The 144,179-nt window shown below is 37.5% G+C and overlaps 4 protein-coding genes and 3 long non-coding RNA genes across 20 annotated transcripts; 3 read left to right on the top strand and 4 right to left on the bottom strand.

Moving 5' to 3' along the window:
- Window positions 1-1,328: 1,328 nt before the first annotated feature.
- On the bottom strand, window positions 1,329-6,810 carry LOC131529599 (uncharacterized). The gene is made up of 3 exons (XR_009268145.1): window positions 6,663-6,810; window positions 2,785-2,890; window positions 1,329-1,997 (listed from the first exon to the last, which is right to left on the bottom strand). It is a non-coding gene; the product is annotated as an uncharacterized LOC131529599 (long non-coding RNA).
- Window positions 6,811-28,153: 21,343 nt separating this feature from the next.
- Window positions 28,154-35,558, bottom strand: LOC131530676 (uncharacterized). Its single transcript, XM_058761078.1, has 17 exons — window positions 35,470-35,558; window positions 35,189-35,324; window positions 34,646-34,741; window positions 34,174-34,557; window positions 33,936-34,037; window positions 33,614-33,846; window positions 33,366-33,544; window positions 33,177-33,267; window positions 32,319-32,666; window positions 32,087-32,204; window positions 31,736-31,827; window positions 31,506-31,623; window positions 31,132-31,236; window positions 30,647-30,847; window positions 29,567-29,725; window positions 28,700-28,979; window positions 28,154-28,605 (listed from the first exon to the last, which is right to left on the bottom strand). The coding sequence occupies exons 1-16, from the start codon at window positions 35,488-35,490 to the stop codon at window positions 28,747-28,749; spliced, it is 2,616 nt and encodes an 871-aa protein (XP_058617061.1). The 5' UTR covers window positions 35,491-35,558; the 3' UTR covers window positions 28,154-28,605; window positions 28,700-28,746.
- A 60-nt stretch (window positions 35,559-35,618) lies between these two features.
- On the top strand, window positions 35,619-62,723 carry LOC131531206 (uncharacterized). Of its 5 annotated transcripts, none has more exons than XM_058761815.1 (16): window positions 35,619-36,172; window positions 50,116-50,603; window positions 50,805-50,906; window positions 51,012-51,383; window positions 51,464-51,519; window positions 56,863-57,095; window positions 57,292-57,425; window positions 57,599-57,766; window positions 57,875-57,968; window positions 58,071-58,415; window positions 58,513-58,630; window positions 59,799-59,890; window positions 60,233-60,347; window positions 60,672-60,944; window positions 61,045-61,218; window positions 61,311-62,723. In XM_058761815.1, exons 5-16 carry the CDS (start codon window positions 51,498-51,500, stop codon window positions 61,499-61,501), a joined length of 1,959 nt encoding a protein of 652 aa, XP_058617798.1. In that variant the 5' UTR covers window positions 35,619-36,172; window positions 50,116-50,603; window positions 50,805-50,906; window positions 51,012-51,383; window positions 51,464-51,497; the 3' UTR covers window positions 61,502-62,723. The 5 variants fall into 5 exon arrangements, with proteins under 5 accessions (XP_058617798.1, XP_058617797.1, XP_058617799.1 ...); XM_058761814.1 differs by lacking the exon at window positions 35,619-36,172 and adding an exon at window positions 41,191-41,665; XM_058761816.1 differs by lacking the exon at window positions 35,619-36,172 and adding an exon at window positions 48,960-49,788.
- Window positions 62,724-67,494: 4,771 nt separating this feature from the next.
- Window positions 67,495-91,726, top strand: LOC131529772 (uncharacterized). Of its 4 annotated transcripts, XM_058759655.1 has the most exons (6): window positions 67,495-67,590; window positions 67,759-68,064; window positions 69,201-69,254; window positions 69,555-69,701; window positions 69,786-69,853; window positions 90,650-91,726. In XM_058759655.1, exons 1-6 carry the CDS (start codon window positions 67,542-67,544, stop codon window positions 90,683-90,685), a joined length of 660 nt encoding a protein of 219 aa, XP_058615638.1. In that variant the 5' UTR covers window positions 67,495-67,541; the 3' UTR covers window positions 90,686-91,726. The 4 variants fall into 4 exon arrangements, with proteins under 4 accessions (XP_058615638.1, XP_058615636.1, XP_058615637.1 ...); XM_058759653.1 differs by having other exon boundaries at window positions 69,555-69,853; XM_058759654.1 differs by lacking the exon at window positions 90,650-91,726 and having other exon boundaries at window positions 69,786-70,006.
- Window positions 76,078-80,076, bottom strand: LOC131529773 (uncharacterized). The gene is made up of 4 exons (XR_009268216.1): window positions 79,847-80,076; window positions 79,676-79,727; window positions 78,740-78,842; window positions 76,078-76,202 (listed from the first exon to the last, which is right to left on the bottom strand). It is a non-coding gene; the product is annotated as an uncharacterized LOC131529773 (long non-coding RNA).
- A 21,627-nt stretch (window positions 91,727-113,353) lies between the features above and the next one.
- On the top strand, window positions 113,354-118,348 carry LOC131529610 (uncharacterized). Of its 3 annotated transcripts, none has more exons than XM_058759383.1 (7): window positions 113,354-114,127; window positions 114,266-114,565; window positions 115,971-116,267; window positions 116,938-117,021; window positions 117,178-117,261; window positions 117,368-117,417; window positions 117,933-118,348. In XM_058759383.1, exons 1-7 carry the CDS (start codon window positions 114,079-114,081, stop codon window positions 117,996-117,998), a joined length of 930 nt encoding a protein of 309 aa, XP_058615366.1. In that variant the 5' UTR covers window positions 113,354-114,078; the 3' UTR covers window positions 117,999-118,348. The 3 variants fall into 3 exon arrangements, with proteins under 3 accessions (XP_058615366.1, XP_058615365.1, XP_058615364.1); XM_058759382.1 differs by having other exon boundaries at window positions 117,160-117,261; XM_058759381.1 differs by having other exon boundaries at window positions 117,127-117,261.
- A 470-nt stretch (window positions 118,349-118,818) lies between these two features.
- Window positions 118,819-124,156, bottom strand: LOC131529611 (uncharacterized). Of its 5 annotated transcripts, none has more exons than XR_009268150.1 (5): window positions 124,070-124,156; window positions 123,528-123,619; window positions 123,071-123,131; window positions 121,122-122,336; window positions 118,819-120,980 (listed from the first exon to the last, which is right to left on the bottom strand). It is a non-coding gene; the product is annotated as an uncharacterized LOC131529611 (long non-coding RNA). The 5 variants fall into 5 exon arrangements; XR_009268151.1 differs by having other exon boundaries at window positions 118,821-121,293; window positions 122,187-122,336; XR_009268152.1 differs by having other exon boundaries at window positions 118,822-120,980; window positions 122,187-122,336.
- Window positions 124,157-144,179: the final 20,023 nt, after the last annotated feature.

The raw sequence follows: 144,179 nt of genomic DNA, 5'->3' as shown, positions 1-144,179 counted from the left end.
CAACCGGCCTCACAACCGCAGACCACGTGTAACCACACCAGCCCAGGACCTCCACATCCAGCATCTTCACCTCCAAGATCGTCTGAGACCAGCCACCCGGACAGCTGCTGCAACAATCGGTTTGCATAACCAAAGAATTTCTGCACAAACTGTCAGAAACCGTCTCAGGGAAGCTCATCTGCATTCTCGTCGTCCTCATCGGGGTCTCATCCTGACTGCAGTTCGTCGTCGTAACCGACTTGAGTGGGCAAATGCTCACATTCGATGGTGTCTGGCACTTTGGAGAGGTCTTCTCTTCACGGATGAATCCCGGTTTTCACTGTACAGGGCAGATGGCAGATAGCGTGTATGGTGTCGTGTGGGTGAGCGGTTTGCTGATGTCAACGCTGTGGATTGAGTGGCCCATGGTGGCGGTGGGGTTATGGTATGGGCAGGCGTATGTTATGGACAACGAAGACAGGTGCATTTTATTGATGGCATTTTGAATGCACAGAGATACCATGACGAGATCCTGAGGCCCATTGTTGTGCCATCATCCACAACCATCACCTCATGTTGCAGCATGATAATGCACGGCCCCATGGTGCAAGGATCTGTACACAATTCCTGGAAGCTGAAAACATCCCAGTTCTTGCATGGCCAGCATACTCACCGGACATGTCACGCTTTGAGCATGTTTGGGATGCTCTGGATCAGCGTATAAGACAGCGTGTTCCAGTTCCTGCCAATATCCAGCAACTTCGCACAGCCATTGAAGAGGAGTGGACCAACATTCCACAGGCCACAATCAACAACCTGATCAACTCTATGCGAAGGAGATGTGTTGCACTGTGTGAGGCAAATGGTGGTCACACCAGATATTAATTTGAGCTTCTGCAGGTTTTGCATATGAAACAATTAAGTTTATTTTCCTGCTTGACCATTTGTGTTTGTTTCTTACAGAAATCTGAAATGACGGAGGTGATTTACACTTTTCACCACTGATCACACTGTCTCTGATGCTGTTTATGATCTACTGACAATTGTATTGCCACGTGTTTTATACTGTATTACTGTTTCAACTAAAATAAAATTTACATTTGAAGTTAATCCTTTTTGGTTTCCTACAGACTGATACTGATCTTCACATATGACCACAACATTCGTTTCATTAAGTCATGAGAAACTTATGCAAACATGCAGCATACTTTTGTTTCAGTGAATTGAAGTGATCTTGACATTGTCGATAAAATCAAATAAATATTATAAATTAGTCCATCTCTGAGAGTCATGTAAAGAATTTGTTAAAATCCATTAATATGCAACTTGAACACAAACATACAGCACAATTATGGGCAAACCAAGCTTTTATTTTCACAATACTTGCATACAATGACAACTGAAAAAACTGATGTGCTTTATGTTACAATTATTATAAAAAGCCAAAAGCTGAATGAATGAAATGTTCAGACAAAGATCATCTTGTAACTCTTGTAAGAACACAGTATCACAGAGTGCCACTAAGAGTATTTAACACTGGATTATTCATGAAAACAGTCATTTTACACATGCATAATGGATTCATTTGGAAAAATGTGGTGTCAGAAGTCAGTCATTTAAAAAAATATTTAAGCATACATTATTCAATGAAAGAACAAGCAAAAAATGCAATGTAACAAAACAAAAAAGTATTTACACATTAAGTATGAGAATATTTCTGCTAAACTCTGCAAAAGTGTAAAAATAATCAATCCTGGAGTGTAACAAAATTACACTAAATAAGTCAAACATTGATGTGTGAACAGCAAACTGTTACATCAACTTCATAATAATGAAAGCACATTTCTGTAATTATGCCAAAACAAATGAAAAAAACAAAAAAAAACATCTAAAAAGCACGCATGGGTTGAATTAATATACTGTTAATGTGTATACTGTTATAGTGACTAAAATACTGCTGTTGGGAGTTTCCCGTTTGATAGCATGCTCTCAGTTGCTCTCATGTGCAGCATTAGTACCTGTGGGAAAGAATTAAGGAAGTCAAGAAAAATCTTTAACATGGTATTTTAAAATGGTAAATTACAGTATTAATAGTGTTTAATGAATTAATCAATGAAGCCACATTAACATTGACATGCTGAGTGTCATCAACACAGAGTCAGGGGTGCTTCTGTAACAATTACATTGTGTGTTTAACCATGAAGCTTTTGATCAGTTGCTGGTCAAACGGTCTCTTAAATGACCAATACATTAACAGTAACTGAGTTGTAAAGAGAACCAAGAGTATATCTGAAAAAAATTAATTCTCAAATGTTACAAGGTTAATATCTAAATAAAGGCCAATGTATCACAAAGAGAATATATGTAAGAATTCTCTGTGATAAAGCTGGAAAAAGCAGACTCTGTCTTTATATTTGTATTAAAGAAGTTGACGTTATAATGATGTCTGAATTAACAAGATGAATTAATAATATCACACAACCTACCTTCTATTGTAAATCTTTCATCAATCTTTACAGACAAGACCTATTTACTCAGGAAGAACCATCTGACTGACATGTAAAGCACTTGCTTTGTTTTTGTGTGTCATTTAGGGGAAGTATTTTCCAAAATAGAGCTTCTCAGATACTTGTCAGGTACTTCGGTGTCTAACAATCTTTTGTTATTCTTTAAACAGTAATCAATAAAAACGGAAACATTGTTAATTACAACTTAGTGAAAAAAATATATATATACCAGTTCATTTTCTTTAAAGACTAAATTTCACATTTGTCTTTTGCTGTAAGGTTTGTATGTCATACTTACACCTTTGCTTTGGTTGCTTATACTTCTTGCAGCAAAAAAACAGCTACAGCCCAAACTATCAGACCAACACCAGCACCACATATCCCTGATGCAGCACCTGACTGAGCTGTAATGATAAAGAGAGACACTCATTAGTGTGACCGTGTGTCTGATCTGTAGCAAACACTAGAAACATCAGCACTATTACCTGAGAGGAGACCTGAATCTGTGGACATGCAAATGTATTGTTAAATCATCAAAATATTAAATTTAATCCATTGTCAATAATATTGCTCATTAGTTATGGCTACAAGCTGTCAGAACTATTAACAAACCTCCAATCTCACCAAACTCGCACTGTAGGCCTAATAGCTGCACTGCTTTCCAGTTCAAATTTTCATGCTTTTCCCTCACTAACTTCCTTCCTTCTCATGGACTCAGATATATGTCATTGAGTTCTCAGAACCTGTGTAATAGGTTTAAATGGAACATCCTATGACCTTGATCACTTGGAATCCACTATGGACCTGCTTATATTTTAGTGAACTTTTCTCCCCTATGAATTTGTTTTATGCACTGTTCTGTATGCTTTAAACTGTTTGGGGAAAGAAAAAAAAATTCTAAAAGAGAAAGAAAGGTTAGAACATTAGAACACCACCAGGGTGAGTGGGTGAACCCAATTTGGGTGAACCAAGGGCATACAATTTTGTAGGGATGCTAAGGACATGTCCCTACCAATATCCAGCAACTACTAAATTGTCCCTATAGCAATAATTTTTATCAAATAGTTAAATACATATAGGCCTGTATTGTAATTTCAGATGCATCTGAAATATGGCATACCATTGATATTACATAAGAAGTTAAATACGTTAGAAAACTTTCAAGGACGCACACTTATACAGTAAGACCCAGACAGAATGTGAGAGATGCCTTTTTTTTTTATTGTTTTATACTGGCAGTGAGCATTTTGTGCGCTGTTTATGTGCCCCGCTCGCCTTTTTGTAGGAGCACTCAGAGCACCTGAAGCTGAAAAAAAAACAACTCTGAGCAGAAAAGCGCCCAATGTTATTCACGTTTTTTTTTTTTTTTGCATTGTCCAATCAAAAGATACATAACCCAGTATGCAATTGATGTTGATATCAAAATTGACATAAAAAAACAGGTAAAATATACAAATCAAACTGACGTCAAAAACTTGACATGACATTGATTTGATGTAAATTGAACATCACGCATATTGGCCTACACACAGGGGTTAAATTGGGGCATGGCCGCCTGGGGCTGAGCCCCGGTACATAAGCTTACCCTGGTTACTCATCAGAGGACTTTCCTCGTACATTTTCAACATTATAGGCTATAGTTTTAAACACTTTACTCATTCTTACTAATTCAAACAATGATGTGGCGTGGGTGTTTTTATTTGTAACTCTGAAATGAACCGACTGTCTTCAGAAAAGTTTTGATTGCATTTCAACTTTATCTGATCAAGTAGCAATCATGAGCGCAGTGCTGCTTTGTTTACAGCCGTTACTGGGGAAACCCCTATTTTTCTGACATTCTAAAGACGCCTCCTACTGCCAGAGAATCAAATTGGATTTTCAATAAGCCTGTCTGCCGTTTCCCCCATCCACCCATATAGCCGTTTTAAATTAATATAATAATTTATACTTCTGACTCTGACTTAAAAAAAAAAAAAAAACAGTTTAAATGCTCAATTATGAGGTATCTCATTTTATTTTTAATTTAGTTTTTGTGAAAACCTGAATCTCAACTGTAAATCAATTGCTATTTCATGGTCTACAACATGAAAAAAAGCCATTATAACATGTACATGAAAAATGTAGAAATACTGGACACAACTATGGGACACAATTGTGCAGCAGCAAGCATAACAACAAAAAAGGAACCTGAAGGATGATCTAGGTAAATGTGTGCAAATGTATAGGGCCCGATTCCTATATTTTGTCTGATGCCCCCAAATTGCTAAATCAGCCCCTGGTGAAGGGATATACTGTAAGGGCCACATCAATATATTGTTTTGGGCAATCATCATCTTAATCACATTTTAGTTTTTCTATAATAAATCTACATATTCACACTCTGTGTAACTCCATATATAATATTGAAGTGATTTTACTATGACTACAGAGATCAGCAACCACTTGAGGTTGTCATGGCAACCAGTTACATAGTGCAAATTACTTGTATGGGCTGATTTGTCTAGTTTTGCTGCACTAAACTAAGAAATAAAGGTTGAAAATGCACTATAAATGCAATCTTGTACAAAGTAGGCCTTTAAGCAGCAAATAAAGAAGTGTATAAATCACTGTTGGGCTGTTATCCACAGTATGAAATATATTATAAGTATAAAATTAAGTAAAATCTACTTAACTAACTTATATTTTTACTGAAACAGTATAGCACTGAATTAAGCTATGCTTTTAAAGTGTATGATTTACTTACAAACATTCAAGTACATAACAGCATAAATACAACTAGAAAATGAAAAATACAACCTTATTGATTATTCATGCCCCAGAGTTGAGTACGTTTTACTTAGTTTTATTACTTTGAAACTTACTCAAATAATCCTTGTAAACATAAGTAAAATATACTTATTAGTTCACTTCAATTTCTACAAACTTGAATTGAGTACTAATATAATTATTTTTCCCCAATCTAGCTTTTGTTTATTCCATAGTATTTACTTCACCACAGAATCCGTTTTCAGTGTACCATCATTATATACATATTTACTTTTATATAATTTATTTATCAAAATATTTAGTAACATCTTTTAGTCACCATAGGGTGTCAGGACCCCGCATGCTATGACAAGCATGATCATGGTGCAAGGCAAAGACCAAATGCTTGGCCCTCTGCAGGGAAATTTGCAAAAACAAACAAACAAACAAACAAACAAACAGACAAAACACGCTTATTTAGAATGCCCCTATTATTCAAAATATGGAGCAAAAAAATGTCCTTGTAAGTTTTTGGGGAATGCTAAAGTCCCCTTTCTCTTCTTTTGTGGTGCACCCCAAAACAATTTCTACCAAGGGATATCTGCAGAGGTCTGTGCACGCCACTGTATTAGTCAGTGCAGTGTTTCCCCTGCCATTATATCCTCTGGTGGGATGTTAAATCCTATTGGAAAAATGCCCAAAACACACTACAAAAAGGAATTTTGTAATGGTTTTACTGGAAAAAGCTAATGGTTTATAATGGTATTTTAATGGAAACCATTAGAATTTCTGTGATGGTTTCTATTGGGCTTCTATTGTTTTTTTTTTAGCTGGGAATGAATGGCGGAGATGCACGGTTTTGTTTACTACGCATACAGAAGCGTGTGTGACGCTTCCGGTGATATTAAAGTCTGCAGTCTCACTAATGAGGACATAAATACATGAACAACATCTCCAGAACTACTCTGAGAGTCACTTCATTAGCATTTGACCGTTTCATTTGAGTAAAACTATCCTCATCATATCATATACACACAGAAATGTAAAGGTATTCACGGCAACCCATCAAAATAAAATTTTGGTTTCCCTTGTCATTGCGGCAGAAATAGCCAACATTACTATTGTTCAGTAGAATGTATGTAATAGGCCACTACTAAAATTATTAAAACCTTAAATCCCCTTTTTTTCCCAAAAAATAAAATTTGTTTAATTTCTGAGGGGGAAAAAAAATCATAGGGCTATTGTAAGAATAAATGAAACCTGTTTTAATGCTTTCAAATAATTAGACAGGCAAAAAACTGAATTTGGTAACAATAAATCCCCTTATAAGGTAAGCTTAATGTGTTCATTCGAGCATCTAAACTGTTCACTAGAGTTATCAGTCTAAATATTACAATTACAAAAACATTATAGAAAGATTGTGCTACTCACCAACAGTAATACTGAATTTCCTGTCTATTATCAAACTGCTGGTGTTGATCTTCACTTCATAATTTCCAGTCTGATCAATTCGGATCTCTTTAAAGCTGAGTTCTCCGGTTTCCTTATTCACACGCATATTGCTCCAGGGGCCATTTAATCCTTTAACTTGCTTGAGCCCATCCCTGGTTCATACATTTCTTTGTTTACATTTACAACATGGTTTTACTATCGTAGCTTTAATTAATATCGACAAAGGATACATCGATCAAAAAGTTCAAAGGCTTAAGCATTGAAATTTACGATCCTAATGTCACAGCCTTGTCACCTTTTTTATTGGTATCAAGAGATCGCATCATTACACGCGACATTGAAATGGTAAGTTGTGAACTGTTTTTGTTGAGTGACGATGAGAGATGAATTCAATAATGCACACATAGGTGTAATTTTTATGGCAATAATCAAGAACAAATCTGTTTTTATAGTCTAAACAGATATAATTTAAGAGAAATTGAGAGGAATGCTGCTTTGTTTACATAATATTTCTTCAAATAAAATTATATTTCTAGTTATATCTTCCTATAAATTAGGCACTCTGAAGTTGTTTCTGTAGTAAAACACAATAATATCATATTTAGAGTCTTCCAAACATAATAATCTGCCCCAGCACTCTTTCTGCAGCACTGATTAAACAATAATTCAGAACATCCTAACAGCGCCACCAGCTGTTGTGGTGCCTAAATATCCACAAACTATAATCTGCATACACTCAATGTAAAGTTTTGATGGAAGAAAAAATATAGCCAATAAAGAGATTACAGAGATTATATAACTAGTTTGTATTGCACTCGTGCAGGTGTTCAAGCATATATTTAGAACAAGTTTGTTTACCATAATATTATCTTAGTATTAAATTTGTATATTTTAATATTTGTACTCCTACCGAAGTTGCATGGTGTAATTTATGCACCACTAGCATCACCAAACAGAATTACAAACAACAACAAAAATTCCTGAGCACTTCCCTTGTCTGCGACTGACTAGAAGTGTCCAAAATATAGTACCTGTGAGAGTAGACACTACTTTTTAAGAACAAATTGCTTCTTGAGTGGTAAAAGGTGTGTTCTATAAAGTGTGAATGTGTGCAGTATGAATACAATCTGGACATACTACACCTATCATTTTGGGATTATCATGTGACCTACAATGACATTTGTGTCACTGTTCCCCCCATGTACAAATTCATTCCAATGGTTTCATGGGATTGTAAAATATCCTTTGGATGTCCACTTCACAATCATAGCAGAAGTAGTAGAATATACTGGCTAATATTTGATCAACATTGTGAATTTGGACATATTACTCATTTGCCATACTGTTTTTCACATACATCATACAGTAATATTTGGACACAGGGACTGTCTTGCCCCTCTTTCTAAACTGACTGTCTCAGCACAAACTCTGTTGGTTGGACAAATGTCATTATGCCAGACTGGTTTGGATGGTCGGTCCCACTTTATATTAGGTGGCCTTAATTACTGTACTTAGATTTAATTAATCATTTGGTACAATGCACTTATTGTGTGCATACATGTTTTTACATTGTACTTATATTTTTAAAAATACCTATATGTAATTACATCCGTAATTTAATTTCTGTAATTACATTTATATTTACATTGTTGGCCCATCCCTTACAACTTAACCTACACTTAAACCTGCCCATACCACCAAACCTGTCCCTAACCTTACCCATATCCCACCTCAATAGCAACAGAAGTGTTTTGCAATACAATATGAACACAATAAGTACATTGTTTAGCTATTGAAGTTGTTTTTCAGTTTAGTTGTGTTTTACCTTATATTTATTACCAGTTGCCACTTGATGTCTACAAGTTCCTTTTTTTAATATTCACATTGTTATAGAAGAAAGTTTTATAGAAACCTCAATTTTAGTGGCCCTATCCTCAAATTTAAATAACTTATGACTTATAGCTTGAACTTAATTATTTTTTTAGTTGCTCTGACATGGTTTCATATATTTATTTTTAATTACAATTTATGCAAACAAATTGATTAATACTTTTTCAAAATATTTAAACATCTCTCACTTTTTGTCTATACTAACATAAATTATTTCCATATATAAATGGCAAACCCACAACTATCATCTTTCTAAAGAGCCCTCAGTTATGTCTGTAGTCCAGAGGGTTCATAAACTGTAACTGTTTTAATTTGTTTAAGTCATGTTTGGGTTTGAGCTCAACTAGTGGGGGCGACAGTTAACAGGTTAAGTGATCAGTGGGGATGACTTGATCTCCAAACTTCCACAGTATCTGATCACCTTCTTGTACTTTAACATCAATTGATAGAGAGAAAGAATCTCCCTCTATCTTTGACTTTGACTCCACATCTGTATCAACAACAAACATGAGGAGAACAATCAAACAGTTTAAAACAGAGTAATCTTATAATGCTGTCAGTTGTATAAAGTAAGATCACACTGAAAACTCAAAATCTGATTTAAGCCTGGAAATAAACTGTGTTTTATGATGTAAAATGCATAATGAATATGTCAGATTCTGTAAATCTAAACAAATCTAAATGTAAATGTACATCAAATATACAGTAAATGAGTGCCATTGTCTTTTTACAAAGTCACTGAAGCTCTTCATTTATGATCATCACAAATTATGCTGGAGAACATGATTTTTAGGTTTAGTTCATGTAGCTCCAGCTGCTGTCATTAAAGCAACGAAGAGACTCAGCAAATACTAAGACATTCTTGTTCATTTTTCAGTTCTTCTCTCTATAAAAATTGCACATAGTCTTAGAGTTTGTACTTGACTAACTGGAGCCCAGGTCAGGAAGCAGACAGACTGGCTAAACCGATCGTCTGCTAGCCGCCTCACGCCACCAAAGTCAGTTAACTCTCAGCACATAGAAACTTTTTCACCTAGATATCACTCTATAGAGACTGTGTCTGTTCCCGAACTAGAAAATACAGAAAACATCCAAACCAAAGTAATAGTAACAATTTAATTGATGTTCAACAAATAAAAACGATATAATACAGATAAACACATGATAAAGCTTGGCTTATTAAATATTAGATCCCTTTCTTCAAAAGCACTTTTTGTAAATGATATGTTCACTGACCATAAACTAGATGTGCTTTGTCTGACAGAAACCTGGCTAAAACAAGATGATTACATTACTTTAAACGAGTCTACACCCCAAGATTACTGTTACAAACATGAACCGCGTCCAAAAGGTAAAGGGGAGGTGTTGCTACAATTTATAGAAATATTTTCAGTATCTCTCAGAGGTTGGGTTTCAAGTATAATTCGTTCAAGTAATGGTGCTTCATATAACGTTATCCAAAGAAACAAGTGTTAATGATAAATCCTGTGATGTTTGTACTGGCTACTGTATACAGGCCACCAGGGCACCATACAGACTTTATTAAAGAATTTTCTGATCTTCTATCGGAGTTAGTGCTGACTGCAGATAAAGTCCTAATCGTTGGTGATTTTAATATCCATGTTGATAATGACAGAGATTCGTTGGGATCAGCATTTATAGACATTCTAAACTCAATTGGTGTTAAACAACACGTGTCAGGACCTACTCATTGTCGAAATCATACTCTAGATTTAATACTGTCACATGGAATTGATGTCAGTGGCGTTGAAATTTTGCAGCAGAGCGATGATATCTCAGATCATTATCTAGTCTCCTGTATATTCCATATAGCTAAAGCTGTAAAGCCAACTTCTTGTTACAAATATGGTAGAACCATTACCTCTACCACAAAAGACTGCTTTATAAATAATCTTCCTGACTTATCTCAGTTCCTCAGCATATCCAATAGCTCAGAACAACTTGATGATGTAACAGGAACTATGGACTCTCTCTTTTCTAGCACTTTAGATGCGGTTGCTCCTTTACGCTTAAGGAAGATTAAGGATAAGAGTCCAACACCGTGGTATAATGAGCACACTCGCACCCTAAAGAGAGCAGCCCGGAAAATGGAGCGCAGCTGGAGGAAAACTAAATTAGAGGTATTTCGTTTAGCTTGGCGGAAAGTACCCTATCCTACAGAAAAGCATTAAAACTGCTAGATCTGATTACTTTTCGTCTCTTCTAGAAGAAAACAAACATAACCCCGTATTTATTCAATACAGTAACTAAATTAACGAAAAATCAAGCATCAACAGGTGTTGGCATTTCCCAAGAGCATAGCAGTAATGACTTTATGAACTACTTCACTTCCAAGATCGATACTATCAGAGATAAAATTGTATCCCTGCAGCCGTCAACTACAGTATCGCATCAGATAGCGCACTATAGACCCCCTGAGGAACAATTCCACTCATTCTCTACTGTAGGAGAGGAAGAATTGTATAAACTTGTTAAATCATCTAAACCAACAACATGTATGTTAGACCCGATTCCATCTAAACTACTAAAAGAGCTGCTTCCAGAAGTCATAGATCCTCTTTTGGCTATTATTAATTCATCATTGTCATTAGGATATGTCCCCAAAACCTTCAAATTGGCTGTTATTAAGCCTCTCATTAAAAACCACAACTTGACCCCAAAGATCTAGTTAATTACAGACCGATCTCAAATCTCCCTTTTCTGTCAAAGATACTAGAAAGGTAGTATCCTCACAATTATATTCCTTCCTAGAGAAAAATGATATCTGTGAGGAATTCCAGTCAGGATTTAGATCGTATCATAGTACTGAGACTGCTCTCATTAGAGTTACAAATGACCTGCTTCTATCATCTGATCGTGGTTGTATCTCTTTATTAGTTCTACTGGATCTTAGCGCTGCGTTCGACACTATCGACCACAACATTCTTTTGAATAGACTACAAAACTTTGTTGGCATTAGTGGAAGTGCCTTAGCATGGTTCAAATCGTACTTATCTGACCGCCATCAGTTCGTAGCAGTGAATGAAGAGGTATCATATCGATCACAAGTGCAGTATGGAGTACCTCAAGGCTCAGTACTAGGGCCGTTACTTTTCACGCTCTATATGTTACCCTTGGGAGATATTATCAGGAGACATGGTGTTAGCTTTCACTGTTATGCTGATGATACTCAGCTCTATATTTCTTCGCTGCCCGGTGAAACACACCAAATTGAGAAACTAACGGAATGCATAGTCGATATAAAAACTGGATGACGAGTAATTTTTACTGCTAAATTCTGAAAAAACAGAGGTGTTAATTATCGGACCTAAAACCCCACATGTAACCTAGAACATTATCTAACACTTGACGGCTGCTCTGTCAATTCTTCTTCATCAGTCAGGAACCTAGGTGTGCTGTTCGATAGCAATCTGTCATTTGAAAGCCATGTTTCTAGCATCTGTAAAACTGCATTTTTCATCTCAAAAGCATATCTAAATTGCGACCAATGCTCTCAACGTCAAATGCAGAAATGTTAATTCATGCGTTTATGACCTCAAGGTTAGACTATTGTAATGCTTTATTGGGTGGTTGTTCTGCACGCTTGATCAACAAACTACAGTTGGTCCAAAATGCAGCAGCTAGAGTCCTTACTAGAACCAGGAAATATGACCATATTAGCCCGGTTCTGTCAACACTGCACTGGCTCCCTATCAAACATCGGATAGATTTTAAAATCTTGTTAATTACTTATAAAGCCCTGAATGGTTTAGCTCCTCAGTACTTGAGCGAGCTCTTATCGCATTATAGTCCTCCACGTCCGCTGCGTTCTCAAAACTCTGGCCGTTTGATAATACCTAGAATATCAAAATCGACTGCGGGCGGCAGATCCTTTTCCTATTTAGCACCCAAACTCTGGAACAGTCTACCTAACACTGTTCGGGAGGCAGACACACTCTGTCAGTTTAAATCTAGATTAAAGACCCATCTCTTTAGCCTGGCTTACACATAACACATTAATACGCTTCTATTATTCAAATCCGTTAAAGGATTGTTAGGCTGCATTAATTAGATCAACCGGAACCGAACACTCCCCATAACACACGATGTACTCGTTACATCGTAAGTTGAATGGCATCTGCGCTAATGTTTGTCTGTTTCTTTCCTAGTCTGTTTCTCGGTCCGTGTCCGATCAGATGGTGGATCAGCACCGAGATGATGTCTGCGGCCCTGATCGTCAGCGGAGACCAGGACACCCGGATGACCCCCAGAGATATATCCCCAGATATATCAACCAAAAATAACAAAATAACTAAAATATAATAAAATACCTAACTACATAATACTACTATTGTTAGAAATTGCAACAAAATTAAAATAGAAATAGAAACTTTTGAACTGCGGGTTTCGTCTGGTCAGAGGAGAACTGGCCCCGACTGAGCCTGGTTTCTCCCAAGGTTTTTCTCCATTATGTCTCAGAGGAGTTTTGGTTCCTTGCAGCTGTCGCCTCTGGCTTGCTCAGTTGGGGACACTTAATTTCTAGCGATTATCGCCGATTTGATTGCACAGATACTATTTAAACTAAACTGAGCTAGACAATGACATCTCTGAATTCAATAATGAAATGCCTTTAACTGAAAATTGAGTGTTTAATCTTATCATTATACATTACTGACACTCTATCCTCCAATTTGATACTGTTAAGTGCTTTGACACAATCTGTATTGTAAAAGCGCTATATAAATAAAGGTGACTTGACTTGACTTTAGAATTAATTTGTAAACTTGAGTGAATCCATTCAGCTTCTTTTGTGAGTTTTTGGAGATGAGGGAAAGGTTTTTGTTCCCAATACAGACCGCAATGAACAGAAGACATTAAACCATTTCCTGATTCTGAGTTTAATTCACATCAGTTTAGTGGCAGACTGACCCAAATGAATGTAGTCAAACATTTGCTCTACACTATGGGCAGAAAATATTTTCCCCTACTACACAAAACAGTTATGCTTAAATAAACGAGACATTTGATTTATCCATCCATCCATTCTCCAGACTGCTTATCCCATAGGCTCACAGAATGCAGGAGTCTATTCCAGCATCTTGGGCTGCACGCTGGGAAACACCCTGTATGGGTGATGTGAATATTGAATGCTTAACATTATATTAATGAATTACATAGGGTGACCAGATTTCTCATTGTGGAATACGGGATGGGGATGACTGGCAATATGTTATGAGAAATTGTATTTAATGATATATATATATATATATATATATATATATATATATATATATATATATATCCAGGACGGTGACGAGTCTGCCTACACACAGGAGGTTAAAGAGCTGGCTGTTTGGTGAAGTCTAAACAACCTGGAGCTTAATACGCTCAAAACAGTGGAGATGATAGTGGACTTCAGGAGAACACCCCCCACACACACACACACACACACTTCAATAACTGTCTGGTTTGGCTCAGCTACAAAATCAGGGATCAGAAGACTACAGAGAACGGTTCGGACTGCTGAATGGATTATCGGTGTCCCCTGCCAACCCTTCAAGAACTGTATACATCCAGAGTGAGGAAAAGGGCTCAGAAAATCACTCTGGATCCCTCACATCCAAATCATCCCCTGTCACGGTTCATGGGATCACGGTCTCATCTGTGTGTGTGTGTGTGTGTGTGTGTGTGTGTGGAAGTGGGTGTGTCTGATTACCGCCACGGGCTAATCATTCCCAGGTGTGGCTCGTTGGCGGGGCTATATCAGATGTGCTAACCTCGTCTTGTTTTGTCAGATCCTTGATGTTTGTCCTCGCGCTCCTGCTCACTCTGTTGCTCCAGTGTCTGGCTTTCTGGTTCGTCTTCACAATCCTTTCCTGGGATTCCGTCCTCGGTGAGCTGCCCATTGCATCCCTGCGCTACAGAGACTTCTCTGCTCATCAGCGAGGATTATCATTGACTCCCTGCTTGTGTGTCTTTGGGATTATCAATAAACTGTTTGTTTTGCATCCGCTACTGAATCCTGTCTCTTTATCGCGTGACAGAAGGATCTGACCATAACACTACTATGGATTCAGCAGAGGTTTCAGGACTGCAAGGTCTTTATGCCTCTAACAACGCTCGTATGGATCGCCAGAACGAGCAAATGGTAGCTACCGGGCGTGCCGTGCAAGCGGTCGTAGCGCAGGTGTCCGAGCTCACCACCCAGTTGCAACTTTTAAGAGCACCCGCTGCGCCACCCCCACCGCCTGTTCCCCTGATTCCAGCAGACATCGCTCGTCAGCGTGAATCCCGACTACCCACGCCAGAGATGTACGGAGGCAAGCCCGATCTCTGCAGAGTTTTTCTAACTAAATGCTCTATGTTCTTTTCCCTCCAGCCTCTGACGTTGGCTTTGGTGTTGACATTGCTGACAGGGGAAGCAGCGTTGTGGGGAACAGCGGTGTGGGAGAACCAACATCCCTGTTGTTCCTCGTTCCACGCCCTCCGGGAGGAGATGAGAAGGGTCTTCGATCGCGCGGCGACGGGCCACGAGGCAGCTCGGCGATTAGCTGACCTCCAGCAAGGAGAGAGGACCGTCTCCTGTTATTCGATTGAATTTCGGACTCTAGCAGCAGAGAGTAAGTGGAACGAGGAGGCGCAGTGGGACATGTTCCGGCATGGGTTGGCTGATCGCATCCAAAGAGAGATATTCATGCTGGAGTTACCTCCGGATTTGGACGGACTCATAGATCTGGCACTGCGCGTGGACTCTCGCCTTCAGAAAGGTGGTCAGCGAGGTCGTCACCTGCGAGACGTCGCGTTTTTCGAATATTCTCCTACCAACTCCGATGATGCGATCAGTCATCCGCCAGGAGGCGAACCCATGCAGCTGGGGAGAGCTCGGCTTTCCCGGGAGGAGAGAGAACGTCGCAGGAGGCGTGGTCTATGTATTTACTGCGGAGCTGCTGGACATTTTCTCGCCGAGTGTCCCGTAAAAGGGCAAGCCCGACAACAAATCTGAGGCTGCTGTCGGGTGGGATCTCTCTCAATAAGACCTCGGCTAATACTCTCCTCCCGGTAAGATTGCAATGAGCAGCAAGAAGTCAGGAGTGCAAGGCATTAGTGGACTCTGGGGCTGAAGGTAATTTTTTGGATTTTTCTTTTGCCAAACACCTTCAGATTCCCATTATCACCCTTAATCATAGGATTTTTGTCAAGGCACTCAACGGACAATCACTGCCCTCTGTTACGCACTCCACCACACCCATTACCCTCATCACGTCTAGAAATCACACGGAAAGGATTATTTTTTTTCTCACAGACTCACCCCTAGCACCAGTTGTCTTGGGCCATCCGTGGCTCACCAAACACAGTCCCAGGGTCGATTGGGGCCAGAACTCCGTGTCCGCATGGAGCGAGTCATGTTATGCTTCTTGTCTTGTGTCTGCATGTTCCGCTGTGTCTTGTTCTCCGTTGCAGGATGAGGCGGTGAACCTGTCAAACGTGCCCGCAGAGTACCACGACCTGAAGGAGGTGTTCAGTAAGTCCAGGGCTGCTTCTCTTCCTCCACACCTATGACTGTGCTATAGACCTAGTTCCAGGTACGTCTCCGCCTAAGGGCAGGTTATACTCACTTTCTGTTCCAGAAAGGGGGGCCATGGAGAAATATATTTCTGATTCTCTGGCAGACGGGTTCATTCGCCCGTCTTCTTCTCCAGCTGGGGCGGGGGGTTTTTTGTGGGGAAGAAGGATGGCTCCTTGCGACCTTGCATTGACTACTGAGGCTTGAACAACATCACGGTAAAGAATACTTATCCTTTGCCATTGATATCTTCAGCTTTTGAGCGGTTGCAGGGAGCCTCCCTTTTTACTAAATTGGACTTGCGCAACGCTTATCATTTGGTCCGCATAAGAGAGGGAGATGAATGGAAAACCGCTTTTAATACCCCCGGGGGGCATTTTGAATATCTTGTTATGCCGTTCGGGCTATCCAACTCCCCCGCGGTTTTCCAGGCGCTCGTTAATGACGTGCTGAGAGACATGGTCGATCAGTTCATATATGTCTACCTGGATGACATATTGATTTTTTCTTCTTCTCTCCAGGAACATGTTCAGCACGTCAGACGAGTGCTCCAAAGGCTGCTCGAGAATGGGCTTTTTGTCAAGGCGGAGAAGTGCGCGTTTCATGCACAGTCGGTTCCGTTTTTGGGTTACATCATCTCGTCCAAGGGAACACGCATGGATCCCGAGAAGGTTAATGCTGTGGTGGATTGGCCAACCCCTGATTCCCGTAAGGCCCTGCAGAGGTTTCTGGGGTTCGCCAATTTTTACCGGAGTTTTATTCGCAATTTCAGTCAACTAGCCGCTCTTCTGACCGCCTTGACCTCCACCAGGGTGACGTTCAGGTGGTCGAGTGCTGCTGAAGCAGCATTCTCCAACCTCAAGAGCCGCTTCGTTTCGGCTCCTATTCTCGTAGCCCCTGATTCCACACGTCAATTCGTGGTGGAGGTCGATGCGTCAGAGGTGGGGGTAGGTGCGGTGTTATCTCAGCGTGCTGCTTCGGACGACAGGGTTCATCCCTGCGCGTTTTCTCTCATCGATTATCTCCCGCCGAACGCAACTACGACATTGGTAACAGAGGGGAAGGGGTAACGCCTCCACCCGCATGCCCTCCGAGCCGGTTGTTTGTGCCGGAGAGATTACGGTCCGACGTGATCCAGTGGGGTCATTGTTCGAATGTGGCTTGCCATCCAGGAATTGGTCGCACTAGCTTTCTTGTTAAACAACGGTTCTGGTGGCCTTCCATGGCACGCGACGTCCGGGATTTTGTCTTGGCCTGTTCAGTCTGTGCTCGGGGTAAGACTTCCAATCGTCCACCAGAGGGGCTACTCCAACCGCTGTCGGTCCCTTCGAGACCCTGGTCCCACATCGCACTCGATTTCGTCACTGCCCTCCCCCCCTCCCAGGGCAATACGGTTGTTTTGACCGTAGTGGACCGGTTCTCGAAGGCGGCTCATTTCATCCCCTTGCCCAAATTACCCTCTGCCAAGGAGACAGCGGTTACCGTTATAGATCACGTCTTTCGTATTCATGGCCTCCCGGTAGACGTGGTCTCTGACAGGGGCCCCAATTCGTATCCAGATTTTGGAGAGAGTTTTGTCGTTTGCTGGGGGCGAGTGTTAGTCTGTCTTCGGGGTTTCACCCTCAGACCAACGGTCAGACTGAGCGGGCTAACCAGGATCTTGAGAGGGTGTTGCGGTGTTTAGTCACACAGAATCCCACTTCCTGGAGTCAACAACTCTCGTGGGTTGAGTACGCTCATAACTCGTTGCCAGTGTCGTCTACGGGCCTCTCGCCTTTTGAATGTAGCTTAGATTACCAGCCACCTATTTTTCCCAGTCTGGAGTCTGAAGTTGCTGTCCCCTCTGCTCACGCCTTCGTCCAGAGGTGTCGCCGCACCTGGAAAAGAGCCTGTGAGACTCTTCTCCGGGTGGGAGCACGCACCAAGGCCAAGGCCGATCGCCACCGGTCAAGGCCTCCCATCTACGTCGTAGGTCAAAGAGTGTGGCTTTCTACTAAGAACATTCCGCTTCACCCCGTATGTAATAAACTTGTTCCTAAATTTATTGGCCTGTTTTCTGTCACTAAGATTCTTAGTCCAGTGGCAGTCCGCCTCAAACTTCCTCCGGCGTACCGGAGAATTCATTCCGTCTTCCATGTTTCCAAAATTAAACCAGTCTTTCATTCACGACTTAATCCGCCTACTTCGGTTCCCCCACCGCCACGTCTCGTAGATGGGGAACCTACCTATTCGGTGAATCGTATTCTGGACTCGAGACGGAGGGGACGCGGATTCCAGTACTTGGTGGTGATCGAACGACTCAAACCCGAAGACTCGGTAGGTGAACTAATCAATTCTCTTTCCGGCTCTGACTGCATTGGTTTAGCTTATGGGGCTGTCACGTGATGAACGAACGACTCAAACCCGATGACTCGGGAGGTGAACGAATCAATTCTCTTTCCGGCTCTGACTGCATTGGTTAGTGTATGAGGCTGTCACGTGATGAACGTACGACTCAAACCCGAATGCTTGTCAGATAAGAGGTGAGGTGAGCTAATCAAGACCCAGGTAAACGATGAATTAATCTTTTCTGTTTCTTATAGCATTATAGTTTGTAGTGTGATCAACGTTTGCATAAGTAGTAGATGTGTTAGGGAAGTAGCATGTAACATTTTAATTATATTTTGCTAAAATGAACGAAATGACTCGAAAAAAGATTTGTTCATTTTGCTGAACGAGACTCAAAGCTCCGAGTCAGTAAAATGATCTGAACTTCCCATCACTATAATGCGGGAGCTCGAGCTCTTGAAGCTCCGCCCTTTTCTCCGGGAGCACCAGCTCATTTGCATTAAAGCAACACACTCCAATTCAGAGCGTTTTGGCTCATACCTTTAAAAGTGGCAATTTTAACAAGCTATAAAAAATTATCTGTCGGGTATTTTAAGCTAAAACTTCACATACACACTCTGGGGATATCAGAGACTTATTTTACATCTTGTAAAAAGGAGCATAATAGGTCCCCTTTAATCTTTGTAAAGGTGACATATTTAGTTGACATGCAAGTACATGTAGGCTTAACAAGGACACTGTAAAAAATATATTTTAATTTTTGAAAATATAACAATTTTAAAAATAAAAAAAAATTAATAATAGTATTATTGTGTTCTGTTTAAATAAAATAGTAACGTTAGCCTAATATGCACTGCCGATTTTAGCGCTGTTTATAAAGCGCGTCAGTGAATGAATTGTCACAGGTTTTTTTTTTTTTTTTTTTTTATGTTTTGCCCTGTAATCGAAATCTTATATAGAATTAAAGTTATTTATTTGCCCAGCGCATTTTTTTTATTTTGTAAACCCCCCTGCTCGCTGATGTGTTATGCGCACTTGCATTAAAGTTATTCTCTGCGTCAGTGTACTTTCTGTTCTGTTATGCAGTCCTGCTTAAAATTGTCATAAACTTGCAGTAATTAGAGAATTATTCTATAGGCTAAACTATATATGTCACTCATTTCTATGAATTCTGATCAACTACCTTACTGCACCCCCCACCCCTCTCTCTCTCTCTCTCTCTCTCTCTCTGTCTCTCTCTCTCTCTCTTCCAGAAGCCCCAGTGTCTTCAAATAAGTATTGTTTTTTGGGTTTTTTTTTAACATCTTGTCCTGGTTTGTTTCAGTGAGAGAAGGACTTCTCAAAATCTCTTTGTGTCTTCTGCTTACTCTATCTCTGATAGAAATGCCAGGCCAGGGGTCAACATTTCGGAAATGTGTGCTGTGCCATAAACAAATTAATGTGGCCTGTAAAACCTGCAGAATTTGCCAAGGAGAGCAACCACATAAGCTGAGGCTTAAAAAAAAACTTGACAAGTTCGATCAGAAGCGGGAGAGCTGGGTGCATGCCCAGAAAAAAAACAGGACCACCTCTCATTTACAGGATGAAGCATATATGTTGGTATGCAATTGTTTTTAATGCAGGTTATTTTTCAAAAGTTCCTATGTACATTTAATACCTTTTATTCAATATCTGTTATTTGTGTGTGTGTGTGTCCTTGTAATTTTAGCTAGAAAAATTGCAGGCCCTGGGAATAAGAGCTGTTGCATTGCTGTCAAAACCCGGAAGAAGGCCAAATGAATGGGTGTCTGAAGTTTTGGCACCCCGTTGTGAGCTGACAGAGACATCACATAAATGCCTGGAAAGAATTAAGGACCTGTATGATATTGTTATTCAAGGTAAGAATATTATGTTATATATATATATATATATTTGTTTTAGAAAGTCATGTATTTGATGCCTTGTGTCCCTGTCACAGGTAAGGCTGTGGTTGCCTACTCTCAACTAATGGAGAATTCAGATTATCATTGATGCTTTTGGCTTACAACTGAAACTAATTGGGAGAGGTTAAAAGCTGCCTAGCTAGCTATTTAGCTACTTACTTTTAAGTATCAATAAAATAACATTGTAATAATTGCATTTGCTTGGTTTTCATTTTAATCTTAAATAGAATAGAATGCACACACCAGATGATCCAGTCCAGATGCAGGGCCACACACTTGGCTTTATACTGAACCAAGCTTGAACGTTTTTTACAAATGCATGCAGATATGCTGCCTTATTTCATCCACACATTTGAAATGAAGTGAAGGCAACACCCTAAAACAGGCCCCAAACCTAGTGCTCCATGCGCATTAACTCTGACCTGCGAACTCCTATCACATGAAAACGTGTGATCAACTGCAGATCAATACATTATCACAGTATGACCTCGTAGCTGAATTAAAAGTACATAAATTTAAAACTGCAGTGCTGATTGAGTAGATTGCAGAGTAGATTGTATGTTTTTACATTTTAGACGTATTGTTATTTGTGTTAAATTTCAGTTTTTTAAAAGATGCTGCAGAGCGTGACGTTATATTGTGGCTGTTGCATGTTCAAAATAGTGTGACCACGGCTTTCCTTTTTTTGCTAGCCTGTATTTTATAATTTGTTCGTTTATAACATAACAAGGTAAAGTGACAAGGTAATTACCCATGCCATAATTTTAATTGTACAAATCCAGTAGAAAAAGTGGCATAATTGGTCAACCACCCGACCACCATAAACATCCATCACATGTCTTAGGACCATTCCCCTGATAAATCAGTACTGCTTGGTAAAATATATATATTTATTTATTTATTAAAATTTTTCCATGTTTTTAACTAATGAAGGTGTGGAAAAAGGAGGCTGTCCAGTTCCCACTACAGTGCGGCCACATAAAAGGAAAGGTGTGTTGAAAATAGAATGGGTTATTCTAATTGACATTAATTGTTGTGAGTCTTCATGAAGGCTGTATTTCCATTTGTAAGTGGTTTATTAGGTTTGGGCAATGTCCAGATGTATGTGTTCATTTGTTTATTTAACAGTAGGGGTGAACAATTAATCGAAATCACAGTATAGCCTTCTGTAATTTTCAATTCATGAGATTCAAAATGTGTGTCAAAATAGCATTTTAAGTTAAATATTGGGTCCCACTTTATATTAGGTGGCCTTAACTACTATGTACTTACATTTAAATTAATCATTTGGTACAGTGCACTTATTGTGTACATACATGTTTTTACATTGTACTTATATTTTTAAATATACCTATATGTAATTACATCTGTAATTATTTTCTGTAATTACATTTATAATTACACTGTTGACCCATCCCTTACACCTTAACCCACCCTTAAACCTACCCATACCACCAAACCTGTCCCTAACCTTACCCATATCCCACCTCAATAGCAGCAATAGTGTTTTGCAATATAATATGAACACAATAAGTACATTGTACTTGTTTTTTGATGTAAGTACATAGTAGTTAAGGCCACCTAATATAAAGTGTGACCAAATATTGTGGTGCTTCAAAGATGTTCTGGCCTACACATCATATTCTACAGATTTAAAGAGATAGTTGACCTAAAAAAGAAAGTTCTGTCATTAATTACTCACCCTTGTGTCATTCCAAACCCGCAAGACCTTTGTTCATCTTCAGAAGACAAATTAAGATATTTATAATTTTTTTATGAAATACGAGAGCTTTCTGACCCTCCATAGACAGCAGCATAATTGTTCCCAGAGCCAGAAAGGTTGCAAGGACATCGGTAAAACAGTCCATGTGACATCAGTGGTTCAACTGTAATTTTATGAAGCTACAATAATACAGATAATACGGATTTCACCAAAAACTTTAATTTTTTGTTCTGAAGTTGAAAGAAGGTCTTACAAGTTTGGATCGACATGAGGGTGAGTAATTAATGCCAGATTTTTCATTTTTGGGTGAACTAACCCCTTTAAGATTACAATCTTTGGTATAAATCCTTGCAAAAAATCAAACCACGATACTTTAAATGTTTTTCAGTGAAAATTAGTATAACTGTAAAAATTATAATTCCCTTCAATATCACAATATCACAAATCACAATTGCAATATCAGTCAACATATGATGAATAATAGTTTATGTTCAATACAACTTCTTCACCAGAATAACTACAATATGAAAACTGTGACTAAGCACAACCTATGCTAGCTAAATAATCACTTATCATTCTATAATGACTTGTAGTGTTAATCCTTGTGAATGTAATTTTAATTTTTTTTTCAGAATGCTCACACACACTGACAGGGAGCCAGGATTTTTACCCTGTGAAGAGGGTTGCCAAATGCAGAGTCATTAAGGTGAAATATAATACCACTTAAATACTACGTAAGCTCCTGATGAAAGGGGCTGATCATTTTTCTGTTATTTGTGTAATTGTCTTGAAAAAGTATTGGTGATTTGTAGAACTGCTAAGCATAGCAAATATTTAAAACTAAAAAAAATCTCACTGTTTTTAGGGGCAAAAATGGAAGCAGGTGGAGTGGGATCCATGCAGACTATGGTATGTACGACTTCTCATGTGTAACACATAGTCAATTAGTTTGAACAAGTACAAACAACTGACCTATGTTAGTTAGTACATTTCTAAGTTTGTCTAAATAGCAGTTAAATGGGTGGTCAGTACTTGCTCATATATCTTAATATAGCCAACACAAAGTGTCTTAGTAAGATGTTAGGCCACTACGTGCCCCCAGAAGAGCTGCATGCTCTTTGACATAGATTCTCTAAGTCTTTGTACTCTACTGGGGGCAAGAGGATGGAGCTCCATTCATCCAAAAGATATGCTTTCATTTGGTGTTTTGATGATGGTGGTGCAGAGTTAAAAAATCTGAAGTTGTTATGTTGGATCTTGGTGGCCCAACACCTTACTAAGACACTTTGTTGTTTTTTCCCCTTAATTTGTCAGTCTGCAGTGTATCTTATTTGCCACTAACACCTACTACAATTGCATGCACACCGAAAATACAGTTATGGACAATAATGATTAAGTTATTATTGGCAAACTACACAGCCTTCATTACGTGAAAGCCATAGGTCTGATGTATTTTCCTTTTATGTACTATGTTTTATCTAAACTCCTGGTAGGACAAAGGGTCAAGTTACAGATTTAAAACGGTCTGCATTGCAAAACCCCTGAGTTTTCAAAGGCAACAAGATAGAAAAACTCTAGGTATTTATAAATTAAGTGTGAGTGTATATATGTGTGCGTGCGTGTGTGTGTGTGTTGTGTGACAAATGAGGACATAAATTTGTATAATGACAAGGGTATGACAGGTATTACAAGGAGAAGGCGACTTTTCAGCACATTACCCATGTCCCCACTTTTCAAAACGCTTATAAATCACACAGAATGGAGTGTATTGAAAATCTGAAATAGCACAAAGTTTCCTGTAAGGGGTAGGTTTAGGTGTAGGGTTGGTGTAGGACAATAGCACATACAGTTTGTACAGTATAAAAACCATTACACCTATGGGATGTCCCCACTTTTCACAAAAAAACGTGTGTGTGTGTGTGTACATACATATGGAGCTTACCCTGTTGAAAAAAAACAGCATATGCTGGTTAGGTACAGTATGTTTTGAAGCATGACTGCTGGTTTGAGCTGGTTTAAGCTGGTCCTTAGCTGGTCATGTGCTGGTCCTAAGCAACTAGCTCCTGCTCAGTACCAGAACATGACCAGCTTAAACCAGCACATGACCAGCTAAGGACCAGCTCAAACCAGCACATGACCAGCTAAGGACCAGCTCAAACCAGCAGCCATGCTTCAAAACATACCTAACCAGCATATGCTGTTTTTTTCAACATAACAAGAAGAGAGAAGCAGAGGAGACATGACCTGTTGCCTTGAGGCTAATGCACTTCAAGGCTCAATTCTTTGAATTCACTGTTACCTTTTGGATGCCTTATATTCCCCATATAGTTAAATTGGAGCGCTTTTTAATTGAGTTTCTCAAAACTAATGTAATCTGTGACTTTTTTTAATTTTATTTTAGGACACCATTGTTATAAATCTAGCCTTGCTTCAAAAATACAGAAATTGTCTGTTACTGCAGTACTGCCTTCCTTTCTTAACAACTGGATCAGTTTATTTATTTTCAGCTTGTGATCTTCATTTATGACAGATGTTGTCACAAAGTAAAATATGGACTTCACATTCCTCATTTGAGTCGCTAGAACAAAATGCAGTCAATTGATGAATGCTTTAAAATAAAATTGTCTCAAAAAAATGACAGACTGAGTAGCTGGCTTAACAGAAAGGAAGATAAACCTACCAAAAATGTAAAACACTTTGGAGTATTGTGCATACCAAATAGTGATTCATGTAAGAAACATAACGTATTATAGTACACAGTAACAACACAAGACATCCACCTTGTGTTCTTCACTATTTTTCTTGACTTAAAAGAACAATTAAGGATTTTCTTCTTCTACATTGTTGACTAACATTAGCGTACTGTGATGTAATGAAACCCCTCTAAAACATAGCTATTGGAAAACAGCATCAGGACTCTTAATATATCATATATTAATGTGTCTACAGTTTGTCTGCATAAACAAAACATCTAACTGCATCCTTCCTTTTTGTGTTACAGTGGAAAGAAGTGGCCATTGGAGTGGGTGGCAGATGTAGACACCGTTTAGTTTCCAATTTCTACAGGTGCCCAATGTGCTGGATTCCTCTTTATTTTATTTATTTATTTTTGCCGTTCATTCTTTCTTCTGTTGTAATAATAAATAATATCTTTGACTTTTGAATGAGTTTATTTATGAGTTGTCATTATACTGTTTCTGCACTTTCTTCAATAAAAAAATTGAGGAATGAATTTGGTTTTATTTATTTTCAGATACACTATTTATTTTATAGTCTACTTCATTCTATGATCATCCAAGACAACATAAAATGTATCTGGGTGTTTGTTCAGAGAATAGTCTCATAAAAAATAAATAAATTAAGAAATAAATAAATTAAATAACATATTCATAGTGGTTGATCCTTAACTTGTCTTTATTTATCACATATTTTGCATACACATTTAATCTGTATAAAACTATGGAAATGCCTTGGCATATAGCTCCTTGATTTCTAAATGGCAACCTGTTAGACAACTTTATACAAAGCTTTTTTACATGGGAAATAATCAAGTAAATGTTTTAAATACACTCTCAGAAATAAAGGTACAAAAGCTGTCACGGGCGGTACCTTTTCAAAAGGTACATGTTTGTACCTAAAGGGTCCATTTTGGTACCTTAAAGGTACATATTAGTACTTAAAGTGTACATATTTTAACCTAATAGGTACAAGAGTGTACCTTTTGAAAAGGTACCACCCCAGTGACAGCTTTTGTACCTTTATTTCTGAGAGTGTATATATAAAACTATTGTACAGTGTCAAATATTCACACCATCATTTAAAATAATTTGAACTTTCAAGTCCGACCAATCGCATCGTGAACTTTTGACCAATAAAAAGGTTTTTAAAAGCTGTTGTAAGTGACATACAATATTGTACATATGTGTCTTGTGTCATTATGACATACAGTTTGTGACTTTGTTCTGGATGGAGCTGTCCTCTTCAGATGGCACTGTTATTACCAAGAGTGTGTAGATTACTTTTACTAAGATTACTGCAAACAGATGTCTTTCCATTAACAAGGTAATGTACGGGATTATATTGATATTCTTAGCAATCACATTACAGTTACACTTGTAATAAAATTTTCTTTAATTACTTATTAATAAGCATGGGCCTTTTGAAAGATTTCATGTGAGCTTAGGAGTCAACCTAGTCAGCTGTACTTTTGTCCCAACCGGTCTGCCTACTGTCTTTTGGCCTAGACCATGTTTTATTATGTTTCTTGTGTTTTCATATGCAAAACTGACCCTGAATCAGACCTCATGATTTGGTAACTTGCTCTGTTTGTGGTAAAGACTGGTGTGAGTTTTACAAAGAAACATGAAAGTAAAGTAATAAGCAAATTGTTTTACTGTATTGCTCTTGGAGATAAGGGAAGTGTAATATAATTACATTACATTACATTACATTTAGTCATTTAGCAGACGCTTTTATCCAAAGCGACTTAAAAATTATAATGGCATCTGTAAAGTAAATTAGACAATGATTGTGTATATAGCCAATTAGCCAGATGACCACAGCATATGTATAGTAGCCTGGCATATTTAACTGTTGCTGCTTTGAGGGCCCCTCATATCTGTAATGATACTGTGATTTCTTTTTAATGCAACTCACCCCGTACTTAAAGCCATAAATACCATTCATTTGAGAACACTCTGAAACTTTTTTCTGGAGATGCAATGCAACTGATTACAATTTTTATTGGGTTAGGGCAGGGGTGTCCAATCCTGCTCCTGGAGGGCCACTGTCCTGTAGAGTTTAGCTCCAACCCCATTTAATCACACTTGAACCAGTTAATCAAGGTTTGACTACTAGAAACTTCCAGGCAGGTGTGTTTTGAGGCAACTTGGAACTAAACTCCAGAGGACATCTGCCCTTCAGGACAGAGTTTGGAGACCCCTGGGTCAGGGTTTGTGAAAAAAAATTAATAAATGACGGTGACATCTGTGATTCTGATAAGTCAAAATAAATTTGTCATTAAAGAATTTTGCTTTTATGTCCAATAACTACATTTTAATTAATGTTTATACAATAGACCATTTCATGTCTCTTTGAAATGTATGCATGACACAAGGGCTGAGTGGGCAGAGTGAAAATTAACATTTTGTCATAAGACTAAACCAAATACATCATTGTAAAGGTCTTGATCAGCTAAGTAACAGCATGCCAATCTGAAGGCTATACATGGCTCCTACTTTGAAATATTGACCTCTGAACTTTTACATTGACGCATGTTGTGAGTCTTTTAATTCAGCAACTGAAGGGGCTACAATGATGAGACCAACTGTTTACAAAGCTCTTGAACTCTTCCATTATGAGGGCTACCTTTTGGTGTGATCACCAATAAGGGCCATCACAAAAAAATGGTCAAAATTGAATTTCACCTGGTTATCATTTACAATTTCAAATTCTGAACAGACTAATGTGTTTCACATCCGCCCATACCCCTGAGTGCACTCTCAGTTTTATATTCCAGACATCCAGTTATGAGAAAGAAAAAAAAACTACAATTCCCAGTTGCAGCGGATTACAAAGTGATAGACAGCCCGTTAATTATGTAGTTCTTCCGGTTTGCAAATTAGGGTTGTAAGGAAGTAGGGTTTCAAAAAGAACTATAGTATAAAATAACTTACTAACAGACATTGCTAAAACAAAGCATAAGAACAAATGTATGATCATACATACATAAAATGGTAGACATACCTTAAAGCAAACAGCCTATGATTGGCAGCTGATATTTACAATAGCAGTTGTCTAGTATTAATTATTGTATCCAGAGCAAAGTTATGCAGCAGGATGAAGAGCTTATTTATGGCTATAATTTACAAATGAATTAATACAACACAATGATATACCTACTTGACAATTAACATGTAAACATGTTATTTTGTGTGATTACATTTATTTATATACCCTGTATACAACTGGCAAAAATGAAAAATCAGTAATTTCATGTTTTTTATTTTCTTTTATGAAGACAAACTGAACAACACAGCATGAACTAGTCTGCATGCATGTACAACATTGTTTTATAGTTACCTGAAGTAAAAGGCATGGTAATATAGTTCCTTTTGTTGGCAAGGTAACAGCAGTAATAACAACAGGAAACACTACAAACAAAACTCAACTATGGAAATGTTCAGTAATTCCTGGAAAGTATTTCATGTAGTGATGTACAGTAAATGGTTCACTCCAAAAGTAACCATAATACCAGTGAATAACATTATACAGGAGTGTACAGTATAAAACAATCTAACAGTATTACATTAGTGAAAGAGTAATGTACGTAACGTAGGGAGAATGGATTTTGAACATTTTTGTACATTAAAGGTCATTATGTTGACAAGATGGCTGATGTTATTCGCAAGCTGTAGCACCACAGTTGACTGTAGAAATAGTCTGTGAAACACTGGAGGTGGAGGGGAACTTAACCGACCTGCTGTTGTTTGTAAGCTGAGTTTTGGAGAATCACATAAAAAAAAAAAACCACTGTATCAGACATCCATTACACTTCAAAATAAAGTTTTTTGTTTTTCTTGAAACACACCTGCAATCCACTCACAATTGACACACAGTCTAAACACATCCCACCAGTTAAGAGCCACTCATTTCCACTGCTTCAAAGTCACTGTCATCTGAACTCTCATAATCAAATTCTTCATGGTCCTCCAGTATCTCCTCGGGCCCATCCTCCAGCAGAGAAGCAGCATTTGGTCCTAAAGCCTGGCTGTAACTTGAGCATATGACTTGGAACTCCTCCTCCACATCTGCAAGCCTTTTCTGAAGAAGACACAGTAGTCCCTGATGACCCTCTTCACTTAAACTACCTAGAAGGAAAAATTAAAGCGAGGCATGTCAATACTTCCACTGAGTTAGTACTGTTGAGCTATTCATTAACTGACTTTACTGAAGAACTACAGACCATTTTAATATCCAGCCACAAGGAATCCACGGTGTAAAAAGTTGATCCACAGTGGATCTCAAAGTGAGTGTGGTTTTATTGTCGTATTTGTTATTCAATATGTCTGATCATTCAGATGATCCATGACTTTTTAATCACCAAAGGACAAAGGAAAATAATTTGAGAAACTAATAAAAATCCTGAAACTAACATGTGCTTTATGGAGACTTTTGTTGCCCTAATTATAGAAACCAATTCCAAGTCTCTAGGCCCAGCCATTTGCCTGTTTTCCACCTTTTTTTCTCTCTTTGTCAAATTGTGACCCAGAATGTAGCTCAACCCACTCCTCCCCAAAAAGTATAAAACCAGAAAAAAGCACAAAAAAAAAGAAAAAGAATACACATTAGTCAAATTGCTACGTTCATAAAAAGGATATGTAACAGTGGTTGGGTACGAACCCAGTATGCCCAAAAGCTTCACACAGTAAGAAGGTAACAAAAGTTAGTTTCTTACCACTATCTGATTTCATTGTCCTGATGTTCCCAGCCAGCTTTCTGAGGTAGGTGCAGTGCTGTCTCATCTCCCTCATCACAATGATCCTTTCCTCTTGAAGCCGCACTTTTGACATGTACGCATCATAAATCTTCTTCTTGGTGAGGATGTTGCTGGATTCTGAAGTCACATAAATAACATCTCTTCAATACAAATTTGACCTGTACATTCTAAACAGCAGGCAAAACAGAAGTAGTGTATGTACCTCCCAAAACCTGGTGCCGGCCAAAATTGAGATTCAAAAAGTCGGCTTATGAAGGTATAAGATGTTAGGAAGACACCCACACACTAAAGATAGTCTCCCTTGTTCTTTATTTCAAGAACTCCTACTTAGCTGCTTAAGAGCCTTTAAATACCTCACCCTATCTCACAAGTGGTGTAGGCCTGATGAAGACCTAATAAATGACTTGTCCTAATAAAGAATAAGGGAGTAAATCCTCAGTGTAGCAGTCAGCAAGAGAAATTGCGCAAACTAAATAAACATTGTATTTTTTATAATTTGATTATTTGAAAGTGCAGACCCAAACAGCAACAGATATGGGACAATTTTAATATTTTCTCTCAAAAGAATCATCGCTGCACAAAAATGGTAGAATAAACATTAAAATTACTCTGATAAATTGTGACATATGTTTACAGTAGAATATACAACATATTCACACACACACACACACACACACACACACACACACACACACACACGTTTGTTTTAGTGGTTTACGGGGACTCTCTATAGGCGTAATGGTTTTTATACTGTACAAACTGTATGTGCTATTGTCCTACACCAACCCTACACCTAAACCTACCCCTTACAGGAGACTGTCTGCATTTTTAGATAAAAAAAAAAAAAACACCATTTAGTATGTTTTTAAGTCTTTTGTTTTACGGGGACAGGCATTGTCCTCATAAACCACCTTCAAATTGTAATACCTCTGTCATACCCATGTTATTATACAAATTTTGTCCCCGTAAACCACAAAAACCAGTACACACACACACACACACACACACACACAGCCTTAGAGAGAAATTGATACATACCACTGCTGTGCACTTCCCATGGCCATATTAGACTGTCTGCCCCGCTGTCTCCTCTCTCCACAGAGAGTCCGCTCACCACCTTCTCTTCAGCGATGCGCTCCTCATCTGGCACCTGCTCATTGTAGAGCTTGATTGCTTCCAAAAGTTTTCTCTTCTCTTCCCACAATTTCCTTCGCCGCAAATGTCGAATTTTGTTGCTGTCTATAAAAATTACGAAACACACAATACATGATGTACAAGCATGTGTATGCAGATATCAGAAAGTAATTTGAAATAGTAATACTTATAACTAACTTAGGAATTAATATATCAAAATGTAAATAAGCAGAATAACTTAAAAGGCATAATAGGCTTAATATCTGTAAAATTAAGAGGAAGACATTTTCAAATTAAGGACCTGAAAATATGTTAATTCAAAAACAATCCAGATAATACATCTGCAAGTCATACAAATTACAAATATATTAGATGAGTTATCAACATACCAGTCTGATTATAAAGGCTGGCTTTTTTTTGATGAACACCAAGAAACATTTGTTCGATTGATTTCTGAAGGTTATGTTGGTCATCACATCCGGTACCTACAGAATCTTAAAGCAACAATAATACAAGTAAATGATTATGATCTCTTTTAGGCTGTACATTAAAAGAGTTTTAATATAAATTTTAAGATAATTTAGAGCCCCAAATCAGTGTTTACAGCCTCAATGGAGTTTACAAGCCCACAAGTTTATAGCAAACAAAACAGGATGACATGTCCTTACTTAATTCTCATGCATGGCAAAGATTCTCAGTTATACACATGATTACCACACTGCAATATTAAACTACTTAGATGACTGTCCATAAAGTACTGTACCCTCAGTAGCCCATTGTCTGACATCATGTACCCACTGAAGCACAGTGTTCTGAGAACACCCTAGTTCACTGCTCAAATCCTCCAGTCTCTGAGACTCAGCCTCAGCCTTTTTGAAAGTCTGGTGTAAAAAATAAAATAAAAGATGAACAAGGTTTCTACCTTTGCAATCTTAAAAACTGACAAAAATCATGAAAAGCTTTGTATTCATAACTTAAGGCATAGCATCATACCTTGATGTATCTGCTGGATAATGCGAGGTGAAGGCCTTCCCGCTTCCGTCGGTTCCACCCAATAGCATGGACAGTTAGCATGTCATTCCTGGCTGTTAACAACAAAATTATGCGATGGAGGATAGTATTAAAGCTCATGGTATTTCAGTTCATCCACACATTGACCACACATTGAGTTTTAATTTAAGAGAGACGTAATGCAGTTTTATTAATGTAGTGTCATATAAGAATATTTACAGTTTTCTCTTATGCAATCTCAGACAAAGTTTTTGACAGAAAGAATAAAAATAATAAGAAGAAGAAATAATAAAAGAAAGGTTTTCAAAAATAATATAAATAACCAACAATTACCAGATTTTGTCATGTACTTGGTTGTGAGGGCACAACGAGACAGGTAGCTGTTTACCATTTCAACCTCCTCCCCTGCAGTTGTGCCAGCACCTTCCTGATTTTTGCCACTCCAGATTATCTAATAAATCAGTGTGGCACATATATTTTAATCTTATACAGTGTATTATATAAGTAATAAAAATACAATGTCATATTACAATTTCATAACGGTATGGTTAAGAATATGAAGTACCTCACACTTGGTTGAATGAGCCTTGGCATGCATGACAGAAAGGAATGGTCTCATCTGCAGTAAAGGTCTGAGTTCCAACATGGAGACCGCCAGCTTCTCGAGGTAGGGCCAATACTTGCATGCGATATCCGTGCAATAGAACTGTCCATTTGTGGCTGCTTGGAGCTCCTTCTGCAGGTACAGTGGATAGGCGAATATTTCCCCCCTGTACATGTTAAGAGCCTTGAGTAGTAGTCCGTGTCTGCAGACAACCACCTCAAGACCCTCTTCATCCAGTTTGCTTGCACTTCTGGCAGTTTCACGTGCAGCAGACCACTGACTGGCTCCACAGATCCCTCTGCCAGCAGTCTGCATGACAAAATAATTCTGGTTAAAACTAAAAGTTGCGATTTATTTCTAACTAGTTAGTTCATCTATCAGGATGAGTCAGGTTACATCACACCATCACTGTAATGATTTGAGACAATGAAGGGTTACTCTCAAACTACTACTAAAGGTTATTATATTCAGTCAGAGCTCAGGGAGCTTCAGAAAATGCATCTTCCCCTTTCTCTACTCCAGATACAAACTGCATGCACAGTCACTATCTATTACAGAGATCTTCTATTATAAGAAGAATGAGCAAGTTACTAAACTAATTGCTTTGGGTGCCACCACACATACCATGTATCTAATTTCAAACCTCAACACAAGATTTGTCGGAAGACTGCAACCTATTGCTCAGAATGTTCGTAACAAACTAAGATGCTAGTCTGTATTATATAAGCTTACACCAACTGGTCTTGAGGGATACATTAACTATTTACTAAAGCAACAATCATACTTTTATCAAAATCAAACATTATATATTTTACTAACACTTTTCATTTTACTCCTGATCTCCTCAACAAAATGGTGCACATCAGTGTCCTTGGCAATGAAGGTACCATCAAAATATGGTTCTTCTGACCTTAATAGAATAAGAAAAAGATTATGTTGAGTGTCAGACATTATTTGTTCTGTAAATTTTACATTAAGTAAAATAATTACAAGTGTAAAACAACTAACCCTTTTGACTGACGAAATCGGTATAGTTTTCTGTTTCCATCTGCACAAAGAGCAAGGGTGTTGGGTGTACATGCCGGGCAGGTGAAGTGCTCTACACTGGCCATTTTCTCACACTGGTACTGGCAGAATGTGTATTCCATAAAGCTTCTTTGGAATACATCTCCATGTATTTTCCCAGCCTGTACATTAGATTAGTGAAGAGTAAAATGATCTCTGCTTAAGGAAACTTTGATCCACACTGATCTTACCCTTCCAAAGTGACAAGTCCTTCTCTCCAACATCTGCAAAAAACCTTGTCTTGATAAACTGGGTGCAATAGTTTTCATTTCTTCAAATGTACTGAAGACATCCACTGAAAACAGCGTGTCAGCATTCACAGATGCTGGCCAATACCCACTTCTTATTAGGTCACTCATGTCAGGTGTCCACTGTGCCAGACATACTTTGCACAACAAATTTGGCAAATGCAAATCATACTGACCTAAAATTAAAATATAGAACAATATTTGGTTATTTTTTAACAAACAAAGGAACAAAAATGAATTAAAATATAAAACCATAGATTCCTACCATTTATGCAAACCAAAATGATTGCTCTGCCAGCTGATTCAGTGATGTTTACAGGGTCACAAGTACATAAAGTGGCAGGTCTCACCGTAGGTAATAAACACACTGAAAAAAAAAAAAAAAGTTAAATGATTAGTGAAAAAGCATTAAAATATGTCCAATTATGATTTCAATTTAAATAAAAGTTTGACAAAAAAAAAAAAACATTTAACCACTTCACCAATAAGGTTCAAAACACTACCTTGATTGACCAGTGTATATTTGCCATCTTTTTTTACACAGCACACTGTTGGCTCAATGGGCTTGTAAATTCCCTCAATGCAGGACTCCCTGTTATGAAGGGTGAGTTTTTTGTGTATGTGTATGTCACAATCCATACACAGCCACTCTTCTGGCATGCAGTCTTTGCAGCGAATGATGGCAGGAGATGTGCAGTGGCTGCAGTTCTGTTCTGGAACCACATTGCAGGACAGCAAGCAGTTTATGTGATAGGACCTTGCTTTCCGCCACTCCTCTTGGGCTACAGATTGGCGCAAGCACCATGATTTGGATGTTGAAGGATACTTGTTTGTGCCTTGAACATTTGCTGAGGTCAGAATGTCCTGTAATTTCTGCATCTCACTGTCTGTAAGACAGAAACAAACAAACAAAAAATCATTCCTTTCAGGTTTATTGCTAACTTGCTTAATTACAGTAAGGTGGTGACATCTTACCAAATAAGTGTTCAGAGCAGTTTGATTGGGTAACTATGGGAACCTCCATAGCTGACTCAAAAGGAGTAGCATCCTCTCTGCCAACTACAGATACTACTAAAACATTTGTTAGAAAGGAAAGAGATAACACTTTTTTTTGTTGTCTTATTAACATATACTACAGCAGGGGTTCTCAACTCTGGCCCTTGAGATCCACTTTACAGCAGAGTTTAGCTCCAACCTTGATCAAATTCACCTGCATATAACTAGTATCTAGTAATCCTGAAAACCTTGATTAGCTTATTCGGGTGTGTTTGATCATGTTTGGAGCTAAAGGGCCAAAGATGTGAAACCCATTAATACAATGTTTGTATAGTGACTTAAGGCTATAATAGGCATGACTATTTAGCATGTCTGACAATTCCATTTAAATAACAAATTTATTAAAAAGAACACCTTATTGAGTTAACAAGCTTCAATCTATATACAATAGGCACAGTTACACTCTGTTAAGAAAAATAGTTTGGCGGGTAATCACAAATAATCTTGGAAGACATTGACTACCTGTAGCTGAAGCTCGTTTCCGTGTCTCTCCACTTCTGCTTCTTTTAAGCAGTGGACATCCTTCAGCATCTTTCTCCACCCATCGGACATTAAATTTATTATAAGCAGACGTTGCTTTGACCTTGGCTTCCTTTGCCTTGCGTGACAGAAAGTGAGAATTGTATGATAACACTGAAATATGGCCAACTCTTGAGCAGTTCATACAAATTTTGTGCTGTAATTCCCACAATTTAGTATTACCACCAAAACTGCAAGATCACTGTCTCAATAAATATACTCACTTTATTTTGAGCAAGAAGCATGTCTGCGATGAAAATGGCTAGAGGTAGATTATTCCATTTTACATCCTTGAGACACTTGACGACTGTAGCACAAGACTTATCAACTGGGTGTAATGGGACACACAACTGACATCAGCAAACCGCTCACCCACACGACGCCATACACGCTGTCTGCCATCTGCCCTGTACAGTGAAAACCGGGATTCATCCGTGAAGAGAACACCTTTCCAAAGTCCCAGACACCATCGAATGTGAGCATTTGCCCACTCAAGTCGGTTACGACGACGAACTGCAGTCAGGTTGAGACCCCGATGAGGACGACGAGCATGCAAATAAGCTTCCCTGGAGACGGTTTCTGACAGTTTGTGCAGAAATTCTTTGGTTATGCAAACCGATTGTTGCAGCAGCTCTCCGGGTGGCTGGTCTCAGATGATCTTGGAGGTGAAGATGCTGGATGTGGAGGTCCTGGGCTGGTGTGGTTCAACCCGGTATCACGCCAAAGCGTGTAGAAGACACGCTGGTCCACTCGAAGATGCGTGTAATTGTCACGCTTTGCCTCCTCTAGGCGTGAAAATTAAACGCATGCATGAAGGTGAAGTTACCAATAGAGTACCAGCAGGGGCGATCATTTTCTCAATGCCAACAACTCCCTACGGACCGAATAGAAGCGATTTAGTGCATTCTCCAAAAATCCCCGCGCAAGGTAAGCTTATGATTTTTGTGTTGATATTATGTCTTTATTGTAACTTTAGCAATATGACATCACCATATTAGGCCACAGACAGGTCTGCCTGGACGCAACCTAAGAACCAGCCGGTCACGGCCCGGTTGGGTCATAATTTAAACCATATTTTTTTCTTCGAGCGCGGTCATTTAAGAAATACTGATGTAACTTACAGTGTTCGCTTTTAAAACGGCTTTGAAGAAGCATTTTTATTTTATGGCGTTTGAATCTGACTTAGGAGAGACGTAATGTATGTCTTCTTTTTTAAGATGCCGTGTTTGTCATTATGTGTTTGGTTTTTCTGGAATGCATTGTACAGCACTTTGGGCTGCTCTGAAGGCAGTAGAAATGTGCTATATAAGAAACTAAACAAAACTAAACGTTGTGGATTGAGTGGCCCATGATGGCGGTGGGGTTATGGTATGGGTAGGCGTATGTTATGGACAACGAACACAGGTGCATTTTATTGATGGCATTTTGAATGCACAGAGATACCGTGACGAGACCCTGAGGCCCATTGTTGTGCCATCATCCACGACCATCACCTCATGTTGCAGCTAGGGATGCAACGATTATAGATTTTGTTGGTACGATTATAGTCTGAGGAATAATCACGGTTTCACGATTATTACGATTATTATGCATTTATTCATTTCACAACATAAAATCACATAAACACTCTTTAGATATTAAAGTGTTATTTATTGCTGCCTTTTGAAACAGAAATAACACAGTAACCAATAATACAGCACAAAATAATAATACTAAAGAAAAAAAAAGTCCATCTCTCCTATTGGAATTAAAAAAGGTGACCTCTGCTCTGTAAATATCCATGTCAGTATTTCCCTTTTGAAAATAAATGTATTTGGTGTTTTCATTTCTTTCATTCTTCATTTCTTTTGGACCTGAGGTACAGAACTTGGAAAGATGGTGAAAAATAAATTGACTTATGAATAATACTATAACAGGGATGATAAATCACAATATTAATGAAGTATTATTAATATATGACTAATATTAACTTTATTTATCCCACAGAGGACACTGTTACTAATGAGGGGAATAAACTAAACTATTATTGTAATCAACTGTCATCAATACTTATTCATTTTAATAATCTTTATTCATCTGATTTTACATAAGGCCTGAGAAAATCATGTCTATTATTTTGGTTTGTGAGATCGAGATCGAGCTGCCCACAAACATTTAGGAGGACAGAAACGTGTTGTCAACGCTGCCCAGCGACTTTCATTAATAAAATAGCTTAGATACTGGATCGCTACATTATATTAATCAGCAAAGAGGGGGTAAAATGACTATTTAAATAACTAAACTCAAATCTTCATTGTTTGTAGTGACGCAGATGCAGGTAGGCTAAAGCCTCGTTTATACTCGCGCCTGGCTCCGCTTCGCGAGCCTCCGCTGACTGCGCGCGCTTCACACACGCGCTCGCGCTCTCTCTCACTGCACTATTTCATCTCTGAAGCGGCAGAATGTTCGAGCTAACGAACGTCGCGTCAGGTGGTCCTTGCCTTCACGTCGTGCATTAAAATCGTTTATTGCACAGCCAGAACAGGTTGGCTAGCTGTGCATTATCCCTTATGTATTCACTCTTTAACAGCGATTTTTACGGCAATATTGATGTACCCAAATTTAAAATGGTCCCACACTATCGAATTCAGTCATTTCTCTGGTGGAAATAAAGGATCGCTGTTTGGTTCCTCTGTCATAGTTAATCTAGTAGCCTCCGTGTCTCTGATAAGCACGGCATTTTAAGCTGGTGCACCGCTAGTGTAACTTTGTTTTCGTTTTGCTCATGTTTCAACAGTTCCATTCCATACAACAGAAACACTCGGTGTAGCGGAGCCTTTACGATTAATTAACCGTGACGTTTTAAAGCGCGGTTAATCGTAAAACCGGTAAATCGCTGCATCCCTAGTTGCAGCATGATAATGCACGGCCCCATGTTGCAAGGATCTGTACACAATTCCTGGAAGCTGAAAACATCCCAGTTCTTGCATGGCCAGCATACTCACCGGACATGTCACGCTTTGAGCATGTTTGGGATGCTCTGGATCGGCGTATACGACAGCGTGTTCCAGTTCCTGCCAATATCCAGCAACTTTGCACAGCCATTGAAGAGGAGTGGACCAACATTCCACAGGCCACAATCAACAACCTGATCAACTCTATGCGAAGGAGATGTGTTGCACTGCGTGAGGCAAATGGTGGTCACCCCAGATACTGACTGCTTTTCAGACCCTCTATCATGTGTTTCCAAAACATTCCGGTTCTCTCTTAACCACGCTCTAACATCACACGCAGACGGCAACGTAATCCTGCTAACCTGCGCCCTATCTCTACCTCTTCCACTACACCTCTTTCTTTCTCTGTGGGTCTCTGGAATTGTCAGTCAGCTGTCAACAAAGCAGACTTCATTTCTGTTTTTTCTTTAAAATCCACGCTCAGCATCTTGGGCTTGACTGAGACCTGGATTCATCCAGAAGACTCAGCAACCCCAGCTGCTCCCTCTAATAATTTCTCTTTCTCTCACAACCTACGTCAAGTTGGCCGGAGTGGAGGCACTGGTCTGCTCATTTCTAACAATTGGAAATACTCAACCCGCTCTCCCCTATGCAATTACAACTCCTTTGAATCTCATGCCATTACTGTATCAGCTCCTATAAAACTCCAGATTGTGGTCATTTACCGTCCCCCTGGCCAAATTCTATCCACCTTCCTAGAGGAGCTGGACGGGTTGTTGTCCTCTTTCATGGAGGATGGCACTCCACTCTTAGTCTTTGGTGATTTCAACATTCACCTAGACGAGCCTTATGCTACAGACTTCCATTCACTCCTAGCTTCATTTGACCTCAAACGCCTTACCACCACTATCACGCACAAATCAGGCAACCAACTTGATTTAATTTACACACGCAATTGTACTGCAGATAACATTCTGGTACAACCGCTACATACCTCTGACCATTTCTTCATTAGATTTACATTACATTTTGCTACCCGTGTGTCACCAACCCCCCTACCGGTTACTTTTAGACGAAACCTACGCTCCCTTTCTCCCTCCCATCTCTCCTCTGTAGTATCCTCCTCTCTTCCCTCACCCACCCATTTCTCATCTCTGGATGTGAATGCAGCTACTGACACTTTATGCTCTACCTTAACCTCTTGTCTAGACTACATTTGTCCTCTCTCCTCTAGGCCAGCATGGGCTGCCCCTTCCAACCCCTGGTTATCCGAGGTTCTTCGTGAACATCGGACTAAACTTAGAGCGACAGAGAGAAAATGGTGCAAATTTAGCATCTTCCCCACTGCGTTCAAGCAGGCTCGGGTAACCCCACTGCTCAAAAAACCTACATTAAACACTTCTCTTATAGAAAACTACAGACCTGTCTCTCTCCTTCCGTTCATAGCGAAAACACTTGAATGAGTTGTCTTCAACCAGGTCTCACTGTTTCTTTCACAGAACGACAAATTGGACACTAAACAGTCAGGTTTCAGGAGTGGCCATTGTAGCATATTTGTTCTAAGTGAGATGGACATAATTAATCATAACGGGTTATCAATTATATATCCATCTTCAGGAATTAGCTGTAGCATTAATAGTACAATAAAATGATTAGTTTGTCCGCAGTACGGACCTTCTATTGACTCTAAGGAAAACTATTTCTCTGGCCACAACAAATAATTTCCTCACTGAAACATTGCTCCCCGAGCATGTAACAAGACCGGACGTTAAAGTGACCTCGTTCTGAGAGCAGCAGACACAGACAACCAAGTGTGAATACATATGGATGTTTATTAAACTACACTACAGGGGACATGCAACATCGAACTAGACACAGACATACACACATTAAACATAGATGCCAGCGCAAGGAAGGCATGGAGAGAGAGAGTGAGAGTGTGAGAGAGTAATGGCAAGATTTAGACATCAGCTAACTACAACCTGTTAAGAACCATCAGATAATCACATCACCTTAATTAAAAGGGGTCGAAGCCTAGAAGAGCATCTAAATGGTTAACAAGCGGTTACTTGCATGGGTTTTGTGGGTGCTGAGTAAAGCATCCTGGTGCATGTATAATGCGTAGATTCCTGGTGAATTCCTTTAGGAGTGAAAGCTTCGTCATTCCAGCCATGGGTTGATTAGTCCGAAATGAATCAACAAAGTTACTGAACTTAAAACTGCCAGAAGCTCGGACTCCCCCCGAAAGGGGAGTCGTGAGGTTTCCAAGGTGATAAGTGTGTCTCCAGGGCACCGAAAGGAAAGAGAAGCAGTGCCTTTTCAGTGTGGGAGAAGTTTTATCTGGTTTCCTTGTAAAACCCATTTTGGTTAGTTTGACCAATAACAAGGCATATAGTTTCAGCGGGAAAGTGTTTCTTTGTCGCACTTGACACCTCGTTTGCATGTTTTACGGCTGATCTGGAGACTGGTGTAATTTTCCCCACAGTACATTAAAAATAGTATGATGCATTTCATGATCACATAGTGTACATCATTGTGTGAGGAATAAAGAGCAGATCATTTTGATATCAAGAAAGAGACATCTAAAAGGTATTAAACCAGAGATACATTCATACACCTGAATATGAGTGTTTAGAGCTTACTAATACGAATAACGAGTGGTAACTAGGCTAATATAATAAGGAAACATACAAACAACACGTGCATATACCAGATAGATTTGTGTAACCCAGTAGAATACAATTCTTCAGAAATGGGTTATCTTAATGTATTTGTTTTTATTTAGTCCTAATCCAGAGCTAAAATATGAATTAAATATACATCTCCATATATTGATGTATAAAGAGGTGTGTTCCTTTAAGAGCGTCGTCCAAGTTCAAGGTTGATTGAAATGTACATGTGTATAACGTGGCATTAACCAGCATGTTAGGTGTTTCATTATTTTATTGGTTTATGTGAATTAAGTTCCGCCCTCACGGGTGTTTTGTGTAACGTGAGTGGTTGTTTTTGGGGAGGAGGGAAGTTGGGAAGAAGTGCGGGAGTTCAGTTGAGAGATAGCAGTGTGAGAGAGACGTATTGTTTGCGATAAGAGAATGAATATATTTACAAGTTTAAAAATCTTGAACTTAATGTAGATCGTGTGTGAAACACTGACGTATTCGCTTATTTATTTGTTGAGATCGCCGCGTAGTGTTTTACGGCCATCCGGTGCGGTTAATCTGCCGTTCAGACGCGAATACCGGCTGTGTGAGTATCACTGCGCAATTCTGCGCATCTGAACTGATAAGTTAACGCAACAGTAAAAAAAAAAAGCAAGACTAAAGACAGTTACCGCAGTTGTTTTCCTCCACAACGAGGGAGTACATTTGAGTACCAGATAGCGCCCCAAATACCCGCGTTATTTGGGGTTCCTCTGGCGACGCGGGAGGTGCGTTTCGTCGGCTGACGAGGAGCTGCGCGAGGCCTGCTACAGGATTCCGGAATTGCGGTAGTGTTCACGTGATATTGAGATATCATTGTTTGATTTATTTTGCGCTCAGGAGAGTGAAGAGGCCATTTTCTGTTTCCCGGCCACTACGAACACGAGCCACGATTCAGGCCTGCAACGGGGGGTTTGTGATTGTGTGTGTGTGTGTGTGGGCCCACTATATTGGTTAATTTAGAGTTTTTCAGTGCACTGAACACATAGGTGAATATTCAGAGTATATTTGGTCTTATATATAAGAGTTATTGAATACTGTCATCCCCTTTTGAGTTAATCTGTTCAAATCTGAGGGTATTGGACATATATACTTGCTTTAACTCTGTATATTCGGATATATTGCCTGTCTGGGGTAAATTGTGTCATATTTAAAGGACAAAGTGAGTGAGCGAATATTTCACATTCTGAAATCCCTTTATTTTATCTATTTACATTTCTATAATTCTATTCTAATTAAATACTCTACTTTTTTCATATTTTTACCAGTGTTTTATTCTTTCTAAAGTGTTTATGTTGACTTGATTAGTTAAGGTGCGTATAGATTTAATTCTGCGTAGCTTTCTAAAAGAAAATTATTCATTTAGTGACACCAGAGGGGCCTAACTTCAACATCTGTAGGCATTTTATTAATGAATCTGGAGCACTTTCCTACTTAATTAAAATAAAGACAGGTAGGGGGCGCTACATTTGTAACTCATTAATTATGGTCTAAATAAAGAAAATGCCTCTATGTGGGTGTTATGTATCTTGTAATCGTGGGGGTAGTCCACTGGTCAGCCAGGCCTGGTACCGAGGGTCATTTAGTTCTCTTGGAATGTGTTTGAAGTCCGATGGAGAGACGAGATAGTCGATCTGTTTAGCATCTTTTTGACAGTGGGGGGGGGACAACCCTTGGCAATTAGCACCCATATAACGGTAGAATGTGGGGCCAGGCTGTGAATTATATGCAAATGTCAAAAGGCTAAAAGGGTCTCTTAAGACATAAAGTCCCAACGACCATCAAGGATCATAAGCAGATGTTACACCATTCAACCGAGACCGCGCTACTCTGTCACTGAAGCCCTGCGATTTTGCAAAAGCCCATTCCAAATCATCAGTCCTCATTCTGCTGGATCTATCTGCCGCTTTTGACACTGTCAATCATCAGATCCTCCTGTCCACCCTCTCATCACTGGGATTCCACTTCGCTGGTTTGAATCCTCTCTCACTGGTAGGTCTTTCATGGTGGCCTGGGGAGGGGAGGTATCCAAAGCACATCGACCGGTCACTGGGTCCCATCATACAGGAACATGGATTCTCCTACCATTGCTACGCTGATGACACACAGCTCTACCTCTCTTTTCAACCAGATGATCCAACGGTAGCTGCACGGATCTCAGGCTACCTGGCGGACATCTCGGCATGGATGAAAGAACATCACCTATAGCTCAACCTGGCAAAGACTGAGCTTCTTGTCTTCCCTGCCGCTCCGACTCTACAGCATGACTTCATGATCCAGTTAGGTTCATCAACAATAACCCCATCAACTTCGGTTAGAAATCTTGGTATAATCTTTGATGACCAGCTGACCTTCAAAGACCACATTGCAAAGACTGCTCGATCTTGCAGGTTTGCACTACACAGCATCAGAAAGATCAGGCCCTTTCTGACAGAGCATGCTGCACAACTTCTTGTCCAGGCCCTTGTCATTTCTAGGCTGGACTACTGCAATGCTCTTCTGGCTGGACTTCCATCAAACACAGTCAAACCTCTACAAATGATTCAGAATGCAGCGGCACGACTGGTCTTCAATGAGCCCAAAAGAGCCCATGTTACACCTCTCTTTATCTCCTTGCACTGGCTACCAGTCGCGGCTCTCATCAAGTTCAAGACACTGATGCTTGCTTATAGAACAACCACAGGCTCAGCACCCGCTTACTTAAACTCACTATTAAGAATCTACATCCCCTCCAGAAATCTGAGATCTGTTAATGAGCGACACCTCGTGATACCATCACAGAGAGGGTCAAAATCACTCTTCAGAACATTCTCGTTCACCATTCCTGGCTGGTGGAATGATCTTCCCACCCCTATCCGGAATGCTGGATCCCTGTCAATCTTCAAGCAACAACTGAAAACTCATCTCTTTCGACACTACTTGACTTCATCCTAAACTTAAAAAAAAAAAAAAAAAAAAATTATTTCTCTTTACTTATTCCTTCCATTGATAGCTTGTACTTAATTGAACAGTGCCTGAGACTTGGTGTTGCAAGCACTTCGTCTGTCTGATTGCCTCTTCAAGATGAATCGCTTTATGTATTCCCCAATTGTAAATCGCTTTGGATAAAAGCGTCTGCAAAATGACTTGATGTAAATGTAAACACAGATTTAGACAGATTTGAGAGAAATAGGCCTTTTGTGTACATAGAAAAAGTCTTAGATCTTTGAGTTCAGCTCATGAAAAATGGGGGCAAAAACAAAAGTGTTGCGTTTATAATTTTGGTCTGTGTAGTATGACTATTAACCCTCTAAGCGCCAAAGTCGCAAAATTGCGACAAGACGTTATGCTTAATAAAATAGGCTGTAGATCCTAATATGGTGTAATATCTCATTTGTATTCCCTACCACTAGATGGCAGACATAGTACTTCGATTATAGACCCAAATGACGTCATGTTCCTATTCAAAGTGTTGGAGGAAACAGCAGAGGAAGTGAGTGTTCGTGTCATTGATGCGGAAGCAGTTCAGTTCATAGCGTCTGAGTAAATTTGTGAGATTTGTGAGAGAAAATCGCCAAATGGCTAATAAAAAGTTGTACCGTGAGGATGTGTTGCAAATGTTATTCGCCGATTCTGACTCTGAAGGGGAATATTTGCCTTTTGGAAATGACGATCGGCCGTCTAATGATCGCGCTTCTCCCGGTACATCTTTGCCGCGCAATGGTGCCGCCGAGGAAGGCGCGAGTGTTCACGAAGCACAAACAGATCATTTTGACCATTTGCCCAACGGGGATGGGTGTGGCAGGGGTGAATGTGGTCGTAGTGTCCATAGGAGAGCTGTTGCTAGAGGTAGAGGCAGCAGGGATAGGAGAAATAGGGCTGGAAGTAGCGCTAGCTGTTTGGATCCAGTCAGAGCAACACGGTCTCACCCCTATTCGTCACACACTGCCTTTTGGTCATTTTTCCCCTCACGTCCATAAGCCGACGTTGAGGGTACCCCTCTTCGTCGCGTGGCACCGTAGAGGGTCATAGATTTGAATGCAAATCCCTCATCTTTGGATTTTGACGAAAGGGGGTTAGGCATCCAGCGGTTTTCCTGCGCTTGAAAGTATTGCTTCAGGCGATTGATTTTGTGCTGCAAATGTGTATTTTGCAGTAGCGTGCGTCGTCGCATGGACTGTCACAATCATTGGTGCGGTGACCATACATTTTCGTGGCGCAGAAACCCTTGTCTGAATCGCTACCACGACTAATATATATATATATATATTTTAAAATGGCATAATTACAGGAGTTACAGGACTGCATATTTGCTGTAGGCTTAAACGTGTCTTAATTTAGGTGGGATATTTTATAATTGTTTTTTTTTTTTTTTTTTTTTTTTATTTGGTTGTGTCTCTCATCCAGCGACGCATAGCAACCGTCGCTATGGGTAAACAACACCACTCTGTCCTAGAATTCTGTATGGTCTGGTCCAGACAAAAAAAACAATAGCCTACTTTTATAGATCTTTCTCAATACTGATTATGAAGTTGTGATAAATTAAATAGCATACTGCAGAAATGTTTGTATTAATATTATATGGCCATCCCCAGCCTGGCAAAGAGATGGATGCATTCTGGGAAGTGATGTGTAGTGGGGATTTCTTTAAGACTGCAAGGGAAGCACAGCTTCCCCTATAATGTCGAAAAATTAATGGTAAAATGTGTACTATTGTGTTAACATTTTATTGACTAAAAATGTGTTGGAACACGTTCATCTCGAAGACGAGTTCGTTCAGAATCAGCTACATATAGCAGGTCGCTGACTCGATTTCCTTCTCATACATTCCCGTAGCGTCAGTGCATTTCTCCGTTGAAGCTGAGCGTCCATTGACTTCAATGGGGCTGCTTTGAACAGTTTTTTTCAGCGCTTCCAAACTAGACGGTCATTGGATAAATGCTGCGATTATGTCCCGCCCCCGGACGCTCAGCGTCTCTGGGGGTGAATGGAGGAGTGGGCTGGCCTGGACGCTGAGCTTCTGCGTGATGATTGGAGGGTCTGTCCTTATGATTGACAGCGATTGTGTACAATAAAAAGTCGCTGACACTGAAGCTGTTCGAGCTCAGTCCCATAGCGGCTTTGCACTTGGTTCTTATTAATCATTATATATATATATATATATATAGATATAGATATATATAGATATAGATATAGATATAGATAGATAGATATAGATAGATAGATAGATTTTTTATTTATTTATAATGTTATGTTTTAATATACATGGTGCTAACTCGGAAATTTCAAGATATGCAAGCAAAAAATGCTCCTGACAGCAATACTACACGAGCAAGAGCGCTGTTTTTGTTTCGTTTCTGTGTTTGATCCAAATCTGCGTTGATTTGGGAGAATCACTGATTCACTGAGCCATTCATAAAAACAGTCATTTGATTCGCTCCTGAAGGATTCAGCCGTTTTGAAAGAATCATTTGAATGACTCAGCGATTCAATCACGAACTTCTGCCACCTGCTGGCCGCTTCCCGTCTAAAAGTGAGACACCCCTCGCTGCAGACTGTAGCGCGGTGACGTCCGGTATCTACGTCAGGTATATGTTTACCGCGCATGCGCAAAGTGACGTATGGTATGTCTATGACACGCATGCGCATTGCGTGTGTAATTTGCATTACGTGGTGACGGTAGGTGTTTTTGCGTCGTGCGTGACGTAACACGTCATAAAAACGCATGCGCATACTTAACAGAATACTCTAATAAAATGTAAAAGTATTAAGAACCCTAAGGTGGAAAAAAAAATAAAACAATAAAATGTAATACAGCACATATCCATGATTTTAACCATGTCTCATCTCAGGTAAAATGATACAGAATTACAGAGTTTATTCTGTAATATCTGTGTAGTATTTTATTTACAATTTATTAACATTCTGTTGCACTTTACTTCACTGTGTATATTGTAATATTACCCTTTAACGGCGCCTTATATATTTAGTTGCGCAGCTGGTAAAACGCGTGATTTTCACATTGTGACGCGATCGACTCAGGTTCGAATCCGCCTTTTAGCAAAGTTTTTTCTCCCTTTTCAAATTTCAAATCACATCAAAAAAAGCATTTATTTTCAATAAAAATTAAGGAAATAATCAAAAAGTTGTGAGGGAGGGCTTTATTGTCCCAATAAGGTGATATCCATTTAATAATTTGAATTAAAATTATAATTTACACTCAATACGTTATTATTGCATAACGTTAATGTTTTATAATGTACTACAATACTGAGGTACAGGTAATTACCACTGTTTGCAATAAGTAGTTTAAATAGCAGAAAATCCTGCTATCACTTAGTGCAAATAGCTGCTGCCTTTCTTATTTTAATCTGTCCTCTGTCATGGTTCTTGTTTATTTATTTATTTTGGATAATTTTGGACATTTTTCTTTTGCTTTGGCAATTCTGCATGTGAAATATTTAAGACAATAAAGTAGTTTTAAATTCAATTGACTACATACAGTATATTTTCAGTGTCTGCATCCCATTTTATGCATGGTGCCTCCAAAAAAACCAAACTGATAACAGTGATCTTTTTTTTTTAATTATTATTTCAAAGAACAAAACAGAAAGTATAATTGTATATACAAATATAGATTAAGACTATAGACTATAAACATGACACATGAGAAAGAAAAAAAAAATTGCATCTGCTCATTCTGAAATTCACTTCCATCACTGATAAAACAATCAACCGAGCAGTAGCCCTCAAATTCTTTGAATGAATAAAACCCACACAGGACTCCCCTCCTGTCAGTCCTGACATACCTAGGTGTGCAGTCTTTAAATGCAGTATCTCACTGCACCGTAGGCACTGGTCTGTGAATACGGCACCCAGCACTCCTGTCTGTATTGTGCAGAAAATGCACTCCAGTTCATGACACCTAATTTACATAAAATAACAAACAATATTAAATCATTTTGAGGAAAGGCAAAAGAGCCATACAAGGAAAATATTTTAAATGTATTTTTAAATATTATAGGATGGTGTTAGAAAAAGATTGTTGTTTGCTTTGTCTGTAAAGTACCTAAGAGATTTAATTTATAATCATCATTAACCAACTAAATTAAAAAAGTTTGTCAAGTCAAAATTTAGGTTGGCTTGGCTTGAGAAAGCATAGCCTGAAACAATTTGAAAGTTTTACAGTTGAGGGCAATACAGTCTATCAGGGAAAAAAAACAAAACAAAAAACAGATAGTTGAGATGAGACAGACAGAAAGATGAGAAGAGAGACAGACACTCAAATACTTTTTACAGTATTCACTACATGTTAAGGAGTTAAAGAACTATCTGTCTAGACATATGAAGTGGGCCTCTTCTCTGAATTTCGTCTCACTGATAATGTCCCTAAAAAGTCATATGAACATGAAGGTAAATTTAAGAGGTAATACTTTACAATAAGGTGTCATTGGTTAACACTAGTTAATGTATTAATTAACATGAACTAACAATGAACAATACATTTGTTACAGTATCTATTAATTTTTGATAATGTTAATGCAAAAGATGACAAATATGAGAAACATACACACACACACACACACACACACACACACACACACACACATATATATATATATATGTATGTGTACTTATTTATTTATTTGCAATGCATGCAATTCATTACTTTATTAATATAAGTATTTCTGCTCTATTTTAATACATCTTTAAAGGCTAATTTTAGGCGAAATAAGACTTTTAAAGACCAGCAGCAGAATCCCTGTCACGTCGACTACTAACACATATCATAAAACACGTCATAAATGTTTGAAATCGCACACATTTGCAATGACACTCTCTGTGATTAAGACCAAAGCATCCTTACAATTAAAAGCCAACACAAATGCACATTTTTAAGAAAACAAAAGTAAGTAAATGTTCTGGAAGTGAATGAACCATTATTGAACCTGCGTATTTACGGTAAATACATAGGTAACGTAGGTACGTGACGTCACCGCGCTACTGCGCCTGCGTTATATAGATATACCATACGTCACTTTGCGCATGCGCGGTAAACACATACGTGACGTAGGTACCTGACGTCACCGCGCTACAGTCTGCAGCGAGGAGTACTTGCTAAAAGTAGGCATATTACATTATTTTCCAACATATTTCTATATTCAGAATTTAGTATTTAAAACATTAATCTCATAACATTATGAAATTATAAATACGGTCTAAATGAATAAATGCCACATCTAAATGTCACTTCATGCAGCTTCTGTGCAGTGCTGAGATGAGTTTTGTTTAGATCATTTCATGGATAATAATAGCCAGTCATTCATTCACATTAAGTATTCAGAGAATAATATTGTCTGTTTTCACTTACATCTATTTATTTATTAAATTTTGATTCATTTTGTAGAATTGAATTATAAATTAAGCTGGTATAGTATTGTAAGACATTTTTATGGTATCATGACAATATTATACACCACATTCCTTGTTTCAGTTTAACCTAATTCCCACATTTCCTCCGTCGAGTTTAATATCTTGTTTGTTTGTTTGTTTGTTTGTTCATTCATTCATTCATTCATTCATACATACAGCAGGCTAGGCTAGCGTCACTGGAAAAGACGCCTAGTTGGTACAACAGGGTCACAGAGCATTTTCTTGAAAAGGAACGTAGGGCAGGATTTGCGTATAAATAAATGGACAATTTTTATGATGAAGGCCGAAAATGAGCTTCCCCTCTTTGAAAGACCAGCAGCTGCCACTGGTTTCAATGTAATGGCTACATATTCCCGTGTTTCCTTCACTCAGACATTCATGCTGATTCTTTTAAATGTTTGAGCAAGGATATAAAATATTAAGACTGTACTTTTTCATTATGATTGATATTTTGGCGCAATTTTGTGCAACGAAACCATTGCCCAGCGATTCCACCACGGTAAGTAGCCTACAACAGTCAAATAAGGTTTTTAACGGTTTTAAGTCTGGCAAGGCAAAGTTTACAAGTACCCTGATCACGTTATTCCTGTTTGTTTATCAATTTGAATTAAGGCAGAACAAAAGGATGTGTTAAAAATATAATGATAGAAGAACCCTTGCTCACACAATGACTTCTTTTTAAAGTCATTCATTTTTTATGATATTGTGATTGCATGAATAAATAAGAGGAGCATTTACTTAACGTCTTAGCCTAGTAGTTATTTATATTGTAATATGTAGTTTGTTGATCTATTCTATTTTGGTTTGTTCTTCTCTTTCTCTGCAGGTTCCTTAATCTCATCTTATCCCTCATCTTAATACTTATTAGCAGCATTTTATTTTTAAAAAAAGGCACTTTTAAGAGCCACATTTGTCTTGTTACTTTCTCTACTGTTGTATTGTTTTCTCTCTCTCTCTCTTGAGGTCTTACTGTCTCTCCTCCCTCCCCTTCCAGTGGTGTTTTTGTTTGTCTGTCTTGTATTTTGTTTGTCCCTGTGTTGTTTATATTGTGTGCCGTGTCCGATCCTGAGATGGACCGTCACCTGAAGGAGATTAGTGACCTTGTCGATCAGGCTGCATATCAGGCTCACCTCCAAGCGCTTGAACAGCTCATTAGCATGCACCAGGAAGCAGAACCATCCATCAGTCAGCCTTCCATCAGTCATCTATCCACCAGCCAGCCATCAAACAACAAGCAAGAGGTTAGGTGGATTAAGAGGGACAGTGATGGAAACATTATTTACGGCAGGCCCAGATCATCCCGAAAACAAGGAGGTCAGATTTTTTACATTCATGTTAATTCAATTGTAGACTTTATCTCCAGATCTAGTTTTGCATCTTGAAATGGTATACAACATGATCACAAGTCATGAGTCTGAATTAGAACATATCTGAGGTTATTATTACATACCTGTGTCTAGCATCAGGTAAAGTTTGTTTCATTGAGTGTAAAAAGCAACAGCTTTTTTGCTACAGCAGGTCCCAGTCACAGCCAGAGTCGGAAGACAGGTGTCTCTCATGTCAGGGCTCTGGAAACCAGTGGGGAAGTGACCAGTGACTTTCCTTCCGTTACTGCAGGTGTGTTCTTTATTTTGACTGCACTGGTTCAAAACAATATGTTCATTTAGTATGTTAATATTTATTATTACTACAGTTTTTCAATATTGTGCATTGTTTTAACAGAGTCCTTCCTTCAAGAGCTTAAATGCTCACTGGGTGAGGACATACATGAGGATGAAACACCACCTCAAGCCTCAACAGACTGGTCGACTCGAAAGAGCCTCATATCAGGGTGGTGGGAGAAAGAGAGACCCCGACTGGTCAACACCATGGTGGCTCGACAACATGCGGCAACTCGGATCTGCCAACATTGTGGAAACGGTCCAGCCGTTATCCGTTGTTGTGACTGCCGACCACACCCATTCCTCTGTGGCCAGTGTGATGTCAGGGTCCACCAAGGTCAAGTGTTTCACAACAGGGATTCGATGACACTTGCATTTTTTCATCCGTTGTCTCCCACAACTTGTGTTGTGGAGAGGGTTCTAACCCAGTGTGGTAAGTTGTAGTTTTTGAAAGTCACATAAATAAATGTTATTCTTTAATTCTCATCCATGTGGGTTTTTTTTTTTTTCAAGAGCATCTTGTACCTTTGGAGATGCCAGAGACAATATGCGGTTGTCTGCAAGGCAAGGCAAGTTTATTTTTATAGCACATTTAATACACAATGGTAATTCAAAGTGCTTTACATAAAAGGAAGTGAAATAGTCATTAAAAATAATAAGAAATTAAAAATAATAAAAATCAACAATAAAAACAAAGTGATTTAAAAACTGATTTTAAAAGAAAGTAAAACATTTAAGAATAGAAAGTGATTATACATAGTGCAATCAGTTCGGATGTAGCACAGTGCTCATTCAACAAATGCACAGCTAAACAGATGAGTTTTGAGTCTGGATTTAAAAGTGGCTAATGTTTTAGCACATCGGATCTCTTCTGGAAGCTGGTTCCAACTGCGGGCGGCATAGTAGCTAAAAGCAGACTCCCCTTGTTTTGTGTGAACCCTTGGTATTTCTAACTGACTCGATCCTAATGATCTGAGTGGTCTGTTAGGTTTATATTCAGTGAGCATATCTCCAATGAATTTAGAGACTTATAAACGAGTAAAAGTACTTTAAAATCAATCCTAAATGTAACTGGAAGCCAGTGTAAGGACCTGAGGACTGGTGTAATATGCTCAAATTTTCTGGTTCTAGTCAGAATCCTGGCAGCAGCGTTCTGGATGAGCTGCAGCTGTCTAATGGTCTTCTTTGGAAGGCCGGTGAGGAGACCATTACAATAATCCACCCTGCTGGTGATAAAGGCATGAACCAGTTTCTCCAAGTCTTGACTGGAAACAAAACATCTAATTCTTGCAATGTTTTTGAGATGATAGTATGCTGATTTAGTTACTGCTTTGACATGACTACTAAAACTAAGGTCTGTCTCCAGAATCACCCCAAGATTTTTGACTTGGTTTTTAGTTGATTGACCCCTAGAGTCAAGGTATGCATTCACCTTGATAACTTCATCTTTGTTTCCAAATGCAATGACTTCAGTTTTCTCCTTATTTAACTGAAGAAAGTTCTGGGACATCCAACAGTTTATTTCATCAATGCATTGGCAGAGGGAGTCAATGGTGCTGTAGTCATTTGGAGATAAGGCTAGGTAAATCTGCGTATCATCAGCATAGCTGTGATAGGCAATTTGGTTCTTTCTCATTATTTGACTTAGTGGGAGCATATACAGGCTAAACAAGAGCGGTGCAAGGATTGAGCCTTGTGGGACTCCGCATGTCATGGACGTCCACTTAGACTTATGCTCTCCTATACTCACATAATAACCTCTCCTCACCTCTATACTCACATAATAAGTATGACCTGAACCATTTGAGTACCATCCCAGAAAGCCCAATCCAGTTTTCCAGTCTCTCTAGAAGTATGTTATGATCAACAGTGTCAAACGCAGCACTAAGATCTAGTAGTACCAGAACTGATATTTTGCCTGAATCAGAATTGAAGCGAATATCATTTATTATCTTAATGAGTGCTGTCTCTGTGCTATGATGTGCTCGGAAACCAGATTGAAAATTGTCCAGGTATCCATTTAAGTTTAAGTAGTTGTTCAGCTGATTAAAAACTACCTTTTCAATAATCTTACCTATGAACGGAAGATTTGATATTGGTCTATAGTTGTTCAACATTGTGTTATCAAGATTGCGCTTTTTCAGAAGGGGCTTAACAACTGCAGTTTTCAGGGAGTTTGGAAAAGTCCCAGAAAGAAGTGAGGCGTTCACCACTTCTAAGAGATCTGCTTCCAAACAGTTAAGCACACTTTTGAAAAAGATGTGGGAAGTGTGTCAAGATAGCAGGTTGATGATTTAAGGTGCTGTACTATTTCTTTCAAAATTTTGCAATCAATTGCTTCAAAAACAGACATAGTCACTTCTTTTGAAATTGCGGTCGAATCTGTGTGACCTCTGCAAAAGTAGATATGCCAATCTCCTTTCTGATATTATTGATCTTCTCAGAAAAGAAGGAAGCAAACTCATTGCATTTACTGTCGGAGAGCATTTCACTGGGAATCTGACTTGGGGGTTTGTCAGTCTCCACAGTAGCAAAAGAGTGCGAGAGTTGTTTAAGTTACTGTTTATAAGGTTTGAGAAGAAGGTCTGTCTAGCTGTGGCTAGTTCCACATTGAAAGCATGAAGGCTGTCTTTATAGATGCTATAGTGAATTTCAAGTTTTGTCTTCCGCCACATCCGCTCAGCTTTTCTGCATTGTCTTTTCATACTCTGCACTGCTGTTGATTTTCTCCATGGTGATTTTTGTCTGCCATTCTTCTTGCAGACCCTTGTTGGAGCAATATCATCAATAACATTCTTAACTTTTGAGTTAAAGGAATCCAGGAAAAGATCAACAGAGTCTGCAGAAATGCTTGGTGTTAGATATAGCCTTCATAAATAGCGCACTAGTGTTCTCATTAATGCATCTCTTTCTGACAGAGATAGATCTAGATTCAGTGGTAACAGAGATCAATATATCAAAGAAAATACAGAAGTGAACAGATAGTGCTACATCCTTAACAACAATGGATGAAATGTTTAGACCTTTACTGATGAGTAAATCTAGAGTGTGTCCACGATTGTGTGTGGGTCCATGCACATGCTGGATCAGATCAAAAGTGTTTAAAACAGTAATAATTTCCTTTGCAGTTTTGATTTCTGCATTATCTATGTGAATATTAAAATCCCCTGCAATAGTAAAACAGTCAAACTCTGAGGAAATCATTGATAACAGTTCTGTGAACTCTTCAACAAAGGCTGGAGAGTATTTTGGAGGCCTGTAAATAATGATGAACAGAATGCGTGGAGCACCTTTCAGCACAATACCTAGGTATTCAAAAGACAAATACTGACCAAATGACACTGGCTTGCATTGATAAACATCTTTAAATAGAGCAGCTACACCTCCACCTCTCCTAACAGTCCTGCAGACACTTGTAAAGTTAAAGTTAGGAGGGGCTGTTTCATTGAGGACTGTTGCACTGCAGCTGTCTTCAAGCCATGTTTCATTTAGAAACATAAAGTCCAGGTTGTTTGTGGTTATAAAGTCATTGATCAGAAATGATTTATTTTTTAGTGAGCGAATGTTTAAAAATGCTAACTTGATGGAATTACATTTTGTCTCTACAGCAATCTTAGATTGACGCATTACAGGCCGCAGATTAGATGGGTCAGCCATACGGCTTGAGAAGGCCTTAGACTTTCTATCACGTGATAAAACAGAAATATAGAAGGCTACAGGCACACTGGGTTCCCGCTTGTTCTGTGAACATTTGTGAGTGTTACTGCTAATATAGCGGGGACCCGACACATATCACTGAGAACTGTTATCAGTTGTTTTTGGTTCACCTACGGCCGATGGAGGAGGGTTTGGGCCCTGTCGTTGTGGCAGTGGTCGGAGAGCTCTCGCAGGAGGAGGAGGGAGAGCTGGGCCTGCTGTCTTTGGTGGTTGTGGGGCCCGCCGTTTTTTAGTTGATATCTGGGGGCTTGCAGCAAACGAGTGGGAGAGTTTGGTCCCAGCATACACCAGTTCCTCCATTTTCTGTGAGAAGCTTAGAAGTGGAGATTCTGGAGAGAGGGATAGTGTGTCTGGCGAGCGGGGCTCTGGCTCTGGTGTTTCCGGTGGCTGTGATATGTTGTCCTGGCTTCCCTGGCTGTTTTCCAGATAGTTGTCCTTGGGTGCTGAGTCTTGGAGCTGATGTAGTACGTCACAGTCTGTGATGAGCTGTGTGGGCAGGGCTTAGCTGGGATAGTCTCTGTGAGGAGAGCTTGTTTTGGCTGCGTGGTGTTATCAGTGTCCTTGTGGGATGTGTCAACCACATGATGACTCTGAGGCTGACATGAAGTCCTGTGGTCACTCATATTCTGTCCAGGTGTGTGTGTGCCATTGAGGCCGAGTGGATTGGCACACACCACTGAAGGATGACGGAGGGAGAAATAGATATTGTCCTTTAGCACTCTCGCACCAAGTTTGTTTGGGTGGAAGCCGTCCAGTTTAAACAGTTGTCTATGGCCCCAGAAAATATTGAAGTTGTCGATGAAGTTGACTCCTTTTGTACTGCAGGTTCTTTGTAGCCATGTATTCAGCCCAAGCAGCCGTGAAAACATGTTAGTTCCCCTTGCTGAGAGTGGTCCACTGATGAACGACTGAACTTCAAGTCTTTGAAGTGTTTCAAAGAGTTCACTGAAATCCTTCTTAAGCAGTTCTGACTGCTCTTTCCGAATATCGTTCTTCCCCACATGGATGATGATTCGATTTGCAGTCTTGTGCTTCATCAGAATGTTCCGAAGTTCCTTGTTCACATCAGAGACGGTTGCTTGAGGAAAGCAGCATGTAGTTGTAGTCCTGCTACTGATGTTTCTGATAGTAGAGTCACCCACTATCAGAGTCCTGGGCTCGGCTGCGCTCTGAGCTGAACGCCGCTGTCTGCTCGACCTTGAGTGCCTGTTAGTAGCGATGTTAGCTGCTGGCTGATACGATCCATGTTTTGTCACATTTGGGGATTCCTCACCCACATTCATTAATGCTTCAAATCGGTTCTCAAGATGTATAGGGGGTTGTAAAATGCCAGTGTTTACAAGTCTTGTCATAGCCGTATCTGGGGTAGAGGATGCTACCGCAGCAATACGAGATACTCGTGACAATCTGATGTCTCGAGTGCTTTTGGGTCTCGTTCCCTGTTTGTGCCATCGATTAGTCTGTCGATCAGCTTGTTCTTCTACACTTTGTATAAACTGTTGAGATTCACTAGATTCATAGGACTCACCGGCTGTTTGCCGCGGTGGTCCGTGATGACGATCTGCTGTGTGTTCCACCTGTTTTGGAGGTCCAGCAAGTAACTTTGTTTCAAGAACCACAATCCTTTGTAGAAGTCTGTGGCAGTTCATGCAGCAAGTAGATTCCACAGGGGGCATTTTCTTTCCCGTCTGTTTGAATGTAGGCAGCTGTGTTTTCCTGTCTCCGGAATGTAAACTGCTGGCAGTGGGAGGCAAAGAGTCTTCCTTTTCTAAAAACGGTGTTGTTTGAGCACTGTGCTGATATGCTGAAGTTAAAACCTCGTATATACTCCATCTCACTTTGTCACAACTATGAACATATAAAAATCATGATTATGTTACATTCATACATGTTACATTGTGGAACACATATCCAGAAATTTTCTTTATCATGGCTGGAAATTCAATTCAATAGGTTGTGTGTTGATTAGATTGTCTGGGCCCACCTATGTGGAGGAAAACAGTTAACCTTTGTTTGTATGGGGATAGTTAATTTGCCTGACAAAAGTGTGACTTCCAATAGAGTGCCTTACAAAATGTTTGTAGAAGTGTCCTCCTGATCCATCCTTATTCAAAGGTTCCCATATCAGTTGTCAGAATGACACAGTTTGCGTCTGTCAAAATTAACTGTGAGTATATATTTCCTTCTTTTTCCAGGGCGATATGATCTCAGATTGCCTCAGATTAGATGCAAGGCATGTGAAGCCACTTGGAGTCCTGGAGTGGATGACCTGATCCATAATGACTACTCGCCTGCCACTTCTCACCATTCAACTGTGTACGCGACAGATGTCCTTTTTTCTTTTGAAGAGCTGAAGATGGCAGCACCAGGGATGTCTAGCCAAGCATTTCTTAGAATTCTGGATCAACGCACTGTTCGCTTTGGCCGTGTAAGTATTTGTGGTAATAACTGCGTAACTCAATAAATGATACTATGAGGGCATGATGATGATGATAGAAAGTACACATGAACATTTGCACTGTTTAGGAAAAAAGTTGTTAAATTTAGACCCTTTATAAACAACCATAAACTCATGTTCTCTCATCAGTCATGCAGTTTGCACTGAAACATTTCTGAAAAAACAGGTCATTCTGAAGATCTCAACTTCAACTCCATTGGCTACAGACTTTGACATCATCTCCCCAATATCATTTCCTTATCCAGAAGTGTTCCCTTGGATTAATGGGCCAAACATCCCCCAAATACACCAGTGTATAGTGTATGAGTGAAGTTTACACATTGTTAATTTCCTTTATGTATTCTAAGGATTGGTTACAAAATTAGTACAAACATCCCGAAATGTATCCATTTAGAGAATTTTACTTCAGTGCAGTACATATTTAATTTGATCTGTTTTACTGTTCTCTTTTACTGAACTCTTTTGAAACATAGTGGTAACATCACAGCAGACAAAAGCTTCTTGGAGTGGGAAGCTGTCCGATTCGAAGTGGACAAATTATGCCAGGAGGACCACTTTGACTGCCCAGCGTGCAGCCCAGACATGCTTGCAGTATCTGTTGATGGAAACCGCAAGCACTACAGATTCAAAAGTGCAGCAAGGTATTTACAAAATCCTGTGTGTGCATTGAAGGTTCATTACTTTGAAAGCAACTGCTGTGAATTGAAAATCATATGAATATTTAAAGTTAATATGTATCTTTTATTTAGATCGGAGGAACAAGCCATCTTTGATGGCGTGTTCATCGCGAATGATGATGACGTCGCAAGATTCGTGGACTATGTCCATACCTCAACCAGTCATGTAAACTTGCACAACTTCAATATATTTACCTATAAAACACCACGTCCTATAGAGAACTTTGTTTGAACAAGTTTGGACTGTTAACCATCTTCCATGTTTTAGGTCTCTGGAAGAGGTGTCTGTGGAGGGCAGTGGTCAGCGGCGCGCAAAACGTCTCAGAAGTCCTCAGGAAAAACAGACGAGGAGGGCCTGGAACTCGCTGTATGTCGTCATGGGGTTCTCCTTCGTGCCCTTAATATGTTCAGGGGGGAGATTTTTGCCTACCTCCTGTACCTCCAAAAGCAAATGGCCTGTAAGCAAGTGACATTTTTCACTATGGATGTGGCATGCAAGTACTGGCCTTACCTCCGGAGAGTGACAGAGAAATGCCCTGAGCTTCAGGATCTCCTCACCATGAGGCCATTTCTTTCTGTTTTTCATGCCAAAGCTCATGATTTCAAATGTGAGGTAAGAAAAAAGGATTGTCCATGACATTTTCTTTCCCTGAAAACCCTGCATAAGATTGTTGCCACTTAGGTTTTGTTTTTGGTTTTATTTTTTAAAGGTAAAATGGAGTGGAGCGTATCAGGAGGGGGCTGGTTCGACTCTTGGGGAAGAGGTGGAGCAGTGCAACGCCTTCCTCTCAAGGATTGCTGTTACCACAAAGCACATGTCAAAAGCAGGTAAGGTAACCAGTACATTTTGATCCTGATGACAATGGTGAGCCACTTTGAGCTCATGCATGTATGCTGACTCTGAAAATATAAAGCTCAGAATATTCAACACAAATGGATGGATCGATTACAATACCATCATCCTATTTTATTTGAAGGGAGGATAATAAGGAGGGGCAGTGTGATTAAAAAAATACACGTCAGAGTACCATTTGCCTACTGTCCTGCGCCATTGTTTCATGCTACTACTTCACTATCCTGTGCTATTTACCTACTAACCCTTTCATGGGACTAGGGCTGGTTATCGAGTTCGATACTTTTTAGGTACCAACCGAATTGCCTCGATACTATCGAGTATCGAAACTCGTCTTGTTTTTCGGTACCAAATTTCGATACCTAAGGGGTTAATCTCGTAAACGTCAGTGCATGGGGCATTATTAGCTGTGGCGGAAAAACACTAGTTTACGCGGTTGCCCAAAAAGACGCGGTGTGTGTGTAAGCGTCATAACCCACATAGATGGAAAATATGGTACCATGTACCCATTGTATATGGGTGGGACAAGACCCACCCACTTTCAATTTTACCATCTCTAATTCAGCGCATAATGTCTGTTCACTTTTCAGAGCGCCGTCAGTCAAATTGTCCATTCCACTTGAGGAATGCCTTAATAAATTAAACTCCATTCCGCTTTTTAGCTTTAGCGTTGATTTCAAAATAAATGAATAACGCAGTCAGCACGGCACAGTCCTCCGTCAGATGAGATGTTGTCAGGCTATGTGTCATTAAAACTCAGAAAATTAAAACTGTGTCAGCCGTGATTTTAAGTGTAAAATAAAGGTCATCAAACTGAAAAATTTAACCAATTAATTTTTTGAGGTAATGCAATGTTGTTAAAACGGATTTATATATATTTATTTCATAAAATTGGTATCAGAAAAAGTATCGTTCAGGAACCGGTATCGAAGTCAAGGTATCGGTATCAAATTACTTTTAACGATACCTAGCCCTACATGGGACAGTAATCAAATGGCACAAGACAGCAGATTAGTACCATAGTACTATACTGTAAGTTATTATCTCGCAAAAGTTTGTGGTACCTAACAAGTCTGCACACTGTTTCTTCTCCTACTGCTACTGGAAAGAAGGGTGATAATCTCATATTTTTTATTTTTGCAGGACGCATAGACATGCTGACGGTCATGGCCATGCGCTGGAACCAACGAAAGTTTGACAACTTGGCTTCCGCCCTTGCCCGCCGATATCGGAAGGTAAAGACACCAGTTTTCCCTTATGCAACATTCATAGCGATATTGTAAAATAAAGTGGCATATATCTCAAAAATATAGGGAAGACTTGCCCAGATATTCTTCAATACAATAGAATATACGGATGGTTTCATGTGTAGTGTCAATTGTATTTTTCAGTGTCTTAATATAAAATATTAAATGTTCATACCACATACCGGTATATTGATTGTCCACGTATATACGAATATACTGTATATTTAATCAGTGTTGTATGTAGTTTTCTAATAGTGAAGGTACTTAACAATCCTTATCAACAATAGTCAAAGTTGTAAGCATTTCCCTCATTGTCATTTGTGTTTGAAGGCCACAATAGCCCTGCAATGCCAGTTGCATAACATGGAGGCCATGAAAATGGAAATGGACATCACAGACAATCAACTGGAGAGCTGGATCATTGATATCAATGAGTGGGCAGAAGGTAGAATATACTGTCTTATACTGTTTGATATGCTGCTTGATGCATCACTTCTGACTAAGCTTGGCTGCAATTCCAAAGAGGCTCATTGTAATCGTAGTCAAAGAGCACATACTCTGATTGCTGATGACATGTGGAAAAGATTATCCCCATGGGGACAATATAGAACCTAACTAACCTAACTATACTCAACCTTAGCTACAAGTGTAGCCTCAGTTACAGAGAAATATGAAAATATTGTTTAGGCTTTATTTTGCTTATACACCAGAAATAATATTTTTTCATGGAATCAAGTATATTTCTTATCTCTTCATTTCTTCCTCTCAGCAACAACATCCCCAAACGATGCTGATCTTGCTGCTGTAGCCAGCCGAATTGAGGAGCTGGTGGCAAATGTTAAGAGGAGGTCCCAGCGTCTTTATAAAGATAATGACGGATGCAAAGGACGTGCCCGGATCCGCCGAAAGATCAGGGAGGGAAAAAAATGTTTACTTTCTGTAGTGGAAAAGTATAACACCTTGGTTCCTAATGCAGAACATCTGACCTTAGACACCATTCTATCTGACGAGATTGTTTGGCCATGGCAGCTTACACACGGTGGTATGTACACAATTCCGTTGACTATGTGAAATAGTCACATAGTGGCACAAAATCTATCATGCCTCAAATACAACTGACTTGTTTCATCTATGTATTCCAGACTCTGTAGATCTAAGGACGAAGAGGAAGGCGTTCGACATGGTGATGGCAGTAAGGAGACTTGAGGAGGAGAAGAGGATTCTTATTGCAGAGATGAACAAGCATTGGAAGTCTCTTTGCACCCGTGCAGACACTCTGAAGCACATGTCATCCCGGCTTTCTAATGTGACATCAGGTACAGTATGTTTTTGTGTTATACTTGGCATACATTACAATATTGCTGAAAGTTTCTAATTAATAAAGGCTCAATTTGTTTTAACATGTAAGGTGAGACGTGGGGCCTGCTTCAAGATGGGATCCAAGGTCTACAGAGCTTGACGATGAAGAACAAACAAGCAAGCAACAGCCTGGCAAAGCATGCAAAGAACTGTTATGTTCAAGTTCTGACTGAAACAGAAATTAACTTTGATAGTGATTCTGAGGAATACCATACCAGTAGTGACTCTGAGCACGATTAAACAGTATTTTCATGGCCAGAGTCCTTTTTTATGCTGTTGTGTGCTGGGGAGGCAGCATTAAGAAGAGGGCTGTTGGGACAGGCTGGTAAGGAAAGCTGGCTCTGTGTTTGGCATGGAGCTGGAGTTAATCATTTAACAAACCAAGGATAATTTGCAGAAGCAGTCTTCTGCATGCTCAACATTGAGGAGGTCCTTTGTCCCCAGGGCTAACCAGCAACTCAATGTCACACAAAAGGGTAGGGGAGAAATGGACTTTTCAGCATGAGTCTCTCCCTGCCCATCACATCACTTTGTCTGTCTATTGTCTAGTATCCACTATCCATTTGACTCTCTTACAGGCTACATTAGCCCCTCTACACAGTTTGGACTGTGGTCCCATTATTTACCCCTGTTGGCTTGTATAAACTTTTTCTTTTGAATTTAATATAAGTGTCTGTTCTACTTATCTTATCTACTTTGTATTGTTTTTAAGCAATCCTATTATGCTTACACTCTTGTTTTTTCCATAGTCATATTTAACAACATGCACAGCTTTGCACTAGGGCTGTGTGATATTGAAGAAAAGTTTGATAATTCACTAAATGCGATATTCGATATGTGATACGATAATGCTTAAAGTGTGTAAAATAAACTTAAATTATCTTTAAAATATATTTAAAATTATATAACCTACATGTGTTTCTTTTTATGACAAGAAAACATCCTTATAACTTGTGAAAGTGAACATCAGTGTTTTACTGTAGCATAAGAAGTGTTATTTTAACATCAGTGTAAACCACAGGGTTTCAGGTTATCCTACATTATTTAATAAAAGATACTGAATCATAAAATGTAAAAATAAAATATTGCTTAGTTTTCACTGTATGAATTAAATATATCCTGATACTTATCAAAGCTACAAAACTTTGTCTTTTGTTCATGACCCCAGTTATTGCAAGCTGTTGCGTTATGCATATTGCGATATACAGTATACATTTGGGATATTTCAATAATTTCGATATATTGTGCAGCCCTACTTTGCACTGATTAAATCCCAGCACTGTTAACTTTTGCACTACCACCACTGCAAATCACTCCATAGCTGCCCATCATGTATCACAGGGTCAGTCTCTACCAGGCCTTTGTAATCACTTGACATGCTCTTCACTTTTTGTATTTGTCTGAGTGATTTTTGTTGTGTGTCTGAGCTATGTGTGTTGTTTTTGCGGTTGTACAAGCTAATAAATGCCTAAAATGTATCATGTTATTCATTATTTTAATAATATTATTTTGTTCTTATTACCGGTGTAAGGTCCACGAATTTGGTCCAAGGACGGTATCCAATCGTGGGTGAAGGTTTCCTGCGTGTTCGGCCTTTTCAGCGCGCAAAGTTATTCAGTCTAGGTTAACTTCAAATCTGACTCCATTTTAATATCTAATCTGACTCCATTTTATTATAACCTCGAATTTAGGTTGAAATGCAAATTGGTTGTTTGTCTATTTCTAATTAGTATTCATCTGATATTTGATTATTCTGGTGACTCTTTACTTTATATTTACTCGTTCATTCAGGTGCTCATGTCTCTAACAAGGATACAACGTATTCTACTAGAGTCAATAATTACAGAGTAAAACAGAATAAGATCAAATGTAACAATTTATTATCAGTCAGGTAAATATGTATTATGTCAATTGCATAGCCAATTCAGAGATATCAAATCATATCAATACAAAACATCGAATTCTCAAAGATAAATCTACGAGTAAAAGATGCATACCTGACTTTATAGAAATACATAGTGTGAAGTATCGAGACACACCACACTACGGGCTTCTGGCTACAGATCGCCCTGATCCTTTTGCAACACTTCCTTAAGTACCCCAGACCAAGACCAACATCCCCCGAGATGGAGACAGGAGCTAACGATTGGAATTTGCATTGACGAGTTAACACCTTTTGGGACAAAAGGTAATTTTGCATGGAAACCACTTGAAACTGACCTGCCCTCGACAGTATGCAAAATCTCTAAACTCTTAGGATCTGTATTACCTTTTAGTTTACTTCTTATAAGAATAAGACCATTGTACCAGTTGCCCTGAGACAAGTCAAGTGATACCAAACATGACTGTTAATATCACTTGCATTAATGTAGAACATTATATTCCACTATTGACCATTCTGAGTGAGTTGAGTGAAGGGAAGGATGGGTGAGGGAAGGAAGGGGTTGAAATGCACTGATGCATATGTGAGAGGCGTTTTCCTGCATTTTCTCTCAGTGGGATGTGGAGACAGATGTCTTTGTTAATACACCGTGTTGGTGTTGTCCATCTCAGAAGTTCAAAGTGTCTGAGGTTCTGTAATTCTTACACCGGTGAAACATTACAGTATGCTGTAAGACAGAACACTACTATATGGGCCGAGCAGGGCGCATGCGAAGCCCATATCCCACTTATAACGCCAGTATCGCTTCATGTACATATTTAATCAGTGGTTTTGTCACCAGAAACAACACGTTGCTCAGTTTTGAACTTTTTGAGTTTAGTTGAAGCCCATTCACTGCAGACAGCGTCTCTAGTGGAAGTTGTAGTTTTAAAATATATTGGTATATTTATCATAATTAGAAGTTGGCAGTGTAGAATTTTGGATACACCATGGGTTTTTTTGGGATGGGGAACACACTGGTGTCATCAGATTTAAAAAATCAAATTGTTAAATAGGTCAAAATAGCTTATTACCATATTTGACAGTGCTTACAATGGGTAAACTTTGGAGACCATATCTACATGACAGCTAAGGTCCAGAGCTTTCTATAACAGCTGGTGTAGCACCTTCTGTTACTAAATGGCAAGCCTTCAAACATGTACTGGGTTCAAGGTTCAGAGGTCAATATTTCAAAGCAGGAGTAATGTATGCTCTTCGGACTGACATGCATACTGTCGAGGTTGAGACCTTTCCAACAATGTGTTTGCTATAGTACTACAACAACGTTTTAATTTTTACATATCATGGAGACCACTTTGCAGCGATGGCCTCCTTTATTGTCCCCAGAGGGATATTTGCCTCAAGTTCAAATGCTTCACACATAACACTTGACATATTTGTTTTATCATACAGCTGACATGTACTTACAATAAAAAAACAACATACATAAAGTGATATGTAGCCAGACTGAAGCACATCACAGCCACAATCTATTGCTCATCTTTCACAAACAAGAGCAACCTACACACAACCCTATATGCATTATATCATGAAGCTATTGCACAACCCCTGCAGCTTCAAGCAACATTATTTAAAGTTTCAATTGAGGTAGGTTCAAATTATGCCTATAGTTTAGAAATATACTTAGTTTACATTGGGGTACCCTATATCTTCTGCCAGAGGATAAGAGCTCATACTTGGCATGGAGAATAAAGATAGAGTTAGGGTTAGGATAAGTGGGAACTGATTGTATTTCATGAATAATGCAACACTTTCCTGACAAATCAGACCTGAGGCCTTGATCATGAAGACATTGGCTGGATTAAACAGCACAACAGGCCGCATGTGGCCCACCTTGCACGGCCAGGCCTTAGATTTCCCACCACTGTCATAGGCCTTAGTAAACCGCCCACCTGAGTCAAGTCATTCCAGGGTGACCAGATCGATGTCCTCAGTATCCTGGCACATTCCCTATTGTCAGGGAAAACTACCTCTGTCCCTGGTTTTATGAGAAGAAAACATAGACCTTTAAAGTATATTGATGGCCAAGCTGGAAATGTTGCTGGCTTTACCGATTCCTCCAGGTTTTTTAGCAGTCTACATCTCAGCCCATTCAACAATGCTATTGGTTGATTTGTGTCTTCCCTTTGTCTCTCTCTCTCTCTCTCTAATATGTGCTTTATTGGCATGACAATTGATACAATGTATTGCCAAAGCATAGTGTTTACATTGAATCTAGAACAGATATGTATTTAAATAATAATAATCAATAAATGCATGTGTATATATAATTAAATAAAATAGAACAAATTAATTCTAGAATTTTATGAACAATTTAAAATTCTGTGTGTGGGCGCATCACTGATTTGTTGACTCCTCCCTTTTTTTGTGACAGGCATCAATGTATCTTGCTGCTAGTAAGATACAATCTTGTTTTTCACCTAATAAATATTGAAGTTGTGTTTTCTTGTTTTTTGAAGTCAGGGCAAAATGTTTCAAATTTGGGATGAAATGTCTTTCTAATGTCTTGATAGGGCAGCTGGTAAGGAAGTGTTGCTCTGTCTCCACTTCCCCATGGGTACAGTATGGGCAGATGCGGCTCTCTTTGGGCAGCCAGTGCTGTCGATATCTGACTGTCTCTATAGTCAGAGTATGGTTGCTCAGTCTGTACCTCGTCATTTGTCTTTTTAATTTACTGTCTTTCACTGTACTCAGATATTCTGCAGTTGTGTAATCTCTATTTAGGGCCAAATAACATTCAAGTTTGCTTTGTTTTTCTGTTGTTTCTTTCCAATAGGTTAGATAATTTACTTTTTGTGCTTTTATAATTTGGTTGGGCTGAATTTTGTGGATGAATAATTCAGTGTCCTGATGCTAGTTGTTAGTCATGTTAGTTTGTTTTTGCAGCTTCAGGAGCATCTGAATCAGGGGACTTTTTTCAGGGTTCACTTCATGGTTTTAAAGGGATTTAAAATGGTAAGAGTTGGGGTCACTCATTTTTCGGTGTTTCTAAAATTTGATTGCTCATTTCTCAATGCACATTAGTAGAGGGTATTGGCGTAATTCTGCTCTGCATGCGTGTTCGGTGTGTTCCTCTGTACTCTGAGGATACTCTTACAGAACTCAGCATGCAGGGCTTCAATCGGATTCTCTCTCTCTCGCTATAATAACTATAATAAATATAATATTGTGAAAAAGTTAATTTTATTTGTAACTTATTTCAAAAAGTGAAAATTTTATATATTCTAGATTCATTACATGTAAAGTAAAACATTTCAAAAGTTTTTTTTTTTTTTTTATTCCAACATCGCGTCTGATGTTCGTTTTGCTTTTTTGCGCTCAGTGTGGAAAGGCCTTAAGCATGGTGACTCTTGATGCACTGTCTCCAGCTTCAGTCCACTCCTTGTGAAGCTCTCCCAAGTGTTTGAATCGACTTTGCTTGACAGTATTCTCAAGCTTACGGTCATCCATGTCGCTTATGCACCTTTTCCTACAAATTTCTTCATTCTGGTCAACTTTGCATTTAATATGCTTTGATACAGCACTCTTTTTGACTTTCATGAGCTGTAAGCTCTAATCATCAAAATTAAAACAAACAAAAAACTTACATGTAATGAATCTAGAATATATGAAAGTTTCACTTTTTGAAAAATTAAAAAATGAACTTTTTTCACAATATTCAATTTTTTTTAGATGCACCTGTGTGTGTGTGTGTGTGTGTGTATACACATACATACACAATTGTTTGTTTTTTCTTCCTTCAATAGGCTACATATCAATAGATCATATTAATAGATTTAACTTGTTCCTCTTCTCTTTTTATAAGTTTATGAAGTTATTATTGGGAGAGTCTGATTACTCTAATCAATACATGCATTGATGTCCTTTCCAAATGTGTATTCTTATTAAATGTTTTTGTAAACAAGACGACCTCACAAACTGACACTTTCTCACAATGTTTGTTTCTGTGAATTGTGGGGACTTTCCATACACTTATATTGTTGTTATACTGACCAAAAGCCATTTTATCCCCTAACCCTAAACGTACCTCTTACAGAAAACCTTTTTGCATTTTTACACTTTCAGATACACATCATTTAGTGTTTCTAATAATTTGTCAATTTGAATAATACGTCAAAAAATTCAGGTTTTACTATCCTTCTGGGGACATTTGGTCCAACAATGTAGCTTAAACAAGTACACACGCACACGCACACACAGTACTTCTCTACACTACTTAACCACAACTCTCCACCTCCTGTTAACTTACGATAGTCTAGATAATGAAAGTTTATGAGAGATCTGTACATTTCCACAGTTTAGTTCAGGCTTTTATAGTGTTATTTAAAACAGTTAGAAATGGTTCACAAAATACTTTTATTCTCTATGTGCTTATGGCATCTGGTTGGTAAGTATACGTTTTCTATATTTACTGACAAATTTAATCTGAGTTTCTTTTTAAATCGACATTTGTTTTTATTTTCATAAAAAGATGCTCTCAATTCACACTGGAATTTTGCTGTTAGATGTTGTTTGAATCAATCAAACTGTTCCTCTTTGTTCTTTGGTGATACAGATGAACTAGAGTCAGTGTCAGTGACGGAGGGAGATTCTGTCACGCTACACCATAATCTCACGGTTATTAACATGCAGAGAAATGATGAGATCGAGTGGAGGTTTGAAGGCATTCGCATCGCTAGAGTGATCGTGAACAATTCAGAATATTATAATGATGGGACATTCAGAGACAGATTGAAGCTGGATCATCAGACTGGATCTCTGACCATCACAAACACCAAAATCACAGACTCTGGACTTTACCAACTAAAGACCATTACTGGGCATAAGGAATCAATCAAGAGATTCAATGTTGCTGTTAATGGTGAGTAAAGAATAGTATTTTCTAGCATTAAAGGAATTTCTCCTGTCCTCTTCATATTCATAATGTAAGCAGTACTTATTGATTTTACTCGTAATAATATTTGAATTTTAAGATTAATTATATATTTGAAATCTCACTTACAGATACATTTCAGATTTCATTTTATTTTATTTTATTTTTTTCATTCTAACGTTTGCTGCATCAGACAAAATCTCCCAACATTGTCACTCCAGTCTATGAAAGACAACTAAAGTCCAACTCATATTACATATTATATCAGTGAAAGTGTTTATTTAAAAAAACATTAGAATTTTTTGAGAGTTTGAGAATTAGAGTTGGAATTTATGTCAGATCCTTAGGAAGTTACTCAGATATATTGCAGCAGTATAAAGCACTTCATGATAGAGAGAAAACAATGCACAAATCTTTACATACATCTTCTATTCCAGATTCATACACATTATTATTGTTAAGTCTTATTTAAATGTTTCTGTTCTCATGTCAGATATGTATGTATAAATGTATGTATGCGTGTATGTACCAAGAGCTTCTTAAAAACCACAACAAATTCTTTGTGTGTTTGCACACACTTGGCGAATAAAGCTGATTCTGATGATGAATAGAAGAACTGTTGAGTACTCAGGAGTATGATATGGTCGATAAAGTAAAAATAACAAGAATATACAAAAGTGCGATGAAAATGTCATTTTACACACAACAATTTATTTTAGATATATTTTTAAGTATGTATTATTTTAAATTAAATTTAAAATGTAGATATAAATAAAAAAAATTATAGGAGAACCCAGTTCTTATGTCGACAAAGATAGTTTAACATCAGATTCCCCCAAACTGCTCTATCTTCATTACTGTCTTCTACTGCTTCAGAGAAATGTGAATGGGTGATATATTTTAGAGAAATATTTATGGGTGAGGATTATAGGAATAATTTTTCTAAAGGGACAATTTTCCAAAATGACTGATTTTTGTTTAAAGTCTTAATTCATTATTAGGAGTGAAAATCAGTACAGTCTGTGTCTGCACTGATATGACTGACTGGCATGAGAAATTCTCATTCAGCATACAACACTGACAAATAAAGCAGCCCTCTAACTATTATTCACAATATTTTTCAGCTCGTCCACCCTCTCCTACCACCACTTCATCATCTGAAAGCACGAGTGTTGCAGGTAATGACACTGATGTTCATAGCAACAGCAAAATTGTGAGTCTGATATTGCTTTTATACAACTGTTAATAAACAAGAAGTTATTATTGAGTTATGTGTTGCTACATATTAAGAGCCTGCTATTTTGTTGTTGTTTTTTCTCTGCTAAAAAAGGTTCCTAAAAAAACAAAGCAGACAAGCCCTTTACACTTTCTGCAAAAGCACATTTAACCCATAATCATGTTGAAGGAGGCTCATGTTGGTCAGACTAGTCAGTGAACAGACTGTGAGCATCTGAGACTCACAAATTGTCTTTCTTCAGCATCAGCCCCACAAACAACTCCTCACCCTCCAGATTCTGCATCTCTGATAGTGCTGATTTCTGCTGTTGCTGCTGGATCTCTGTTGATTGTGGCTGCAGTCGGGGTCTTCTGGATCTGTAGAAAATGTAGAAAAACTATTCAAGAAGGCAAGTGTTATGCACTGCTGATAGACATGCTAAAACAACACAGTTGTAACTATTTTTACATGTCTTTCATTGTTGTTAAAACAGTCCAGACGAATAATGAAGACATTACTTACGCTGATCCAACATTCTACAAAAGAAAAACACAAAAAGTGGTAAGACAATTCATGTTTGAATTTACACAAATTGAATATACATTACATATTTGAGGAGGAAGTTATAATAGTTTATTTACATAAGCAAACTTATGTAAATAAGGTGGACAAGGATATGAAAACATGACAGCTCCATTCCAAACACCTATAAGCTGCTTCAGTATCCCCTTTCACAAAGTAATAGGCAGAGCTGGGTAGTAATTGATTACACTTAATTAAGTACTTGTAATTAGATTAAATTCCATATTAAAATACTCATAATCAGACTACAGTTGCTTTTTTTTTTTATTGATTAATGATTACATATTATTCACACAATAGCAATGCATTATTCATATTAATGTTTTAACTGTTCCTTATTCACACAGAGATCAGGCACTAGTCAGGTAGCTATGCAGCATTTGACCTCTGGATTTACAAAAATAATTTCAGGTTTTCAACATTGCATCAACTGATGAGCACTTTAATGTTTGTTTGAATTATCACTCAGTAGTTTATTTAACAATGCATTGCTATATCTTTGGAAGGCTTTTGTCTTTCAAACATATTAAAATGCACATTCACATTATAAATAGAGAACAGCACAAATAGAGTGTTATTTCTGAAGAGCAAAATAACAATTTATATTTAATCAGTAAAAACGTTATAGCTCATGGTGCTTCTGCATGAAACAGTTCCACAGGAAACTGTGGATTTCCGGATCAAAAAAACTGAGAAGACACTGCCAGTGCCTGTCACGGTCTCATTTTCATTCTAACATTAATGTGTTATACCAACCAACAATGTGGTAAAATTAAACAAAGCTGATGAATTGCATTATAATGATCAGTAGAGAGTGATATTGGACTGCTGTCATAACAGTGACATAAAATAAAGCAATAAGCCCCAAGAAGCCGTGGTTTACAGTGAATTTATAACAGCTAAGGGGTGTTGTAGGCATGACACGAAGCAGAGTCCCTTAGCTGTTATAAATTCACTGTAAACCACAGCTTCACGGGGCTTATTGCTTTTTATAAAACGGTTATTCCATATACATAGTAAGGTTTCACAAAATAAAACGGAGCAAATAAAGTCTAATGATATTAATAAAAACAGTATTCTTCCTCAGAAACGGTTGTGGTTCCAACCATAGACATATATAGACGCCCTATTCGACCACCCCATGCACGTAGATGCGGCCGCCATCTTGGAACGTTTTTTTGACGTCACTCACCATAATAATCAACGTATATTCAAAGATGCGACTCTTGAGTCTTAAAATCTTTTCAACTATCCCTGCTGGAAAAAAAACAATAGAACCCTGCCTAAAACACAATAGAAAATGTAATGGATTTAATGGTTATAATGGGAATCGTATGTACAGTATATGGGTCATTCTACAGAAACGTTCACTTTTCTGTCCCTAGACTTTAAATAAATATTACAATTGAAATACACATTAGGGTTACAATTTTTTTTATATATTTTAAAATGAAACAATATGTTATTTGAACAATTACACCTTCCTGAGCCATCAATGTGGCATTATTTTTTTTTTTATTAATTATTCCATTAGAATTCCAAGCACCACAAAACTGCTCGTCCCCACAGCCATGTACAGCAGGAAAGTGCTTTATTCTGAGGTCAAAAACAGGATTTTCTACCATTTAAAATACAAAAGTCTATTCATAACTATCAAATATATGATATAAATGGCATAATAAAACAAAATGCCAAATAAATATTCTAAAATATATTATGAAAACAGTGGTCCCCTGGAGTTGTGTCACTGGTGTTACCGCTTAACAAAAGTCTTTTATTTTGGAATAAAAAATCACACTGATGACATCACTCGACTTCCTCTTTCCTATTTTCTAAACATCTATGAAAACAGGCCCATGTTTAGTCCACTGTTTCTTTTCAGTTATGATAAATTTTCTCATTTATCTCATGATTTCATATGAAGCTTTTAGTTGATGTCACTGGTGTGACCCATTTATTGTTAGGGAAATGTAAAAAAAACTATAATACAAATGGATTAAACTACTTAATTTAGTGAGTATACCATGATTGACAACATGTGGCTTGATACCTTGCAGCAGACATTTTGTAAAATGCATTTTTCATGAAAATTGTCACTGGTGTTACTGTCACTGGTGTTATTGTTCTGTGTTACTGTACTGTTTTTGTCTGTCACATTAAATAAATAAAACAATCTCCTTATTTCTTGCATTTTCATTATTTTTCTGTAACTCTGACTACATGTGCTGAGATTTTTTTTTTTTGAAATAATATTTCATAAAAACTTTTAATATTGCTAAAGAAGGTAACACCAGTGACAAAAAAAATGATACATGTGGTCTTGAAATAATTGCAGCACAAAAAAAGCTAAAAAATATATAATTAAGCTGTCATTTATATGTATTCATAAAGTCAAAAGGTAATCTAATAATGTGGTCTAAGTTTAAATGTAAAAAAGAAATAAAAATTAAGACATTTTGCCATACCAAGAGTGGACGTTTCTGTAGAATGACCCATATATGTGTGTATGTGTGTGTATATATGTATGTGTATATATAATATAATATAATATAATATAATATAATATATATATATATATATATATATATATATATATATATATATAAAGGTTCCAAAAAGTGGTTGCCGAGCGACACACAAAGTATACAAAAGTGTAGGTTTGTAGTGCAATTTACAACGTTTGAATGTGGCTCAACCAATCAGAATCAAGGACCGGAACTAAACGTTTTATAATGTAAACGTAATAACCATAGAATTTTACAGACTCTGCAAAACAAAAAAGCTTCTTTACTGAAGTCTGAAGTCTAATTCCAGCTTGATATCTTTGTGTTATTTGAAATAATTGATGTTATGTTATTTCCTCAAGCTATTCTATTAGTTTTGTATCTCTGCTCTGCTTTGTGTAAAAACTACAATTGTACATCATAAAATGTAATTTTATTTAGTAATAATTGGCTTTATTTACATAGTGGGTAAGTTTTTGTGTTACCCAGCTCCTGGGTCAGACATAACCCAGAGGCAGTGTTGCCAGATTGGACGGTTTTGGTTTTAAATTTGATTGTGCTGGTAAAAATTGGCTTGGGCTGGTTTGGAGTCAGTTTGCAGGTTTTCAAACATATAAACTGTATAGGCTAATTGGTTAACATAGAAGCACAAGTGTGCATATACTGCATACAATCAGTCATCACAACGTTACTAAACACACACTGCAAAGATGGCTGATGTTGTGATGATTCAGGAGTGACGGGTTTTTAGCGCTATAAAGGATTTTTTTTTTGAATGTATAACTGTATAAATGAGCATAATGCCTAAATACAAGTGACATGGTAAAGAGTGGAGAGTGTATTAACTCTAAAAACATGAATTACACCTGTCGAGGGAGAGATGACACGAAGGCTCTAATATCACTGCAACTCCGAAATCAGAGCACAGTTCAATTATTTAATCAAAATCTATTTATATTTATACGGTCCTCTTTTATCTTTTAAAAATTCCAGATTGGTATATCCTTGAATCTTTTATGAAAGACTTCTTTTAGTTTTATGTGAAATTACAGAGCGACACAAAGGTAACAACATTATGTTGTTAATTTTTTTTTTTTTTTTTTTATTGTCGGATTATCATACAGTATGCATCAATGAATGGCACAGTTTTGACTGTCATGGTGTGTGCGTGAATGAGTGTGAATACCTAATTACGTTGCTTATTCCGATCACTTATATTGGGCTATTTTTTGCATGACTGTTGACATTGAAAATGATGCATGTGTTTTTTCAAGGGTATTGGTTAATGTCTTGATTGCCATTTTGACAGTGTCTGCTTGCATATTTTAATCATATTGGTAATTCTCTTTAATGTATTTGAAATTTATCTAGCGTTATATTTATATTATTTTGTCATCATTATTTTGTTTTAAGAAGTCAAAAATGGCTCTTATCAACCGTGATTGACATTCTATCACATTATTTTGACAGTTACATTTTTGGGCGTTTTTTTTTTTGTTGGAGTGGGTGGGTTTTTGTGAGCTTTTCGGCTGGAAATTGTCCATCTAATCCGGCAACACTGCCCAGAGGTTGATTTATCGCGGGGATTTCGCATAGTCTCTTCAGGAGAGAGCAGTTCTAAGAGTCATCGAATTGATACAGTTTTTAGGTAAAATACAGGTTTGTGTACATTTTATTTTATCTATAAAATCGTTACTGAGCTGTAGCTACTTCCAGGCAGCTTAGGCTGGTTTTAGCTGTTTTTCTTTTTCAGCAAGGAAAGGAAAATAAAAGGTAACACTTTATTTTGATAGTCCACTTTAGACATTTTACTAACAGTAAGTAACTTTGCAACTACATGTCAACTAGTAGTCATTAGAGTATTAGTAGACTGTCTGCTTAATAATTTCTAACACTTTATTTTGATGGGTCCACAATATATTGACTATGATAAACTTTGCAAGTATATGTCAATTTATTCTACTAACCCTAAACCTACACTGTAAAAAGTGATTAGTTGACTTAAAAAAAAATTTAGGAAACCGGTTGCCTTGAAATTATTAAGTAAAGGAAATTCATGCATAATTAAAAGAAAATGTTAAGTGAACTTGACAATTGTGAGTTACATTAAAGAAATAAACAAAATAAAATGTGTTGTGGTCACTTTTTATTTTAAGTTGGAGTAAAAGTGTGAATCTACTTAACTTAAAACGAACAAGTTAATCTGCGTTCTGTCTACTTAATTAAATTGAGGAAACCTATTGCCTTGAGAAAATTAAGTAACCACAACTAGGGGTGTGACACAACACTTATCCCATGCGATTTTTTTTATTTTTATTTTTTATCTTCAATGATGAAATATATAGGGAAAATTTGTCTTTTATTCAACTGAAAAACACAAAATGCAAAAAATGTAGGTGCATTTTGAAATCAACTTATACTTTATGAAATTAAACCTCTATTTTAATGAATTATATGCAGTAATAACATGTACGATTCTGGATAAATTGAGAATCACAATTTGTTTTTTGTTTTTTTGTTTTGTTTTTTAATAAATTGGAGATTGTGATTCTCTCACAAAAGAACGTAATTTAGTAGTTGTTCTGACAATGTTCATTGCTTAAGTCTTTAAAAAAATAATAATAATATATATATATATATATATATATATATATTAATTTGAACAAAATAAAAAAAATCAATGGAGTCAGTGTCTCACTTCAAAAAGACTTGTTTCACTATTGGAATCTCTTGAATGAATGATTCAATGTCAAATACATTTTTTAAACCGGTTGTCGCCACCTCCTGGCGGAAGATGATAAGCGTTACAATACAAGTGTTAAGATACTTTCGTTTTGATCGCTACTGTAGACAATAAGTGTTTAAACCCAAACTATAAACTTTTATCCCAGTACTTCTGTTATTTAAATGTTTGTAACACAAAAATAATGATGTGTGGTTGAAAAGACTGGTTGTGTTGCTCTTTCTGGATCAGCAGCAGCATGAATGCAGATTTGAATGTCTTTAACACCTGTTTCACATCGTCAGTGGAGCGTGTTTAGTCTGATAACGTTCACACTGGAAGTGTGATGATGGTCGACCCTGTGATTCATCAACATCTCAGGCTCCACTGACACTCGCGATGTGAAACAGTCTTAATAGACATAGCTGAATCGTTGTCATTCAGGAATAAGATTGCGTGGGTGTTTGAATCAAGATCACAAGCGCAATTTTTAACATTAATGGTGCAGCTCTAATGTAAACATTGCAAAATATATTTTTCGAGGATATCGTCATGTTCTCGCGAGACCAGTCGGATCTCGCTAGCACCAGATCTTGTCACATCCCTAACCACAACTTATTGTATTTGTGTAATTACAATTCATTTGAGACTGATTTGATGTAATCTTATTTTACTGATCTCTTTCACATTGAAGACTACTAATACAATTCTCAAGAATACAAAATTGTTCAAAACAGACCGCACACACATTTAAATGAAGAATAGTCAAAAGCAAGTCAACTCACCCTAATTTATATATAGCACTTCATACAATACAGATTGTGTCAAAGCAGCTTTACATTGTTAAACAGGAAAATAGTGTCAATAATGCAAAAAAAAAAAATAATAATAATTATGCAGTAAAGCAGCTCTAAAAAGAGAACAAAAGTAAATAGTCAATTTTTCAGTTAAAGTCGATTCATGGTTGATTCAGTGATGTCGTCATCATCCAGCTATGTTCACTTTTCTTCAAATAGTGTCTCTGCAAACAAGTCGTTAATATTCCCAAAAATGAAGTGTCCCCAAATAAGCAAGCCAAAGGTGACAGAAATGGAGAAAAAACCTGGGAAGAAGAATTCATAATCCATTAAATAGTCCCACGCTGACACTTCTGCTTAAGCGTGTTCTTAGCATATGCCTGAAATTATATGAGAGCCATTAACACAAAATGGTTAACAAGGAATAACCGCAGTCTCATTTAGACATCATTTATACTGCTTGACAAAATGAACACTCTTAGGGGTCATTCACACAGAATGCGTTTTTCCATTCCAATGTGCTACTTTTCCATTGTTTTTCTATCAGTGGGGATTTATTTAAGACTGCAAGGGAAGCTCGGCTTTCCCTATCATGTCAAAAAATTAATGGTCAAATATGTACTATTGTGTTAACATTTTATTGACTAAAAATGCGTTAGAACACGTTCATCTCGAAGACGAGTTCGTTCAGAATCAGCTACATACAGCAGGTCGGCTGACTCGATTTCCTTCTCATACATTCCCGTAGAATCACAGTGTAATTCCCTGCTGAAGCCGAGCGTCCATTGACTCCAATGGGGCTGCTTTGAACAGTTTTTTTCAGTGCTTCGAAACTAGACGGTCATTGGATAAATGCTGCGATTATGTCCCACCCACGGACGCTCAGCGTCTCTGGGGGTGAATGGAGGAGTGGGCTGGCCTGGACTCCGGGCTTCTGCGTGATGATTGGAGGGTCTGTCGAAAAACTGCATCTCAGTTTGATTGACAGCGATTTTGTACTATAAAAAGTCGCTGACGCTGAAGCTCAGTCCCATAGCAGCTTTGCACTTGGTTCTTATAAATCATTATATGTTTTTTTTTATTCATTTATGATGTTATGTTTTAATATACATGCTGCTAACTCGGAAATTTCAAGATATGCGAGCAAAAAATGCTCCTGACACTTAGGCAATACGACATGAGCAAGAGTGCTGTTTTTGTTTGGTTTGTTCGAATCCAAATCCGCCTTGATTTGGGTGAATCACTGATTCACTGAGCCATTCATAAAAACAGTCATTTGATTCGCTCCTGAAGGATTCAGCCGTTTTGAAAGAATCATTTTAATGACTCAGTGATTCAATCACGAACTTCTGCCACCTGCTGGCCGTTTTTAAGTTTCCCGTCTAAAAGTAGGCATATTACATTATTTTCCAACATATTTCTATATTCAGAATTTAGTATTTAAAACATTAATCTCATAACATTATTTATGAAATTATAAATACGGTCTAAATGAATAAATGCCACATCTAAATGTCACTTCATGCAGCTTCTGTGCAGTGCTGAGATGAGTTTTGTTTAGATCATTTCACGGATAACAATAGCCAGTCATTCATTCGCATTAATTAAGTATTCAGAGAATAATATTGTCTGTTTTCACTTACATCTATTTATTTATTAAATTTTGATTCATTTTGTAGAATTGAATTATAAATTAAGCTTGTATAGTATCGGTTTAGACTGGTATAGATATGTTTATGGTATCGTGACAACCCTATTATACACCACATTCCTTGTTTCAGTTTAACCTAATTCCCACATTTCCTCCTAAGAGTTTATTCATTCATTCATACAGTAGGCTAGACTAGCATCACTGGAAAAGACGCCTAGTTGGTACGAAAGGGTCACAGAGCATTTTCTTGAAAAGGAACGTAGGGCAGGATTTACGTATAAATAAATGGACAATTTTTATGATGTAGGCCGAAAATGAGCTTCCCCTCTTTGAAAGACCAGCAGCTGTCACTGTTTTCTATGTAAACACGCGCTTGACGGATGTGCATTACTGTTACTCTCGTGTCTTTCGCAGCACCTCGCGCAAGAATTTCAACTTTTACACGCAGTGTAAATGTCAGTTCCAAAGCAGTAGACCAATCAGAAGAACTCTGAGGTGGGGCAAGCGTTGCGAGCTTCTGTTTACAGTAGCAAGTTGGCATGACAACTGTTTTATTTGAGGGCAACATGGAGGAGGAGGCGCTCTACGATGTGCTTTTTTTTTTTGTTTTGTTTTTTTAAACGATTCCTGAGCACTGTTTTGCGTTTTTAGACACAAAGACACGTTCTGTGTGAAAGGCCCCTTAGGCTACATTCAATTCGAACTCATGCAAATCAACTCACAGACACAGTGTGTTTGTATAAAAATCAATAAAACAAAGAAACTTTACTTATCATACAGTGGATAACAATTTACAAATAACAAACAATTTAGTTTAGTTGGGTCCATAAAGAACACTACCAGTCAAAAGTTTTTGAACAGTAAGTTCTGTGTGTTTTTTTTTTGTTTGTTTTTTTAAAGTTTTTAAAGAAGTATTTTCTGCTCACCAAATATTTCATAATATTTTTATATATTTATATATTTGTAAATATATATTTAATATATAAATTATTATTACTATTTTTGTTGTACTTAGGATCAACTAAATGCAGGCTTGGTGAGCAGAAGAAACTTAAAAAAAAAAAAACACTGTTCAAAAACTTTTGACTAGTAGTGTATTTTCACCTGTTGTAGCTGAATGGGGGGGGGGGGGGGTCTGATTTAAAATTATGGTACATTCATTAGTCATGCAATAGTCCAGTGTTCACGTACCTGAATAATATCTGCATGCACAATGAAAAGTACACACATAAAGGCCTCCATACAGCAGAGTCTGTTGTGGCGGGTGGAACTGCAACTGACTTAATGAACTGCCCTGAAACACAATTGAAAATCGATTATCATAAACATAAATATAGCTTCACAATGCTTAATTTGGCTTCTGTCAGCCTGATATTTAGTCTTTACTGAATCGTTTCAGTGTGCCTTTTTAAATTCTTTTTAAATTGCAAATGCCTCTCAGAGGCTCGCGTGAGCGTCCGGGATCCACGACTGTCACGAATCCGGTCTGTGAACTTCCATTCACTCACCACCAGAGGTCACTCACTCTCCACAGTTACTTTTGCACTACACTAACTGTTGCACGTCACCGCCGGACTACAGTTCCCATCATTCATTGCACTGGCGACACGCACACAGCTGATTCCCATTTGCACACGGTACTTAAACCATTGACTTTCTCTCCCTCACTGCCGAGTATTGTATGCGCTTATCGCTCCCCTAGCTTTAGCTACAGAGCCTTTGATAGTTTTCCTAGTCTTGCCTTGCCTTGCCTGTTTTGGATTGTGTTTTCCCCTGCCTGGACTTTTGCTTACGTTTTCAGATTACCTCTCTCGTCAAGTCCCTTTGGATATTGTTCGCTGTCGTTTGACCCATGCCCGTTTTTGATGACTCTTTGCCTAGCCTGTGATATTCGTGTTTTCCCACTGTTGGACCCTTGCTTGTTTCCTGACCATGCCTCTGTAATAAAGCTCGCACATGGATCCGCATGTCTCTCGTCTCATTGGATCCGTTACAACGACAAAGCCATATTTTATTACAAGAACAAACTTCACAGCAGATAAAGTTTTGAAAATATTACATATAATGTTGTAAAGTTACGCATTTTAGTGACCAATTTAAACAACTAAAAGGGAAACATAAATGTACCTCAGACTATATCTTGAACCACCTCATGCGCAAATACACCAACAGGAATAGCCTGTGTAAAATAACAGAGGGGAATTTGAAAACTTATTAACACAGAACAATATAAATTTAGTTGAAAATTTAACATTACATGGACAAAACGACGAATAAAAGTACATTTATAAAGCTTACCTTTGGCTTGGCACCCATCCTTCCGAATGTCAGATGACCCTTACGGTTACTACGGTGACCGTTACTGCGTCATGTTAGTGAAGGCTGCTGGGTCCCATCCTCTGTAGGTTTTATAAAGTGTCCTCAACGTAGAATAAAATCAATTACATACAGAATCTATCGCGGTGGTATTATCTTCAGTCTTTAGTAATATAACGTTACAGAATTAATATCTTCAGTCTTCGCGGTTGCTTGCGCCATCATGTTTAACTTGCGTCCCTTCAGAATGAGACAAGTTAAATTTGCGGCTTTTTTTCTTATGAGAACCAGGCTGAAAAACTAATGTGCTTCCTGTCTATAACACATGCACAAAGGAGCCACATGTTCAACCTTTTCATTGAACACAAAGAAATTAAATTTACTGAACTTAATTGCAATGCTTTAAATAACAGAAAGTAATAATAACTCGATCAAACTGATTAATGTCATCAGAGCAGAAACAAATAAGATGAACGTAATTTTACTAAGTTAACAGTGCATCATCTTTTACAGTGTACCCTACTAAGAGTTAGTAGACATGTAGTTGCAAATTAATGAAAATTAGTTAACGTGGTTGACATGTAGTTACAAAGTTACTTATAGTTAGTAGAATGTCTAAAGTGGACTATCAAAATAGTGTAACCAAATAAAATAACTTATCATGCAAACTAGTGGTTGTGTGGAGTGTAAAGGATTTAAGTTAATCTGTAAACATTATTTCATGTGTGAAGTAAAAAATAAGCTAGTATTAAAAATGAATCATGCGGTGATGTGCGCTATGAAATTATTGCAGAGCAATTTCATGTAATTTAATAATAAAAGTAATCTAATAATAATAATGTTATGATGTCCTTATAAGGTTTTAATCGCTGAAAATGACCCCGCTCTGTTAACGTGCTCACATCTCATTCAAAAAGATACTACCGTCCCGTAGCGTGACGCAATTGGTCACGAGACACACAAGAGCCAATAGCCTGTCGGAACAGCAAAACGCAATCGGTCACGAGACACACAAGAGCCAATAGCATTTCACAACCAAGGCTGACGTAAGGCTTCTTCTGGCGGCATTTTTTGAATTCGCGCACAGAGTCAGACTGCAGCACACAGGATTAACGGCGGACGGAGACGGCGATCGCGTCTATTCCTCTCACAAATCAAATGTTTTGCCTCGGAAGACTTGGAATATTAATATTTTTTTAATACATCTTGTGTTTTATTGATAAGTGGTAGGTTTAGGGGCAGGGGTTGGGTTATGTGCTCATAAATGTGTAAATAATGTAATATAAATAAAACTGTTGTGGCTGTTTACATTGAAAAATCACACCCCAACATATATGCAATAATGGCACTGTTATTACCCAATATATAATTTAATAATGACGATAAAATTCCCAGTATGGCGTCGGCATATTGACGCTAAGGGTTTCCTATTTAAAGCAATGGAGGACCCTGCAAGTCGAAAAATGACGCTAAGGGGTACCTTGAGCGTCAAAAAGCGACGCCAAATGGTCCTGACCAAGCTTCAATATGTGACGAGTTGGGTGTGAGAATGGGTTGAAAATATTATTTGGCTGACAAATAAATGGGAATATCTCAGGGAACTCAGAGAAAGATTAAACCTTGTTCGTTCACATATATTACCATCATAGTAACAATACAAAATGGGTTGAAAATCACTCAACGTATGCTTTAAGGCAATGATAGCAATACATAACATTTGTCAGGTTGGTATGTTCATCTATAGTTGCCATCATCTGGGGTCTTCTTCTGAAGTAACCACAAGTGAGGCTGGATCCAAGCTGTAGTAACACTGGGATGGGCAACCTGAGAGATAGAAACAGGAAAACAAAAGGAGAAGAATTAGCATAGATACTGTTCATATTATTTCAGGCAAAAGATGATCACGTGCATTTATTACTAGAGTACAAGGTTATGAGTTGTTATGTGAACGCTTGGCTAAAAGATGTATTTTTAATCTAGATTTAAACAGAGAGAGAGAGTGTGTCTGAGCCCCAAACATTATCAGAAGGCTATTTGAGAGTTTAAGAGTAAAATGCGAAAAAGCTCTGCCTCCTTTACTGGACTTTGATATTCTGGGTACTATACTGGGTACTTTGTGACATTATTTAGCTTACTTTGCTATAATTTGGTTAAATCGCAATCTGATTTTATTGTATTTCCCTTAGTAAGCATATAATTTGTCCTCAGTATTCAGGAAACAGACACAGTCTACACTCTAAAAAGTAGTTTTATAGTCCATTCAAATAAAATGTTTTAATTGGTCAAACATTTAGAAGACTACAGCAAGTTATGTCATTTAAAAACATCACTAAAAACACACAATTTACAACACATAATAGCCATTATTTAATAACAATCTCCATTTATAACATTTGTCATACAGACTAAACATACAGACTTAAAGAAAAAATGTCACCTACATCTCGGATGGCCTAAGGGTCAGTAAATTAACAGCAAATTTTCATTTTTGGGTGAACTATCCCTTTAAAGCTCCAGCTGACAAACATTACATCTGTGATATAACTGCAAAATTCAGTTTAAACTTTAATGAACTAAGAAAAACCTAAACAAGCTAAACAAAATGTTAGCAAACAAACATTTACAAATATTACTACTGTTCACAATTACATCTTTAAAATGAGGCAGAAGTCACAAAAAAAAAAAAAAAAATGAACCAGGTGTTACAGTAGGGCTGGGTGGTATATTGAGTTTGTACGATATATCGATATAATCTTTATAAGCGATACAGTATGAAGCAAAACCGTTAATATCGATATAAGTAGTTTGATACGAGCGCATCTGAAAAAAATATATAGGGAGGACATAGACTGAACTGCTGCGGAGAAAGTGCATTATACAATTTGTTCTACATGTATCATGCTTTATATGAAAAGCTTTAAAAAAATCGTAAGATATACTAGCCTATAGTTTATAGTTTCAGTTTAAAGCGGCTTTTTACATCTTTGAAAGAAGTCTCTTATACTCACAACTCAAAAAACAGTTAAAACAATAACATTGTGGAATGAAATTACAATTCAAGAGAACTGTTTTTTTTATTATTATTTGAATATGTTAAAATTGTAATTTATCTCTGTGATCAAAGCTGAGTTTAACATCATTCCTCCAGTCTTCAGTGTCAGATGATATTTCAAAAATAAATCTGATTTGCTGCTCAAGAAACATTTCTGATTATTAACAATATTTAAAAAAAGATGTGCTGATAAAAATTTTAGTGTAAACTTTTTTTTTTTTTTTTTTTTTTCAGGATTCATTGTTAAATAGACTCCAGACCTTTAAATGGTGTTGTACAATACTGTTAAAAAGTTTGCAGTCAGTGAGGTTTTTTAATAAATTCATTTTTATTCAGCAAGGATGCATTAAATTGATGAGAAGTTAGAGTAAATATTTTTGTTTCAAATAAACACTGTTCATTTTAAACTTTGTTCATTAAGGAATCCTGAATAATACACACAAAACAAAATATGAATCAGGAATATTAGAAGCGTATCAATTACAAGAAAGAAAAATGTCAGGAACAGTTGTATGTAATATTTGTGTGATTTTATGGACTAAACTCACCTGAAAACGGTGAAAACAGCACCGCGAGACGCAGTGTTGCAGCTATCAGTTGGAGAGTTGCCGCCCCGTTTCCATGGTAACTCCCTCGCTGTAGTGTTTGAATGAGACTCAGAGCACGCTCAAAACACGTCACAGTCAAGCACCATTTAAATAAACATATATTATATAGAACATAAACAACAACAAAAAAATTATTTAATTTAGAATTTTAATCGTTTTTTAGTTATATGACCCATTCATACATAGGTGTAAACTGCAACCCGCACGTGATAGTGGAACAAAGTAGTACTTTTATTTTTATAGATTTTTATTTTTTTGCTATTTTTTTTATTAGATTTTGTATTGTTGTTTTTACGATCATTCAAACTATTTATTTCATTTAAAAATGTGCTTGCAGTTTTTATACTAAACTTTTGTTAATAATTATAACTCTCACTATTTTTATTCAGTGCTTCAGATTCCTTTTAACTGTAAAAATGTAATGTAATACAATGTAAAATATATATAATTTATAAAACAAAGATGTCATGTAAGAGCTCAGTAGAAACACGGGACAGAACCGCTTGCCACTGGTGCACCGACAGAGGCCCAGCCGCGCGGCAAACAGCTGGTGGCGTGCCACCTAAAAAACGCGGCTGACCGACAGCGTTTTTAGATCGGTCGGCTCGCCGATGGTGTGCCGACGGTGGTCCGACCGTATTAAGCCGCTGAATTTGTGCCGCCCAAAAAACGCTGGTGGACCGCCAGGTTGTTTGCTGGGAAATGTTTTTTGACCAATAGTTTTAGTTTCAGTTTTCACGAAAATAACCTAGCTGTGTTGTCATGCCACTGTCCCTATAGGCTGCTTGCAGTCACAGCACCCCAATCTTTTTATTTATTATTTTCTCGCATCCCCATTTGCAGAGTGCAGCCCGTTGCATGTAATATCCCAGATAGCACACGTACGTCTGCAAGACGCCTGTTAAAGATCTCTTGATATGGAAAGCATCTGCTGTCTACAAATGTCTGACAGATGTCTTTCAGATGTCAGTTTTACACACATTCTAAATCATAAACATCTTAAAGACATCTAATAGACGTCTATTTGACATCTAAAAGGAAACGTCCTAGACGTCTTGCAGATGAGCAAACACTCTAAAAAAAATATATGTATTGCCGATGTAAATGCAGATGTCAAATAGACATCTCCGAGATGTATGTGTGCTATCAGGGCAACAAAGAGCGTCCCGTATGATAGCTAACTGCGGTCAAGCCAGCCGCGGTTTGAAAATACACGGTCAAGCCAGCCGCACTTTTTTGGGGGTTGCGCGTCTAATTACGCACTTACATTGCTGGGAGCGGTCAAAATGGATGTAAAGAAGCTGTCATAACGGCGTTTCCTTTGTACTTTTGCTGATATTTTCAATAGATTGCTTTTCACGGTGACCCAAAATATTTCTACATTAAAGGTAATTTAACCCTAAAAAGACCATAAAGCGACATCAGAATATGTATTTATTGCTATTTTATAATTTTATATCAAGACATAATACAATTTCAGGATTTATTTAATGACTTGAACATTGAATTAATGTTAGTGAATACATTTTTTTGTACATTAACATTTGTATTGTACATTTATTAAGATACATAATTTATCAATGTTATATATGCTATATGTGTGTGTGTGTACCTTTCAACTGATACTTGTTTACAGTGACTATTACTGTATTAATTTTCAAGTTAAATCTACTGTACAATTTCTGTACAAATTAATGGCAAATCACTCCAAATCTCAGTGTGCATTCTCACACTTTCTCATAAGCACTTACTCATAAAAAGCTTTCCTTAATAGGTTTGCTCATTCTTCCAATTCACAGTCACCCTGACTATTACTGTATGACTTTTCAAGTGTTTTAACTATATGGTTTTGGAGAAAATTAATGGCAAAATCACTCCAAAAAACAAAGTGCATTCTAACAGTTGCAACATTACCCATTTTCAAACACTCATACAAATCTTTCCTTTATAAGTTTGCTTGTTTTATCAACTGGTTCCTGTTCACAGTGACCGTAACTATTACTGTATTGATTTCCAAGTCATTTTACTGTACAGATTTGGAGAAAATTAATGGCAAATTCACCCCAAGTGCATTCTAACGCTTTTACATCATGTCCCATTTTCTAACACTCATATTTTTTTTCCTTTATAGGTTTGCTCATTCTTCCAATTGATTCCTGTTCCGAGTGAAACAAACTATTACTGTATCAGTTTTCATCTGATTTTACTGTATAGTTTTGAAGAAAAATAAAGAAAATCACTCCAAAAATCAGTGCATTCTAATAATATTCTAATTCAAACACTCATAAAAATCTTTTCTTTATAGGTTTGCTTGTTCTTTCAATTGATTCCTGTTCACAGTGACCTTGACTATTACTGTATTAATTTTCAAGTCCGGCCCGAACACAAGACACTCTTTGCTCACTGAAAATGCTTGGAGGTCCTGACCCTCTTGATGGAGGTGAGCTCAATCAGGAGTGCTGTCTTAATAGACAAATATTTAAGCTCAACCGATTCCAGCAGCTCAAAGGGATCCCTCTGAAGTCAAGCCAGGACGACAGAGAGATCCCAGGAGGGCACAATGGGTGACCTAAGAGGATTTTATTTTCTGGCACCCCTCAGGAACCTAACGATCAGGTCATGCTTCCCCAGGGACCAGCCATCCATGAATCACTTTCAAGGTGGAGGGTGACAGCCTATGCCCCCACCTTTCTTGCAGAAAAGAAAGTACGACTCTACTCAGGCATCTTCAGGTGTCTTCTCAGGGAGAAGAACACCAGTTTGTGACCAGACTCCACTTAAAAGTAAACCCCTAATGTCGTCACAATTTTGGAGTGAGTTTGCCTTTAATTTGACCAGAAACTATACAGTAAAATGACATGAAAATTAATATAGAAATAGTCAGGGTAACTGTGAACAGGGATCATTTCAAAGAATGAGCAAACCAATAAAGAAAATATTTTTATGAGTGTTTGAAAATGGGAAATGGTTCAAACGCTAGAATGCACTTTGATTTCTGGAGTGAATTTGCCTTTAATTTTTGCCAAAACTGTAGAGTACAATGATTTGAAAATGAATACAGTAATGGTAAGGATCACTGTGAAGCGGAATTAATTAAAAGAATGAGCAAACCTATAAAGGAAGGATTTTTATGTGTGTTTGAAAATGGGTAATAGTGCAAGTGCAAGAATGCACTTTTACGCTTGGGGTGTTTACCATTAATTTTCTCCAAAACCATACAGTAAAAAGACTTGAAAATTAATACAGTAATAGTCATGATTACTGTGAACAGGAATCAATTGAAAGAACGAGCAAACCTATAAATGAAACATTTTTATGAGGGTTTGAAAATGGGACATGATGTATAAGTTCTTATGCACTTAGGCCGCATTTACACTGCATGGTTCAAGTGACCCAATTCCGATTTTTTCCTCCCATGTGGCACAGATCGGATATGGCCCACGACCGTGTAAGCAGGAAAAAATCACATGGATTCCGATATTCTCCGATCGGTTTCAGGCCTCATTCATATGTGGAAATAAATCAGATTTGAATCGGATACGTGCATTTGCGCCTGCCGTGTAAGCGGTCAGATCGGATATTGCCCTGTAAATCCCAGCAAACAGGGGACGTCCCCCGGACGTTCCGAACGTCCGTTTAGGTCCGCAGTACGTCCGCTTTGTAACGTTCGCGGGCGGACGTTCGGAGGACGTCCGGATTTGGTCCGCTGTGTAACGTTCGCTGGCGGACGTTTTGAGGACGTTCACTTACGTCCGCGTTTGGTCCTCTTTTTGACGTTCGCTGGCGGACGTTCTGAGGACGTCCGGGTTTGGTCCGGTGTGTAACGTTCGCTGGCGGACGTTTTGAGGACGTCCGCATTTGGTCCTCTTTTTGACGTTCGCTGGCGGACTTTCGGAGGACATTCGTCCGAGCCAGTTTGCGAACGTCCCTGTTTCGTCCCTCATCTGCCATTACCATAACAACACTTGAAAAATCCAGTCGCCCATGCGTGGGCTTTTATCAGACCTGACACCTTGCAACTCAGACAAAGAGAGTTGACAAATTTGAACTAAAATATAAATTCATATTGGATTTTAAAGGGTAGGGTGAAGTCAGCTAAAATGGGCTATCAGGTAAAATGGGTCAAATATTGTAGTCATATCTCTTAATTTTTATAGCCAGTCATAATAACTGATCTTGTATTGTTTCTTCAACTTGTTGACATGTAACATTAATTTAGATTGGTCTGAGTTTCTTAAAGGGATAGTTCACCCAAAAATGAATATTTACTCGCCTTCAAGTAGTTCCAAACCTGTATGCATTTCTTTGTTCTGCCGAACACAAAGGAAGATATTTTGAAGAAAGTATGTAACCAGGCTGTTTTGGGGCACCATTGACTTCCATAGTAGGAAAAAAAAATACTATGGAAGTCAATGGTGCCCCAGAACTGCTCTGTTTCCCACATTCTTCAGAATATCTTCCTTTGTGTTCAGCTGAACAAAGACATTCATGCAGGTTTGGAACTACTTGAAGGTGAGTAAATGATGACAGAATATAAATTTTTGGGTGAACTATCCCTTTAAGGCGGGCTGATGTACTGAGTATTACATGAAGCTTGTCAGAGAAATTGTAAGGTAAGCGAGCCACATAGTAAATTTCATTCATCACTAATAAGGGTACTAAAGCAATTATAAGTATGCTTACCAACAAAGCAAAGGTTTTTGAACAATGTTTTGACATGCCCTTTCAAATAAATAAAAGTTTAATTTAATAAAAGAAACATTGGTTTTTGTGAAAAGAGTCATTTTAGAAATGGCTGGTTAAGCTAAAATGGGCTGCACACACATTTTTTACACAGAAATTGAAGGTGAAAATAGGTTTATAGGCCTAGATATGTATGCACACAAAATCTAGTCTTAAAAGAAATACATACACATAAACTACCAGTCAAAAGTTTTTGAACAGTGAGATTTTTAATGTTTTTATAGAAGTCTCTTCTGTTCACCAAGCCTGCATTTATTTGATCCAAAGTACAGCAAAAACAGTAAAATTTTAAAATATTTTTGCTATTTAAAATAACTGTTTTCTATTTGAATACATTTTAGAATGTAATTTATTCCTGTGATCAAAGCTAAATTTTCAGCATCGTTACTCTAGTCACGATCCTTCAGAAATCATTCTAATATGTGACCCTGGACCACAAAACCAGTCATAAGTGTCAAATTTTCAATATTCAGCTTTCAGATGATGTATAAATCTCAATTAATAAGCTTTCCATTTGTTAGGATAGGGCAGTATTTGGCTGAGATACAACTGTTTGAAAATCTGGAATCTGAGGGTGCAAAAAAATCTAAATATTGAGAAAATCACCTTTAAAGTTGTCCAAATGAAGTCCTTAGCAATGCATATACTCAAATTAAGTTGACACATTTACAATAGGACATTTACAAAATATATTCATGGAACATGATCTTTACGTAATGTCCTAATAATTTTTGGCTTAAAAAAAAAAAATATTCTGATTTGCTGTTCAAGAAAAAAATTTTTTATTCAGTTGAGTAAATTTTTTCAGGATTCTTTGTTGAATAGAAAGATCCAAAGATCAGCATTTATCTGAAATAAAAAGCTTTTGTAACATTATACAATATACCATTCAAAAGCTTGGAGTCGGTAGTAAATAGTAAAAATATTTCAAAATATTACTGTTTTTGCTGTACTTTGAATCAAATAAATGCAGGCTTGGTGAGCAGAAGAGACTTCTTTACTGTTCAAACTTTTGAAAAAACTTTTGACTGGTAGTGTACATGCACACAAAAGGCACCACTGCACAGAAACACACAGCTATACAACATGATCAGTTCATTTTTAATTGCATTGTTTAATGAAATATTCATTCAACTTTCTATTTAATGAAATGCATATGGTGCTGTTGCTATGGCACACTAAAGACCATAGGTAATTTCGGCTGAAATCATTTTATTTTTAATAGTAAATTGACACTGTGTTGTTTTCTTTTTATATTGGCCCATTTTAACTTAATGTTGTGCCGTGGCTCAAGAAGGTACCTGCTGATACTCTAACTCTCTTAATTTTAAAACAATTATACTTTTTGACATTTGAAAAATATATACATATTTAAGAGACCCATGCTAATTTATAAAAATATCATTAGTTCTTATGCATTGCTTACTTGATGGTATTATAAGTCATTTACCAAAACGAGGCCCATTTTAGCTGACTTCACCCTATTCCTTAAAACAAAATCTCTTTTTTTAACTGTGATAATAGAATGCAAAATGCAAAAAATTGCAAAATTGTTTTGCAGATTGATATTATTATTATTTACTGTATTATTTGAATTCATTGTATAATGAAGTTAATGTTAAATTAATAATTTTCATTTCTTGAAAAAGAAAATAGGAGTAGCTTCTGTAATTAAAAATGTCATCAAATCAGGAGTCTGTTTTCAGCATTTAAACATCAAAATCATGATACCCTTCAATAATATAATTGAACATATAGGCTACAATGAGGTTTATGCATTCCCCATGCATGAAGAAAATAAGGTTGCAGGAGCTCTAAAGAATGTTATAGAGTGATGAATGCAGCCAAGGAAAACATGAAGAAAGAGGAAAATAACACCGGTAAGACATAAATAAATGATTTCCATTTATATATTAAACCGTTGGTAAGCCGACAAGAAAAGTTATTTAGGAAAATTATTATTTTAGTTATTACATTTAAGACTGCTATACCACGTGCAGCTCAAAAAAGAAAAAGAAAAACAAATTGTGTAATATAGCCGCATTGGGAGACAGGCTACAAGCAAGTGTCGATCAAATGAGCACATGATCGAATGACGTCACTTTAGGGCACGCGCAGCATGTATCCATGGCAACGCTCAGCTGCGTTAACGGTTCTCCCGGTGATTTCCTCAGACACGGCCTTGAGTTTTAGCTTTCATCGGTCGAAAAGGTATTTATACTTTTATAGTATATTCATATGTGCGCTAAATTTCGGACTGCTTGGTCTAAATCCAAATTGTCAACAACAAAGTTACAAATCTTTTTTCAATGGATAAATGGTAGTCCTAGACATATTAAATCAATCATAACACTAATGAATGTGTTTATTTTTTTGTTTTAGGTTATAAAACAACGGGAAGAATTGCCATCGGACTAAACCCGCAGCTGACAACCACAGACGCAGACACACACACACACACACACACACACACACACACACGGAAAGAGCACCGCAACTTTACAATTGTTCAATTAAAATAAACGTATTTTGCTCCATACAACGTGTCTGTTGCCTTTGATTAGCCTAAAAGTAAAATAAAATGACATTCAGAGTACTTAAAGCGAAAGTCCCCTAAACGTCCCGAATGGCCGCTGCACGTCCTGTGAACGTCCTCGTGAATGTCCGGAGGACGTCTTCGCGAACGTCCGCTGGACGTCAAGGGGACCCTACACGCTGACGTCCGGGGGACGTTAGCAGAGGCCGTTTAGGGGACGTCCTGGGGACCTTTTTTTGTTAGCTGGGATATGACTCCTGCGTCATTGAAAAGTGAGGTTTTTGAAACATTTCGCGGTACAGACATACCTGTAAAAAATGAAACATCTCTAGTTGAGTAGCAGAGTATTAATTTCGTTTGTTTGTGTTAAATAAAAGGCGATTTGATGCTGAAATGTGTTGCTTTTGAAACACGCTGAGTGCTAGTTGCTGCTGTTGTTAGTGATGACAGCTCGTGCTCAGACGCTTCAGTCCCGTTCGTTCCATTGAAACCACAAAATAAAATGCACACAAACATGTCCCTGCCTTTGATATACAATCACTGATGAACGCATTTAGTTTTAATTACTAAAAAAACACAGACGATGTGACATGCTTAATGTATACCACCTGAGTATTATTCCACTCGCAAGCTTTCAGCGGAGCTGCGTACATCACTGTCCTGAAGAATTTGTACTAGGATATAGAATTATTTTGATGTATAGATACGTTTCTATATGAATTCCATGTCAATAAATTAAACTTAATGTACCATTCAAATTGATTTGTGATGTCATATATGCTATTTTTGGCTTGTTTCACCAAGTGCAGTGTAAAAGGCACACATCGGATACGAGTCACTTTTAAAAGAAATGTAAGCACGTCGTCCAAAAAATCGGATATAGTCACAAAATCGGAATTGGTCATCAAGACCTGCAGTGTAAATGCAGCCATAGTGTCACAGTGCACACAGCAGGGAGGAACGAGGATAACTCAAAATACAGTCTTTAATGAACTCAAAGCAGACAAGGCAAGGCAGGAATACCGGGGAGTAACGAGTAGACCAGACGAAATCTAACTAAACAGACAGGAACTAAATACACAGGGTAATAATAGATAATTAGACAAACACAATTAACAAGGACAGGAAACAAACCAAATATGGACATAAGAGGGCGGGAACATAAGACACACAAGACAGAGGCCTGTGCCCGGTTGCATAAAGCACCTTATGTGTAATTTTCCCTTAAGATCGCCATTAAGTTTCCCTTACAATTAAGGGCGTTGCATAAAATATACCTTAACCCCTTGTCACCGTCCCGTATACGGGACGCCTAACTTTACTTCACTATATTACAGTTAAATCCTAATGTAATCATGACAAACTATATATCATTGGAAAGGTCTAAGTCTCATAAATAGATATATTACCATTTTTTGTTGTTACAAATTATGTAGGAACAGTAATAGATTCATTTATGACAAGAGTGTGCCAAGAGTCTATTTTAAATCTACATCATAACAGGAGTTCTGACCTTTGTCACAAAAAGTCTTTATTTCCTTGCCTTTTTCCCTATCACATGTTTTAGCAATCATCATAAGTTATATACCATTTGAAAGCTTAAAATCTCAAAATTTATACTTTGAAAACCATTTTGAAATCGGACATTGCGTTACCATAGAAATGGTATTTCAAAATAGTTTTAGCGGTCTCCTCCCCCTTAGCGGGGGTATCATATTACAAAATGTATTACAGTCATTTAGAAACAAAACTTTTTATAATCTTGACAAAATACACATCGTTGGAAAGGTCTGAGTCTCAAGATTCCATATTTGGTGGTTATTTTGTTATAGTAATATGTATGTATATATATGTAATATTGAGAGAGAAATTGATAGAATTGTAACAGAAATGCATCAAAAAAAAAAAAAAAAAAAAATTCAATGGAGTTTGAATGGCAGCCGGTGGCTGTTTTTGGTATAACGCCTAAACAAAATTGCATATGAACCTCAATTTTTTTATATCAACTTCAAATTTGGAACACAACTTATGTACACATATGGCTTTAATTGTATAGCAATTTTGGATTTTTAACTATTTTTTTAAATATTTATTTTATATAAAATTTAAGAAAAATAGTATAGTTTTTTTTTCACAGTAAATTTAAACCTATAACTTTTTAATACTTTAATTTTACTAAATGATTTCACTTCTGTAGTAATCTGCTAATTGTCTTCTTTAAAAAGAGACCAACCTTAGGTATGTATTCAAAAGCGTTCATAAATTATAATAATTTAAGTTTGTATAGTGCACTTTCTCGTGAATTTTCAAAAATGGGGGTGACAGTTAAGGGGTTAAATGACACTTAAGGGTTTCTTTAGGTGAAATGTCATAAACCCTTAGAATTTTTCTTAAGTATCCCTTAAAGCCCATTGTGTTGCATAACTTAACTGTCATTTTCCTAAGTATAACGTAAGGTATGGAAAATGTCACTTAAGTGTTACATAGCGAGCAGATTCAATCCTAATGTCTTCTACAAGACACAATCGGCCGCTTTATAACAGATTTTAAATTAGGCATTTATTCACATTAATCAAATAACATACAACTAACGTTAATAGCTCAAACGTGAGTGAGTCATGCGAGAACACATTTATATTCTATAATATTTTATTCCTGTATTTTCCTACATATTACCTGGGAGATGACTTGAAAAACACACATAAAAAATATATTTTCGCAATTGTGTGTTTACTGTGTTTACATTTCTGCTTTTAGCTCCGGCTTTGATGAATGATTAATAATACACTGCATAGGAGTGTTTAGAGCTTCATAATGTTCACATCACCTCAATTTGGATACGAATAAAATGACTATCTTGTCTCTTTGCATTTCAATATAGATTTATTCACATTAGTCCCTGAAAATGTTATGTTTCTGTGAAAACTTACATCGCTATCTGCATTAACAAATAACGTGTCCATGGCAACAGTAGATTTTTTTTAACGGCAAAACCTGGGTCGCTGTTGTGAAATACTTAACGGTTTCCCTTAACTAAGGGAATGGTTTAAGGGATTGTATGCAACACCCTTAAATCATTCCCTTAGGTAAGGGAAAATCACGCCTTAAGTGTCATACTTAAGGGAAAAACTTGAGGTGCTTTATGCAACCGGGCCCTGACACTTAGATGCTTGCAGTGAATTTGCCATTAATATTCTCCAAAACCATACAGTAAAAATATTAGAAAAGTCATACAGTAATAGTCAGGGTGACTGTGAACAGGAATCAACTAAAAGAACGAGCAAACCTATAAAAAAAATACTTTGAGTGTTTGAAAATGAGATGCGATGAAAAGTGCTTATGCACTTAGATGCTTGGGGTGAATTTGCCATTAATTTTCTCCAAAACTATACAGTAAAAATATTTCAAAATTATAACAGTAATAGTCAGGGTCACTGTGAACAGGAATCAGTTGATAAAAAAAAAATATAAAGGAAAGATTTTTATGAGTGTTTGAAAATAGGTAATGGTGCAACTGCTAGAATGTACTTTGTTTTTTGGAGTGATTTTGCCATTAATTTTCTCCAAAACCATACAGTAAAAATACTTGAAAAGTCATACAGTAATCAATTGGAAGAATAAGCAAACCTATTAAGGAAAGCTTTTTACGAGTAAGTGCTTATGAGAAAGTGTGAGAATGCACATTGAGATTTGGAGTGATTTGCCATTCATTTGTACAGAAATTGTACAGTAAATTTAACTTAAATTAATACAGTAACGGTCACTGTAAACAAGTATCAGTTGAAAGGTACACACACATATATATATATATATATATATATATACAGTGAGGAAAATAAGTATTTGAACACCCTGCTATTTTGCAAGTTCTCCCACTTAGAAATCATGGAGGGGTCTGAAATTGTCATCGTAGGTGCATGTCCACTGTGAGAGACATAATCTAAAAAAAAAAATCCAGAAATCACAATGTATGATTTTTTAACTATTTATTTGTATGATACAGCTGCAAATAAGTATTTGAACACCTGAGAAAATCAATGTTAATATTTGGTACAGTAGCCTTTGTTTGCAATTACAGAGGTCAAACGTTTCCTGTAGTTTTTCACCAGGTTTGCACACACTGCAGGAGGGATTTTGGCCCACCTCCACACAGATCTTCTCTAGATCAGTCAGGTTTCTGGCCTTTCGCTGAGAAACACGGAGTTTGAGCTCCTCCAAAGATTCTCTATTGGGTTTAGGTCTGGAGACTGGCTAGGCCACGCCAGAACCTTGATATGCTTCTTACAGAGCCACTCCTTGGTTATCCTGGCTGTGTGCTTCGGGTCATTGTCATGTTGGAAGACCCAGCCTCGACCCATCTTCAATGCTCTAACTGAGGGAAGGAGGTTGTTCCCAAAATCTCGCAATACATGGCCCCGGTCATCCTCTCCTTAATACAGTGCAGTCGCCCTGTCCCATGTGCAGAAAAACACCCCAAAGATGATGCTACCACCCCCATGCTTCACAGTAGGGATGGTGTTCTTGGGATGGTACTCATCATTCTTCTTCCTCCAAACACGTTTAGTGGAATTATGACCAAAAAGTTCTATTTTGGTCTCATCTGACCACATGACTTTCTCCCATGACTCCTCTGGATCATCCAAATGGTCATTGGCAAACTTAAGTCGGGCCTGGACATGTGCTGGTTTAAGCAGGGGAACCTTCCGTGCCATGCATGATTTCAAACCATGACGCCTTAGTGTATTACCAACAGTAACCTTGGAAACGGTGGTCCCAGCTCTTTTCAGGTCATTGACCAGCTCCTCCCGTGTAGTTCTGGGCTGATTTCTCACCTTTCTTAGGATCATTGAGACCCCACGAGGTGAGATCTTGCATGGAGCCCCAGTCCGAGGGAGATTGACAGTCATGTTTAGCTTCTTCCATTTTCTAATGATTGCTCCAACAGTGGATTTTTTAACGGCAAAACCTGGGTCGCTGTTGTGAAATATTTAACGGTTTCTTAACTAAGGGAATGGTTTAAGGGATTGTATGCAACACCCTTAAATCATTCCCTTAGGTAAGGAAAATCACGCCTTAAGTGTCATACTTAAGGGAAAAACTTGAGGTGCTTTATGCAACCGGGCCCTGACACTTAGATGCTTGCAGTGAATTTGCCATTAATATTCTCCAAAACCATACAGTAAAAATATTAGAAAAGTCATACAGTAATAGTCAGGGTGACTGTGAACAGGAATCAACTAAAAGAACGAGCAAACCTATAAAAAATACTTTGAGTGTTTGAAAATGAGATGCGATGAAAAGTGCTTATGCACTTAGATGCTTGGGGTGAATTTGCCATTAATTTTCTCCAAAACTATACAGTAAAAATATTTCAAAATTATAACAGTAATAGTCAGGGTCACTGTGAACAGGAATCAGTTGATAAAAAAAAAATATAAAGGAAAGATTTTTATGAGTGTTTGAAAATAGGTAATGGTGCAACTGCTAGAATGTACTTTGTTTTTGGAGTGATTTGCCATTAATTTTCTCCAAAACCATACAGTAAAAATACTTGAAAAGTCATACAGTAATCAATTGGAAGAATAAGCAAACCTATTAAGGAAAGCTTTTTACGAGTAAGTGCTTATGAGAAAGTGTGAGAATGCACATTGAGATTTGGAGTGATTTGCCATTCATTTGTACAGAAATTGTACAGTAAATTTAACTTAAATTAATACAGTAACGGTCACTGTAAACAAGTATCAGTTGAAAGGTACACACACATATATATATATATATATATATATACTGTATAATATGGGTCATTCCTGTTATACAGTGACTTTTCTGTCTCTACAATTTACTTATATTTTCTCTAAAATAGCCACATATTTATAAGAAATTGCTTAAATTATACACATTAGGTCTACTTTATCACTTAAACAGAGATAATAGACATAAAAAATATTATTTTGTTTTTTTACACACCTTTTTATTGATACATGCGTTCAGTTTTATCATGTCCTCAGTGCAAATTAATCAACTTCCACTAGAAATATAAACCATGAAATGATAAAAATCTCAAAATATTTGTAAATTATGTTATGGACTAGGCTAAACTTCATCTAATCATACATATAAATCATGTGGAACTATTTAAATTTTTTTTACAATTTTCTTCATTTACCGTGTCCCTAAAGTCATCTTCCACCCTGTTAGTATGTACTCCCTCGCCTTCCAGATAGACTACAATTCCACTGAGATCATTTTCAGGAAGTGATATTGTTTATTTTTTTCCGCTGGAATTCAACTGTACAAATGGAGGTAAGTGTCAACTCTCACTCCTACCTTTTTTAAAAGTTTTTGAAATGTTCTCGTGCTTGTCACACTCTTAATGTTCCATCCTGTTAGGCTATATTATGGAGAATGTTTGCCTGATCAAAAAAAAAAAAAAAACATATCTGACATAGTTATAAAATTTATGTTCATCTGTAGAAAGTTAGAGAGCTAAATGTTGATCACTCAAAAAACTACAGCTAATTTAGCTCAAAATTTTCCACCCTGTTAGATTCCACCCTGCACTCAAAAAAATGATTCATTGGATGAACTCAATTTAATTGAGGGCAGGATTTCCATCCAATAAATATGTGTAGCCCCAAAAAAAAAATTAATGTGATGAAATGTAATTGAGTTGGGCCAACTCAATTTGATCAAATATAGTATAAATGAAATTGAGCTCAACAAACATAAAAAAAATCACTTCATCACTGTATCAAACTAAAACATTTAACTGGAAAATAAATAATTGGGCAGAAATCATTCTACACTCAAAATAAATTATATATTGAATTTATTTAACTTCAGGCATTAGCCAACTTGCTAGGCATTGCATAAGATGGTTTTCATACATCCATGTCATGCGAAAAGTAGTTGGTTTTTTATTATTAAAACAACTTTGACTCAGGTTTGCAGATCCTCAACCCAAGCACATGCTCTACACTTTACCACAGTGGTAACCCCCAAACACACTAACATACCAGAAAGTCTTTTAAATACAAACATAAAAGAGCATTAAATATTAACAAGTCTCCCAATGTTATCATCTTAATAAAAATGCATAAAATAACATTTTATTTCAAGATTTACTCTCCTTATCCAGCCCTGTGCAAAGCATGATGGGAAGGGGAAATCCACTTCCTAGTTACACAAGTAAAATCATTTATGTTCTTTCAAAATTAAAATATTGAGTTGAACGCAAAACGCAACTGTTTCAAGTCAGTTTAACACAATGCAATTGTTTAAATGGGAAACCTAACATAATGATGTTAAATGAAAATGATTTTTTTAAATAATCTGAACAGTACTGGAGAATAATTTTTTGGAGTGTGTTAGGTCTAGAAACCTAGCGTGGAATGTGAAACTAACAGGGTGGAAATTCTAACAGAATAAATAGTATTTATTGCATACTGCAAATTAGTCTACCTCCATAAAACTTTTGAGTGGTAATGTACATGAATACAATTGTATATATGTGGGTCAAAGACGTTAAGATGTCCGCATCAAAAGAAATTTACAAAAGTGATTTTATGTCCATAGAAAGCACATTAAATGTAAGTAAACTGTCTCATTTTAAGGTTTCAAATAAGTTTTTGGAGAATAAAATGTCAAAATTTGTTTGAAATAATGTTACATTGTCATTCAGTGTAACACAATATTTATGTAAAAATTCAAACAACATGCTTATTCTGACTTGTACATATTAAAATATATAAAAGAAAAAGGGAGCATATTAAATTTGATTGTGTTTTAAATGAGTAAAATATTCTTACTGACAAATGGGCAAAACCTAGGATAGTGGAAAATTAAAAAAATGTAAAATTACAACTAATTAGTATTTGAGGTGAAAGTAATTAGTCTTTTAATATGTCATAAATTCATTTTTATTGTAAATATGCCTGACAAGATTGTTACACTGAGTGACATTTTAGTGGGTGTCTTCTGTAAATCAGGGAAAAATGTATGATATTTATTTTTTACCCAGAAAAACAAAATTGCAATTAAATTAAACAGAAAACTTAAAAAAAAACATGTGGCAAAAACGATTTAAAGCAGTATTACACTTATTGTTTTTACGCTTAATCCCTTTTTCGTCTTTGACCCATGTACACTACCTCTCAAAAGTTTTAGATCAGCAAGAATTTTTATGTTTTTAAAAGAAGTCTCTTCTGCTCACCAAGGTTTCATTTATTTGATCAAAAATACAGCAAAAACAGTAATATTGTGAAATATTTTTAAAGTTTAAAATAACTGTTTTCTATTTGAATACATTTTAAAATGCAATATTTCTGTGTTGGCAAACCTGAATTTTCAGCATCATTACTACAGTCTTCAGTGTTACATGATCCTTCAGAAATCATTCTAATATGCTGATTTGTTGATATCAATGTTGAAAACATTTGTGTACAATTTTTTTTTTTTTCAGGATTATTTGATGAATAGAAAGTTAAAAAGAAAAGCATTTATCTGAACAAGCTTTTGCAACATTATAAATGTATATACTGTCACTTTTGATCACTTTAATGCATCCTTGCTGAATAAAAGTATTCATTTCTTTCCAAAAAGAAAGAAAGAAATAAGGAAATTCTTACTGACCCCAAAATTTTGAACGGAACTTTATATTCATCAAATAATCCTGAAAAAAAAAAATTGTACAAAACTGTTTTCAACATTGATAATAATAATAATAATAATAATAATAATAATAATAATAAACGTTTCTTGAGCTGCATATCAGCATATTAGAATGATTTCTAAAGGATCATGTGACACTGAAGACTGGAGTAATGATGCTGAAAATTCAGATTTGCCAACAGAAATAAATTGCATTTTAAAATGTATTCAAATAGAAATTGTAAAAATATTTCACAATATTACTGTTTTCGCTGTATTTTTGATCAAATAAACGAAGCCTTGGTGAGCAGAAGAGACTTCTTTTAAAAACATAAAAAATCACAATGGCATCAATAAATTCTTCTGGCCGGGCCCAAGAAAAGACATCAGCTGGTATGCTGACAATCAGATAGTGTGCCTGACCAAAGAACCGCAGGCCCTCAATAAAAGGTCTTTACAGGTAGACCAGGCAACATGGAGGTACATGTACAACAAATGTAGCCAAATGTAACAAATATGTTCCTTCTTGTGTTTTTGTTTGTTAATCTAGTTAATCAAAATGAATTACAGCATCTTTATTTTTATCAATTATAAATTAAAAAAAATAATAATTTCTTATGTCTGTCCTCTCTAATTTGTTATTATTTCTCTAGCCACCTAAACAGAGATTTGTTTTGCCACTTGTCATCATGATTGATTGTGATAAGGAACCACATAGCTGTTGTGTGCCTCCCCCAAAGGAAATCTGGATTTCATTTTTTGTATTGTTTTGAAGTTCCATATATTACATATGGCAAACCATGCAGGACAATGACAGAAAGCTCATTTGCTGTTAAAACCTGTTAACACTGGTGTTCCACCCTGTTATGGTCCATTCCACCCTGTTAGACAAGTAATTTTAAATAAAAAATTGAAAGCAACATTAAATGTTTGGCATACCTTTGTCTTATTTTGTGAGGTGAGGAGCATTACCAGCATATATATATATATATATATATATATATATGTGTGTGTTTTTTAGCAAAAATTTTTATATTATTTACCATCCTGTTGGCAAAAATGGGCACAAAAAAGTACCTGTTCTTAATAATCAAGACATATTCTATTCATTAATACATTTTTTTGTTTTTGTTTCAAGAGTAAAAAATATCATTATGGCATAAGGGACATATACTATCTTATTATTTCTCATTATTGTTTAACATTTACATTATTCAAATTTATTTACTATGTATATGTCCCTAACAGGGTGGAATACATTCACAGCGAATGTCTGAACAAAATACCCATAATTATTATTGTTTAAGTCACCGAGCTTGACCAGTTTGTGTTCCATATAGTTAAACATGTCACCATTTTGGTAGAATGCTAAAAACATGAAAAACCTAACTTTTTTTGTAATGTAGCCTAATGGTAAAGTGATTATATTTCGTTTCGTTTTTTATAAAGCTAATTTATAAAAACGTTTGGAGCACTTTTTGTTCGTTAAATGTAAGGTTTTTTTTTTGTTTGTTTGTTTGTTTTAAGTAACGACCAAGCGGCCAGCGGCAGACAGTAAGCTGATCATAGCCTATGTTTGATCAATTTAGCCTTCTCAAATCATCACGACTTGCCTAAAATGCAATCTATAGATATAAACAGTTCAAGCATATCACAATGTTAGTTTAAATGTTTGAACTATGCGCGCTAAGGTGCATATCTAATCGTTTGTGTGAAGACTGGAAGCTGAAGCGCACTTTGCAGGACATGGAGGCGCCAGAGCGGTCACTTGCATTTTTCTCTTGATAGTGGAAACAACTTAAAATATGCCGTAATTTTTGCTTATAAAGGTAAGAGTAATACATAATTCGGAACTGTAAAGGGTCTACTTTTATTTGTGTGCATTCACAATATTAACAAAACGTTGTGCTTGTATTAACTGTCACCGTCCCACCTGTGGGACGCTTGCCGCTCTTTTTTTCGTTGTCTTTTTTCCCTATCAAATATTTGAGTAATCATCATAAATTATATATCATTTCAAAGCTTAAAACCTCAAAATTCATCCTGTGAAAACCATTTTGAAATGTGTATGTGACAGTGTTTACAGGGCTTTTATAAAGATGACTCGAATAAGAATATCTGAACATCAGTTCACTATTAAAAAAACGGAGTGTCTATTACACTAAGTGCAAATAGTTGATACAAGCTAATTAATATTTATGCAATTATGATAGATTGTTCCCATTGAAAATAGTAAAAAAAAAAATTCAAATTTTTTGAAATTATTTTTCAATTTATGCAGTATTTCAGATGAAAATAGACACTAGGCCTTTAAAATCCAATTTTTGAATGCAGATTAGCACCTCCTGGTGTGAGCAAAGAAAGAAAAAACATGTAATTTCATGATGTAACCACTAGTTGCCTGTATAGGACTCTATAGAAAGTCTTGTGAATTCCCTAGTTGTTTTTAGATATAATTGTTTACTTTTATTAGGTTGTGGATATAAATGTATATTTAAGCATTCTCAAAGACTACTTTTTGTCAAGGTTTATATATTTTTTTGCATTATTATTATTATAATAGGTTTTTGCATTATTATTACTACAGTCAACCCTGAACACAGAAAGCAGTTTGTTACACAAAACATTAAAAAACTATAAAAATGTAACAAAAATGAAGAGGAATGCTTTATCAGAGCCTAATCTTTCAGGGTCTGATCTGATTTCAACCTCTTATTTCACTCAACTCATTTTGGCTATATGGTTACAGCCATACCAATTCATTTGAGTGTGTATAATTGTGTATGTGTGTGTGTGTGAGTGGATGTATCTGTTTTACACTCTTGATGTTTTAAGAGTATAACCCATTCCTTCTTGTCCACTTTTTAACTGCATTGTAGTTGAACTATTGATTTTATTTTACATAGTTGCTGTGTTACAGACACACCAGTTCATTGGGGTGTACAAGTGTGTGTGTGTGTGTGTATGAGTGGATGTTGATTTTGCACTGTAGATGTTTTAGAGTTTCACCCCTTCATTGCTGTGCAATGTTTTTTCTGCATTGTTGGGGATTTGTAGATTGTGTACACACAAATTTTCTGTGTTTTTTTTTATTTTTTCCCGTTTCCCATTCATTTCCTATGGTCGGTCATTTTTGACCAAGGACCATGAGTGTGACTTTTTTTTACGACCACTTAACTTTTTCAAATCATGCCCTCAATTTTTTTTGTGTGTTCACATACCAAGTGCCATAAAAGTCACTGAGTTTCGTACCATTCTGGTGAAGCTACAATTTTTAAAAATTAAAAATGTAAAATTATCCGGTCAGAAATTACTGAAGACTGCATAAGGGTTAAATAAATATAAAAGGATATATTTCTTAAGTAAAATTAAGTGAATTTACCAGGAATTATGAATAAAGCCTCTAATCTTCAATCGTTCTGGCTCTGCTCCAGTCGCTGCACTGTTAAAAAAATGGCAAAAAGTCTGGCAGCAGAGTTTCCAGACGGATTCCGTTAAATTACAGAAAATATCCATTTCACAAAAATACATGCAAAAACTGTAAAAATACAGAATAGACTTTACAGTCAAAATTAATTAAATTACAGTATATTACTGTTGATAATGTTTTTAAACTATGGAAAAACTGACAAATTATGTCAAATTACAAAGAAAAACAACCGACTTTCAGGTTAATCTCTGTAAATTTGGGGTTTTAATTAGTTATTTTATAAAACTGCTCTGTCCATCTACAGTAATTTACTTTTAAATTAAAGTTTTTCCATGTACAATAACTAAGAAATATCTTTAAAACTTGCAATATGCACAAAGTTTGTATATTTACAGGATTAATCCTTCCTTTTACATAAGCAATCTCACAACTTCAACCAATCTGTTAATTAAAAGGTATTTAGTAGTTATTTTATGAAATGGCTGTCTACCTACAATCATTTTGTTAAAATACATATATTAGCTACAATAACTAAGAAATATTGTATAAAAATGTAGTAAGTACAGAATACAAAGACAAATGTCTGTAGATATACATTTTAATCATTCATTTTCCATACGTATTATAGTTTAAAATGTTTGTTGGACAGAGAAACAAGCATAGTACTTAGAAATACATAAAAAAATAGCAACATTTACAGCCAATTTCTGTAAAATTAATCTATTCTGTACTTCTACATAATTTTAAAGGAACCTGCACATTTACGTCAAGTTATACGAAGAATAAAATGATAGGAAATACATAATACATCATTTAGAACATTCAAAAATACCTACATTAAAAGGAAATTGCTGTATACCTTTATACATTTACAATTACAACGCAATTTACAATATCCAACGCAACATACAAAGTCCCTATTATTATTATTATTTTTTTTTTATAAACAGAAAGAGTTAGTATTAATGGGTAAAGTGTTCTTGAAAAGATGCATTTTCAGCCATTTCTTGAAAATGGGTGGAGTTAGGCAGTTTATTTCAACAGCAGGGAACAGTCAAAGTAAAGGGCCATGAAAGTGATTTTGTGTCTATGGGATGGCACCACAAGGCGTGATTCACTTGCAGAACACAAGCTTCTGGAGGACACAGGTCTGAAGTAGTGAGTTTATGTATAGCGGTGCAGAGCCAGTGATTGTTCTGCAGACAAACATCAGTGCCTTCAATTTGATGTGAGCGGCAATTGGCAGCCAGTGCAAACTGATGAAGAGAGCTGTGACGTGTGCTCTATTCGGCTAGTTAAAGATCACTCTTGCTGCAGCATTCTGGATCAGCTGCAGAGGTCTGACAGTGCATGCTGGAAGGCCTGCCAAGAGAACATTACAACAGTCCGATCTGGATAGAACAAAAGCTTGGACAAGGAGTTGTGTAGCATGCTCCAAAAGGAAGGGCCTGGTCTTCCTAATGTTGTACAAGGTATATCCACAGGATCAGGCAGTGCAATGTGGTTGGTGAAGTTTATACGTGTTGGGTTGGCTGAAAACATGAGCAGTTTGACATGGTTGAGCTGAAGGTCATTCATCATCCAGCAAGAAATTTCCATCCAGCAGGCTGAGATGCAAGCAGCAACCATCGGAACATCCAGCTGGAATGAAAGGTAAAGATTAGAGGTCGACCGATAGTGGATTTTACCGATACCAATAGCTAGGTTGGACCACACTGGCCGATACCGATTAATCAACCGATAGTTTTCAAAATGGATACTGAAAGAGAGCTAGTGCTTTACTATTTAAAAAAAACAAAAAGCAGAAACAGTACTGAACCATACTTTGTAAATGAATAAAAATATTATTATTTACTATATTGATCATTAAAGTTATTTCATAATTTGCTAATGTTAAAAGAAGAAACTTTAAAATGTAAAAATATAGCCTATTAGTAGCTAATAGTGAATGTTGAAATGAACACACTCTAACAAGGAACAATACTTCTACAGTTTTCATTAATGCTATGAATGGACTCTTATTGTTAAATGTTACCATTTAATTTCAACAGTCATGCTTAAAGATGGCCATGTATCTACACGAGGCCATAGCATAAAAATTACATGCATATGAATATTGTATGTGTACTCACACACTTTATTTGCTTCTATTTTTTAACACTTGATAATTATCTAATCAAAAAAAATATATAAAAAAAGAGAGAAAAGTTAGTCACACACCGGGCAAAAGTGCAGCGCTGCATCTAGGAGAACTCGGAGGTATCACACACACACACACCAGACGCTTTGCGTTCAAATCAAGTGGCGGTCTAAAACTATTTATTTAAATCACCAAACGGACATAAGTTTGCTTCAAGAATGAACAATGTGGCATAAATGACTTTGAAGTTCGGTGTTTAAAAAAACAGCAAGTGGAAAGAGAAATCGCGATCTATTACAGCTCTCTATATGAAGCATACTTTATTAGAGCCACAGAAAGACAAACGTTTTGCTGAAAAATGCATAATACATAATTTATAGCCTAGGGTGAAGTCATTATATACATTCACAACGATTTGGGACAAATATAATGTAATTTAATAGAAACTATGTGAATGGCGCTCTGTTCCGCGGCAGGCCTTTTTGTTGGCTGTATTTAAACGCGAGTCTGGAGTTTCCCCGCTCTGTGCAGCGCGCAGTGTCACGTGTCAAAATAAAAAACACGTGCTGTCAGTGATTTCCACTTCTAAAGGCCGCTCTCGTACTGTATAGTGCCAGCGGACACTTCTCAGCCACTCCGGCAACGGTTGCAAACCGGAAAACTATCGGCATGGATTTTTGCCGATAACCAATAGTTGTGGCAATCAACTATCGGTGCCGATTAATCGGCAAAACTGATGAATCGGTCGACCTCTAGTAAAGATGCGTGTCATTAGGATAGCAATACTGTTGTCAAAAGTACAGACTTTTGTATCAAGTCAGTGAAATGCTGGTATCGTCACATTTGTTTTTTAAATTTCAGTACCGACTTGGTACCAAAGTTAGTACTTTTGACAACACTAGATAGCAGTGATATGAAAAGCCATATTACTGAATGACAGACCCATAGTCATGACATGTACATGGAGAGGAGAAGTGTTCCAAGCACTGAGCCCTGAGGTACCCCAGAAGCTAGATGTTACGAATTGGACACCTCACCCCCCCACAACACCCTGAAGGACCTACCTGTGAGGGGAAAACTTGAACCACTGGAGTGCAGTTCCTTAGACACCCTTACATGTTTTCATGATTTCTAGAAACCAGAACTTGTCCAAGCACCTTGGTTTAACTAAAAACTTTTGCTTCGGTTTAAAATGACAATGACTGTTGGCATAGTGCCAGAGATTTCACACATTACATAATGTAGATTTCTTTAAAAGTGCTTCTCATACAATAAAATTCACAGACATCTTTTCATGCAGCTGTTTTACACTGATTTTGGTTTTAAATGGTCCTTGGTTTGTTTATTCACCCCTTACCACATAGGAACTAAAAATGATACACAAACAAGAACCGCTTGCACAACCCCCCCAAAAAAAGCTGCATGAAAAGAAAATAAAGAACATGTTGCATTATCATATGGCATGAGAACACTTGCCCATGCTGATTTCAGGTAAAAATAAATAAATAAAATAAATAAGTTAAAAGTTCACTGTTTCACACCTGGATTGCCATGCTCATCTTCTGTAGCTCTCCAGTCTTTCCACCCGACCTGAAACCACAATTAAAAAAAAAAAAAATAATAATAAATATTCAAATACTTTGTATTACATTTACACATTACAGTATATGTTCCATTGAAACAATGGTCTGGAAGCTGAGAAGTAAAGGCTAACAGTGATGTCTTGGTCTGCCATGTGGTAGCTAAATCTATATAAACATTTAGAGAAATTTATATTATTTACTTTGACTTAGCTGCATCATATTACTACATAGGGGCGTAACTGTCCATTCATCTGGATCAGTGCAATTTTTATAACTAACGATCCAATATGTAATGACAATTTAACATCAGATATTAGCCACGTTCAGCGTTTCAAAATGTCCATTTAATAGTTTAAAAACTTGGCGGGTAAGTTACTGCCATATGAGCAAATAATTCATGCACTTGAACGGACTTTAATATGAATAACAAGTTTACTAAAGCTTGTTTTGAGGTCAACGGATCTTTCTTGCATTAAAACAAATTTGAAAGACGCGTGCTGCATATTAAGTATTTGTAGTATGAAAGACTTACCTCAGTCGGTGATCGGTTGGCATGATGTCCGCTATCATCAAAATGTGCTGTAGTTATCGAAAAACAGGCTCAATGAAAGAGCGCGATATTTTCTCTCACAGCTCCTAATGGATAGCCTGAAATCAATTCAAATCATCCGCTCGCCCTCCCGTTACTGTCGACGAGTAGAGAATAGCTTTGCAGTTTGCATTGTGGGCGGGACTAATCGGAAAAGTTTTGGCGGCCGATTTGAAACTGCGTCATCACTTGTGCGCACACACCATAGACTGTAAAAATCTTTATTTGAATAGGCAACATTATACTACTGCTTAGAATATTGCATAATTAATTTTGCATTTCTTTGAATATAGTATAAATGATTTCAAGTAAATAGGCACACTGTAACCTCACTATTCATTTTTAATGCAGTGATTTATAATAAAGAATGCCCATAGATGCTGCTGCAATACTATACTTTTTGGCATGAAACTTTAAACAAATCAAATGTTTCCCGAAGCATCAAAATAAAATTCTGTCGAAATAATTGGATAGTACACAGTGACTGATTGTTGATTTGTGGGTATACCTTTTTTCCCTATTTTTACAGGAAAAATCTGTAAAGATTATATAACATTTTATGTAAAATTACACATTAATCTGTAAAAATACAGAAAATGTCTTTTTAAAAGCGGAAAATTGTTGTAATACCAAAATACAAGCAATTATCTGTAAATATAATGGTAGAACTTTAAAATACAGCAAATATCTGTAAAATAACAGGTATTATACTGTATAATGAAAAAACGGGAAAATTCTGTAAAAAGATACAGACCATTACCTGTAAAATTACATTTATTTTTAACAGCGTGGATTTCAGATTTATATGATGCGCGCGCAATCCCATAATGTCACACTACAGTAAAGTAGTGTAAAAAGCAGGAGCTACAGTGATAACACCTGCTTCTTGTAAATTAATTACAGTTGACATGGAAATATACAGTTAACAACTGTAAAACCTTATTTGACCCATAATGCATTGCGAATTACAGCTACATCTTGTAAAATGTTTAAACAGTAAAATTCTGTAAAATTTTGCTGTAGAAACTACAGCAATTTTTTACAGTGTGACTTCAAAGCTGAGGTACCATTACACCCCTAATGTTTTCATTAATATTATGTATATTATTATTATTATGTCTAAAAATAGCTTGTTATTAGCTACATTTTTTAAATTTAGAAAATTAAAATAAAAAAAAAAAGGACTTCACAGCAGCACTCATGCCTTGGGTGGTAGAAAAGAATGTGTGCAGTGCTGATTTACAGTCATTTATGTGCTTGTCTTCAAATAATATCTAATGTATGATAATTATGATATACTAATGTTTTTTTTTTCTCTCTCTTCTTTTTCGTGACAGACTGTGATTGAGAGACTGGCGAGACTTACTAAAAGTATACATTTTTGCACATTTATTCACTCATCTGACATTTACAAAATAGCACACTTCTGTTATGTTCTGTATTGTAATTCTGTTATTAAAATACTATAAACATTTTTAAAAAATGAGTGTGAATCCATTTTTGTGTTTAAGATTTACTGTGTAATGGGTATTTTAAATAATAAAAAAAAAAGATAGGTGTGGTGTAAATATGGTTGAATAATGGCTTTTGGTGTATCAGCCACATTTGGGCCACATAAGGGCCATCAGCCCTTTACAGAACTCAACCATATAAGAATACCATATAAGGTCCATATATCAGCCACGTCTGTTTTTATTATTTGGCTCACTCTGGGCCGGCGAACACGAACTAATCTGAGCCACACTTTAGCTGTTGATATAGGCCAGATCCGCGCCAAAGGAAATTTGCTGACTGGGTATGAGATGGATTGCCTGTGGGCTACCTGTTATATTTATGGTATATCAAAAAGTGTATATTTTTAAATGTCATTGTTGGAACATTTTACCATACTTTCGTAACAAAAATTAAAATAGGAAAAATATGCAGTATGAAAATAATTTAAGAAAAAATTTGTTTTCAAAAAGCCTTTTTCCAAAAGGTACATCTGGAAAAAGGGGGGTCGTCTTATATTCGGGTCAATACGGTAGTATTTTGTTAGACTGGTATAAAAAAAGCTTAGTTTACCGCAGTAGCGGTCGCGTATACAGTAAAATCTCCAGTGTTGAAATCCCAGTGTTAAGGACTTTTAGAGTAAAGAGTTAAAGTTGTGGTGTTGAATTTTAAAGGATTAACACTAGCTAGTGTAAACAGCACCCTCTGGCCGGTGTCAATACGGAGAATTACCCTCATTAACACTGTTGAGAGTTTTTAGTGACATCCGGGACATTTTCTCGTGTGCGAGCCTAATCTGTCTGAAATATTTTTCACAGACGCCATTTTCTTTGCTCGCGATGCGGAGCATATTAGGACGGAAAACAGCGATATAAAGTGTTTAATTCTACTCACAAAGTGTGTTTTGTAATATCATATCGTTTTATAATAATTTCAATGTGTTGGGTGCGCCTAAAAACGTTTATCAATGCAGATAGCACACGTACGTCTGCAAGATGTCTGTTTAAGATCTCTTGATCTGGAAAGCATCTGCTGTCTATAAACGTCTGACAGACGTCTGTAAGATGTCAGTTTTACATACATTCTAAATCATAAACATCTTAAAGACATCTAATAGACATCTATTTGACATCTAAAAGGAGACGTCCTATAGACGTATTGCAGATGAGCAAACACCCTAAAAAATACGTCTTGCAGATGTAAATGCAGACGTCAAATAGACATCTCAGAGATGTACGTGTGCTATCAGGGATATGTATTTTATAACATCATATTGATTTGTAGTGATATTCATCTGCTGTGCACTCTTAAACTTTTTCTCAGAGAGATATTTTCGTTCACTCGTGATGCTCCGGAGCAGATGAGGAAGTTGGTTTTAACGAGGAAAACGCCAAAAGTAAGTGTTTTACTTCATTTACGATATGCATTTTATAAAATAATATTACTTTATGACAATATCTATATATGTGCGCGCCTAAACGATCCGAAACGTTTCTCACAGATGACATTTGAATTTGAAGGGAAGTGTTTTACCTCATTTATGTATATTGCAACGTCATATTGTCAAATCAAACCACTGTAAACTACCCAAATCTAAATGACAATATAAGTCATTTGTTCTTGTCTCATGACCAATTTTTGTGATTTCATTAAGCATGAATTGATGTGAATGTTGATGTGTCCTTATATTGGATTTGAGTGCTGTTTTCATTGAATTAATTTGAAAATAACACTTTCAGTAAACTCAAACTCTCTATACTGAGTGAATTACATTGTTCATCATTCAAAGTGATTTTGTGCCCTCACAAGTCTTGAAGAATGGCACATGAGTTGCAATTAACTACTTTAGACACTTTTATTATCTTATTATCTGTCAGCATTAAATTGTGTTTTGTATTCAGCAAAAGTGAGTCGTATGGGTTTGGAATTACAATTTTAAGTAAACTAGTTATTTAATATTGTTACAGATGGTTCATGCTGGCTTAACAGAAAAATCAAAAGAAGATGATGTGCTTGAAGAGTATGAAGCCACCAATACATGGGTAAGCCACAATTGCACATTTTAAGATTATTGATTGTCATGTTTATTTAAAAAAAAAACATTAATAATAAAGAGTCTGATTTCTTTCTAAAAAATATATATATATAAACTGTAAGTTTTTGATGTGCTTGGACTGTCATTTATTTATGTGCTGTCCCATTTATGTGCATTAATTTTGATAGGAGTCGTCCAACCTCAGTGCAGAGAGATCAATGTGCACTTGGAATTGTGACTTTGTCTCTGTCGTTAGAAGACCCATTTTCTAGTAAGACTGACTTTCTTTTTACAATATACATATATAAATTTAAAGGGTTAGTTCATACAAAAATTAAAATTAGCCCATGTTTTACTCACCCTCAAGTCATCCTAGATGACTTTCTTCTTTCAAAAGAATCCAATCTGAGTTTTATTATCCTGGCACTTCCGAGCTTTATAATAGCAGTGGGTGGGTGTTGCTGTTCAACAGTCCAAAAGAAGTGCAATAAAGTGCATCCATCCATAATAAACAGTGCCTCACACAGCTCTGGGGAGTGAATAAAGGCCTCCTGTAGTGAATCAATGCGTTTTTGTTAGAAAAATATCCATATTTAAAACAAACACTTTCCTCTAGCTTGCGCTAACTGTTGTGTGCGCAAACCGTTCCGGGTGGATGACGTAGGACTTTAGTGAAGTTTTGGCTCCAGTGAAATATGCTAGTCTCACGAGAACCAACGTTTGTTTACAGGAGCAAAGGAAGAAAATTTTCCTTACTTTAGCAAAGACAAACCACTCTCTTCTTGGCTTACATTGAAATCCTCCGACATTTCACTTCTCACCGGTGCATGCACTACACCGACGTCCTGCGTCATCCGCCCGGAAAGGCTTCCACGTACAACATTTAGCGCAAGCTAGAGAAAAGTGTTTATAACGTTTTAAATTTGGATATGTTTCTTACAAGAACACATTGATTCGCTACAGGAAGCCTTTATTCACCCCCCAGAGACGTGTGAGGCATGTTTTATTATGGATGGATGCACTTTATTGCACTTGTTTTGGACTGTTGAACAGAAACACCCACCCACTGCCATTATAAAGGTTGGATTAGCCAGGAAATTTTTTAATATCATTCCGATTGGATTCGTCTGAAAGAAGAAAGTCATATACACCTATAGGATGCCTTGCAGGTGAGTAAATCATGGGGTAATTTGAATTCTCGGGTCAACTAACCCTTTAAGTTATTATTTACTCACCCTTTTGTTTTTGTAATGCGGTATGCCCTTTTTTCTTTTTCGGACCTGCTTGTCCTTATAATGTCAGTATATGCCAATAAATATCAAGCTTTTGAAAAAGATGCAAAAGGATCAGAGTGGTCGCATGTATTTCTTCTGTAGATTATTCAAAATATAACCTTTTGTGTTCCTCAGAAGAGAGAACGTCATACAGGTTTGGAACCACGTGAGGATAAATAAATAATGACAGAATTTTCAGTTTTGGGTGAAGTTCTTGTATTGCAATTCATACTTGTCTCTGACATTTCACCTGATAATAGTTTTGATAAATGGATGTGGAATGATCCTGTTTTGGTTTTGTACTTATATTTATTTATTTTTCAATTTTACAGGGGCAGTTTTGTGATGCTGTAAATAGGAGTGGATATCTTGCTTGGCTGAAAACTGCAGAGAAACGCATCTCATCGTGATGAAAAAACGAATGAGAGTATTCTCTCCAAGGAGGTCCAAACACCAGCACAGACTTTGATTAGTGAGCATTAACATGCATTCAGCTTTTATGGTAATGAATGGAATGCTGTTGTTTAACCTCCTAAATGTCAGCATTATAAACCTTATGACATTAATGGACCAAATAAGAATGTTTTTTGTGTCTTTGCACTGATTTGCTTCTACATCATGATGTTTAATTGTTGTAAGAACATGTTCTTTACATGTATTGAAAACATTGAGTGTGAAGACATTTTGGTGTAGGGAAAAAATATTTACAATGTTTCAATAAAATAAATAAATGTAAACGTGTATTGTTTTGTGGGTTTATTTTTTAATACTTTCACCTGAACACTGGTGCAGTGTTGACCAGTTAATCCATAAGTGTTAACTTTCAACACCAACTTTGGTGTTCTCATCATCCATTCTGGTTTTGATATTTTACATGTTAAGAGTTTGTTAGTTAACACTGTCAGAGTGTTAAAAATGTTAACTCTTTCAAAAGTGTTAATTTAACACTTTAGCAGTGATTCCCATATGTACACTGGGTAAGTGTTAATTTTAACTCTGAGGGAGTTAAATCCACTCTTTTAAATTGTGTGAAGACAGACCGAAGAGTGTAAAGACCATCGACTCTTCTTCTTTCACTTCTGTTTCTGTTTTTATAACCATTTCTTACTGTGTAAGTTGTTTTTTTTTTAGCATGTGTATTTGGCAGTGTTATTTTTTTTAGGATTACTGATTAACTACTGTTTAATTTGTATTTATCAATTTTAATTTTAGTTAAATTATGTCTGAATTTATTATGTCTGTATTGGTATTTTATTAAGTTTTACTTTTATTTAATTTGAGTTATTTTAATACTTCAACAAACTAAATGGAAATGAAATAATATATATTGAATTTATAAGTGTGTGTGTGTATATATATATATATATATATATAATGTATATGTGTGTGTGTGGTTGTACATACACATTATGTAGTTGTTTTCTGGTGTTTCGCTTAGTGTTATGTTAAAATCATTATTATATTCATACCTTTTGTTCTTTAATATTTTGAATTGTTTTTAGCTTTATTTTTGTTTTTTTCATTTAAATGTTAAGTTTTGAATTTTGTTGTATGCATTTGTCATTTTTATTGAATTTCTTTATTTTTACAATGTGTATATGTAGTATTTATAAAGTTTTAGCTTTTAGTTTTGGATGTTTTTAGTTGTTTTAATACTACAATTGATTGCTTCTGTTGTCCTCATTTGTAATTAAGTCGCTTTGGATAAAAGCGTCTGCTATGACTAACTAACCTTCTTTGATCATATTTACCAAGGGTATGAATAATTATGATCACAACTGTATTACAAAGGATAATCAATGCCACCTGCTGGAGCTAGACAGAACAGAGCATCTTAAGATGCAGCATTGACAGCGCGCTATATTGACCGATTGCCATGCCACATGTAGTAGCCTACATTCATTTGCTTTCTTTGTTTTACAGTAATACTATTTTGGAAAGTATTTACAGAATGTTTAGGAGTTCTCGCCGTTTATTGTGTGTAGAATGTCGAAAACGAAACTAAACACCGAAGTTTTGTTACAAATATATTTTTTAAGGTTGTAGAGTATTTTTTTTTTTTTTTTTTTTTGCCGCAAACAGAGATGATTTTGTGCACATTTATTTTGTTCTCTTTGAGTTTATGCCTGACTGGTAAGTTATAAACACTTTTTTTTTTTTTTTAATATAAATGTTTTCACTTCTAATGCAGTGATAATATGCTGTTGAAAAATGTTCAAAGGATTTCAGTTAGCTGTTGCTGATGTGTTTCCCGTGTGTTTGGTGATACAGATGCTAAGAAGTTATTGTCAGTGATGAAGGGAGATTCTTTCACTATAAATTTGGATGTTACTAACATGCAGAGAAATGATGAGATCGAGTGGAGGTTTGAAGGCATTCGCATCGCTAGAGTGATCGTGAACAATTCAGAATATTATAATGATGGGACATTCAGAGACAGATTGAAGCTGGATCATCAGACTGGATCTCTGACCATCACAAACACCCAAATCACAGACTCTGGACTTTACCAACTGAAGACGATTATTGGGCATAAGGAATCAATCAAGAGATTCGATGTTACTGTTTATGGTGAGTAGAGAATAAAAGTGTAGTTTGACCCATTCTTTTCATTTATAGGCCTATGTACATGTAGTAATGTATATGTGCAGGCTATGCTAGGTGAAATGTTGATTGTACTGCATTTTGTTTTATTAATTATTTTTATTTTATTTATTGTTTATTAGAGTTGTTGTTAAGTGCTTTTAGTAGCCTATTAGTCTTGTTATAATATGTTGTGAAGCCAAAGACACATTTCCACTTGTGGACAATAAAGTAAAGTAAAGGTAAAAGAGGAAGGGTTGATATTGCGCTCACTCACGTTCTGTTTGAATTATTGTTCGAATTTCCTGATAAAATGAACAGAATCGTATCAATGAACTATATAAAACTGGAAGTCCCCATTAAAGTTCCACTTGTGCAGTGGTTAAACCAACGCTGTATTTGTTTGGTACACATGCGTACCGAACCGAAAGACTCGTACATATGTGTACCGTTACACATTATCTACTTTAGAATAGCATACTGAGGTCCAAAGTGGAAAAGACAGGAATCAGGTTTGTTCAACTGGAAACGACAGTCAAAATTTTCAGTAGGAAGTAGTTGTACATTAGCCCTTAAAGTGGGAAATGTTTAGTCAGTAAATGGCTCTCCTCAGAAACTAACAATATATCTGTACAGTGCCACACACAATAACAAACTTTAGACAAGTTCGCTGACAAACATCACTAGTGACCATATTTTATATGCCATACTTACAGCTATTGTTTTTAAAATAAAACTTTTTGGGATTTTGCAAAATCTTAAAACTTTTACAGTTTGAGGATCCATATTATTATTTTTAGAAGTAATGCTAACTATAGTCAATGAAAACTAGTGTTACCATATTACTGTATGAGGTTTATTACAATGATTTAAAAAATGTTACGTTTCATGTCATGTGACTAGTCATTATGTGAGGTGCGTTCATATACACCAGGGGTCACCAGACTCGGTCCTGGAGGGCTGGTGTCCTGCAGAGTTTAGCTCCAACTTGCCTCAACACCTGCCTTGAAGTTTCAAGTATACCAAGCAAAACCTTGATTAGCTGGTTCTGGTGTGTTTGATTAGATTTGGAGCTAAACTCTGCAGGACACTGGCCCTCCAGGAACAAGATTGGTGACCCCTGACATACACCGTCATGTTTATGTGAATGGTGGTGCAGAGTTGGATTTTCAGTTTTACTGACTGAAAAGTTTCTTTATAAACCTCATATTATAGATATTTTTCAAACTGTATATGACTTTATCTTAAGCTTTTTGTGATGATGCTGTACAGACTTTTTTGGTTTGTGATGAGTTATACATATTAGTTATGTCTTCACTTCTATTACAGAGTGAAAATGTACTGGTGAAAATAATGAACTGTTATTAATCTTATTCTTCCGGTTTGGTGACAGATGTAGAGAAGTTGCCAGTGATGGAGGGAGATTCTGTCACTCTAAACCCTAATCTTACTAACATACAGAGAAATGATGAGATCGAGTGGAGGTTTGAAGGCATTCGCATCGCTAGAGTGATCGTGAACAATTCAGAATATTATAATGATGGGACATTCAGAGACAGATTGAAGCTGGATCATCGGACTGGATCTCTGACCATCACAAACACCAAAATCACAGACTCTGGACTTTACCAACTGAAGACGATTATTGGGATAACAGAGTCCATCAAGAGATTCATTGTTACCGTTAATGGTGAGTAGAGAATAACCATGTTATTTCTGTTGTCCTCTTCATATTCTCGCTATAAATAGTAGGGTATGAGTAAAACAGCACTGGACAAAGGCACCAGGTAACTATATTGATATAAAAGAGAGAAAATGCCACCATATGCAAATATAGCAACACAGTAAGTGTTCAGCAAGTACCACAGATACTATCCTTTCACACTGAACTTTGATTATTGCGTGCAACATTGGAAAGTGCGGTGACAGACTTGTTCTCATTATTAATCATAACAGTTGAAGATGCACATTGATTGTTATTTTGAGTTTAAATGTATCCTAATTACTGTCACGGTGTAATGGTATGTCTAATACTAATCTGTAAATCGGCAACTTTTAACTGTTTCTCACTGAAGTGGAGCAGGGTTGAGCTGGTCAGTGTTTGGATGGAGGCCCTCTTGTGGACATCTAATGTTACAGGTCGAGGTGTAGCAGTGGCTCTAATGATCCAATGCCCTAGATCTAATGCCCTAGAAGAGAATGTCCTTCACTAACTGATGTCTTGACCTTCTTCAGAGTGTTTGCTGAAAGAGCAGGAGTGTAACCCTTGTGTCTGGTCCAAATTTGTCCATTGGCCTCCTAAAAATCCTCCAAATATTCAAGTCTACACTGATGTCTCTTTATTCTGTCATGTTTTCCAGCTTATCTGCCAGTCATAACCAGAAACTCACAACATCAACAGACTGAACATCCCAGTATCAATCAACTCTGTGACACATGTTCGGGTAGGCTACATCAGTGATGATATAAGTGTAAATTTCCTGAGTTGATCTCTGTCTTTTGTTGTAGATCAGACTGACACATTACCATACATTATTGTCTTTCTTTAGCACCAGGCCCACAGTCTCATTCTCATTCTTCAGACTCTTTATCTCTGATAGTGCTGATCTCGGCCGCTGCTGGATTTCTGTTGATTGTGGCTATAATTTGCATATTTTGTATGTGCTGGGAAAACAAAGATGCAGGTAACTGCACCTGAAGATAACATCTGGCAAAATGTATCTTTTTTTGTGAGGCAATAGTATTGTAGAGAAAAGGAACAGTTTTGATTGAACATGTCTGTCATTACAGTTCAGCCCCATGAAGATGCACTAATCTACACACAGATTGGACAAATGACAGTAAGTGTCTCTGTGCCTCTGTATATCATTTCAGTAACATTTATATTTGTTCATTAAGCATTGTCCCCCAGAACTGAATTAACAGTGATAAATTACTGCATAACATATGGCAATTATATATTACTGTTTCAAATTTGCATCACTGCATTATATTTCACAAACCTGTTGACATTTGGCAGTATATAATGCGTGATGTTGCACATTTTATGGTTTCTGCAGTCACTCTTGTTGCCTTTTGTTTTTTGTCACTGCCACTAAAGCTGCCTGTCTCCCAAGATTTCATAATAACAGTTCTAAGAACATAAAAGACACAGAAACCCTCCATTTCACACAAACACAAGACAAGAAACCTGATTCATAACTTATAATACTCAATTTGCACATTGTTTCATAATGATGTTCCAGTGCATTATCAGTCCTTATGGTGAATTTACATAATATTTTTGCTGTTTATTACTTTTACATTTGTAAAACAAAGTTTGTTTTTCGTCTTTGATCTTTTATGTTTCTTACAGGAATCTGAAATGACGGTGGTGGTTTATTCATATTTCACCCCAGAACAATGCTCAAACTTCCGGTGATTGTTTCGTCATCTGAGTTTTACACTGTATTATTGTTTCAAATTTGATTTGATTTTGTCATTTATATTTCCTTAAGTGATCTTTTGAGAGTTTGTGTTCCTGAATGTTAATGTGTTATTCATTTAGAATAAAGCTCAAACAACTTAACATTCCATTGGTTGATAACCATAAACATTCACTGTGCTAGATAGTCAACTTGCTGACGATTCTGGAATTTCGGTCAAATACATGCTTATTTCACTCTTTATAATACATACAATATGCTTCAAATGCCTGTGTATAAATAGGCACTACTTTAATGGAAAGACAAGGTGATGTAGTTGTTGTTGGGAAAAAAAAAAAAAAAAAAAAAACTAATAAAGAATAGCATTGACAGCAACAATTGTTGTCCCTTTCATTGTAAAGTTTATGGCCAGCCTAACTTGGAAACTCGAGTATCAAAATAATCTCAGAGTAGTAAATACGACGTGAGAGGCCGTTCTTGTCCAATTTCTGATTAGGAAACCTTCTTTACAGTCACTATTGTGACCGGTAGGATCAATATGTCCTGCAAAGCCCATATTGTTACAGTGATTATGAACTGTGGCTTCTGTTATTTTTTTCAACAATTGAGGCCCTGTCCCAAAAGGCACACTTCATGTGCACTTGCAGTCTTGAGGACAGTGGCCGCTGTGTGCGCGTGTCCATGAGACTGTGTCCCATTTGTCATTTTTGCTTTCAGAAGGGTGCTTGCGAATGCCCCCTTTGCACAGACTTCTATCCGACCGTCAAAGTGGTATTATGTCATGAAAGTGTGGACACTTTTTTTTTTTTTTTAATTTATTCATTTATTTTTTTTATTCAAACACTTTGAACACCAACAAAGAGAGGCATTCATAAATTAAATAATTACATATCAAGACATTCAATTTTCATATCACACTCTATACAACATACCAAATAATACATTTAAGATATAAAAAAAAATAAAGTAAATTAAATTGGAAAGAAACCCTAATCAAATAACCTAAATCAATACTGCCCTACAAAGGCAAAATACCTTAACTCGCTAGTGTGAAACTGAGAAAAATGACTTTAAAGTTTTTTACTTGTCCAGCCATATTAATTATAGGTAGGACACTGGAAATTTGGCAATTATGTGTTTTAGTAATGAACATTATCTACATTAAAAAATTGTGAGCTCAAACTTGATTTTTACCCCTATTTTGAAGTTAATGTACTCTGCCTTTGCATTATCTGCAAAAAGTGACAAGTCACACCAAGGCAAAACACAGTAACCTCCACATTATCAATATTTGGTTGCTGATCACCATTTACAAAATCGTTATAGTAGCACCTGTATATAATCTAGTGATCATGGGCTATCTCATATAGGCTATTGCATAAAATGTGACTATTTTATTTTTTTTTGACAGTGACAAGCAGACTAAAAGTTAAACATTTGAGTGTATAATAATTGTTTAGCCTATATTGACTTGAATGAAATAGCCTAACCTAAAAGAACGACTTGTAGATTTATGTGAACGCCAGCAAGCAGGCATGCTCAGATATGCGTGTGGATTAAACATCTCCGACGACGTTCAGCACCATGGATTGATTTTATCGGGTTACAAGAAAAGGTAGGATATGGATTTAATTGCGAACTGTTAGGTAAAATTGGCATCGGTGTTCTCAGCCTGATACAAGGAATCAACATCAGTCTCATTACAATAGGCTAATATAAGCAAAAGTTTTTAGCATTTTTTCGAAATTTCATTATAACTTTTGACCAGAAGGTGACGCTGCCGCCAAATGTTTTGAGTACCATCAGGGTATGGTGCCGAAGATGCATACCGAGTTTTGTAATGATACGCTAATGCCTTCGTAAAATACAGCGTTTTAGAACAATTCAAAATGGCTGACATGGGAAAACTGGGTATTATTCGACTCGGCATGATGCACCGAATCTGAAGAGACCAGTTTTGTGATTTTTGGCCAAACCATTCAGAAGTTATAAGCAAAAATATGCATTTTTCATATCTTGTGACCACTAGGGGGCACAGCGCCGAAACACTGCAGGTAGTCTCAGGTCATGCTTTTCATAACACACACCAAGATTGGTCTCAATACGCCAAACTGTTGCGAAGATATAGCCTCACATCCATTTTTGCATGCTTTTCGTAGAATTTGTTCATGCGCTATTCAAGAATGGTTTGACTTTTTATAGAATATGGCATAACTTTTTGCAAGCATGGTCTGAATATGATCTGGTTCAAATTTTGTGACAATCGGTGCAACGGCCTAGGACGAGTTCGAAAACGTAGGTTTTACGAACAATTAAAAATAGCAAAAAAACTAAACCTTACAATTTTTTAATTTTGGTATCCATTCGACTCAGTATGAGCCACGGAATTAGAGGAAAAAATAGTTTTACTTCTGTGGCTTACGGTTCAAAAGTTATTAGCATAAACATGAGTGCAACTTTGGACAAGTGGTGGCGCTAGAGAGTTTGAGTTAGAGACTCCAAATTTGCTATGGTTAATGTTGGGACTGTCCTCTATCAGTGTGCCAAATTTCACAAGTTTCCCGCAAGCGGTTCTATGGGCTGCCATAGACTTCGAGCGGAAGAAAAAAAGAACAAGAGAAATCAGATAAATGCAAATGCAGATATAGATATAGATATAAAACAAATACAGATAAATACAGATACATACATAATTCCAATAAAGTATATACATTCAACTATTCTGACTGAACTGATACATTGTTAACCAGAGGAGCACAACACATTTCTGCAAGAGGAGTCAAAGAAATAGAGAATTCAAATCAACAGTTCGATAACTAGGTAACTAACCATGAGCAGGGCAAAAGGGGAGTCCATTAAACAGACAGGGGTCAAAACCAGAAAGCAGTCCAAAGAAAACATCAATCCAGAGGGTAATTCAGACAAGAGGTCAGGGGCAAGTGAGGATCAAAGCCAAAAAGCAGTCCGATACCAACAACCTGGAGACAGGAAAAGACAACATCTTAAAGGTGCTGTATGTATTTTTTGACAGTATTAAAGCATTAAAATATTACGTTTGCAGATATTGAAAATTTGCAGCAGTCAGTTCAACCGCTGGCTGTCAATATTACATAATGCACCTTTAAATCTTCTCTCCTGGCCGACGGCCTCCATCCCATCTCTGGCAAGCTGCAGCCATCTTTTAACCCAGACTTACTAGTCTGTTGGTGGCAGTGGCGAAGCTACGGGTGGGCCCGCGTGGGCCAAGGCCCACCCACTTTCAGCCGTGGCCCACCCAATGAGAAGTTGGTACTTTTCCAAATGAATGATATTTATTAAACGATAATAATAATAATAAATGAATAGTTTCCCTATAACTTCATACATTTACTTTAAAATATATTTAATGTGAGTTTTCTTCCTATAGGTGCATATAGCATACCCTTGTCAAAAATGATGGTTCGTCAGTGACGATTCAGTTAGTCCCACCCACATTTATGTTTACGACGTAAGAACATAGTAAAATGCGCACGTTTTAAAATAATGTTGAATTTGAAAATAGTGAAACAAACCTCAATCAGTCTTTAAAAATATTGGATATCCCAAATGAAACTTAAGTCTTAGCACTGAATCCAGACTGCCTACAAACGAAACCAGACCACCGGGTGATGGATTTAGATTGGAAACTTATGAGTGTGTTTAAAGCATCATATTAGCAACGGTACAGTGTTTAAACCGCTAAATAGATGCGTCCTTTGTAGAAAGAAACACATAAACGTTGTGCTACATACTCTTCTCCACAACAAACTGCATGTTTGCAGCTGTGCACATTTCTGCGGTATTCGTTTACTCTCCTTTGAACGCGAACTGACAGAGACTGATTATAAGATCATCTGTGAAGCTCCGTCGTCTCAGACTAAGGTAATGCTTTACAATAAACTTAGGTTAGGTAATGCATTAACTAACATTAACAATGAGAAATACATTTGTTACAGTATTAATTAATTTTTAAGGTTAGTTAATAAAAATAGGCTACAACTTTTTTGTTAGCTCAGGTACGAATGTTAACAGATAAATTTAAATGTTAATAATTATTAGAAAATGTTGAAATTAAAATTAATGTTAATTAATGCTTTAGAAGTGTTGTGCATTGAACATTTGTGCTGTATTTTCTGTTGGCAATTATGCAGTTTTCTTACACGCACCTTGCCCACCCACTTAAACATTTCTGGCCTCACTTCTGGTTGGTTGGAGTTTGTATGTCCATCTATAGTTGCCATCATCTAAGGTCTTTTTGAGTATTGGCATCAACTGAAGTCCTCACAAGTCCTGGTGCTGTGCAGTTTTTAATAACCCTGGGATGGACATTCGGAGAAACAGGAAGGCAAAGGGAGAAGGATAAGCATAGCTGCTGTTCATATTATTTCAGGCAAAAAATGATCATGTGCATTTCCATTTCAGCATCTCCATTTCATCAGTGGAGTACAAGGTTATGACATGTTTTGTGAATGCTTGGCTAAAAAGGAAAGTTTTTAATCTAGGTTTAAACTGAAAGAGTGTGCAGAATTTATCTAGATACCTTAATAAACATTATTCGTTCTCAGTATTTGGGGAACAGACACAGTCTCTATAGAATGGACTACATATGCCAGAGTATCATTAAAGTAGGATAAACATCATAACTGTAATTTACACAACTGTTCAAAAGTTTGAGGTCTGTAAGAGATTTTATGCCTTTAAAAGAAATTTCTTATGCTCACCGCGGCTCAATTTATTGGATCAAATTACAGTAAAACAGTAACACTGCGAATATTACAATTGAAAACAACTCTTTTCTATGTGAATATTATGTTATAATGTAATTTATTGCTGTGATCAAAGCTGGATTTTCAGCATCATTACTCTAGTCTTCAATGTCACATGATCCTTCAGAAATCATTCTAATATGCTGATTTGCTTTTTACACTTTTTACTTTTTTTGAAATCAAATAATTACTGCAGAGGTAAGAAGAGAATTCTTTCCAAAACATTAAAAATTGTATCAACCTCAAACTTTTGAACACTAGTGTATGTTTTTGATTTGACTTACTAGTCCTGAAGTTTATAGCATCTTGAAGATGTTGTCTGACAGAAAGTTCACTTCAACTCTGCTGGGGTGCATTGAAGAATCAAGGAACAAAACAAGCAATTTGACACCGAGTCAAAAATATTTAGTGTGCAGTTCCAGGTTTATTTTTAAGGAAACACAAAAGAGCAGAGGTGAAATTCAACAACAACAACAAAAAAGGATAATATACTAAATATTTACAAAAAAATAATTTCTTAAGATAACAGAATTTATGTTTTTGGTTTACTTATTCATTTAATATTGCTCATATAGTTTCACTCAAGTTAGGATGTCAAAACCTTCTTAAAATAATTGTAATAAATCAAAAAGATGTATTTTTCCAAAAGCAAATAAGAGATTCATCGTGATATAGGCGAAATTTTGTGAAAATATGTGAAAAATGCATATTAAGTTATGTAATGAGCTTTTTTCAGCTTACCTATGTTTCCTACATCTCTGTCAGCAGCTCCCTTCAGGAATGTTGAAATCTTGGACATTCCCTTCTGTTGTAGAAGGGTTATTTTGTCACTCCTGAAATCACAAAACAGTTTTATTAATATTTGTTTACCATAAACTATCAAAACAACTTTAGATTAGTTTTCAGCCAATTTCCGCGCTCCTTGATAACGTTACGTCACCGGTAAACAGCATAGGTGTATAGATGTAGGTTAAATAAATTAAGCAATTTCCAATCATCCATTGAAAAATTACCAGCAAAACCTTAACAAAACTGTCAAATGCTCTCATCTGCACATAAAGATTTTATTAAAAGCCCAAACTTTCATAAATAAGAGCACAATATATAGTTAGCCCGCTTAACTAGCTTAGTCTGAAAACGGTAGAGATGCTAACGGACGTTTTCGAAGACATTTAACCATTTCTATAAAGTAAATAAACAACAGAAGCGAGTCAAATACATGTAAGAGAAGTGTCAACAACAGTTTTATGTAATGTTTGTGTGATTTTAGGGACTATACTCACCTGAAAGCAGTGAAAACAGCGGCGAGAGACGGTGTGTTTCCTCTTGTCAGTTACAGCACAGTTGCCAACTCTCGCGAGACAAATAAGCAACCGCAGCTTCAAAAACAAGCCCAAAACAAGCCCAATATATGGGTGATTCTTAGACTATGGGCACTTTTATATTCTTTGGTCATATTTTTAAAAATACATATAATTTTGGACAAATTCCTCTTTCTTTGTCAAACTAACAATAAACCCACCTTTAAAACTTTTTACTACCTTTCTATTATGATTTTTTCATACTTTTCAACCTCCTTATAGGTGTTACAATCACTGTTTTCTCCTTGTCGCACACCCAGACTTTTAAACTTCAACAATGAAAATACAGTTTAAAAATATGACTTATCTGGTAACTATTAATGTGCCTGAATTAAGCTCTAGTAAAATAATTAAAATACATTATAGTGTTTAATGTGAGACCACTATCAATATTACTTTTTATACAAAATATAGCTGTCGCACAGTATTGGTGTAATTTACACCACAACACTGTAATGTCCCTTTAAAAAGTTTGTGTGAAAGATTGGTTAGGTGCTTTCTATGGAAATGTTCAGTGACATCAGAGCACATGTTGGACATAGAGGAAATTTAAATTTTCATCAACAACAAATGGAAGAAAAATCAAGGTAAATATTGCTTGATCAGTTAATATATTTATTCTACGTCATTTCCAAGCATACTGTACCTTCAAGGGTGTTTTTAAAAACCTAAAAATTTTAAGTTAAATAAGAGTATTTTGCATACATGAAATGCTAAGTATTAATTCAAAGCTAATCAGTGAAACTATCTTCCATTTTTTCACCAAAAACTACAGAAAGGTCATATCCACTACACTGCCTCTGTGGTGGAAATTACATTTATGAAAACATTATAAAAATTAGGCTAAAAGAAAGTCACCCCACTCCTCTACGTCTATTTCTATCATCGCTTGGATTACAGCGTCACGTGCCTTCTTATTGAATGTTATTTTTCTCCAATGAGCAGGGGGCGGAACATTTGGCAAATTACGCTACAGCATTTATATTATTGCACTGGTTAGCAAACACAGAACGTTCCCCTAACGTTAGTTTTTGGTTCCCGTTTGGTTATTTTTTGGGAACCAAATACTAATGTTAGGGAAACGTTATTTTTAGGTTATTTTGTTTGTAACCATAAAATAACGTTCCCAGAACGTTGCAGGGTGGTTATTATTAAATAACCTAAAAATAACTTACAGAGAACGTTCCCTAATGGTTAGTTTTAGGTTATTTTTTGCAACCATAAAATAACTTTCCCAGAACGTTGCAGGGTGGTTATTTTTAAAATAACCTAAAAAAAAAAAAAAAAACTTATAGAGATCAATGGTTAGTTTTAGGTTATTTTTATAACTCTGTAAAACTATCTTTCCAATGAAAACGTTTCAGATGCTTTTTGTGTAATGACCTATACAGAGCCCTGAAATTCGTTTAATGCAGCATTTATTAAAATACAGAAATTATATCAATTAAAACAAGTTTTAATTTATAATATTAAACCAGGATTAAGCAGGGAGTGATAACAGAAATCATCTTCATATACTACGTGCGCGCCTCTGATCCGCACGCGGCCACGCGCTGCTCCATGACGCGATTTCCTCTGAAGAGAGCCGCGCGCTCGCGTAATTTAAAAATTAACGGTCATTTCGTTTTACTTGTTTACTCGTACTCGCTCGATTATCGATCTATTTATTGAATGATTACTTAAAATGAATATAGTTATGACAGTAAATATGATTTCGGAGGGATTTGACATGCCTAACTGAAGAGAACATGATGTTAAGCGAGAAATGTTTTGTTTATGGATCAAAAGAGGAGTGTCCCGCTGTACAAACAGTACACTTCAGTGGTAAGAAATGAATGTACTGACAAGTCAAGTAATTTTTTATAATTTTTTTTAATATCTGTGAATAAACGTCATATTTTATAAACCATATATTGTGTGAAGTAATTTTTATTTGGTGCTGAAGAAATAAAATATTGGTGACTTAGCTACCCCGTAATTGGACAGATTTAATCTTATTTAATCTTACATATGATAGTTGATGTGCTCAGATTATTTTTTATTAATTAAACAATAGATAAAAACAAGATATGGTTTTATAATACTGATTAGGCATCCGTACGGATAATTTCCATGCCATTTATACTACACTGGGTCTTGTGTGCTGAATGATTACTGACCTACAGTGGAGTGATCATACTGGAGTAAATAGGTTAGGGAAACGTTATAATAACGTTAGGGGAACGTTAGAATAACGTTCTAAAAACCAAAAACTAACATTCTGGGAACTTTAGAATAACGTTATGGGAACGTTCTATTTCCGTTAAGAAAACTTTCCTGACTAACCAAAAACAACCAAGTCAAGTCACAGTTGATGTCAGAGAGTCAAGTCAAGTCACAGTTGGTCGTCATCAACCGAGTCACGTCTCAACTGATCTCCCAGAATCTTCCCCCGTCACAGCTGTCCGTCCAGAGTAACAGCACGTCACAGCTGTTCATCCAGAGTCACAGCACGTCACAGCTGTTCGTCCAGAGTCACTTCACGTCTCAGCTGCCCGTCCAGAGTCACTTCACGTCTCCGCTGATCATCCAGAGTCACTTCACGTCTCAGCTGATCTCCTAAAGTCAAGGCATGTCTACGCTGATCTCCCAGAGTCACAGCACGTCACGGCTGTTCTTCCAGAGTCACGCCATGTCTCCGCTGACCTTCCAGAGTCACGGCACATCTCCGCTGACCTTCCAGAGTCACGTCACATCTCCACTGACCTTCCTGAGTCACATCACGTCTCCGTTGACCTTCCTGAGTCACGTCACGTCTCCGCTGACCTTCCAGAGTCACGTCACGTCCGGGCTGACACATCCAGATCATCAAGGTCAGTCGCCCATGATGTCTAGTGTGAGGGATGTACCGCTGGTGTCTGTACGCACGGCTGGTATCCCTAAACCAGCTCACTGTAACCCTCCTGTTCCCGTTCCTGTTCCTATTCCCCTGTCCGAAGTGCTTCCCTGATGGGAATCGCTTTATGTTGTGTTTGGGCTGCGTACACCACAGCAGAACTGTCTGAGTTGGCGGCAGCTGCTGCAGCTTCTCCAGAGGTGGTGGCACATGCTGCACAACCTCCAGAAGCGGCGGGGCTCACCTCAGCCCCTTGTATGGTGGTGGCGCCCAGTAATGTACTCTCAACCTGTTGTGTTGCGGTCGAAGAGACCGTTACTAAACTCTCCCTGTGTCCTGAGTTTACCGCTGTAGAACCTCCAGAGGTGGCGGCAACTGCTGCAGAACCTCCAGAGGTGTCAGCGGTATCTGTGAGTGAACTCTCGCCCTGTCCTGTCACGGCTATGGAGGCCGCCTGCGAATCATCGTCCTGTCCTGTCACGGCTATGGAGGCCGTCAGCAAACTCTCATCTTGTCCTGTCAGGGCTATGGAGGCCGTCAATGAACTCTCATTCTGTCCTGTCACGGCTATGGAGGCCATCAATGAACTCTCGTTCTGTCCTGTCACAGCTATGGAAACTAATTACGAACTTCCTGTGTTCCCTTCCTCGGTCCTTGGGTCCGTTCTCTCTCCTTTTTATGTCTCAGTTCTCCGTAGGTCCCAGGCTCTGCTGTGGATTCCTGAACCGTCGTGGTGGGCTCCTGCTCTATCTGCTCCACCGTGGTGGTCTTCAGGTCCGTCTGCTCCGCTCTGGTGGTCTTCTGCTCCACCTGTTCCGTCTGCTCCGCTGTGGTGGTCCACTATCTGGCTCTGGTGGTCTTCTGCCCCGTCTGCTCCGTCCTGGTGGGCTCCAGTCCCGTCTGCTCCGCCCTGGTGGGCTCCAGTTCCGTCTGCTCCGCCCTGGTGGGCTCTAGTTCCGTTGACTCTGCCCTGGTGGGCTCAAGTCCCGTCTGCTCCGCCCTGGTGGGCTCCAGTCCCGTCTGCTCCACCCTGGTGGGCTCTAGTTCCGTTGGATCCGCCCTAGTGGGCTCCAGTCCCGTCCACTCTGCCCTGGCTTCCTGCTTTGCCTTGGTCCCCGGTCACTCCACTTCCGCCTCTGCTCCTTGGGCTATGTTACGAATCCTGGGCCTGCTCTTCTGTCCGACTGTCACAAGAGGTTGCCCTGCCATCATATAGACTTTCACACCACACATCACAATGGACTGCATTTCCCATCAGCCATCTCACTAATCACACGCTCACCTGATCACACGCACACAGCTGTATCCAATCAGACACTCTTTATAAGCCTTCGACTTTCTCTCCCTCTCTGCCGAGTATTGTGTGCATTTATCGCTGCCCTACAGAGCCCTGTTAGTTTCCCTAGTCTTGCCTTGCCTCGCCTTTGTCGGATTGTGTTTTCCCCTGCCTGGACTATCGCTTACGTTTTGGATTACCTCTCCTGTCTAGACCCTTTGGATACTGTTCGCCGATTGTCGACCCACGCTTGTCTTTGTTTACTCTTTGTCTCGCCCATGTTATACCTGTTTGCCACTGTTTGACCCTGTCTGTTATAACCACGTCTCTTGTCAATAAAAGTCTTGTCAAAAAGCATATGGATCCGCACGTCTCAGGTCTCGTCAGCCCCGTAAAAGCAGGTGCATTCCATACTCTGCACAAACAGGTTTATTAAAATAAATCTTCACCAGTCTACATCCGAGACAGATGCAGTTATAACCTATAAATTGAAGGCTATTTGACGTTTTAAAATGTCTAAAGGACCTACTCCAATTCGCTGATCATTATTGTTGGTCAAAATTAAACGAATATCGCTCTCATAAAAACTTGTTTTAATGACTAATTTATGGATTAAATTATTAAGATACAAAACAGGTTAAGTAAAATATGCTGAATATTTAAGATCTTACAAATATTTATAAAAATGCTAGCTTAGACTGCAGTTCCACATTTTGCGTCTGCATAGCAAAGTAGGCTAAATTAGGTTATTTTCAACATACAATAATACGAAATAAGACCAAACAAGATGTGTAATGAAGAAAAATATATTTAGGAAAAAATGTATTCTTTTTTACGTTAGCTAACATATTTAAGGGCTAACGGCAAACTCCCATTTCTTGAAAGCTGTCCTACATGGACGCGAACATATTTGAGATACGGTCAAACGAACGGACGTATAGGCTATGTAAATTAAATAATAATAATAATAATAATAATAATAATAGGGCCTAATAATAATAATAGCTGTTGCCTTGAAAATAAAAGCAGCGTATTGCGTGCACTTAATTCTACACTTATTTGAGGCTGACATTTAATTCACGAATTACCTCATGCGGGCCAGTCAAGGATAGCCAGAGGGCCGGATGTGGCCCGGGGGCCGTACAATGCCCAGGTCTGCTCTAGAGCCTGAACTCACAGAGCAATAAAGAGATCGAGTGGAGATTTGGAGAAATTTGCATTGCTAGACTGCTCATGAGCAATGCTAAATATTATGATGAGAGATTCAAAGACAGACTGAAGCTAGATCAGACTGGATCTCTGACCATCACAAACACCAGAACCACAGACTCTGGACTTTATAAACTAAGCACCATTATTCAGAATAAGCACTCAGTCAGGAGATTCAATGTTACTGTTGATGGTGAGTAATACTCACTGAGTGTAAGTGGGATTGCTTCTGTCACTGTCATATTCAATTTTTTTTTGCCTTATTCTAACGTTTACAGTATATTCCTCAAACAAAATAATCAAAATCACTAAACACTGACCTTCAATACCACACAAGGGGAAAAGGATCACGCATTTTATGCACGTCTGATCATAGTGCTCTTACAGGAGGTTATACTCAGATATATTGCAGCAGTAGACAGCATTTCACAATGAATTCAAGAATTGTACTGTAAGTAGGCTATACTCCAACCCTATATGACATGGGTGAATTTCAGATTCAGGGTCATCAGAAATTTTTCATCAATTTCTTTGGTGACATCAGAGCAAAATTACTTACAAGAACACTCAAATGTTCAATGAAAATATGTTAAATCACCCAAGCTAACAAAGATGAAAGGAAGTGTTAGGCCAATGTTTTTGGTCCTCTTTAATGAACCTTAATATTGGGACAAAATTTAGATTTTATACATCTGTCAGAAAGGATGTAATACAGATATAAAATAAGCAAATCCTTTATGAAAGAAAAAAAAAACAAAAAAAAAAACACTAGATGGTGCTTAAGTAACCTGGCAATTGAGAGCCACTGCCTCAGATATTTTATATGATGTTGCTGTACAGTTTTCCAAAATGCTTAAATTACACTGAACAAAATTATAAGCGCAACACTTTTGTTTTTGCCCCCATTTTTCATGGGCTGAACTCAAAGATCTAAGACTTTTTCTATGTACACAAAAGGCCTATTTCTCTCAAATAATATAACCAGGTGAGGGTTAAGGGAGGTTAAAACTATCGAAAATGTTGATGATGTGCATAGCTGTGGATAACGAAATGAAAGGTCCTTTAAGAATAAGCAGGAGACGTTATCGCGTATGCGGTTGAACACGCGAGCGCACGCACGCAATGACGAAGTCACAGAGTTATATGTTGCATGGGTGTGCGATTGCTGTTCGGGTGTAATCTGATATCATCCAGGTATGTATAATGTTTTTATTCCAGCACTGTATTTTATTTTTAATTCTGGTGGTTTTGACCCACAAGCCTAAACAAAAAAGAAACAGAAACTCCTAGCAACTTTTAAAAAGGAATAAATAACAAACCCCACCTATATACGTTGGTCCTGCGTGTCAATTTCCTGCGGCCACATATTGTTCACAAATCTGTCTAAATCTGTGTTAGTGAGCACTTCTCCTTTGCCGAGATAATCCATCCACCTCACAGGTGTGGCATATCAAGATGCTGATTAGACAGCATGATTATTGCACAGGTGTGCCTTAGGCTGGCCACAATAAAAGGCTCCGAAAACCAGTCAGTATCTGGTGTGACCACCATTTGCCTCACACAGTGCAACACATCTCCTTCACATAGAGTTTATCAGGTTGTTGATTGTGGCCTGTGGAATGTTGGTCCACTCCTCTTCAATGGCTGTGCGAAGTTGCTGGATATTGGCAGGAACTGTAACACGCTGTCGTATACGCCGATCCAGAGCATCCCAAACATGCTCAATGGGTGACATGTCCGGTGAGTATGCTGGCCATGCAAGAACTGGGATGTTTTCAGCTTCCAGGAATTGTGTACAGATCCTTGCAACATGGGGCCGTGCATTATCATGCTGCAACATGAGGTGATGAATGGCACAACAATGGGCCTCAGGGTCTCGTCACGGTATCTCTGTGCATTCAAAATGCCATCAATAAAATGCCCCTGTGTTCGTTGTCCATAACATACGCCTGCCCATACCATAACCCCACCGCCACCATGGGCCACTCGATCCACAACATTGACATCAGCAAACCACTCACCCACACGACGCCATACACGATGTCTGCCATCTGCCCTGTACAGTGAAAACCGGGATTCATGCGTGAAGAGAACACCTCTCCAAAGTGCCAGACGCCATCGAATGTGAGCATTTGCCCACTGAAGTCGGTTACGACGATGAATTGCAGTCAGGTCTAGACCCCGATGAGGACGACGAACATGCATATGAGCTTCCCTGTGACGGTTTCTGACAGTTTGTGCAGAAATTATTTGGTTATGCTAACCAATTGTTGCAGCAGCTGTCTGGGTGGCTGGTCTCAGACGATCTTGGAGGTGAAGATGCTGAATGTGGAGGTCCTGGGCTGGTGTGGTTACACGTGGTGTGCGGTTGTGAGGCCGGTTGGATGTACTGCCAAATTCTCTTGAAACGCCTTTGGAGATGACTTATGGTAGAGAAATGAACATTCAATTCACGGGCAACAGCTCTGGTAGACATTCCTGCAGTCAGCATGCCAATTGCACGCTCCCTCAAAACTTGCGACATCTGTGGCATTGTGCTGTGTGATAAAACTGCACATTTTAGAGCAGCCTTTTATTGTGGCCAGCCTAAGGCACACCTGCGCAATAATCATGCGGTCTAATCAGCATCTTGATATGCCACACCTGTGAGGTGGATGGATTATCTCGGCAAAGGAGAAGTGCTCACTAACACAGATTTAGACAGATTTGTGAACATTATTTGAGATAAATAGGCCTTTTAATAATAATAATGTAGCACATTTGTGTTGCGTTTATAATTTTGTTCAGTGTATATTTCAAATCTGTTTTCATTATTAGCAGTATAAATCAGGATTGTCACTATCTGCACTGATCTCTTTGTGTGTTGTGAATAACTGACATCATAATAAACACACTACTGACAATCTCTTATTCAACACATAACACTACACTAGTAGTCTTCTTATTGATTGATTCACGTTTCTGCTATCCAGATAATAAGTCTATTTCTACCATCACTTCACAAAACCCTTTATCATCTGAAAGTGTGAGTGGCGCAGGTAATGACACTTATAATTAGATCAATTTCACAGCTGTGTATTATATTGCTTGTACACATCAATTCAACAGATCTTTCCAGAATTGCACCCACAAAATCCTTCAGTGTCTCTGAAAGTGCTGATATCTGCTGCTGCTGCTGGATCTCTGTTGATTTTGGCTGCAGTCGGAATCATCTGCATCTGCATTTGCAAAAAAAGCATGAAAACAGATCAACAGGGCAAGTGTTACCTACTGCTGTTACATCTGTAGAAATAGTTACAGTTTTGCTGTTTTAATACTTCTGTCATTTTTATTGAAACAGTCCAGACCCATGATGAAAGAATCACTTATGCTGATCCGACATTCTACAAACGATATACACAAAAATCGGTAAGTCAATTCATGTTAGTTTACACTGTACAAACAGAACATACATTGTATAATTGAGGAGGAGGTTATATAATAGTATATTTGTGGCGAGGGGGGCGTGGTTCAGCGAGGTCTGCAGCGGGAGAGAGAGCTGGGAGACGAGCGGTGAGTAAGTGGGTCAAGTGCAAATGACAAACACCTGTGTCTTATTCCAGTAAGTGGCGTGGGGAGACCGCATAAAAGACACCTGGGAACGTCAGAGAGGAGAGAGAGACCTACTGCGGACTGGAGGCTGCGATCTGGGGATTGTGCGAGTGTGACTTTTGCTCAGGAGAGCAGGACTGGTTCTTTGCGTATGCATGGTTATGTTGAGCGCTGATAGCGCGACTTTCTGTTGTTTTGAAAAGCTAAATAAAACCCCAGTGTCAGCCTAGCCGACCTCGTCCTCTTCCTTCCTACACATTGACTTTGTTACAATATTATAATGCATATGTTGCTGTAAATATAAAAAAGTGAACATATATAAAAAGAAAACATGATGGCTTCGTTCCAAACCCAAGTGAGCTGCCTTACTGTCTACACATCAGCTGCATTATAAGGCAACATCCTGCCAGAAAAAGAATCCCAGAAATGCCTGTTGAAAATTAATAATTAGCTGTATCATGGCATTATCCATAACCTCACAGTATTGTAGACCATTTGTGAGCAGTTCACTTTTATTCACAAATTTAAACATAAATTGAAGAATTATTTGCTTCTTGCACATGCACCGACCTACAAAAACAACAAGAGTGCTGAAATAAATGAGCTTGACTTGTGCTTAGATTATCCACGGTGAGAGAGAGAAAAAAACTGTACAAACAGTACATGTGGTGGTGTTCATAAGTGTTTCTGCTAAAATAGAAACGGCTAGACTTGCAGCTAAAAGTGTGAGTTTCCTGTAATAGCAAAATCTATAGTTCTGCAAATCTGAATGTGACAAAACATTTCAACATATGAAAATTTGCCTTTAAATTATTTATCTCATTTGACTATAATGACAAAAAACTAAAATAACATGTTCCCATACATGTACTTTTGTTTCCCCGTAGCAATTTTAACTAATTTTTAATGATTAATTTCCATTTCCATTTCATTTGTGGTAATTATTACAGCTTGCAATCACAAACATATTCATGAGGAGATCCATTGAGATACCTGCTAAGGGATTCAGTTGTTGAATGACCCAAACCTCTCACTGATGGATCAGCCAAAACCATTGAATCCCTCTTTGAATACATACTCGCCTGCCATGTTATATTGTTTGTGACATGGAAGATATAAAGCAGTGTTGTAGTAGACAGAACTCTGACTCAAGTCTGAGTCCAAGACTATATTTTATATGACTAGTCGAGACCAGCTCAAGTCCAGGCCAAGTCCAAATGTGGCCAGTGGCCAGTCAGTTTTGAGTACTACAACACTGGTGTTAAGTAAAGTAGTGACAGGCACTTTTGAAAAACTGCTTCATAATTGAAAAAAAGAAAAATAAAGCAAATTTTTCCCCGCAAATAGAGTGTGTTATTTCTGAAGCACAAAATAAGGGTTCGTACTCTTTACTGGTAAAAACATTATAGCTCAGTGTGTTTCTGCAGGCTGAAACCGACACAGGAAACTGTGGACTTCCGGAATAAAAAACTGTCACGTGTCTGTGAGAGAGAAAGAGTGTGAATATTCCAGCCTTTATTAGAAATACTACTTTTTAGTTAAACTTTCAAGAAACTACTAACCAAAAAGAGGGAAAACTACACAGATTTCAGAGTAATATTAGTTGCATTATAGCCTAATGTTCATTAAAGAGTGATATTGGACTTGTCATAATGGTGACATGAAAGAAGAAAATGTTTAAGATGTGAGTTTTAATTGTTTCAGTATAATTTAAAAGCATGTTACTTTCTTGAACTGTTTAGGAATTTTGTGTGTTTTTAAACTCTGATACTAAAGCATTTGTCTCTTTGTATCCTTTGTTTTTAACAGGAGGATGAAGTGGTGTACACATGTGTCGTCATGAAATGTCAATCAAATTCTCCAGCATAAGTTTCCTTATAAATGATGTTCAGGTTACAGTATCTGTAGAATTTATTTGTTATGTATGGCATTTAGATATTCTCTAAGGTCATGCGTACACACTGCAGCTAAATTCAGCTGTCAATTCACCTTTTACTGCATAATCTTGTTAACACAGTGAATTCAGTATCTCACTCATAACTAAGTTCTGATCGCATTCTTCAAAAATTCCAGTAGTGAAGGCTGCATTTACAAAATATCTATGCAGTGTGTATGTAACCAAAATGAACAACTAGTTGTTATGATGTATAGCCTATTTACATGTGCATGTGTCTGGGTGCTTCTCAGTTGAAAGCCTGAGTTCTAGGAAGGCTGCATATCTCAGCTGCAATGTCATCAAGCTTCGTTGGAGATGTCTCAATTTAAAGGATCCTTTAAAGGTAGTCTGTGTTTCACATCCTTCATTTACCGTAGCCTGCTTTGAAGGAGGTGTATCCTTTGCGTTCTTCAGTCACCCACAATTCTTTGCACAGGTTCCAACTCCCAAAAAAGATTTAGCAGAAAATGAATAGGCACTGAGCTCATCCAATTTTTAGTACATAATACAATACTTTTTGTTGTTGAAGATGTCATTGTTTTCTTTTGTTTTGTTGTAACTGTGTGTAATGTAAACCACTGAGTCCACAGGTTGTCATACCTGTACTGCATTAATATAATAATGGAAGCAGCCTTTTCCCTGTAATCAATTTCCTTAAAAGTTTATGCAATGATTCCCTTTGATAAATGTCATTTATGTGTAAAAAGGTTATATGTTAGTGACTGATTGTCTAATATAAAGGCTTTTTTAAAAAGTATCAAAAAAAACAAAAACAAAAATGTTGTCTCAGTCAGTTCCCTATAGTTCTGTAGTTAGAGCACCGATGAGGGAGTCTGCAGTTTTGCTGTTTTGCATAAATAGCCTACCAGTAGTGACGTTGAACAACTGAATCCAAGATGGCGGCGCGCTCAGACGCAGCGGCTTCTCCGGGTCCCAAAGACGGTGCTTTTATGTCTTTTAATGTCGTCTGTTCGTCTCCAAACAATGTCAACTTACCGCTAATTCATCGGGAGATCACTCTGGGATATATCTATGATCGCCAAAGCCTTTTGGATATCAACAACACATACAAACACAAACTCTCGCCGGCGGCTACTGAGAAGCTACGAGGCCTTTGTTTACTGCTGGAGCCGGACCTCGAGACCGCGGCCTCGCCTACTGACGCTACCCGCACAAGGCGGCATCGCAAGCGGTGTGAGAGAGGACGGAAGCGCGGTAAGCGCGGAGGTATACGAGCCAGGCTAAGGGCTAACCCCTCAAGACCGGCTCTTCCAACACTCATGCTCTCAAACGTTCGCTCTCTGGAAAACAAACTGGACTTAATCCAACTCAGTCTGTCTACACAGCATGAGGCAAGGGATTGTTGTGTGTTTGTTTTCACTGAAACATGGCTAAAGGACAACATCCCGGACTCCGCCATTCAGCTGCACGGGCTAAACTGCTACCGAGCGGACAGAGATTCATCACTGTCTGGTAAGACTCGCGGTGGCTTGTGTGTGTATATCAACAAAGATTGGTGTAACAATGCTGCGTTAGTATCAAAACACTGTTCATCGCTGGTGGAGTTTATGTTTGTGAAGTGTCGACCGTTCTATCTGCCGCGGGAGTTCACGGCCATTGTTATTGTCGCGTTTACATCCCCGTGTGCAAATGCAAAGGACGCGTCATGAGCTGTACAGCGCCATCAGCGAACAACAAACAAATAACCCCGACGGCTTTTTCATCATAGCCGGTGACTTCAACCACGCAAACTTAAAGACAGTTTTGCCAAAGTTCTACCAACATGTGAACTTTGCAACAAGGGGAAATAACACACTGGACTTTGTTTATACAATAGAGAAAATGCATACAAAGCTGAACCCGCCCCCACCTCGGGTACTGGATCACATCTCTGTTATGCTAATCCCAGCATACAGACCACTTCTGAAACTCACCAAACCGGTTCAAAAGCAAATCACGGTATGGTCAGAAAATGCCACCTCAGCACTGCAGGACTGCTTCCAGGACACAGACTGGAACATGTTTAAAGAGGCGGCCACCTACAACAACCACACAGACCTACAGGAGTACACTGAAACTGTGACTGCTTACATCAAAAAGTGCATAGATGATGTGACAGTCACCAAGACCATCACCACACGCCAACCAGAAGCCATGGATGACAGCAGAGGTTCGTGGGCTGCTAAAGACCAGAGATGAAGCATTCAGATCAGGAGATAAAGCAGCCCTCAAAACAGCAAGAGCCAATCTGTCTCATGGCATCAAGAAGGCAAAACATCAGTATGCTAAAAATCAACAACAACTTCAGCGACAGTAAAGACACTCGGACCCTGTGGCAAGCCATCCAGACCATCACTGACTACAAGGCCCCGCCACAGGCCAGTGGCGATGACACATCCCTACCAGAGGCACTCAACCACTTCTACTCACGATTTGAGATACAGAACGACACACCTGCACAGAAACTACCCACATCTCCAAACGACCAGGTACTCTGTCTCTCCCAGCCGATGTAAGGAAGACCCTATCCAGGATTAACCCACGAAGGCTGCGGGCCCTGACAACATACCTGGGCGTGTACTGAGAGACTGTGCTGCACAGCTGACGAATGTCTTAACAGACATCTTCAACATCTCGCTGAGCCAGGCAGTCGTCCCCACGTGTCTCAAATCCACCTCCATAATCCCAGTACCAAAGAAGTCACATGTGTCCTGTCTGAATGACTATCGTCCCATAGCACTGACCCCAATCATGATGAAGTGCTTTGAGAGGTTAGTCATGCATCACATCAAGTCCAGTCTCCCAAGCACGCTGGACCCATTCCAGTTTGCATATCGTCCAAACCATTCCACGGACGATGCAATATCCACCACTCTCCACCTAGCTCTTACTCACCTGGAACAGAAAGACTCCTATGTAAGAATGCTGTTCATCGACTTCAGCTCAGCATTCAATACAATAATCCCACAACAGCTCATCCACAAACTAAACCTGCTGGGCATTAACACCTCCCTCTGTAACTGGATCCTGGACTTTTTAACTGCAAGACCTCAGTCAGTCCGTATCGGCCGCAACACCTCGAGCACTACCACACTGAGCACAGGGGCCCCACAAGGCTGTGTGCTCAGCCCGCTGCTCTTCACGCTGCTGACCCACGACTGCACTGCCAAGTCCAGCTCCAAACACATCATCAAGTTTGCTGATGACACAACTGTGGTAGGCCTCATCAGCAACAACGATGAAACGCACTACAGAGAGGAAGTGGCACAGCTGGCTGAATGGTGTGGTGCTAACAACCTGTCCCTCAATGTGAGTAAGACAAAAGAGGTTGTGATGGACTTCAGGAGAAACTCTGTTGACCACCCCCCACTGACCATCGACGGCTCAACCGTGGAGAGAGTCGGTAGCACTAAATTCCTGGGGGTGCACATCACAAAGGATCTCACCTGGACCACCAACGTCACGTCACTCAACAAGAAGGGACAACAGCGCCTCTACTTTCTCCGTCGGCTGAAAAGGGAAGTCTCCTCCACCCATCCTCACCACCTTTACAGGGGCACCATTGAGAGTGTGCTGACCAGCTGCATCACTGTCTGGTATGGGAACTGCAATGCTGCTGACTGCAAGACCCTACAACGGACAGTGAACACTGCATAAAGATCATCGGTGCCCCTCTTCCCTCCATCCTGGACATTTTCCTTGCACGATGCTCCAGCAAGGCCTCCAGCATCGTGAAGGACCCCACCCACCCTCCCACAACCTCTTCCAGCTCCTGCCATCAGGAAAAAGGTACCGGAGTATCAAAGCTCGTTCTGTCAGATTGCTCAACAGCTTCTTTCCCCAGGCTGTGAGAGCTCTTAACTCCAATCTCCTGTCCCCGCTCTGAAACCATGAACACCTCAGCCCCCCAACTATAAATAACTATTGACAAATTTCTCCTAAGTGCAATTCTGGGTGTGCTACACACAGGTGAGTGGGCTATACAAACCACCTGTAGTAACGCACTCGTCCCACTATATGCACACTAGACACTTTCTATAAACACTCCCTGCAACAAAGACTCAATAAGATAATATATGTTTACTTGAATATTGCACTATAAAATAATGTTTACTGGAGCATTGCACTACTAAGTCTTTTGCACTATGCGCTGCTTCCCACAAAATCTCTCTTCTGAACAATTTAATGTAAAAAAATATATATTTCCTGCACAATTTCATGTACAAATATCTCTTTAGCACTATTTCATGTACAGTATTTATGTAAAGTTCTTGTACAGTCTCAGTTTGTGTATGTGTAGTCAACTAGGTATAGTAGTATTTATAGTATATGTATAGTCAGATGGTTAAACTGTTGTATAGCCCTATTGTGTTTTTTGTTTTTTTCCCCCATATTTGCATTGCTGTATGTGTATCTCATGTCTAACTAGTATGTAGCACCGTGGTCCTGCGAGACACGACATTTCGTTCCACTATATGTCCACACATGTAGCAGAATGACAATAAAGCTCAACTTGAACTTGAACTTGACTTGAACAAGGATGTGGTCATGAGCCAGGCAGGGTTCCTGTCCTTACCAGTGTCCAAAGTTGTAATATTCATGACCTAGAGAACTAGAGATTGAGAGGCAATTGTGAGTCAAATAAAACATTTTATTGGATTCCCATATAGGCCTATTTATTTTCATTTCTGATCTTTTATTGATGTCTAGTTATTTTTACGTAGCCATATGAACAGCCAGTCTGCAACTACATGATTCACTAGACAGAACCGACTAAAGTAATTTGTTCGAGAGTCAGACTACACTGGTAGACCTGTTTTCCTTTCAGTAAGACGAACCGACTCGTTAGATTCATTCGTTAATGATTCAGACTCTTGTGACGCTGGGCTTTCAGGCTTTTGATATGACCGAAGTTCGAACGTCACTGTCATGGCCGTAGCAACCAGTGAGGTCACTGTGGTCCGGACCTCTGTATTTCCGGAGGTGTATATCATAAAATTTGTTAAATAATTGCCCATTAATATGCTATACTCCAAAGGTCAACAATGTCAGTGTTTGAGCAGACCAATCAAATTAAAGAAGGCGGTCTCATCCACGTCCAGCTATTTTTAGCTGTACAAAACAGTTTATTTTGCTGCTTGATATTGAAAATTAGTCTGTCTTATTATATTATTTTAATGTATTATCTTAATCATGAACACACTGGTTTGTAGTGCAAAACGTTTTACCTTTTACTGCACGTTGTTATTCTCCTCGTTATTTACCTATAGCGGCTAATGAACTGGAAGTCTTACCCATAGGCTTACTTCCGCATTGAAGAAAAAGGTGGATAGCCGTGACGGCGGCAAATAAATATCAAATCATTAAATCATTATTTAAAACAACAAAAAGGGGACAACAACGGAACAGGAGAAGATGGCATTCTTTCAATCTCCACAAGCACGTGTACCACGGCAGAGCAACATTGTTTGTTGCAGACAACTAATGCTATAGTATAATAAATGATAAGACACTTGTTCTTTGCTTTGTTTTATTTTAAATAAGAAGGTGTGACATTAAACTATTACAGTGCTCATAAACGCGCACAAAACTCAAGTGCATATGGAGGGAGGAGTTCTAGCAGACCAATCACAGCGCTTGCGATCCGCGTAGAATTGACACGTGCTGCGTCCCAATGTGCCTACTTATACTACGCCCTTAAAGTATGCACTCTTTTGGTGAAGAAAAAGTACACACTTTTGAGTGTGTAGTAGAAGAGTAGGCAAGCTTTGGGACATACTATCACATCACACAACTGCGTCTTTAACAGTATCTTGCATCTGTTACACGCACCCTGTCACTGTAAACTGGCCTGTCAATCATCTTGTCACAGTCAACATCCTCTACATTTCATTTCATTTACCTTCCTACCAGGTTGGAGAGAAAAGAAGTAGCTCAATGATCTGCCAGTCGCGGGTCTCTCATGCAGAGAACTCTTCTCATATTTTCTGCATAATGATGCATTTAAAAGTTAACGACCAAATGGATGTTTATAAGTGTTCACATTGCTGTTGCAGATGAAATATAACGGATAACAATAAATATCCCCCAGGTTAAATGTTGATTATTAATAACTCAAGCCTCTTTTTGTAAACCTACCTAACCGTCGATCGCGCGCATCCGCCACGTTTGTAGTTTTTTAACGCGTTTTATTCGTGTTTGTAGCTCTGGATCGAATCCTTTGCCAAAGCGCAATGGATTGTGGGCAATTTTAGCCATTAGATTGTGCACGAATCCACACTTCAAAAATCGACCTGAAAAAATAGACCATCCGGGGACGTTTGGTATACTCTTTTCAACATATGCTTTGGCACACACTTATTGTAATCTCACATACTATCCCTGCTGAAAAAACCAATAGAACCCTGCCCAAAACACAATAGAAAATGCAATGGTTTTAATGGTTATAATGGGAATTGTATTGGTTTTAATGGAAACTATAATGGTGTCTACTGGTAGGCCTGTGTGATGGATTCTATTGGTGGGATGTTAAATCCTATTGGAAAAATGCCCAAAACACTACAAAAAGGAATTTTGTAATGGTTTTACTGGAAAATGCTAATGGTTTATAATGGTATTTTAATGGAAACCATTAGAATTTCTGTGATGGTTTCTATTGGGCTTCTATTGTTTTTTTTTTTAGCAGGGATTTAGGATGGATAGTATGAACATTGGGACGCAGGGACGCTGTTCGATTTTTGGAGAGGTGCATGTCAGGTACGGCGTAGATTACGGCGCAGGCCTGTGTCTCTGCGTAGGCTACGGCGTAGGTTCGATGCAGAAGTATAAACTGGGTTTAGTCTCAAGCCAACAGATAGTTAGGAGGAGACGATTGAGACAGCAAAAGACAGTCACTTGTCGCCATCTCCTGGAGTAATTAGGCTAAAATGCAGAAATTCACACTGAATAATAAAGAAATAAATCGGCCTACTTTACTTTTCAGTTGCTCTATTATTGTGATTTCTCAATGTTCGACCAGCTTTTTGGCTTTAGGGAATTTAAAATTCAACTACTACATTTTACTTGTAACTGTATTTGACTAGGCCTATATTAAGAAAAACAGCACTCATCAGTCATCACTGTTTAAAAAATAGGTTAAAGAAGTGAATAAGGCCCAAGAAACCCTAAATCGGGACCACTCAATTCTACAGGAATTATAAGCAACATGGCAAATTGCTTTAAAAATGACATTCCAGAAAATACATGTTGTCAAGTTTAGTCCCTGAAGTGCTGCAGTAGCGAGACCAGCGTCCAATCTGAGCACTAAAGTCTAAAAACAATGTGTCCAAATTGTGTAGTAAAATATATATGCAATTTGATTTTAAATCATGATATAATAATGTGACACACAACAATACAGCAAAAATAATAAAATTGCAAAATAATAATGTAATATGTCAGTAGATATAAATAAAATGACATTCAACAACGAAAAATAGTACAGAATAATTATGATGACCAAGTGACTTTTAATACTAGTAGGCTATGGAATATGCAGTCCAAACTTTAAAATTTCACTAAGTGCATAATCACAACAATATTAACCCCCGGTTTCACAGACAAGACTAAAATGCATGTTTGAGCTCTCTTAAATTAAAATATCTTACTCTGACATATCTTAAAATATGTCAGTGTCATTGTTCTGTGTCAAAATGCACACGTGTAATGTTTTCTTCCAAGACATTTTTGTAAAAATTATCTTAATTTATCTAAGGCCTAGTCCTAGCTAAGCCCCATTTGTGAAACCGGGCCAAAAGGTCTTTTTTAAGTCTACTTAGCCATTGAATTTAGTAAAAAAAAAAAAAATACATTTTAAAAAAGTGGAATGAGAAGCAAAATGACTGAAAAAGACTTCCGAATGTCTGAGCTTGTAGATTTAGTATGGATGCAACGATTCTTTTCCTGCTAACATGATTTACTTCTCCTCTGTTTCTACTGTTTCTGAGTCAACGTGAAACCTGCTGCGGTCTGAGATTAATTCAGGTCAGTTTAGTAGCAGACTGACCCAAATGAATGTGGCTTCTCTAAAAAATACATCTTGCAGATGTAAATGCAGACGTCAAATAGACATCTCCGAGATGTACGTGTGCTATCAGAGTATTGCATACAATGACAAGAAATTTAGAGACTGACTGCAGCACAAAAGATAGACATAATGTGTCTGCCTTAATATAGGCTATTTTATATATACACTGTGTACAGAATTATTAGGCAAGTTGATATTATGGTATTTTAGGAGCTCATTTTTATTCCATCTCCTATCCTAAAAAGTTTGTCTTGCAGAGATTGACTAAAATGAGCTCCTAAAACTTACTGCCATATTCTGGAAGATAAATTCTTCAAACAGTGGTACAAGAGGATGTGATGCTGGTCCTTCGAGAGTCACTCTCAACTTATCTGTCCATAAAGCCTATACAAAATCAGTCTTCATGTATTTCACAACACTTCAGCATGTTATTCATATTTGCATGTTATTTTACCCAAGCAAGGTCTCTGAGAACCTGACACATTGCACTTCTGGAGACTCCAGGAAGGTTGCAGTTCTGGAAAATGGTGGCGCTGGAGGTTTCACAGCTAATTCTTCACTTTAATTCTTAATTCTTTTGCAGTTAACATGTCTTTTCTTCTCCACCATTTTTTTCTGACCCTGCTGACCCAATGAGCATTTAGCTGCCCAATGATCATGCCTTAACTTTGCTAATTCTATTATTGAATTAGTATTGCATCCTTCTCATGGGCATTTCATTATTTATTTATTTTTTACTTTGAGTTCAATCTCTTTTTTGGCTCATTTTATCTGCAAAAGAAAACCTGCCTAATAATTCAGCACACCTGAAATAAGGAGTTTTTGACTTTCAGCCTTCATGGACAATTATATATAACTTAGAAATGATTAAATACAAAATCAATAGTAGTTATTAAGATTGATGTGGTTTGGAATTGGTAAAATTTTCTTGGCAAAAAAATATGACCATAATATCAACTTGCCTAATAATTCTGCACACAGCGTATATATATATATATTGTGGCGGGGGTGAGGAATCACAAACGACAATGAGACTGTTTTGCAGTCAAGAAAACCCCGGAGGGTGGATTTATTCGTGAC

This window comes from Onychostoma macrolepis, chromosome 22 (assembly GCF_012432095.1).
Source record: "Onychostoma macrolepis isolate SWU-2019 chromosome 22, ASM1243209v1, whole genome shotgun sequence".
Taxonomy (NCBI): domain Eukaryota; kingdom Metazoa; phylum Chordata; class Actinopteri; order Cypriniformes; family Cyprinidae; genus Onychostoma; species Onychostoma macrolepis.
The sequence above is the reverse complement of the archived record's forward strand: the minus strand, read 5'-3'. Positions and strand labels throughout refer to the sequence as shown.

What these genes read in the sequence shown, in the direction of transcription:
- LOC131530676 (XM_058761078.1), bottom strand. Translation starts at nt 35,490, where the DNA reads ATGCTTCTTGCTCAAAATAAA. An exon ending in GAAACGAGCTTCAGCTACAG is followed by an intron (nt 34,742 to 35,188) that starts GTAGTCAATGTC and finishes CAAATGTTTTAG; the next exon opens with TAGTATCTGTAGTTGGCAGA. An exon ending in CAAGTACATGACAAAATCTG is followed by an intron (nt 31,828 to 32,086) that starts GTAATTGTTGGT and finishes TGTTGTTAACAG; the next exon opens with CCAGGAATGACATGCTAACT.
- LOC131531206 (XM_058761815.1), top strand. Translation starts at nt 51,498, where the DNA reads ATGCGGTTGTCTGCAAGGCAAG. An exon ending in GCACTGTTCGCTTTGGCCGT is followed by an intron (nt 57,096 to 57,291) that starts GTAAGTATTTGT and finishes CTGAAAAAACAG; the next exon opens with GTCATTCTGAAGATCTCAAC. An exon ending in AGATTCAAAAGTGCAGCAAG is followed by an intron (nt 57,767 to 57,874) that starts GTATTTACAAAA and finishes TCTTTTATTTAG; the next exon opens with ATCGGAGGAACAAGCCATCT.
- LOC131529772 (XM_058759652.1), top strand. Translation starts at nt 67,542, where the DNA reads ATGGTTCACAAAATACTTTTATTCTCTATGTGCTTATGGCATCTGGTT. An exon ending in GTGCTTATGGCATCTGGTTG is followed by an intron (nt 67,591 to 67,758) that starts GTAAGTATACGT and finishes TTGGTGATACAG; the next exon opens with ATGAACTAGAGTCAGTGTCA. An exon ending in TGAAAGCACGAGTGTTGCAG is followed by an intron (nt 69,255 to 69,554) that starts GTAATGACACTG and finishes GTCTTTCTTCAG; the next exon opens with CATCAGCCCCACAAACAACT.
- LOC131529610 (XM_058759381.1), top strand. Translation starts at nt 114,079, where the DNA reads ATGATTTTGTGCACATTTATTTTGTTCTCTTTGAGTTTATGCCTGACT. An exon ending in ATTCATTGTTACCGTTAATG is followed by an intron (nt 116,268 to 116,937) that starts GTGAGTAGAGAA and finishes CATGTTTTCCAG; the next exon opens with CTTATCTGCCAGTCATAACC. An exon ending in ACTCTGTGACACATGTTCGG is followed by an intron (nt 117,022 to 117,126) that starts GTAGGCTACATC and finishes GTCTTTCTTTAG; the next exon opens with CACCAGGCCCACAGTCTCAT.